The following is a 104088-nucleotide window of genomic DNA, read 5'->3' as shown; positions in this document are numbered from 1 at the left end:
GAGATAGACGCTCTGTACACATCGGTACAGGAACCCTTAGAAAAAATGGGCTTTATTCTAAACCTCCCTCTTCTCATTCGAAATGCCCCTGTAACCTGTGAGCACAATGCAGCTAAAGTAATCAAATACCCGAAGTAGTTTTCGGAAAGGCCACCTAGTTTCCTCCTTTGTAAAAGAGGCAGGGATCCGGGTGAGGAAACAAAATGGCGTCGGGCGGTTGGCTAAGGCCACACCACCTCTTAGAGGTAAGTACATAGCCCCTGTCTCCTAAGCCAGGGCCCTTCTGCTACCATCACACCATATGGGAAACCCTTCCTGGCTGTTAGTCGTTTCAATGTTTTTTGTCAGCAAAAGAAAAGGAACTAAAGAATCTTATCTTTGTAGTTAGGGTAGTGACGCCAGTAAGGAGACAGCCAGTAAGGAGACAAACGTGGGAGAGAACGAGGAGCCTGCATGATACACGGTCGGGAGGAACCTGGGACTGACCCAGGACACTGCAGGCTTGGTCCCTCCCACAGGCCCTCCTCCCCACGTAGCATGTCTCTCCTGTCAAGTCTCCTGGGGAGAGGTGCAGCAGGCCACAGAAGCTGAAAAGGCAACAGGGAGGAAAGAAAAGAAATGCAGATGACACACAGTGGATGTTTCATTTCTAAAAAAGCACGTCTGAAAAAGTTGTATCTTCATAACGTTTTGGGAAGATCAGTGCCTTTATTCTCAATCTACCAAAATCTTCAAGCAGGCAGCAGTGAACAGCAGTCATGATGTTGCCTCTGGTGGACAGTTTTACTTAAATTTCTCTTTCTCTTCTAATTAATATGAATGCTTTGTGGTGCATTTTGCTTTCTAGTTCCTAAATACATTCCCAACAGGAAAATCTTGTGAAGCACGTACTTCTACGTTCTGAAATGACACTGCTGTGACAAGGCGAGTAACTAAAGCCTCCTCCTCTTTCTCAGTCAGCCCACCAAAGTTTGTGTGTGAGTTTGGGGTTTTTTTTAGATTTTTCAAAAATTTATTTGACAGAGACAAGAGCACAGAGGGAGCAGCAGGCAGAGAGAGAGAGAGGGAGAAGCAGACTCCCCACCGAGCAGGGAGCCCAATGCAGGGCTCAATCCCAGGACCTTGAGATCATGACCTGAGCGGAAGGCAGATGCTTAAACCACTGAGCCACCCAGACACCACTGTCTGTGAATTTTAAGACATGTTGCAAGGTTATTTACCCCCTCTGGGTCTCCCAGGAAATACAACAGAGGAGCCATTGCCATCTCGTTGTTCTCAATTCTTTTGAGACCCACAGGTCCAGCTGTTGATCCTGCATTTGCCCTTGGATAGCTCATGGGCCTCTCTAATTGAACATTTCCCACACTAGTTATTATCTCCTGGCCCCACCCATATCAGGGCTTGGCTCCTTATGAAGGCTGGTAACCCAGAAACTTCCTTCTTCACCCCACATAGGTCCCATGACAGATAATGATGTGCCATGCCCTGTTGATTCTACCCTCCTAAATCTCTTTGATCTCAAGCATGGCTTGCAAGCCAAATGGCCACTTTAATGTCAGCCAGTATCAACTCTTGCCTCAATTATTATACTCACGTTTGCTAGTCCTCCTCCCAATCTCCAGTCTTTAATTCTCTGGGAGCTGGAAGCAATTCTCCAGATGCATTTCATTTTTTTGAAGATTTATCTGAGAGCGAGTGGGGGAGGGAGGAGCAGAGGGAGAGGGAAAAACAGACGCCCCCCTGAGCAGGGAGCCTGAGGTAGGGTGGGGCTCCATCCCAGGACCTCGAGATCATAGCCTGAGTCAAAGGCAGCTTAACTGACTGAGCCACCCAGGCGCCCTTGAGATGCATGACATTTTAGGTAGAAACTCTTAAGAAGGGCTGTCCCGGGCCTTGCGGGATGACAAGCCTCCAGAGCTCCAACACATTAAATTCCAGTAACACCGTTATCACTGAAACCAAAAACGCTACAAGGGAATAGAGTAGAACAGCACTGTAACACCTCCTTGGGAATCTCTAACCTGTGAGGATCATTTCACTTCCCGAAGTTATTTTAATGATTTATAATAAATCTCACTCTCTAAAATGGCCCACTGGCCGACTCTGCAATATTTGTTAAGTCTTTCAAAGGAGCACAAATTCTGTTCAGGTTTCAAGTTCTAGAAGAAACCCTACCTGCTTTTTCCAGACATGAGGTGAGCTCCTGAAGCTAACAGGAATGAGGAGAATCAAGCACAATGTGGTTTTTAAATTAACCTAATTTATAGTATTGCCTCTGTGCTAGTTAATTATACCAAGTTACTAGGAATTAGAATAAAAGGTAGAGCACAGGGTTGAGTTAGAGGTGGGCTTTAGCACTCAATAGACTGTCGTAGGAAAACAGCATGTTCAGTCCTGTTTTTTTCATTAAGGAAATGCTATTCTACCTCTGGTCTCCAAACATGAATGTTATGGTGACGTTCTCTTTTTTAAGATTTTGTTTATTCATTTGAGAGCGAGTGAGCACCAGCAAGGGGGTGGGGAGGGTCAGGGGGAGAGGGGGAAGCAGACTCCCCTCTGAGCAGGGAGCCCAAGGTGGGGCTCAATCTCAGGACCCTGGGATCATGTCCTGAGTCCAAGTGAGACGCGTGACTGACTGAGCCACCCAGGCGCCCCTGCAGCTCCTCTTCAGAGGTTAATGTCACACTTCTTGTGTTAAAATTTGCAATGTCAACAAGCAGTGGAAGAATATGTGAAGTTCTGAGATCACGTCACTCGAAACTGGAGGTGCGGCACCGTAACAATGTCTTTTATAGAGAGATCTAAAACGCAGGGTTGATTTTTAAGCTGTGACGGCATTAAAAAAGTCATGACCATCTTCACCACCATGCCACTGCCAAGTCCTGGTCACCTTAGCCAAAACCTTAAAAGTTAAAAACAAAACAAAAATGCTTAAGTGACTTAAAAGCTGGTGTTGTGTGTGTGTGTGTGTTTAAGATTTTATTTATTTGACAGTGGGGGAGAGAGAGAGCACAAGCAGGCAGAGTGGCAGGCAGAGGGAGGGAGAAGCAAGCTCCCCGCTGAGCTGACATGGGGCTCCATCCCAGGACCCCGGAACCACCTGAGCCAAAGGCAGACACCAAACCGAGCCACCCAGGCACCCCATGAAAAGCTGGTGGCTTAAATCTCCGCTTTCTCATACGTAAAATTAGGACCCAGATCCCCTGATCATTTCCAGTGACACAGGTGGTGATGGTAAGGAATTCGGTGGGGAGAAGAAATCTGCATTTGCACAAGAATTGTGCCTGGATGTCCTGCATCCATTTCCCAAATCACACATTAGGAGAGACAGTGACATAGACCTGAAGTTCCAGGACGCTGGCTGTGTGCTCATTCTCCATCCTTGCACCATTGGGATCCTGGGGGCTCCATCCATTTCTTTCCTTGTAGAGCTGGGGGAGGGGTTTCTAAGTCTGCTTCTAGTTACTGGTCAGGATTGCAGAGGAGGTCTGTGTGACTATCCAAAAACCGTGTTTTGGGGAGTTCGAGGTCAGCCAGAGGCTTAGAGATTCTAATTAAAGGGCCCTTGGCCCCCAAAAGGTTCAGAATCACTGATGGGACTAGTCCCAGGTACATTCCAAACTCCGACGCTCCGTGGAAAATGTTGCAAAGGATGGGTAAGTAATTAAAAGAAGTTAAATGTGTGATGATTATCACAACAGTAGGGAAAAGCAATCAAAACTGAATTAAGGTGAAATTACGGAAAGAAAATCCATGGCATTTAAAGGTCGCATTTTATTTAGATAAATGAAAAATTGCCCCCAAACAGAACTAGTCATCAAATATTGTCTCAGGTTAAAAGGAAACTGCTATGCTTGAAGCTTACACTGAAAGCTAAAATTTCCAGCCCTTGACTATTTGTAGCTCCAAACAGCAAAGGAAAATACTGGAACACAGTATTTGTAACAGAGAGAGGCAACTCATGTGTACCATTAGCAAAATCACCTGAGGGGGAACATTTTATATTCCTCAATTACAAGAAGTGGGGAGAGTTTACAAGTCTTGCATTGCGTTCTACTGTACATGGCTCCACATTTGCCAAAAATAGCAAAATATAGGCACTTGCTGCAACTTCTGCAGTTTACATTTGGTTATTATGTACTTCATAAATTAACAGCAGCTTTAGAATTATAATACAGAATTATATTTCATGCTACTGTTAATAGCATTCCTCTGGTTAATGAAAGTGTTGCTTAACAGACATAGGTATAGAGCTCGCACAGAAGTAATCCGGGGCACATCCAGAGAGGAGTATGAAAAGCATAGTCATGAAGCAAACACTGCTGGAAAACCACCTGCCAAGGCCAGAATGACGTGGCCACAGGTGGTCTGAGACAAACACAAACAGAACAGAGTGGGCGGATAGTGTTTTAAACAAAAACAACAACAAAAAATCATTTACCACGCGACTACACGAATCTTTAATCGGTTCAAAGCGAAGCATCCTCATGTCATAGAGACAAAGTCAGTGTTTGGACCTATCAGGACCCCCTTACAAATTGCTCTCATCTCCAGTACCTCTTGGTTGATCTTCAAAAATTGACACCAGCACTTGGATTTTTTTTAAGTCTCAAGTTGGCAAAAGATATTTAGATCAAAGGGTTTGTTTTTAATTTGGGGATTTTAAAGTTTAATAATGAGCCTCAGATGACTATTATGAGAATAATTCCTAAAAGGAGAGTAAACATTTCCCAACTACGAGGCCATACACTGTTATCATAAGGTGTCTCTCTAATATGGCCCCTTTCTTGGTCATCAGGTTTGTTGATCCAGGATCAACTACTTTCTGCTTTTAACAGCCTATTTTCCTTCTGCTAAACTAGTCTTTCTCGAACATCTAGAATGCTTTAAAATCATTACCTAGCAGTCGTAATTTAAGTTTGCAAACTGGAGTTCTGCGTTTGAATGCAATTTAAGAAGCATACGTGCCCAGGCCATTTTGACGTGTGAAAAAGTGGAACACTACGCAGGTACTGTGGCCATTGTCTGACCAAGTCTTTTACATACTGGCATAAAACAGAAATCATTCTGACACCTTAAAAAAAAAAATTCCAAAATCATCTGTTGGGCCAGGTATTTTTACTATTAAGCCGCCTCAAAAATTTCTTTCTAGCCATTTCTCATTGTTTAAAACCAAAAATAATAAAAGAAAATTGACCTTTTCAGGTAGACACCACCAGATGGTAGCACTGACTCTGTTCTGTCCCTCTGAGAAGCTCCTGGGTGATCTCAGCTGATGCCTCTCTGTGGGGAGTTCCTCTGACCATTACCTCAAACCAGTACCCAGTGGAGCCATCACGTAGTGACCACACTGGAAACTTCTACCTTATCTGCTTTTAGAACTCAGCTCACATGCCCCAGAGGCTTCCTAGTATCTAATAAAACCAGCAAATCTAAGTGAAGCAAATATTTTATTTAAATCAGTTGTCAAATCACAGTTTATCCAAATGAACATAATGCAATATTGTCCTTAAAAGAGTGGGCACAAATATGGCACAGACACAATCCAGGACCTACCAAAATACCGTTTGTCAAGAACCTGACTTTACTCCATGCTGTGGGAATGTTGTCCAGCACAGAAGAGTAGAACCAAAACCTTAAGCAGTTAATTGTTTTCTTGATAAGATGAAAAACATTTCCCACTACTTTGCCTCAGGATTTAAACACACTCATCTGTCCAAACAGCCATAATTCAGAAAAAGGGCTTAAAGTTAATCTGCTACTGAAAAAAACTCCCTTCCAACCCCCACTGGGCTAGAAAGAAAAATTTCACAGTAACAATGGAACATTCTGTATGTTTCTCCCCCAACCCCCCAAAAAAGCTTTTTATTTTCAGCACATTGTGCATGATAGGGAAATGACCAATTTTAGAGCGATATGAAACACAGACGACCCTATTCCTTAGTGGATTTTAAAGTACAAACTCTAGCTTCTGATCAGGAATGTTGTCTCTAGGACACTTGTTTTCAAGGTTACAGCTGAGGCTTAGAGCTTCCCAAGGCTTGACTACGGCTGCATGCCCCGCCATGTCCTGCGCGATACAAAAGGAATGTACCATACTGCACATTTCCTTAATCGTTAAGAAAAAAATATACAATAGATACAGAAGGAGGGTTACTTAAAACATACATATAAATACATAGAGGAGGATACTCCAGTTTGAGAAGCTGAACTAGGTTTGGCCAACTCCAGTTCTGGGTGAAGAATTTAGGACCTTAAATCAGAAACATTACAATACGGCATCAAGGGAAAGCAAAGGGGTAGCCCTGTGAAGAGGAGTGTGAGACAGTCTAGCTCCCGATGCAGCCTCAGGGTTGTCAGGGTGCTCCAGAAAGGAGGTCAGTTGAGGGGCCTGTTCTTCCGTTCTGTGTCTGAAACACTGGTCTTGACTCTCGTCAGCAGCGTCCGTCTTCCTCCTACTGCTCGTCTTCACATTCTGGTCTTGCAAACACGTGGGCTGGACCTGTAGGAGGAAGGAAGAATCAAGAAGTCAACCACAAGTCTTCTCCTCCCTCCTTTGTTCCAGGAGCAGAGAAAGCGCTCAGAGCAGAGTGCCGCCCCCGGGGAAGCAAGAGCGTCAGGACTCCCGGCAGGTCAGGCTGGGCCACCCCAAAACGTGGCACCTGTGGCTCCCCAGCACCGGCATTCAGGTATGTCACATGCACTGGGCAATTTTTAAGTGCCTGTTACTACTGATGGGGAGCAATTTTTTTTTTCTAGAAAGTTATCAACTAAAATTTCAAGCTGTAGGATATCAACTTACTATGGACTTCTGGTTATAAAGAAAAATTCAATAAACTGGCTAGTATGGTGCTGGGAGCACAACATGTTTCTTATGCCTTCGAGCCAAACACACACGTGCACGCTTGTGCACACACACACATGCCCCTTCATTTTCTCTGAAAGCAGGCACCTACGGGTAAAATGAGCTCATTCTTTTCACGACACCAGTAAGACTGATGGCAGGTCAGTGAGGGGAAAAAGGAAGGGAACCTAGATCTCCTTGACTGCTCTTTCCAACTAAAGGTTCTGCATAAGTCAATGATTCAAACTCCTGCTTTCCTTGTAACAAATTTGCTGTCACATGGCAAGAAAGAGGGAAGGATTGCTTTAGGAGAAAAGGAAGCTGGCTTACATGATGTTTTAGGATCCTGTGGGTTCTGATTTTGCTGGTTCTCCCTCCTGTTTCTGAGTGTCATCCTGTGTTTGGGGTTTGATTTCTTCTGACTCGCTGTGGACTTTTCCTTGCTGAAATTCTGCTTCCTGGCCACCCTCCTTCTCTTTCACTGTTGGTCCATCTGCGTCCGCGGACTCTTTGCTTAAGCTTCCTGGGGCCTCGGCATCTTCCCGGGCTGAGCGCTGGTTCTCAGGGTCATCAATAGCACCACCTTTTTTATCTTCTCGGGATTCAGACAGGGACTCCTCTAGCCTTTCTTCTAACCCAGCATGGTCACCATCTTCTGGAATCGACTCGGTTCCGGTTGTTTCTTTCTTCTCAGACGATAGAACTGCCTCTTCAAGCTGCTGGTCACTTACACTGGAACTTTCTACCTCAACACTTGTGATCTTTGCTGACGCTTCACTCACGGCTTCGGAAATGTCAGAGAGTGTCTGTTCCACGGTGGTGAGCGTGGATTCTTCTTTGGCTGCCTCCGCTTGAGCTCCATCCTGTGATGAGGCCTGGAGGTCCCCTTCTTCGGTCTCAGTGTGTGGTCCTGCCTCTGGGGTGTCCACGATCATCAGCTGAGCCTGTGTCTGCAAACCCGCAGCTGTTTCTTCCGTGCTCACTAACTGGTCAACAACGGTCTGGATGACATTTTGTACGAGTTTACTGCTCTCAGTCTCAAGTTCCAAAATCTCGTTTTCTGCCTTTACATCTTCCTTTCTTGCTTCACACACCGGGACTTCCTGACAAGCCGCCGGCGTGTCCTCTTCATCTGTGGACGGTCTCCGTGGTGTGGTTTCATCTCCTTCTAGGTCGGCACAGATGCCTGGTTCAGGCACCGCCGCGCCGGGTACCGGTACCGACTCTGGCTGAGCCGCGGTCTCCGTGGGCACCTCGACCTCCCCTGGCTGGGCAGTCAGGTCTTCGGCTTTCTCGGAGGGTTCTTCTTCTGGTACTAACTGTGCATCTGCAGATTCCAGAGTTTCCGTGGTTTCTAAAATCTTGACCGATTCTCCTAAGACCTTCTCCTCCAGCGCCGCAGCCGCTGGCGTCAATGACGCCTCTGAGCCCTGGCTGTGAACTTCTGTGCATACTGCCTCCTCCTGCACGAGCCGCGTGGAACGTTCTTCGGAAGCAGTAACCTCGTCTTCCCCGTCGATGATGGCCACGCTCTCCGTCTGCTCCTCAGATCCGCTCACAGCTGGTATCCGCTCAAGTTCCTGCTCGGTGGCTTGAGGTGGCCTTGCTTCCGTTTCCTCCCTTTCTCCTTGAACAGCCATCTCCCTCTCCGCGGGGGTGGGAGACGGTGCAGGGCTCTGGACTTGAGCACCGCCCTCCTTCTGAAATTCGGGTTCTTCAGGAGCCTCATCTTGAAGGGCGACCTCACTTGTCATGTCCTGACGGATGGCGGTTTCGGGGTCTGCAGGCATGTCGGGGCCTTCGACGGGCCGTTTCTCTTGACTTTCCCTGTCGGGAAACTGACCTTCCTCTTGAAGCGCGTCTGTCTTCAAAAGAATGGGTACGGTTTCCACTGGTATCTCTTCGTCCGTATGTTCTAGAACCTCTTCCGTTTCTGACTGTCCTTCATTTTCTTCCTGGGAGGGACAACTAGCAGGTGCTGGAGGAAGTGCCTCCGCCTCGGTGACCTGGGACGGTGCACCCGGCGCGAGCTCAGCATCTCCGTGCGGCTCCAGGATCTGCTCTCGCTGTGCTACGTGGAGCGCGTCAAGATCCGCTACAGGGGTGCTTCCGTTCGTCTCGCTGTCTGTAAGGGTTTCAGCTGAGTCAGGAGCGACAGCCGGCTCCAGAATCAGTTCTGATTTTACCCCAGCCAAGGTTTCCGCCTGACAGGTGGTTCTCAGCTCACTGGACTCTACGCTGTCTGTGCCCGGAGGAACTTTCTCGAAGCTTTCTGGGGCAGCCTGTCCGACGACTTGCCCTTGTGTCAAAGTCTCAGCTTTCGCTTCCTGGGCACATACTTCCGGCCCTCCATCCACTTCTTTCTTCAGGTCCAGCCCTTCAGACTCCTCTACCGCTTCCTCCACCTTGGCTAGTATTTTGGCTCCTACTTCCCGCATCGTCTGCGTCATGTCTTCTGGCGCTCTGGTGTCAGGCGGCGGTGATTCTTCTCGAACTTTTTCCGCAACTGCCTGCAGGACCTCTTGAGTCCGCCTCTCTTGGTCCCCCAGGTCTGGCACACCGCCTTCCACCTCCTGAACGGGTGTTGCTTCCTCTGTGGTGCCTGGGGAGTCGGTGAGCTGAGAAACGGCGGAGACCATGTCGGCGGTCTCTTCGGCACCAGACGCTTCTGCTGCTTCTTCAGCACGAAGTGCCTCTGCGGCCTCTGCAGCGGTCACGGCTTCTGAGGTTAACTCCGCTTCACTCACGACTGTGTCATCTGTGGCATCTTGACCCTCCGGCAGAGTTTTGGTAACAGCGGAGGTTTCCTCTGCAAGGACTTCTCCTTCGAATACCTCCCCAGTTAGGGGTTTGGCTTCATCTTCTGTTTCTTCAAGCGGTTCTGTCACCGAAGTGGATATCCAAGATGGCGACCTCTCTTCGACATTGCTAACAGCCCTTGCCACGTCAAGGACAGTCACCGTCACCCCATGAACCACACTCGTACTGATCTCCTCTGACACAGACACGGCTACCTGCTGCTCCGGCTTCTCCTCACTTTTCTGGGCTTGCTGTGCTTCGATTTTCTCCCTTTCCACCGCATCATACTCAGACAGAGGTACCACGGCCGGGACATCAGAATCATCTTCGTTGACCTCTGCTGGCCCTACATCTTCCACAGCGGCTTGTTCTGCCTTCCCATCGGACCTTTTCTTCCTTCGTCCGGGAATAAATTTCTTAATGGAAACCCAAGACTCTTCCTTTCCAGGTTCAACATCTGAAGCTGAATGTTCTATACCAGACCCAGGTCCAGAGTCTTCGCTCTTCTCCTCCAGTTTTGACTTCGATTTTTTTCTTGGAGTGACTAATCTTTTGAAGGACTCCCAGGTGGAAACTCCCTCCCCCTCGGTGGGGCTTCCAGCCTGCTCAGGTGAGGAGCTTCCTGGCCCCTGATCATGTTCTTGGGAACTGGCAAGGGCAGCGTCTGGTCCTGTTTCTTTGTCTTTTCCAGCATCATCTGGTTTCTGGCTGTCTCCTCCCATTGCTCTCGGTTCCCCTTCATCATCAGAAGATGACGCTTTTCTTGCTCTTTTCTTGGATGATCCCACACAAATCAAAGCTTCCCAAGATACTGAAGTATCCACTTTGCGCTTCGGCTCTTCTGGCTTCTGCTCTTCCCCATTTCCTTTGGCTTCCTCCTGCAACTCAGACGCCGCGCTCTCCGTGGAAGACAAGGTGGCACTCTTGACTTTATCTACTTCATCTTCTTTATCACTTTCAGAAAGCCTTCTGACACGTTTCTTGGGCGTCACCATCTTTTTGAAAGATGCCCAGGGAGTAACACCTTCTCTCTTCTTCTCGCCGTCAGAAATAGTTCCTTCCTCAGCTTCCCCATCCTGGTGTGCGTCGGCGATGCCCTTCTCTAGACACGTGATCTCCTCCGGTTCCTCAGGGGATGAAGCAGAGCTCTCGCCCTTCTGTTCATCTGTACTATCTGGAGACTCTGCAGCAACGTGCTGCTGCTCCCCCGACTCTTCATCCCCTCCTCCTCTTTTCCCTTTCTGTTTCTTTCCGGACAGCTTTTTTAGGCCAGTGCTAGTGAAAAGTTTCTTTAAAGGGCTTCCTTGCACTTTCGTTCTCTCTTGTGAGGACAGCATGTCCACCTCACTCACGACGCCCTCGGGCTGTGCAGAGGGCGCCTTCTCCTCGGGGCTCAGGTGGGTCGGCTGGGCGTGTTGGTCCCCTCCGGGGGCGCACACTTCTCTCGTCTTGACCAGCTCCTCAGCAGGTTCGGCCTTCTCCAGCTCGGCCTGTGTCTCCTCCCCTTTCTCAGATGGCAAAGGCTCTACTTCTTCCCCTACCTCAGCCTTCTCCTCTTCTGTCGTCTTCTCCGGCATGCTAACGTGGACTTCGGCAACAATCTCTACTTTATCATCAAACACTTCGCTTGCTAAAGGGGCGGCTTTCTCTTCAGGGGCTCCCGGGGCTTCATCTTCGGAGGGCAGCTCCACCTTCTCGTATTCCGCCGACAGTCTGGCAGCGCTAACACTCTCAGTGACCTCCCGTGGCTGTGGCTGCTCCCGTGGCTGCTCCGGGGCAGCCAGTTTCTCAGCAGGATCTTCCACCTTTTCCTGTTCTTCCGTGTCTCCTTTCTCTGGCTCTTGGTCCTTTTTCTTCTCGGAAGCTTCCAGCTCCTCCTCCTTAGGCTTCCTGAAACTGGTCTTTTTTCTCCAGCCAGCCCAACCTTGAGTGAAGAATTTTTTGAAGGGAGATGCTGTTTCACTAGCCACAGGACTAGCTGGAGAGTCTGGAGATTTGGTTGGTTCTTTTTGTTTTCCTTCTCCTTCCTCTTTGCCTTCTTCTGCTGCTTGACCAGACTCAGCCTGAAGAGAAGTTTCTGTGCTGCTTTGCTCAGGTTTAAGGGTTTCTTCGGGTTTCTCTGTGGATTGTTTTAGTTCCCTCTCTTTGGCTGTTGCTTCTCCGGGCTCCTGGCTGGGCTCCTGGCTGGGCTCCTGGCTGGGCTCCTGGTGGTCACCAGCCCCGTCTGCCACTCCCACTTCTTCACCGTCATCTTTTTTGACAGTGAGCAGCTGCACGGTGTCAGACTTCTCGGTCTTATCCTTTTTTACCGTGAATTTAAAGCCAACAAACTTAAACACCTTCTTAAAGCCAACATCATTAGCCTGGGACTCAGCGGGTTGTATGAGCTCTTCTAAATTGCTTTCCGAAGAAGGAATCTGGTCGATGATTTCAGGCATTTCCTCCTGCCCGTCCTTTGCCATGTCTTGAACAACCACGGAGCCAGCAGCCATCGCTTTATCTGAGGCTCTTTCACTCACATCTTCAGACTCTCTCTGCCCAACTGTTAAACAGAAAAAGGAGGGTGGTGGAGAAGAATAAAATTATTACAGTTCAGAAAAATTCCATATTTAAAAAACATAACAAGTAATACTTTCTTTAATGTCAGACAATTTCATGATAGGCTAACAGTCTTCTCAGGATTTGTAAATCTCAGTCCATGAGGCAGCAGCTACTTCTTTCAAATGACCTTTAAAAATTCAGGTTTAAAGATACTACTCTGCTCCTTCTGTTCCCTGTGAAGGGAAAGTTAACACACTCGCGTACCAGAATACTAGTTAAATGTAAGTAGCTACAACATCACTAAAGTGGGGCAAGCAGATGGTGTAGGTTCTGTTGCAATAGGAAATGGAATCAATCATCACACCCCGTGACCTAGAATCCATCCTGTTTTAGAAAAATAAGCTAACTAACAACAAAAGAATCTAGACAAATCTAAAGGAGGGGCATTCTATGTGACAACTAGCTGGTGGTCTCTTTGACGAGTCCCAAACAATGGACGAGAGCTGCATGGGGAAATTCTGGACTGGGGTTGGGAAAGTGCAAGGAACAATTTATCATGACAGACAGGAGGTGCTCAATAGTGTAATGCAGAAACTTGAATCGTTATGCCATACACCTGCAACTAATGTAATGCTGTAGGTCAATTAGACTCAAACAGAAATTTTTTTTTTTAAAAAAAGGTGGTGCTCAAAAGCTGAGAGAGGCTTATCAGACGGACACAGGAGTCAACTTGAAGGGGCCTCCTGCTGGACCAACACTGAAGTATAAGAAAGAATAATGACAAGGATGGGGTTACAAAACACTGAACAAAAGAAGAATCCATGAATCAACAGTGATACTAAAAAAGTAAATAGGGGGAACAGGGAATACTTCTTCATGACAAGTGCCAATCAATAAATTTAGATATAATTTCCACAGTGATCTGTAGTCACTCATTAGAATTTCAAAATTGTACTGCATCAAGATTCACATCATTAAGGACAAGAGTTAACAAAAATGCTTCTTTTACAGCCGATTACGTAGGCTCCTCCTAGGGGATGGTAAACAGCTGTTCAGCCATGAAAAGGTGGAGCATTACGGTCTTTGAAGATGTATTTGTGTCATTCATCAGGTACGATCCACTTACATGAAATAACATTAAGTGGATTTTCTTTTATAGGTATTTGGGGAAGAGAAAGCCATGTGTTAGTTCAGTTCATCACTAGGGTCAACTGACCTAGACTTTTTCAGTTGCTTAGAAAAATAAAAAATCATTTCTCATTATGTTAAATATAAAAAATATGCAACACTGTTTCTTGGCAAGTGTGGTTACAGTAAGTTTTACTCTTTTGAATGTGGGTGTGACTAAATAAATTTGGAACTAGTCATATCACCATTAAAATCAGCCATTCAGAAACAAACAAAAAAGACAGGAGTCAGGGGAGAAAGGACTTGAACGCAGAGCAAGGAAAACTGTCTGATCTGCGATTGCTTAACTGGTCATCTCACTTGAAAAAGTCTAGCTGGCTGTTTGTCATCACATTAAGAAAACTGCTCTTTACCAATGCCTTTGTAGTAACTTATTCAGTCAAAAATCCAGAAATGCTAAGACCATTGGGTGAAAGGTTGTTAAGAAACCTATAGTTTTAGAGTATCGACACACAGATCAAAGGCAAAACTTCCTTTACAGTGGAAAAACCTGGCAAGCACTGCCTTAAACTTAACATCCCCAGTAATGGAACAAAACTATCATTGCACTTTCTGACGTGAGGCCCTGGAAGGCCAGTAAATCACTCACAGTACTCCTGCCACATATGCTTAATGGAATCTAACTGTGAGGAAACAATCAGATCAATCAATGAAGGATATTCTGTACAACAACTAGCTTGGCTGGATACGTCGATGTCACAGTGGACAAAAATCAAACAAAAACCCAAGCAGACTGTCTGCAAGTAACTTTCAAATAGTTTAAGGAGAGAGACTGCGGGTGGGGGTGTGCAGGACAGAGAATGTGCTAGAATCTCAGTAACTTAGATCAAGCATATATGGTTGTGTATTATATTTGTCTATAGTTTTGAAATTTTTAAAAAGATTTTTCTTATGTATTTATTTAAAAGAGAGAGGAAAGCACCAGCAGGGGGAGGGGCAGCGGGAGAGGGAGAAGCAAACTCCCCGCTGAGCAGGGAGCCCGATGCAGGTTTCGATCCTGAGAGTCCGGGATAATGACCTGCGCAGAAGGCAGCCGCTTAACCGACTGAGCCACCCAGGCGCCCTCTATAGTTTTGAAATTTAAAAGAAAAAAAAAAAAATCACTGAGGTTTTAAAAAAGGAAATCAATGTGATTCAATAAAGGGAGGGAGATACTGTGCTAAACTAATAAATTTAAGAAGCATAACAATAAGACATACTACGCATGGCCCTAGACTGGTTATCAGTTAGGGCAAACTACCCAAAAGACATTTTTGGCTTTTCTTGGGAAAATGTGATTATGACTTAGGATGAGATGAGATGAACTTTTACTGAAAGGAAATAGTTGAAATTTAACTTAAAAAAAAAACAAACCAGGTTATCAAACAGTATATACAATATGATTCCATTTTGGTTTAACCCACCCTCTACCACCCCCTACCCTGCCCCTGGCACACACATACCCCTCACATGATCTCTGGGGGATAGAAATGTGATTTTTTTTTAATTAGTATTTTTTAAAGATTTGTTTATTTATTTGAAAGAGAGAGAGAGAGTGAGCACAGAGTGGGGGGAAGGGCAGAGGGAAAGGGAAAGATCTCAAGCCAACTCCCCACAGAACACGGAGCCCAACTCGAGGCTAAATCCCACTACCCTGAGATCATAACCTGAGGTGAAATCAAGAGTCGGGAGTCGGATGCCCAACCAATTGAGCCACCCAGTTGCCCCTATGTTTTAGTTTTGCTTCTATGAATTTTATTTTCTCTAAGTCAATTAAAATGGACACAGAAAAGGTCTTAATAAAATTATAGCAATATACTTGCTATATGCCCACAGCATAAAATGAAGTTTAATACTATATACAGTATCCATACCAATACTTAGAATATATCCATAAATATATGAAATACAGATATATTTGCAAATACATATAAAACATGGTCCTCATAGGCTCACAGAGTCCACTTGAGATTCTCACTGCCTCTCCCCTTACCCCTCCCCTGGCTCTCTCGCTCACTCTACAATAAATAATTTTAAAAATTTGTTAATTTCCCTAATTACAAAACTACATTCATGAAGAAAACTTTACCCAAACCTTTTTCATGTAACGCAAGAGATGTGACTTTTTCTTTTTTTTTAAGATTTTTATTTATTTATTTGACAGAGAGAGGGGGGAAAGAGCACAAGTAGGGGGAATGGCAGGCAGAGGGAGAAACAGACTACCCGCTGGGAAGAGAGCCCAACTTGGGGCTCGGTCCCAGGACCCTGGGATCATGATCCCAGCTGAAGGCAGACGCTTAACCAACTGAGCCACCCAGACACCCTGAGATGTGACTTTTTTAAAAAGGTGTACAATAGCATTGAAAATACACTAGAGAAAAAAGTCAAACCCCAATAATAAACTCCATTCTAGTACAATTTTACTAAAAATGTATGTAAATATAAATTTCCTTCATGTATGTAAATATAAATTTCCTTCCAGCAAGCATGAGAGAAAAACACTCATTAAGTAACCTTTCTAAAATTCACTGGAAAATGCAGAGACATTTTGCTTACATAGTGGGAGAAAACAGGTGTTACACACACCATTTTCCTCCCTCTTTTTCCTCCACGCTCCGAAATCTGTTTCATTTTGAAACACTTTTTCTTAAATTCTGGGATGACTGGAATGTTTGCAGTCACAACTAGAGAGACAAAAATGAACAGCTGCCAACTGGCGGAACAAAACAGCTACCGACAGCTCCAGCGGACCTACCAATACTGAGATCGTCTCTATACAGAGCAGTTTATGGGCTGAACCCATTTCTTTAAAGAGGGATATAGGATCACAAGAAAATTTTAAATCCTAACTGGTCAACCAACGGGTCTGCAGTCTCTAGTGACCTAAAAAATCCTAGGAGCTAGTATCGTCAGAACCATCTTCTGGGTGCTAGGGTGGCTCTCAAAGCCGAACCGCCCGCCGTATCCCCAGGCGAACCTCCGCTGCCACTGGGGGACGCGCTACTCACAGCAAAGGTTACTCCACCAGGGCATCGCGCGCCGCCAGCCGGCAGAGAAGCGCTACAGGGGCCGGGGAGGCCCAAGCTGCTTCTCCCAGCTGCCCCATGGCAGAATGGACACTGAGGCCGCTGGCGAGGGCGCCCCCTGGAGGCCACCGCGTGCGTCACAGAGGGCATAGCCTCCTCGTGGCCCAGGGGCCAGGTGCTCTGGCCTCACAAGCCTGCAAGGAAAGCGCCCTGGAGGGTCCTGCGCATCACCCCAATGGGTCTCTTCAAACACAAGCACACTCAAAGTCTGAAAATCATCATGGCTAAATGACTGGCAAACGGCTAGACCTCAATACTGTTGGATTCCTGAGCTGCCTCTCTGATCTGAGCTATTAGGTGGTAGACTCCGAAGTCGCAATGCACAGCGATCGCGGAAGGGATAGCAGGATGCGCACATGGTATGGGTTGGTTTGGTTTTAAGAACTGTTAACTTCCTGAGTTTAAAAACAAGAACTGGTGGGGGCGCCTGGGTGGCACAGCGGTTAAAGCGTCTGCCTTCAGCTCAGGGCGTGATCCCGGCGTTATGGGATCGAGCCCCACATCAGGCTCCTCTGCTGTGAGCCTGCTTCTTCCTCTCCCACTCCCCCTGCTTGTGTTCCCTCTCTCGCTGGCTGTCTCTATCTCTGTCAAATAAATAAATAAAATCATCTTTAAAAAAAAAAAAATAAAAAAAAAAATAAAAACAAGAACTGTGGACCTCGTGCATGTTCCCATTACAAAGCTATCCTTTAGGGTCACAACGCCTTTGGGCTTGAAGGAAGAATTCACCTTGTCCTTCCAACTGGTGAAGAAGCGGACTTCAAAAAAGGTTATGTGGTTATTGCAAAATGGTACAACCACTTTCAAAGACAGTTTGACAGTTTTCCGTAAAACTAAACATTTTCTTACCATGATATAGCAACCCTGCTCCTTGGTACTTAACCCAAATGAGTTGAAAACATGTCTACACAAAAATCGACATATGGATGTTTATAACTTTTTTCATAATTGCACACACTTGGAAGCAACCAAGATGTTCATTATATGAACGGATGAATAAACTATGGTACACCCAGAAAATATAACATTATTCGGTGCTAAAAAGAAATGAGCTAACAAAGACATGAAAAGATACAGAAGAACCTGAAATGCATTATCACTGAGTGGAAGACGCCATTCTGAAAAGGTTACAGACTGTATGATTCCAATCATATGGCATTCTGGAAAAGGCAAAACTACAGGGACAATTAAAAAAAAAAAAAATCAGTACTGCCCAGGGTTGGGGGAGGGAAGGATGAAGAGGCAGAGCACATAAGATTTCGTGGCAACAAAACTATAGTTATCCCTTGAACAGCATGGGTTTGAACTACGCAGGGCCCCTTATACATGGATTTTTTCAATAAACACAGCACAATACTGTAAATGTATTTTCTCTTATGATTTCCTTAATAGCATTTTCTTTTTCTAGCTTACTTTTATTGTAAGAATAGAGTGGATCATATATATATAGCATGCAAAATATGTTAGTCAACTACTTATATTATCCGTAACCCTTCTAGTCCACAGCTGGCTAATAGTATGGTAAGTTTTGCAGGGGTCAAACCCTATATTTGGATTTTCGGCTCTTAGGCCCCTAACCCCATGATGTTCAAGGTCAACTATACACTATGATACTCTAAGGGTAGATACATGTGACTATTGTATCATTTGTTCAAAGCCCACAGAATGTACAACACCAAGAGCAAACCCTAACATAAACTATGGACTTTAGGTGATAACGATGTGTCAATGTAGCTTCATCGACTCTAACAAATGTACCACTCTGGTGTGAGATTCGATTGTGGGAGACGCTATGCCTGTGCGGGGGGGGGGGGGGNGGGGGGGGGGGGGGCGCCAGGGAGCATACAGGAACTCTCCGTACTTTCCACTCATTTTTTCTATGAACCTAACACTGCTCTAAAAAATACAGTCTATTTTTTAAAATGGTCACATGACTTGGCCAAGTGTCATATGGTAGGGGTGTGGCATCTCTGCTGGACCAAAGCTGGAGGGGGAACATTAAATACGAACAAAACAGTTTGTCTTTTTAAAAGAAATATTAATTCCATATACTTTCAAAGTGTTAAAATGCCTATTTTCCATAAATTACAACATTTTTATAATCTTAAAAAATATCTTATGTATATATTTGATAGACAGCACAAGCAGGGGGAGCAGCAGGCAGAGGGAGAAGCTGGCTCCTCACTGAGCAGGGAGCCTGATATGGGACTCAATCCCAGGACCCTGGGATCATGACCTGAGCTGAAGGCAGACACTTAACCAACTGAGCCACCCAGGCGCCCCAACATTTTATAATTTGTAACAGCCACTTATGACAAGAGAAAGTATTCAGACATGTCAACTCCCATTCTTAGATGGAAAAACTGCTATTACGTCTGATGTAAACAGCACTTCTATTTCAGGATTAAAAAGCAATTATTGATGGTTATAGTCATGCTATTTAAAAAAAAGAAAGAACATGTATATCCTACCCACGTACTCACAGAGTCAAAAGATCACTCGACCACCATTTTGCAACCATTATGGTAAAAACTGAATAAGGCAAGATCTATGGGTGCTAAGTGGGGGATGGGAGGGAGTGGGCAGGATATTTACATGCTTACTAGCTGTAAGGGTGGCGAAACCAGCAAAAACTTATCAACCTCTGTTAGGGCCAGTTGCACACTGTGTGTAAAATCTTGACAATGACACAGCAGCATCTGTAGCTAAGAAAGCATAACCTAAAGTGAAAAAGGAGAAAATAAACACAAAGGAATGCAGTGGAAATGGGGAGAGGAGAGCTAAATGCTTCAAACATGTCAATGTCTTCTTAAAAGACAAAGACTACAGAAATGTTCCAGATTAACAATGAAGCCAAAGAATGTAACACATAACACTGGACCCACAGATGGATCTCACAATGCAAGGTAAGAAATGCTAAAATGGACATCGTTAAATTAGCTACAAAATTGGAATAAGGATGACAGATTACATACAACTGCTGTAATGATGTAAATATAGGACACATACTGTATTTCGGTTATAAAAGAGATTATCTCTCTTCTTAGGAGATACACTTATGTATTCAGGAATAAATGATGTGGATAACTTATCCTCAAAAGCTTCAGATGAATTTCTATCTCCTGCCTATACAGGAGATAACAGGAACCCGTATGCTGGTTTTTGGTTTTGTTTTGTTTTCCAACATAGAGAAAAAGTAAATAATGAAGCAATCAAAGTACAATGTAACAGTACATGGATCTAGATCAATAGTATATAGATGCTTCCTGTATTGTTTTTTTATTTTTGCAACTTTCTGTAAGTTTGAAGTGATCATTTTAAAAGAAGTACCTAGGGATGTTGTGAAATAGCTATAAAGGTGATTAAAGAGGTGTAAAATTCCAGTTATTAAACAATCATGAAGATTAAATGTACATCACAGGACATCTATGGTGGTAGATGGTGACCACACCGTCGTGGTGAGCATTAAGTAATGTACAGAGTTGTTAATCACTATGTTGTACACCTGAAACTAATAAAAACTAATATAACATTGTAGTTACACTTCGATTAAAAAACACTCGGAAGAATAAACAGGTGCAGACAACTAATAAAAATACAGAAAACAAAAGTGGAGAGGGTGATGGTTCTAAAAGACAGTGGATCTTAACCTCACATCACAGGCCATAATATGTTTTATCAATGTATTAATAGAAAAACTACTGTCTCCCAAATTTGGGAATGGGGGAAATTAAAAGAGCGGAAGTTCTGGAGACAGATTTTGTTTTAAATTTCAGCTGCACCACATCTAGCACTGAGCTCTTGGGCCAATTTCCTGAAGTTTCTGTTCTTAGTGTCTTTGCCTAAAACATAGGTCACCTTTAGTACTTCCTGCTAGGGCTTGTTAGGAAGTATCCGTTGGTTGTCTGTAAGATAAAACAAAAACTCTATTATAATTTTTTTTTCTTCACTGTCTTCTTCAGAATGGAACGACTTAATTTTAATCATTTTTTTTTACCAATTAGAAAATAATCTATATAAAGTGCAGGAGATTTTCAAATTCGCAAAACTGGAAACGACATGCCTATAGGCAATGTCCAGAGATGATCACTATTAATAACTCAGAATGTTTTCTCTTGGCTAACTAAGTTATTCAAGGGTTTTCAAAATTATGATATAATGGCCGAAAAATTTATTTTTACGCCCTCCTTATTGGTAAATAATTTATTGGTCCAATTTTTCACCACCATGCTGTGCAGTACGTATTCAGGTGTAGAATCACTGCCCAAACCCCTGAGCAAGTGTCTGAACAGAAGAGGGCAGTATTGAACAGTTTTCAACTCCGCCAAGCTGGAAGCCTTGCAATTTCCTAGACCAGGACCAGAAAGCCATTCAAAAACCTACCAATCCATACAGCTTCGGTGCCTTCTCAAATTCTCTATAGGTGAATGCCATATTGTACCTATGCGTACCTCTGATTCCCAACATCGATACTAAGGGAAAAAACAGGGCACAGACATCCTGAGTTGGCTCCCCCCCTCTCCTGTTCATTATTTGCACCACATTAAGGATCTAGACCCTTTTACCCCATTGTGGACCAAGTGTGGGTCCAACAGGGCCGCAGCCCTTCTTTTTGGGTTGAACTCCGTCCACTGCTTTTCCAGGCCAGCGGTACAGAGTACGTTTCCCAGGTGGTGCCAGAAGGGGGAGGACTCCAGAAAGACCATCCTCATTCCCTTCCCTGTTCTAGCTTGTGGTTAACAGAAACCTTTTTTCCGGACATTTTTATGTGCTGTCAGCATGCTGGTTCTGAAGGAGTTAAAGATCAGAGCCTGGTAAGCAAAACGGCTGGGCTGGCCGGGTTTGGGAGGGCTGCTGCTGGAAGCCAAGGCAGCAGGGGAGAGACAGAAGGCCGGTGATAATAGTATCTTCCAGGAAAGACAGGCCGGTGTTCACCTACCCAGATTCGCTCAGTAGAATCCATTCACAACCACACTCAGAAATGCTTCATTAGTAAATTTACCTCGTCTGCTATAGTTTTCAACACATCAGCTCCATCTAGTATTATCTGCCTTAGATGTGTCGGATTGCATAGGAAGAGGACAATCAAAAGGCTTGATCATTTAAGCATCACTGATTCTGGGATGCACTTTCTTGGTACCCCAAAAGGTCCTTCCCCAGAAACAAGTGATTCTAGAGTAGGCCTTTCTGACACACAGTACCACTCATGGGGGATTTAGAATGATCCAAATTATCGACTTTGGAAGAACACTGCTATTAATTCAGCAAGATTGCCAAAAGCCCATAAAGTCCAAACACAGTGCTCATTTGCCCACTGCTGTGGTGACTGGGCTAGAAACTCCACATTCTCACCTGGCATCAAAGACAGCAAGAAGGCCTGGAGAGGGAGCCGGTCTGCTTATCAACAGGAAAAGCCTCCAGGAGGTAAGAGCTGGCAGACGCTGGTCCCCTCCACACCCCAAAACCACTTAAAAGAGCGGGAAAAGACTACAGTCCTTACCTTGGTCCACACACTCATGGGACATGGTTTCTGCTGACATATTTTCCCACATCATCATCAGTGGAAACAACATCATAGAAGTCTTGCTTCTCAAATAAACATTATTACAGAAACCACGCATTTCTGTTCTGTTTTTCTGGGAGAAGACTCTAGTCACATGCCTGTGTGAGAATGTCCACATGTTGAAAACATTACTTGGAAACACAAAGGGATGATGCTATTGTTTCGAAAGTTTGGTACAAAGTAGTCATCTCTACACCCAATGTGGGACTCAAACATACGAACCTGAGATCAAGAGTCACATGGTTCTCTGACAGAGCCAGCCAGGCGCCCCGAAAAAGATCGTTTTTAAAATGATGTACAAGGAGCTTTCGTGCACTTAATTTTCTGAATATGCCCCAGAAGGAAAATCCTTAGGGTGGACCTAAGGTATTGAGAACACAGTACATAATGGCTGGACACAAACGAAGCTACCAGCTTCCTGAAGTAGTCCGACCACCATTTGGGTAAACTTTTTGTCTGTCTTATGTTTTTCTAAGACAAATGAAAACATTCCCTAAAAAGCATAGAAAGTATAAGAGAGAAGAACAATGACATCCAGTAGTACCTATTTTCTGGAGTGAACACCTATATTTTCATTTTTTTTAAGCATAAGCCACTCCCTTTATTACACTATAGATAAACTTTTAACAACTTTAATAGTAATCTATGTATTTCTTAGTATTAAGAACAACTTTGGCATCACAAGCCAAAAATCAAGAACAAAAACGTATGGACTGTGGAATATTAATGAAGTCAAGTAAATGTGAGAATACATGAAAAGTATTTTTAATGTCTCAAAGACCGAACTTGAAATCATTTATGGCATAGAAATCCTACTTTGGTAGAGCACCACGAAAGCTTTTAGGTGTTACTTTCCAGCAACTCTGTTTAATCTCCAGATAAATGTCCTGTCAGTCCATCTCAATTTACAAAATCAATCACAAGAGATCTCTAAGGTGCATAGGCAAATTTCCATTTTCCTTATGAAACTGTCATCATCCCCCTACTTCCCAAGTAACAAAAGACACATGATCCCCCCCCCAAAAAAAGTCAGAGGACTCTCACGGAAGCTGTGTTCCACACAAGCCACCCCCACCACGCTCCACATATGTGATAAACAGTTGCAGATCCAAACCCTACAGGGTCTGTTCTCTTCCAAATACTCAAGACATAAAAAGTATAACTTATTTCTTCTACTTCAGATGTTTAAAAGAAAAAAAAAAGACAAGAGATAGGTCATATTATATATTGCAAAATTGTAATGCTTTTATCCAAACGTAGCTCTCAAATTCCCGTGGCACAGCAACAGTCATTTTTGTCAAAGAAAAAGTGCAATATTGCAAAAGCTACAACATTAATTTCTTAAGTTTAGAGCAACCAGTGCGCCCTGTTCTGCAGGCACATTAGGCCTGCTTGCTGCTGACATCTGGATCTGGTTAACGTTCTCCTACGATCTGCAGCATTGGCCTGGATTTTTTCCAGAAATTCTCTACATTCTAAATCCATCCCTTATATCCTACACACCCAATTCCCCATGTTGTAATGCTCATTAACCACAAAACCTCAAAGGGGAGACATTTAACTGGGATGAAAACTCAAGAGAAGCAGGACCCCATGTAGGAGCGGTACAGGTGACGCTCCCCGCTTGTCCCAGCCTCAAGAGTGATGCTGAGTGGCCCCTTGTACATCTGGGCAGGCATACAAAACAGGGACACCGTTAGAGCAATATTAATATCCTTTACACAGTACTCTACAGCTGTGCTTCTTAGTAGCTGTGGAACACCAACGGAGTTGTCATCTTTAAAAATCCACTTTCTGCAGGATTGTTGTACGGAAGAGTGAGAATGGTGGTAGTTATTACTCTCGCAGGTGTGAGGGTACTCATTTCGATGTCTCACAACTAACTAACCTGCCTCCTTGGCAGACAGCAGCAGCCATGCAGAAGATTTTTTTTTTAATCTTGTAAAAAGATTTGCACAGAGAAAGGCATTATAAATCATCTGGAACTTGCGTGAACATTGGGGGACTCTTCCTTCCCCAGTTTATTTTAGAGACCAAGCGTAACACTCCCCTAATTCCCCATGATACTCCACGGTTAAGTCTCAAAAAAGTATGTGAGTTAGAAAAAATAGGGTAGATATTTTCAAAGAATCTTTCAAACTTCAATAAGCATTTTTTTCCCTGCCATACCATTAACAGGTTGGTGGGGAAGATAACACTTCCATCATCATATCTGATCACTTATTTTCTAGTTTTTTTTTTTTTTTAATTATTTACGGGGGTGCCTGGGTGGCTCAGTTGTTAAGCACCTGCCTTCAGCTCAGGGCGTGATCCCAGGGTCCTGGGATCGAGCCCCACATCAGGCTCCTCTGCTGGGAGCCTGCTTCTTCCTCTCCCACTTCCCCTGCTTGTGTTCCCAGATAAAAAATAAAATCTTTAAAAAAAAAAAAAATTATTTACGTAAGCTCCACACCCAGCATGGGGCTCAAACTCAGGGCCTGGAGATCAAGAGTTCCATGCTATTCTGACCAAGCCAGCCAGGTGCTCATGCTTTGTTTTGTTTGTTTGTCTGTTTTTTTAAGATTTATTTATTTGTCAGAGAGACAGAGAGAGCAAGCGCACAAGCAGGCAGTGCAACAGAGGGAGAGGAAGAAGCGGGCTCCCTGTTTGGCCCTGGGGATCCTGGCCCTGGGGATCCAGGACCCTGGGATCATGACCTGAGCAAGGCAGATGCTTAACCCACTGCGCCACCCACGCACCTCCTACTTTCCAGGTGTAAGCTAAGTATTGCTCATGAGATGTGAAGTTAGATGTCAAGAAGGACCAAGCGCGTATGAGAATACGCCATCTTAATTCAAGTTCTGCTGCCTTCATTTCACTGGTCTGGAGCAAGGGGGTGGTGAGGAGTAACAGTGACAGCTTTTCCCTTTCAGAAAAGGAAATTCATTCCTAAGTACAAAAATATTATCAGTCTGATCCCTTCCTGTTCACTGTGAAATTTAAATGCTCCACGCATTAACGTTAACATTTGAAGAGGACTAGAGTAACCCTCTTTCACATTTTTTAGGTGAGTAATCTGATATTTAATTAATACTTAATGCCATTTTCAAAAGCCTTTGTTGCTTTTCAAGGTTCTGACCAATTAAAGACTAGTCAGTATAAATCTTCCTTATCAGCATAACTTGCAGAAGGGGAAAGAAATGACAGTTCAAGCTCCCTTGGTTCACTACAAAAAAATCTGGAGGTAAGAATTTCTGTGCACTTTCTTATTACTAGGAAAAAGTACCAAATTTTACCCGTCCTCCATACCAGCATCATAATAGAAGAGAAACTCAGAAAGCAACAGATCTAGTTACTTGAAGATGCCTTAGTGAGACCATCCTTCCAACTGTTTCCATTCATTCGTCAGTCCACTGGGATGATCTGACCAATTTTTGAAAGCCCCGCAAGTATCCCAACTTTGTTACGTCTTAATTACATCGAAAAAGAAACGCCTTCCTTCCCCATAAGAAACTCAGCATGTGATAAGCCAATCAGGGAGTGAATATAATAAAGATCATGCTATATGCAAAAAGCACCAAGAAGAAAGTTATAATCATAGAAGCCCCCCCCCCCAGCCATGACACCCCACAAACCACACTCTCAGGCAGCCTCTCTCAGGGTTTGGCACGGCTATGTTTCACTCAGAGAAAAAGTAATGATCTAGAAAAAATGAAACATTTTGGTTTTAATTTATTTTGTGCAGTCTATTTAATAATAGACTCTAGGTATCTCGTAAACATTTGTGCTATACAAATGGTAGAAAGGCTTATGGCATTAACGGGAGGAAGGAATTCTAAGGAAATCTCAAAGTAAACAAGCTAATCTATAGGAAGTGAGAGATATTTTTAGTTTTGCTAAACTTTCACATTCATTTAAAATTCCACAGAAGAACCAGGCTTTGCAGAAGCCATTATACCGAGAAAAATGTGAAATCTAGAAATTCTATACAGCATTTTTAAGAAAAGATGTAGATTTGATGAGCAGGGATCTCAAACAAATAGAAAAGAGCAGGTCTTAGAAATATAAATTAGCCAATGGGCGTTTATGCTTCAGTGGCAAAGAGAGGAGAAAACAGGCAGGCAGGTTGCTAAGGCGTCAGGCTACAGCACAATTGCATAAAAGACCAAATATCAAGTTAGAAAAGCTGTCAGCGCTTTCTACAAGTCTGATATATGTAAGTCATTTGCTAGACATATGAATTAAATATTCATACTTACAGCCAGATTTCTAGAAAGCATGCTTTAAAAACATACATTTTTATTTTAAGTACCTAAATGCTGTTACCTTCTAGCCATCAACTTTATACTATGTGTTCATTAAAACTGCCATTTAAACCAGAGCTAATACTGTAGTCCCCTAAATCACCAAGTGCACCTTCACTGAAAGTTTCCAATAAGCAGGTCAAAATGCCTTTACAAAAGTAAACAGGAATTTACTTTTTTAGGACTACAACCAGTGATTAGGCTTTCACGACCTATTTTCAAATTCATCCTAATCTAACCGATATCTCTTCAATTGGTGCTGTTCTCCCCCCCACCCCGAAGCGCCCCAAATACACTCAAGGTCTCCCCTAAGTACAGGAAGGAAGATTCCTGCGTAGCCAGAAAGAAAACGCTGGATGTGTTGGGATCTTACTGAGCCAAAGAGAAAACGCTCTTGTGACTGGAAAGTCAGCAAATACAGAAATGAATGCCCATCGGTGTGTTCAGCCACGGACCTCGAAGCTCTCCAACCCCAGTGCAGGTTGAGGGAAGAAACCATTTACTCCACGTGCCACGAAGGCGGAACACAGCAGCTCGGCACCTGCCTTACCTGTGATTGTGAGGATCCCCAGCATAGTGACTAGCACACCTCCAGATGACAACAACAGCTGGCCCTCGCCCTCCTTCGGCGGCTGCCTGAAGCGGCACGGGGTCCTGCCAACCCCGCGCAGTCTGGCTGCGATCAGAAACAAGTACGCGCCAAGCCACCCCCGGAGGATTAGGGAGAATTAAACGTGCCTTCGGAGCCGCAGCAAAAAGGGACCGAGGCTGCATTTCCTCGGCTAATTATAGGCGGGCCCACCCCCCGGCCGCCCACCCAGCGGCGGGCCCGGCCCCGCCCCCTGCGCGCCGGGACTTGGCACCGCGCGAGTCATGTGTTTCATTTTAAAGAAGAGGAGCCCTCCCCGGAGCTGGTCTCCGTTCATGGTCACTGAGGCTCTGCAGAGAGACCCGGGGAGGGTTTCAAAGTTGCTGGGATGAATAACCCAGAGTCAGCAACATGTTATCTGAACCGTTACTTCATTCCTGGCGCGGATTTACTGGTGTCTCAACTTTTAGCATTACCGAAAGCAAATAACAGACATTACATTCTGCGACCAAACTTTTTTTATACCACGTTCTGTATACCTTGTTTGTGTGAAGGCCGATGAGGTGCAAAGCACCGTTCTCTTTTTAGCACCTACAGTATTTTACATTTTCACCACCTGTTGGACACACACGGGCTGCACTGGGCTGACGGATGGCCCATTTCTTCAAGTCCTTGAGAACGTGTTACAAGGCAAACTTTGTGTCTCCAACGCTGAATCAAGGAGACTTGTAAAAAGCCCCAAAACTGGTGCAATAAGTTTGTTTGCTGTTGCTTATTTTATGGTACAAGTTAACTAACATTTTAGATCAAACTATGCCATATTCCAAAATACAGACACTATCAAATCTCTAATATTCAAGCACACAACATGGAAATCAGTCAGAACCTACAATAAACACGAATAAAATTTCAGGCAGCCTCGAATTCTCGAATTCTTTCTTCCTGAAACTTTAGAACATTCCCTATAAAGACACAAGATAGGTGATAAACAAGTCTTACAAGTTTGACATGGTTTTGTATGTCAATGTTCTGTGAGGGTAAGTCCACTTAGGCGCCCTGACTTCCTCTCCTTTTCACCTTTGTTCTATTTATCACTTCATGCCTCGCCTGCCTTGCCTGCCTCACCTCATTACCACAGGCTCTTCCCCTAAACCAACAAAAGAAAGGTTTTACCACTGCTCTTCTCTTCAAACGGAGAAGCTCAGATCTTATTTATTACTGCTAAGGGGGGCAGAGAGCCCTGGGGTGGACCAGATGGGCGCAGTCAAGAGAAGGGTGAGGAAGAGGTTATCAAGAAAAAGCTGAGCACGGGGATGCTGGCTGGCACCTAGTTGCGCCTCCTGGCCACCAGGGGGCGCAGCGCACCACGGTCAGGCCAAAACCGAGCAAAGTTAAGGAGGCAACGTTGCCAGTAATCAGACAGCGTTACAAAAATCAGCTTCAGCCTCTCTGTTGACCCGGCTTCCCTCTTATATTCCAGCGAACACCCAGGCAGGCCATTAAGTGCCCCCAGGGAACGGGGTGGTGAGCTCCCTGTCCTGACGCCTGTGATCTGATTCCCAGAGCAAGCCACATCCTAACCTTTCATCTTCCCTGGAGGACTCTTAACTGGGGTTCACAAATTGCCTCAATTATACTGAGAGTCTGGTGTGTGAAATACTGCTGGTGGAACAGTCCCCCGGTAGTCCACACACTAAGAAGGGGACAGGGCAGCTCTGCATTTCTCCCCTTCCCCCACTTGCCACCCCCAGCCCAGCCCTGGGGAGTTCTGGCTGTACAGATTATAGATAAGAGACTCTGGAGGCTGCACTGGTGGCCTTCATTAAATGACTGGTCTGGGGATGCCTGGGTAGCATAATGTCAGTTAAGCATCTGCCTTCAGCTCAGGTCATGATCCCAGCATCCTGGGATCAAGCCCCGCAGCAGGCTCCTTTCTCAGCGGGGAGGCTCTTCCTCTCCTGCTCCCCCTGCTTGTGCTCTCTCTCTTGCTCTCTCTCACTCTGTCAAATAAATAAATGACTGGTATACAGCCTTCCCAAGCATGTGTATCAGCCCAAATAGCGTGTCCCCAGGTGCAGCCCACACCCCTTCCCTGAACTCTCTCCCAGGAGCCCTTGGCTACCTCAGGGATCTGGGGTCTCAGTTATGCCTCATTTCTCGGCACCAGCTGTTGGGGACAGCACATGGCCATCATCTGGTGCCACCCCTGAAATATACCTGTTCCACTTACAGGCACGTCTGTTGATTCTAACCTTACTTAACTGTGTTACCAGGTCCTTTCCTTCCTATAAGCCTAAGATCGAACAAAACCACAAGCGACATCTGCTCCACTGAGCTGGACTGGAAGAAATGTCACTAGCTACCAATTTCAGGCCCCAAATAACATTTACAAAGATAAACGTATGGCTGTGTAATGCTGTTAAAACTTGTTTCTTCTTAGGACATTGGTAGAGACGCTGGTACATCTCATCTAGCATTCCTAAAGGAGGAGTTAAAACCACAAGGCAGAGTAAGAGATCATCGGGTGGCCAAGTTGACGACTCTCTTGGCAGACAGTTCTCCTTTGATGTCCACTTCTAAGAGCAAGCAAGGACGGGGCGTGTGACACAGAGCCGCCTCTATCCGTCTGCATTTACAAAGAAAGTCATCCATCAGTATGAAAGCGGGGCTAAAGCTCAGACCTAAGGTCAATATACAGTGCAGGAAACTTTCTTCTGTTACTACTTCCATTCCCTGTTCTTGTTAAATCAAGATTTTAGAGGAAGAGATCATCACCCAAAGCAAAACTTATGGGAAAATGTTTACCATATTGCAAACAGGCAGAGGACAGCAAAGGTGTTTTTCCCTAATCTTCATGGTTCATTCAACAAATATTTGCCAGGTTCTTGATCTGTGTTAATTACGCTGTGCACCCAGGGATACACTTAGCTATTATTCTTTGGCCTTGGGGGCTCATCCAGTGGTAGACACATCTGGAGGCAGACACGGGCACACTCCATCCAGTACAGCTCACTGCTAACAGGTTTGGGGGTTCTTTAGGAGAGAACCAAGATGTTCTAAAAATTCACTGGGGTGGTGGTACAATTCTGTGAATATACTGCAAACCACTGCAATCTATACTTTCAATGAGGCAATTGAAATATATGAATTGTATCTCATTAAAGCTTTTTTTTTTTTTTTAAGGAATTTTGCACTAATTCTAAAGGCTCCAAGGGCCCATGGGAGGCTTTGGAGCAGAGCTGACACATAATTTGAACTGTGGTATTAAAAAGGTACAGGGCAGTAATGGCAAGGAGGAGGACACATGACAAGGTAGGAACGGGCAAGCCGTCAAAGGTCATGTGCTAACGGAAAGATGCCCATGAGGCCAGGGGAAGGCAGCTGAAGTTGTGCAAATCTATGAGATCATCTGAATGTAATGATGTAAGTAAGAAAGGTCTGGAACCCCGAGGAAGAGGAATTTGAAAAAGGATGGAATACGGACAGAGATTAGAGGCCATCAAGGAGGAAGTGGCATCAGAAGCCAAGGGTGGAGTGGATTAAAGGTGGAAAAGGTGGTCAGCAGTCTGGTGTGTCACACAAAGCCGGCGAACAGGTCAGGAACTCAAGAGGCCTCTGTCTGGAGGGTGGGAGGTCCAGGGGACGAATAACCACCATAAAGATGAGTGCTTTACTCTCTTTCCTGAGGAGGAGGAGACACGGGCCCATAAACCAGAACAAGCACTGATACTAAGTTCCCTAACTGCCTGCCTCCAAGGGGGCTTGAATATTAAACCCAAGTATGAGAACTGGGGAAATGGGAAGATGCAGACACAATTTACCCAGGCCTCCACACTCCCTTTCACTGCCTTTCCAAGGTGACATTATCATAGAAGAAAAGCAACCAAAAACCTGTGAGGTCTCTTTCTCAGGTGAAAAGACCGGAGGTGAAATCTAAGGGAGCGCCTTCACCACTGTGACTCCTTTAAAAGGACACCAGGGGCACCTGGGTGGCTCAGTCCGTTCAGTGTCTGCCTAGGGCCAGGGCCTGATCCCAGGACCCTGGGATCAAGATCAGAGAGACCCACATTGTCGTGCTGTCTCTCTGCCCCTCTGCCCACCCCCATGCTCTCTCTCAAGTAAGAACATCTTTAAAAAAATTTTTTAAAAAAGCTTCAAGATAATCTAAGGGTGAGCTGAACGCTGCCAAGAGATGGACACCAACACTGTCTCGATGACACGGTCAAGTCACGGGCAGGTTGGGTAGGTTCTCCCGGGCTCTGCCCCCAGGCTATAAAACTGGACAAATACCAGATAATTGAATTTTATGGTCCAGCTGAATTGGACATGTTTATATAGACATGGTTACTCTGACTCAAAATCTTCAAGACAAATAATGTGAATAGTTCCTCAAAGGGACTGTCGTAATACAACAGAAAAGCTAAAATGGTATTTAAAAATCACTTCACAGTACAGTTTAAAACAAAGCAAGGGGAAAATATTTAAAAACTCAATACAAATAATAAACGTGATATAATTCAAGTATTATTTCTCCCCTTATTGAGTCCATATTGTTACATCCTTTGATTTAACCATTTTGTTTCTGCGAAACAGACCAAATTAGATTTACATATGAGAATATTTACTGCTTGGGGTGTATAATATTTGAAGAGCCTCAGTGTCCCACTAGTAGGAAAATGGTGTCTCTAACCCCTTTGGAGGAAATTTTGGCAAAAAGAATATCTTTGAAGCAGTTAATGACAAGGAAAATGGCTATATTGATATAGAAGTCCATACCTTTGTTCAGGGTGAAAAGCATCATATACACTATATATTGAATATAATCCCAATTCTGCTTTTTATTTTTTCATTTTTTTTAAATTTTTTTAAAGATTTTATTTATTTATTTAACAGAGAGAGAGCAGCCAGCGAGAGAGGGAACACAAGCAGGGGGAGTGGGAGAGAAAGAAGCAGGCTCCCAGCGGAGGAGCCCGATGTGGGGCTCGATCCCAGAACTCCGGGATCACGCCCTGAGCCTAAGGCAGACGCTTAATGACTGAGCCACTCAGGTGCCCCAATTTTTTCATTTTTTAAAAAACTTTATTTGACAGAGACAGAGCACAAGCAGGGGGAGCAGCAGAGAGAGAAGCAGACTCCCCACTGAGCAGGGAGCCCAATGCAGGACTCGATCTCAGGGTCCTGGGATCACGACCTGAGCTGATGGCAGATGCTTAACCAACTGAGCCACCCAGGAGCCTCCAATTCTGCTTAAGATGCATATATGTACATTAGGCTGAGGAGGAAGGCCCAGAATGAAAAATAACAAAAGCAAAACATAGTGGAATTACGGGCAATCTCTCATTATTTTCCTTGAAAACAGGCTTCATCTGGGGCTTGAAACTCACAACCCTGAAGCCAAGACCTGAGCTGATATCAAGAGTCAGACGCTTTACCAACTGAGCCACACAGGCACCCCAACAGTTTCCTACATTTTACAAATCTTCCACAATTGTTACTTTTATGGTTAGAATGCAAGCTCATTTGACCCCTGGCTTTGGGGTGGACAGGGTGGGGTCCAGCAGTACCAGACCTTGAACCCCTGAGCAATGCCTCTGATATTCTACAAAACTGCACTGTGGTCCAAAATATCATGATCTTCAACTCTCCAATCACTGGAACACAGAAATTAGCCAGCTGAAAGGAGACTGAAGTTTAAGTGTAATCTTTTAAATATTATGAAATAGAAACTTCCAGATCTGGTCACGTACATGAATAGGAATCAATTCTTTCCTGAATGCCTCGCGTTCAAACCCTCCATTCATCTTAAGTCTGAACACCCCTGTCTTTGGCGTTGTCAAAAGAGGATTCCACAGTCTGAAAAGCTGGCTTCTAGTTCTGACTCTGCTGGTTCTATGGCTAGGGGCAAAGTATTGAAGTCTCTGGGCTTCAACTGATGGGAGAATAAATATACCACCCATGGTAATGTTATTCTGAGGTGCAAATGAAGGTTAACACTAGCACTACTGAGAATATTCTAGAAGCAGAATAAATGTTAGCTGTTAGCTCACTTTAAACCACACACTTCAAAACAACAACAACAAAACAAAAACAAGAAAAAACCATGCACTTCAACATGGGTGATAACTGCTTCCGATGGGAAGAAAACTGGTTCATGATGGGGAGGCTATGTGTGTATGAAGCACAGATAGTAGATAGACAGATACACAGTACCCAAACTGATACACAGTACATCTGTGCTATCCAAACACTATGGGGGGAGACTAGGAAAATAGCTGAAAAGATTCCTTACTGGAGCGATAATGAAAAAAAGGCTGAAAAATACTGTTTTCAATATAGATAAGCCTCATTTTGAAGAACCTTTGAAAAATATTTCCGGAAAGGCAAGAATGCCCCTTTATCATCAATATTTCAGAAATGCATCCCAAGGGGTGCCTGGGTGGCTCAGTCGTTAAGTTAAGTATCTGCCTTAGGCTCAGGTCATGATCCCAGGGTCCTGGGATGGAGTCCCATGGCCAGCTCTTTGCTCAGTGGGGAGCCGGCTTCGGCTTCTCCCCCTCCCCCTCCCCCTGCTCATGCTCTCTCTAGCTCTCTCTCTCAAATAAATAAATAAAATCTTTACCAAAAGAAAAGAAATAGAAAAAAAGAAAAAAAAAGAAAAGAAATGCACCCTAAGAAGAGAAGCATCATCTTGTGTTAGAAGTAATCACTCTGAGCATTTTTTCCTCTTGCTTTTCCAGAAGTGAAAGAGAGGATCTTAATTTGCCTGAATTCTTAACAGAAAGCAGTCAGGGAGTCGGGGTGGGGGAACCAGCTGCAGGTAGCCTCGGAGCAATGGGAGTGATCTGCCCAGCACCCCTGGCATTCCCCATCTGTCCTCCTGAACCAGGGTGTGAACCTCCAAGAAAGCCACATACACAACTTAAAATTTTAGAGTAGCCCCATCAAAATGAGTAAAAACAAAAATTGAGGTTAATTTTATTATGCTTTTTTTAACCCAATATTAACGTAATGTTACAGCAACACGTACTCACTATAAAAAAGGACTCATGAGCTATTCACAATCTTTTTGTTGTACTAGGTCTTTGACACCCAGGATGTATTTTATTCACAGAGCACATGGCAAACAGTATTCGCAGAATTTCAAGTGCTAAATAGTGACATGTGGCCAGAGAACAGCTCTGAAACTTCAAACCTAACTGAACGTTCCCTCTCTTTTTTTCTTTTTCTCTCTTTTTTTTTAAAGTAGAACTTATGACCCTGAGATCAAGACTCACAAGCTCTACCTCGGGGACCCAGCCAGGGGCCCAGAACGTTCCATTCTTTCTGCCACCTTCCCAGTAACAGTCCTATCCCTGCTTTAATTTCCTCGCCTTTGAGACAGAAATTACCAAGATACCCCATCACAGAAGCGCCCTCACTTCCTCAGTGCCCAGTTTAGAGCTGGCCCTTCCACTCTCCTAGAATTCTCCAGCCTAAGCCCAGATCCAAGACACAGATGAATGGGTGAAGGAAATGTGATCCCTGCACACAGTGGAATGTTACTCGGCCTTAAAACGGACAGAGATCCTGTCACGTTATGACAACTTAGCCAAACCCTGAACACATGATGCTAACGGTGAAATAAGCCATTCGCCCAAGGGCAGATCCCTCCTCTATGAGGTACCTGGAGTACTTCAATTCAGAGACAACCATGGGGACTGCCAGGAACGGGCGCAGGGAACGAGATCTTGTTTTTAATGTACAGACTTCCAGTTTCACAAGATCAAAAGGGATCTGGAGACGGATGGTGGCGATGGTTATACACAGAAATGTGCTGAATGCCACTAATCTGGGTGCTTAAAAGTGGTTAGGGTGGCAAATTTTGTTACAGGTGTTTCACCACAATTTTAAAAATTTTATTTAAGAAAAAAAAAAGACCCTAGGTCCCCCCACAGTCTGTATGGCCAGACACTCTTCACTCACCTTTCCCGGAGATGACAGGAGTGAAATGTGGTCTCCAGGCCAAGAAGGTGGGAGGTAAGGGGAGCAGAGACTCAAAGGGACACCAGAGCACGCCATCATGAAAAGCAAGAGGAATTTACGCACCCCACTCCCAGACTCTCTCCCTCATGAGGCTCCAGAAATGAGCCTGAATTCTCCAGGAAACAAGAGTCTTCTTGGGGGAATTTCACCAGGCCAAGAATAGACATGTTAACATCAATCAGACCACCATCCAGGGATGCCACCTTGCCTCAGTAACACAGACCCCAACCAGTTCTTATTTTTTATTCTTATTTATTTGTTTATTCATATGGAGTGAGAGAGGAGAGAGAGAGCATACAGGAGCAGGGGGGTGAGGCAGAGGGAGAATCTTAAGCAGCCTGTATACCCAGCATGCAGTCTGATACGGGGCTTGATCTCATGACCCTGAGATCATGACCTGAGCCAAAATCTAGAGTCAGACACTTCACTGACTGAACCACCCAGGCGCCCCCCCCAACCAATTTTTACATATGACAAACCAGCCCCCAAATCAGGTACATAACGAAAACACCTATTATGAAAGACAAAAAAGCAATTGGGAAGAGACAGGCAATGCAGAGAATAAACCTTCAAAGCAATCCTCAGAAAGATAATGCAGCCAAGAAAAAACAGGATACTTCAACAACGAATGCTTAGGAAGAAAACTTGGTTCTTAGAAATTAAGAACAAAATAACGAGGGGCGCCTGGGTGGCACAGCGGTTAAGCGTCTGCCTTCGGCTCAGGGCGTGATCCCGGCGTTCTGGGATCGAGCCCCACATCAGGCTCCTCCGCTATGAGCCTGCTTCTTCCTCTCCCACTCCCCCTACTTGTGTTCCTTCTCTTGCTGGCTGTCTCTATCTCTGTCAAATAACTAAATCAAATCTTTAAAAAAAAAAAATAACGAAATGAAATCTAGTCTTTAGGACATTTTCCCAGATAATAGAGCCAAATACAAAGAAATAAATAATAGAGAAAAAAAAAGTTTTAATGAGGGCCATTCCAGAAGGTCTAAAATCTGAATGATAGTAATTCCAAAAAGAGAACAAAGAAAAAGAGGGGAATGGATGAAATAATTTCCCGGAAGTGAAGGGCATGGGTTTCTTGACTGAAAGAACTCCTAAGAACCCAGCGTGTGATAAATGGCTTCACAAGGAGATCTATCAACTGTAAGATTTTCAGAAGATTTTTAGGACAGAAAGGACACTATAAACCACCCGAGGGATTAAGAAGCTGGTCAGCATCAGATTCCCACAGCGATCCACGTATCAAGACGACACTTCGAGAATCCTAATGCATTTGAGTAATGAATGGAAAAATGAACACAACTGGTGTGTGTTTAAGGCCAAAAATTTGACACACCATGAGGAAAATGTTGCTCTTTTGTAAAAAGTTCATTCACCGAGCTCAGACAATGAGGCCACCGAGCCGGGCTTGGAGGGAAGCTACTAATGTGGAAAGGAAAGCATCTTCCATTTCTTTGTGACAGGCAATTATTTGCAAAGTGGAGATGATCTCACTCTGGTCTTTAGCTGCTGGACCCCATCGTGCAGGCTGTGTGCTGAGGATCTGGTGAGTCGACACCAAAAGAGTGACTGTAATTCCAACACTGGAAATATGTACCAAAGTATATTGACATTTTCTTCACCCTACTTGGCTTTGGCTCATTTAGCAACACCCCCGATACGGAGCCTCCTTTATATGCTTCTCCATCAACGTACTTATCTCCTCTCGAACCCATTCTTTTTTGGTACGTAATCCTTGATGGAAAGCCAACTAGGTTCTCACACTCGAAAGAGCTGGAGAAATTTAACGATTCTTAAAAGGCGGGAATATTGACATTGAAACCCAGTTATACTTGGCAAGCTTCCATCAAGCACATTCATACTCAAAATATATAATAAGCCCCTGGCATTTCTCTTTAAATGGGAGACAGCTTATTTTCTCTGGCAATGTTTTGCCTAGAGAAGAAAAGATTAAAGGAAAAGACAGGATAAATGTTTTCAAATACTTAGAGGGCCACCCTGTGGAAAAGGGAGGTGAGTTTGTTCTATACAGTTCCAGAAGGCAGCACAGCTGGGGGGGAGGTATGTTTTCCCTAAGGTGGAGTAACTGACTTCCTGTTATGGAGAAACTCCCCTAAATCTGTGTTTAGGCAGAAGAGCTTCCCGCATGGGGGGCAGGAGCCTGGTCTAGACCACCTCTAAGTTCCGTCCACTAAGGCCACTGAACCCCGACTTTGCTGTTCTGCCAATCGTGCAGACAGGTGTCCTGGGCTGAACTGTGCCCTCTCCAAATTCAGACGTTGAAGGCCCTACCCCCCAGCACATCACAATGTGCTTGTATTCAGAGAGGGGATCAAGTTAAAGAGACCGTTATGGCGGGTCAAATCCAACCTGACAGGTATCCTTTTTTTTCTTTCTCTTTTTTTAAGATTTTATTTGTTTATTTAACGCAGAGAGGGGGAGAGAGGGCACAAGCAGGGGGAGCAGCAGAGGGAGAGGGAGAAGCAGGCTTCCTACTGAGCAGGGAGCCTGATTTCGGGCTCGATCCCAGGATCCCTGGGATCATGACCTGAGCCGAAGGCAGATGCCTAACCATCTGAGCCACCCAGGCACCAGCGCCACTTTTTTCTTTTTTTTAATGACAGGTATCCTTATAAAAGGAGACTGAAACACACAGAGGCCAGTGATACACACATGTAGGGGAATGACGGGACACAGCCAGCAGGTGGCCATCCACAAGCTAAGGAGAGGCCTCAGAGAAAGTACACCTGCTGACACCTTGAATTTGGACTTTGCAGCCTCCAAAACTGGGAGAAAATAAATTTCTGTTGTATAAGCCACCTGTTCTGTGATATTTTATTGTGGCAGCTCTAGCAAACGAATATAGCAGGATAACTGCCCTGTGCTTGCTTGTGTGTCTGAACACTGCACGTTCAGACATGTGAAAAGTAACCAGTCCACCCCATTAATTACATTTTGCCTATAACTAGTCACGCTGCACTGACATGTTAACTACAAAAGCAGTCTGTAAAAATGCAAAGTGTGGAAAAGCTACATCCAAAAAAAAAAAATTAAAAAAAAAAACAGTAATCAGCTGAGATACTCTGAAGCTAATGATTTCGGGGGAAAGATACCTTTTATGAAGACTTCATACTACTCTCAATAAATGATGAATGAGGAAAAAAAAGAAAACTCAGAAGTGTGGTACTCAAGAATATCAGACTCAACTGATAGCCTAAAAATACGCAGAATTTAAACCCAGAGACTACATCTTCCATAAGTTACCTAAGCATCATTATTTATATAACACACGGGCATTATGCTCTAGAAGGTACCATTGCTGGAACCACTGGGGGGTCACTACGTTAGGTGAAACTAGATTTTTTTTTTAATTTTTTTTAAAGTTTATTTATAATCTCACCAACCTGGGGCTCCAACTGACGACCCTGAAATCAAGAGTCACATGCTCCTCCGACTGAGCAGCCAGGTGAACCTAAACTGGAACTGTTTTAAGGATGAGTCAGTCTGAGAAAAGACCTGTCAAGTAAATGCAATAGCTAAAAAAATTTACTGTTTCCATTATGGCTTAGTCACAAAGAACCAGTAGCCTTAGACCACTTCAGTCCCTCCAAGGGAAAGGGTCTGAAGCTTGCTACGTAACACAGACCAACCAGCCAGTAGACCACCTCAACTACGGGCATCGTCACAGGGGCCGGAACACTCACCCTGCTCAGTGGACTGGAGTAGCCTCAAAACTATAGCTGTTTATAGGTGAGTTTTCGAAGTAGCTTAAGGTTGAATGACAGTCTTCAGGGCAAATAGAGATGGCATTTATCGGTATCTATCACTGAATGGGACCCATAACCAATCCTATTACATGATTTAAATCTCCCATACAGGGAGAGAGGTATGTTACCTTGTAGCCACATTTATGAAGCTATTTAGCTTTCTTTCTTACCTAAACGATTATCTTATATTATACCTGAGACATTCTTGAATACATTTGCCCCTCTTGAACTTGTCATTGAGTTAAAACTTCAAATCTAGAAGACAACTTTTTAAATTTTTTTTTTTAATTTTTAAGTAATCTCTACATCCAACATGGGACTCAAACTTACAACCCCGAGATCAAGAGTTGCATGCTCTGCCCACTGAGGCAGCCAGGTGCCCCAAATCTAGAAGATGACTTTTGAGATCAGACTAAAAAGAAGTATTTTTACAAACTTCCAGTGGAAAAAAGACAGTCTCTTCAATAAATGGTGCTGGGAAAACTGGACAGCTACATGCAAAAGAATGAAACTTGATCACTCTCTCACACCATACACAAAAATAAACTCCAAATGGATGAAAGACCTCAATGTGAGACAGGAACCCATCAAAATTCTAGAGGAGAACATAGGCAACAACTTCTATGACATCGGCCAGAGCAACCTTTTTCACGACACATCGCCAAAGGCAAGAGAAATAAAAGATAAAATGAACTTATGGGACTTTATCAGGATAAAGAGCTTCTGCACAGCCAAGGAAACAGTCAAAAAAACTAAGAGACAGCCCACAGAATGGGAGAATATATTTGCAAAGGACACCACAGATAAAGGACTGGTATCCAAGATCTACAAAGAACTTCTCAAACTCAATACACGAGAAACAAATAAACAAATCATAAAATGGGCAGAAGATATGAACAGACACTTTTCCAATGAAGACATACAAATGGCTAACAGACACATGAAAAAATGTTCAAAATCATTAGCCATCAGGGAAATTCAAATCAAAACCACACTGAGATACCACCTTACGCCAGTTAGAATGGCAAAGATAGACAAGGCAAGAAACAACAATTGTTGGAGAGGATGTGGAGAAAGGGGATCCCTCCTACATTGTTGGTGGGAATGCAAGTTGGTACAGCCACTCTGGAAAACAGTGTGGAGGTCCCTTAAAAAGTTAAAAATTGAACTACCCTATGACCCAGCCATTGCACTACTGGGTGTTTACCCCAAAGATACAGACGTAGTAAAGAGAAGGGCCATATGCNGGGGGTGGGGGAATGGGATAGACTGGTGATGGGTAGTAAGGAGGGCACGTATTGCATGGTGCACTGGGTGTTATACGCAACTAATGAAGCATCAAACTTTACATCGGAATCTGGGGATGTACTGTATGGTGATTAACATAATAAAATTTTAAAAAAAAGTGTTTTTACAAAAAGGCATAATGAAATGACCAGGCAGATTCCCACCTGCCCAAGGTCACTGGGGTGTCTTCAATGGCTACCCCATCATTTGGTTTTCATGTTACTAGCAATACTGATGTTCTTCAGTCCTAGAATTTCAGAGATGAGTAAGGATGCTCATTTTACAAATGAAAACTGATGGTCAGCAAGATAAAGGGATAGATTCAATTCAAGGGCACACAAAGAAAGTGACTACAGCAGCCTTACCTGTGGTTTTGTCCCCTAGAATGAACTGAGCATAAAAGGGATGGAGGACCAGGAGTCCGTCTTCTTTCCTCATAACCCCAACATTTCTCAAGTTAGAAGGAAAAATAAAGGTTCACTGGACTGCCAGACTTGAATATAGTTCGAGGGAGAAATTCTTCTCTGTATAGGTTAGCTGTTAATTACTAAAAAAATAAATCTGTTTCTCTAAAGATGAAAGCAATAGTTATTTGTTACCAGAAATTTGTCAATGACATAAGTAATATCAGAAGGAACGCTACAAACATTCCTGCAGAGCGGAGGAATGAATAAAAACCGGTTCCCAGAAACTGCACAGTCCAGTACTCCTGCCGATGTTCAAGGGTTATTTTATGAGTGTTCTCCCTAGTTTTCAAAACATTACAAAACAGGATACAGCTTGGGAAAACGTCGTGCAATAATATTGTATTCGAAATACCACAGCAGGGGTGGGGGGCTCTCTTTTGTCAACTGAGCGCTCACACTGGGTAGCATTCCTGAGCAGGTCAGGGTCTGACTTCACCTTTCCAGGCAACACCTGGATAACCTATAGCAAGCACCTGTGAGAGCACAGCAGGGTGTGTGGCGAAGGACCCAGCTTGGCCAGTGCTGAGGCACCTAACGAAAGGGGGCCGGGGGTAAATCTATAAAGCTGTGGTATTTAACCACGCGGAAATGATACAAACGTGAAAAGCTAACAGACGCTCCTCTCGCATGAGCAAAAAAGGCCATATTGTTAACTCTTAATTCTTCATTTATTCAAGCATTTGTTAAGCACTTGCTACGTGCCAGACACGGTTTAGACGTGGGGGATTCAGTACAGAACCACCTTACAGACCTCCCGAGTCAGCCCAAGAGATCTTTGCCCTTGTAGTTCCTATATTTTAGCAGAGCTGGAGGTAAGAGACAGACGTGAGCCACGCCGCGTGTTGACGAATGACGTGGGGGAAAAAATACAGGAGGAATGGAGGGCAGTCATCGGGGCAACAGGCATGTATGTTTTCATGAGAACACTAACAAGGTACCAATTATGTCACCAATTAAAACAGAAAAGTGACTGAATCGTGTGTTTCTTCACAGTTGAGAGAGCAGCCTCTCACAGAAGAACATGTATGGGGGGTGGGGGGGCCCATCTTCTAACAGAGACCTGGAAAGGATCTTAGGTACTCACTGTCCAGATAAAGGTATTAGATGATCAAAAAGCAATGAACTACTAGTAACTCCAGAACGGCTTTTCTGGAAGGTAACAAGGTCCACAGGGAGGGTTTGATCATTTGGCAGTAAATAACCTTTTGGCCTCTCCATATCCCAAAGGCACCAAACACCAGAATCTGGTAGGTTTCAAACAGCAAATTTAATAAAAGCTAAGGCAGTGACACTAAGCACCATGAGGAAAATGAAATTCTCCCTGATGTTGCAAATTAAGCTTCTAGATAGCTGAGCAAGGCATACTCTCCATTTTTGTTACCGTATCTGGGGGACAGGATCCAGATGTAGGAAAAGTGGAATCCTGCAGAATGTAAGAAACGCGTTCCCTAAAAGACTTCTGTTTTAGGTGACAACATCTGGGAGTTTTCCTGTTTTTAAAATTTTTCTTGGGACTTGAGAGGGTTTTCCCCAGGACTGCCTCCTGTTTGTAGTAGTGAACCTCCTCACCATATTTTTAAAAGATTTATTTATTTATTTTAAGAGAGAAAGAGAGAGTGGGGGGTGGGGCAAAGAGAGAGGGAGAGAGAGAATCTCAAGCAGACTTCCTGCTGAGCAGGGGAATCCCAGGTAAGGCTCAATCTCAGGACCCTGAGAACATGACCTGAGCCAAAATCCAAAGTCGGATACTTAAGTGACTGAGCCACCCCGGTGCCCTCCTCCTCACCATGCCCATCAGCGTAGCAAACCTGTCCGTCTGGTTTGCTGGCTGCTACTTTTAATGCAGTTGGCCCCAGGGTGGCAAATGCGGAGGGGTCAATGTCCTCACTCTGGGTATGCAAATAGTACAAAGCATATGTAAACAAAAATGTATTATTATTTTGTGTGCGGGTGTGAACAAAAATTTAAAAACCAAGGAAATGACTATTTATGTTCCACAAACAAACGTGACCTATGCAGATGGAGGAATCGTGGCATTCACCTGCTTTGTCATGTTGCTGTGTCTACTTTGCAGGGAGGCAAATCTCAAAAAGGAAACAAATAACTGCCTTGTAAATGATAAATTCAAATTATGAAGATCGGACAATCACTTGTGTTTTTGCACATGCCTAGGAGTTGAGTAGTTACTTTAATAAAAACACATATATATATTATCCAGGGGCGCCTGGGTGGCTCAGTCAGTTAAGTGTGTCTGCTTTTGGCTCAGGTCATCATCTCAGGGCCTGGGATCGAGCCCCACATCCAGCTCTCTGCTCCTCCTTTTCTTCCTTTTTTTTTTTTTTTTAAAAGATTTTATTTATTTATTTGACAGAGAGAGAGAGACAGCCAGCGAGAAAGGGAACACAAGCAGGGGGAGTGGGAGAGGAAGAAGCAGGCTTCCAGTGGAGCAGGGAGCCCAACGCATGGCTCAATCCCAGGACCCTGGGATCACACCCTGAGCTTAAGGACTGAGCCACCCAGGCACCCCAGGGGGAGGAGCCTGCTTCTCCCTCTCCCACCGCCCCCCCCAAAATCTTTAAAATTATATAGTATCCAAATACAGACGGTCTTATAATTTTTTGATTTTGTAATATTGAATTTTCCCATCTGTTAGGGAAAAAAATGTGTGCAACAGATACTAAAGTTAAATTTTTTTTATCAATCTGAAAATTTTAATTTGCAGAAGTTCTAAATATGAAATTGGACCTGGACCAACATGTAATATTTTAAAATCATTCGTGTTGAGGCACTTAACTCATAGAACACCCACAGGCCACAGACCATAGAGGGCTTTTTAAAAATCTTTCAACAAAAGCAGATTTTCCACAAAACTAATGGCACTTGCACGACCCCTGTGAATGCTGGAAATAGCACGACATGAAAGAATGAAAAGGCTGCTGTTCTACAGAAGTAGTTTTAACAAAGGGTAAACTACCTTAAAAAATTCAGAAAGTCAAAATCTCCAACGCTTAAGTAATTTATTATGATTTTATTTATTTTTTATTTTTTTAAAGATTTTATTTGTCAGAGACAGAGAACAAGCAGGGGGACTGGCAGGCAGGCAGGAGAAGCAAGCTCCCCACTGAGCAAGGAGCCCAATGCGGGGCTCAATCCCAGGACCCTGGGATCATGACCTGAGCGAAAGGCAGACGCTTAACCGACTGAGCCACTCAGGCACCCCATTTTTTTTCTCATTTTAATAATTATTTGTTCTCAACCCTGCAACTTTCTAAAATGTGGAATTACACAATCTTCAAGTCCTCTCCGAAATCCTTGTATACGCATCTAACCCTGATGCACAGATTATTTTTTTATAAAGATTTTACTTATTCATTAGACAGCAAGAGACACAGGGAGGGCACCCGCAGGGGGAGGGGCAGAGGGAGAAGGAGAAGCAGACTCTCCCACTGAGCTGGGAGCCCGATGTGGGGCTCGATCCCACGACCTGGAGATCATGACCTGAGCCGAAGGCAGACGCTGAACCCCATGAGCCACCCAGGAGCCCCCCGCCGATGCACAGATTAGAAGATATTTACTTAGGAGGCTGCTCCTTTCCTCTGACACTTGAGGAAAGTTTACAAGGAAACAGGAATCCATTTTCATTATAGGAAGAGGATTGGTTCTGAATTACCAGTATGTCTGGCTTCAGAAAGAAAGCAAACAAGTCAAAGTCGGACAATATTTTCATGTCTGGCTTTGTGTAAATAGAGCCAGACACTTTAAATTAAAAACTCTCTAGCAGGAATTTCATAGTTTTCTCCCATGAACTGACCCACCTAGGGCAGGACCGAATCCCGCCATTGGTCAATCGTCCCAGGGAGAAGATGGGTCAGATCTACTCTTACTGATGTGGACAACAGTAGAACCCAAGGTCCCCACAACCCTACGATTAAGTGTTACATACCAAATTGTGCCTTCGTTTACATCCTAGGAAGCTTCTGTGAAGAAGGGATTTCTGGAAACAACCATAAAATCTAACCCCACAGGCCATCACTGTAGTCAAAAGAAGAGCATGAAAAGGGGCACCTGGGTGGCTCAGTCAGTTGAACATCCGACTCTTGGTTTCAAGTCGTGATCTCCGGGTCATGGGTTCGAGCCTCTGCGTCGGGCTCCACACTCAGCTGGAGTCAGCTTGGATATTCTCTCCCTCTGCCCCTTCCTCTGCTCTCTCTAATAAATAAATAAATTTTTAGAAAAAAAAAAGCTTGAAAAAGTATGTGTGTTTACAGTGCCAGGCAGGCAAAAGGGAGAAGAAAGAAGTGTACCAAGCTTATTACAGATGCTAATAAACCAATGGATTAATAGTTCTGCCTAAAACATTAAAAGCTCATCCTAAAGGCAGGGCCTGGGGTGGTGACCTCTGCAGCCCTAGGACACCCACCAGTCTTTTCCAAGGTGACAAGGCCTTTTCAGGATCTTTTGAAGGATGAGGTATATTAATTACCATTCTTCTTGCAAGAGGTCTTTGCTATCTGCTCAAAGCCCCAAGGCCACAATCAGAAGTCTGGGTCAGCTCAGGGAGACCATGGAATAATCCTCTGCTAAGGCCTGTCCTTGCTCCTTCTCTACCTTCTACCTTCTCTTTTTTTTTTTTTTTAAGATTTTATTTATTTATTTAACAGAGATAGAGATAGAGACAGCCAGCGAGAGAGGGAACACAAGCAGGGGGAGTGGGAGAGGAAGAAGCAGGCTCATAGCTGAAGAGCCTGATGTGGGGCTCGCCCATAACGCCGGGATCACGCCCTGAGCCGAAGGCAGACGCTTAACCGCTGTGCCACCCAGGCACCCCATCTACCTTCTCTTATCGATCACATACATCAGCGTCACAGAGGAAGCCTGCCTGACCCAGGGGCTCCCTTGGTGGCCTAGGCCAATGATCCCACATTGCTACCAAATACTTGCTTCCACCGCCCTGTTACCTAGCCCGCTTGCCTTTCTGGGTTTTCATTCTACTCTTCGCTCAGCTGACATTGTGCCAGTAGACAAGCCTGTGGACATGCCCAGCACAGTGAAGGCTCAGTGGTTAAGAACTCGTGCTTGGTAATTTGCTGATCTGGGTTTGAATCTTGACACCCCTATCACCTACCTCATTAAAGACCATAATGCCCAAAAGGCACAGTTCCAGGACCCATAGTAAAAACTTGCAACGTGTTGGCTGTTATTACTCTCCTCACTGTGGCCCGCAACCCTTATCAACAAATCTAACCCCCATCTCCCCTCAGTCCCCAGATCTTACCCACCCTCTCACCTCAAATGACTGCACCACCAGAACTCAGAGCAGCTCTCACTTCTTGCAAATTCATCTGATACCCACCATGTTGCCCTGTCTTAACCTTATTCCCTTTATCTTGCATATCCTTCTATAGACCCGCTTCCTCTCCCCTGCAATGGGTAAGCGGTGGGCTGTTCGTCGGTCTGTTCATCTTCCCTGCAGCACTGAGCACAGTGGCTTGGCCAGAGAAGGCTCCAGACCTACTGTGGCTTGACTGGTCTTGACTGGATTCAAAAGTTGCCACGGGAAGGAGAAAGCACAGGACTTTGGAATTTGAGTTGGGGCCATTCCAATTTTTTTGGTGGAGATGATTTGAAACTTTCACACTAGGTCATGCAAATCCTCCCTTCTGTGGGACTGTACATATTTCTAACTTTATATTGTGCCTGTGGTGTGACATAAAGATCAGTCTTCCCACCAACTTCAAAAGCAGCTCGCGGCTTGAAGCAGCTCCACGGGGCATTGAACAAGAAGAGAACAGGTTCCACATGTTAGGAGGGTCTCGTTTAACCAAGGCAATGGCCAGTCTCCTCTCCTGGGACTTTCCCCTTCATTTGTCTTATTCACATTGCATAGAAAACTCACTTTACTCCACGCCAAATATCATTTTATGCATCTTCAATAGTGGCTGTCGAATTACTCTTTTGTTTATGAATGGAATGAAGGGACAAGAACTCAAGAACAGAGGACGTTTCTTCTTCAACCTAGGGTGCCTCTACAGAGGTCTACCGGTCAAGGTGCTTGCTTCTGACCCTAATGTGTGGTCTCTGCAACCTCACGTGGGCTGACCTGAACTAGTGACAGTGTGGTGATTCACTTTCCAGTAAGTACCCCCACAGGGCCTCTAGGCTCATGAGCTAGAAAACATGCAGCAAATCAGAGTTTGGGCAAAGAGCGGCATGCACCTGGAAATATACACTTCTAGAAAAATCCGTGGAAGAGGAGCAGGCTACTCCAGAGTGAGAGATACTGACTCTTAAAGCAACCATGACTCTGGGGTTTCCTACAAGAAATCACATCAACATCCGACAAGTAGTTGCCACCTGGCAACAATTAAAACAAAACAAAACACCACCAACCTAAGTTCCAGATGAAAATGTCTAAGAAAGAAGAAACGTGACTTCACTTCCTATACCCAAATATTGGCAGAATTTCCTACACCTGAGTGTAGAGGCCACCCAAAAGGTCTGATAAATACTTCCTTTTGTAACCAGTGGACTGCTTTTGTTGTCAATATCATCCACCCCCAGGTAGGACACTGTCTGGTCCAACCAGCCTGGTTGTTACTGTTCCAGAGCATTCACAGCAGGTGTTGTCAGCCCTAGAGTCCCTACTTCTTCTGCCCAGAGACTGAAAAGGTGCTTACCATCTGTGACAATGGCTTCTTCCTCCTGGCCATTCAGGGCTCCCTCCTGGGGGCTGAACTCTTCTTCCTCAGCTAAGCCACTGGCACTAGACAGCTGACCATTCTTCTGGAGGAGCTATGGGGGAAAACAAAACCATGTAAACTTACTTTCAACGATGATCAAGATTTAAGTCATTAGTCTGAATGATCCAAGCTACCTCAGAGAAGGTAGCCCAGGAGCTCTTATCAAGCAGAAAGGGCTTTGTATCTGGGTAAAAGAGCACACCATTCCTTCATCCACTCACTCATCCAAACACCGGCATGATCTCCACACCCACCATTCCAGGCCTATTCCAGATACAATCTGAGTTAAGTCAGGCATGGCCCCAGCCCCCTTGAGCTTGCAGACTACTATGAAAAGCAGACTTCTAAAATTGTTGGTTTTTTGTTTTTTGTTTTTTTTTTTTTCAGGACATCTAGGTGACTCAATAGGTTAAGCAACTGACTTGCTGATTTCAGCTCAGGTCCTGATCTCAGAGTCGTGAGTTTAAGCCCAGGGATGGGCTCCACGTTGGGTGTGGAGCCTACTTTAAAAAAAAAAAGGAGATTTTTATTCTTTAAAAAATGTTTCCTTATGATTAGATGCAGGGTATGCATATCTGACCAAAGAATACCTAAGTGACAATACGTCCTTCTCAGGAAAAAGGACAGACATGTAAATAAGGGAAACAGTCATGACAGAGGAATACACAGAAGCCAGTCACAAACAGAGAAGTACAGATAAAGCTAGATCTCAGTTCCCACAGTACGGGCGTGTGAGAAAGGGTACAGGGGAGGCAGAGAAGCGAGGTGAACTAGGAACCCCATGGTTCAAAGATCCATGGGACAAGACAACAAAGAAGAGATGGGTCCCTCATGCTTTTGTGAGTCATTGTTTTTTCCTAAAAATATTATTTAAATGGTCAGTTGTCCTCTGCCCCAGAGGATAACCTCTGCAATTCATGTTTTCAGTTACAAAAACAGTAGACATATAAATACACCCTTCTGTCATTTTGTAAATCCTGAGAATATAGGTAAAAAGTTTTGAGGCTATGGCAGAAATAGTATAATGACCGTTAGGAACCTAAGGATTTCAACAAAGCTTTACAGTTCACATACATTTCTCGTTTTATCAGAACCAACGTGGGCAGGTGGTAGCATTTCCGTTGTATAGAGCAGGACACTGCAACTCAACTCAGCGTGATCACAGAGACTGGAGTTGGCTGACCACAGGTCCCACAGCCCAGAAGGGAGGCACCCCAGCCCAAAGGCCAGCAGTCACCATCAACGACTTCCAGGGTGTTCCCACGGCCTTACAGATTGCTGAAGAATCTGTTGCTATGCATAATGACAAAATGCCAATGCCATTAAGAGTATTCCATAATACCCGGACCTGCTTACTCCAAAGAAATCTCAAAGCCACGGCATTCCACTTGGCACGATTCGATGCTGCTTCCAGGCTAACGGAGCAGCCTGGCCAAGCCACCGACTTTGATCGGAGCCTTGAAGGGACAGCAGGTTCAAGACAGTCAATCCAGAAGACTTGAACCGAAACTAAATTGATTTCACCTGGCTGTTCCCGGCTCCCAGCAAAGTTGCCCTTCAACGGCACAAGCTGCTTCCTGAAATAAGACCTCTGTACTTTAATACTTACTCCACAGATGGAATAGTTGGCTTCAAAATGCCCAAGCTGAGTCTCTTTATTAGACAGCATACTCAGATTACATTTCCACTTTAAGTCTTCTCTTACCAAAATATGAAAGATAGAGTCTTTAAATGAAACCTAAAGACAAAAGCAGGGGATGGGGAGGTCTCCACAATGCCCATTAGCAAAAATGTCAGTGTTTAAGAGTATTTGGACTAAAAATCACTAGTTATGTGAATGTGTTCAGGCTCAGATTTGATTAATAACGTGAGGAAGAGCTAGAGGAGGAAAGCAGGGAACACATAGTACTGTGGGATCCATGGAAAGCCAATGAATCTAACCTTAAAAACGCTTACGTACACCACCATGATACCGCAAACTAAATGGGGATGGTGAGAAAGAGGGTTAAATGCCTCAATTTTTCAATGGAATAAACTATGCCCCTCGTTTAGTAACCAGAAGTCTTAAGTTTTACAGAGTTTAGAGTCCTAGAAAATTTCTGTAATTCCTAAAAAAGGTCTCATAATTCTTTATGAATTGTCAAACTCAAGATACCTTTATCAGAAGCCAAACTGTCTTTAAACATGAAAAATCTATAAACTTTCCTCTACCCTTAAATGTTACACACATATAACGAAGCACATTAAATGACATTAGATGAGTCTTAAAAACGGAGATCACCTGCAAGCCCTCCTTATACACCAAGTGTGCTAGTTATGGATTACTTATCCCCAGTGACCACAGGAAGACTGTCTCTACTTCCACAAGGCAGTTGATGAATTAACTTTGGTAGCAGACAATTAATGACAGGGACCATTATTAAAACTGAGTTTTGAGCCAATATTATTATATTCATAGCTTGGGTCTCAATGTAAGGGGACCACCCAAGCTTAAACCCCCACAGGTGATATCTCCAGTGAGCATTCAAAGCCCATGACACACCAACCCTCCACAACAAACATGGGGCTTCATCCCTAACCATATTCAGATTATTCCCACCATTCTGTGTTTCATTTAGAGACGCTATTTACTAAATTTCATGTGTCCTTGTAAATGGATAATTCAGGTTTTTTGTGACAAAAAGAGTGGTTTTTTTCCCCCATCCCCAACCATTTATATAATTTGTATAATTGTTAAAAATTCAGGTACTTCTGAGAGTTACCAGTAAGTTAAAGTCACCTCAAATTGTAAGAAACCAAACCCACTGTATTTAACATTAAAATCCTTCCTGTCATTTTGTGTATATATATTCATAAGCATTTGTAAAAAAGGAGAACACATGCTTTGAAGCTTAGTTATTTGAGGGGGGAGGGGCAGAGGCAGAGAATATCCAAACAGACTCCCCGCTGAGCACTCACTCTCATAACCCTGATATCATGACCCGAGTGGAAAACCAAGAGTCAGGCGCTTAACCAACTGAGCCACAGTGCCCTGTGAAATACCTGCTTTTTAATACGTATCTGGCTTGGTCCTCAGTCATTCTCTCTTTTGTCTGTAATTCAAATGCCCACAAAAGACAAGGATTTATTTATTAGTTATGCCCAGGTAAACAGAGAGAGGCAAGGACACAACTTAGTGACAGGGAATGAGAATGTTGGGGCCAGATGAGGTCTGAGGGCCATCTAACTCAGGGGAGAAAGCAGTATCAGGATTCAAGTTTCCAAACGAGAAAGAAAGAGGAAATGTCTACTCCATTCTTTCACACAGCTTTTCCCATCCCTTTTAAACTTACTTTTACACTTGTACAAATACAGTTATAGAACCTTGACTTTTGAGACAGACATTAGACTTGAAAGACATGCTCCCTGCACTTAAATACAGTGAGCACCAGAAAACCTCGATTCCCACTGGATTTGTGCTTCAAAAAGCCTAAACGCCTCTTCTGAGCAAATCAAAACCCTTAATGTTTTCAAGCTTTATCCTTTGAGTGGGTCAGCCAGAGTTTATTCCCGTAAAGTATTACCACATTACAACTCAACAAGCTTTAAAAGAAATCTCAATGCTTCCAGCATCAATCAGTGCTTTCCTCTCATTAGAACAACAGAGAATATCCAAAATGGCAGCCAAAGCATTGCCGAAAAACTACCAGACTTCTCGTTTCCTCTTCATTCTCCGCAGGACTGCCCACAATTTGCTCTGAGCCCCTTTGCAGAGTAAGCCGTAGAAGCATCAAGCTTTTTGTTGCTGTTGTTTTTCAAGGGAGGCTCCATCCCAGCGCGGGGCCCAACATGGGGCTTGAACTCACAAACCTGAGATCTAGACCTGAGCAGAGATCAAAGAGTCAGACGTCTGGGGCACCTGGGTGGCACAGCGGTTAAGCATCTGCCTTCGGCTCAGGGCGTGATCCCGGCGTTANCAGCGCGGGGCCCAACATGGGGCTTGAACTCACAAACCTGAGATCTAGACCTGAGCAGAGATCAAGAGTCAGGCGTCTGGGGCACCTGGGTGGCACAGCGGTTAAGCGTCTGCCTTCGGCTCAGGGCGTGATCCCGGCGTTNGGGATCGAGCCCCACATCAGGCTCCTCCGCTATGAGCCTGCTTCTTCCTCTCCCACTCCCCCTGCTTGTGTTCCCTCTCTCGGGGGCTGTCTCTATCTCTGTTGAATAAATAAATAAAATCTTTAAAAAAAAAAAAAAAGTCAGACGTTTCACCAACTGAGCCACTCAGGCACCCTTCTTTTTTAAGGATTTTATCTTTAAGTCATCTCTTCACCCAACAGAGGGCTCACATTCACAACCCCGAGAATAAGCAGTCTTACTCTACAGGTTGAACTAGCAGGGCGCCCCAGGATTATCCAGATCTTTACTCAATGAGTTAATGAATAAAACAGAGGAACCCTGGACGCTCTCAGGATGCTGGGAGTCGAGGAGATGAGCCTGCTGAAGTAACGTCCGTCACCACCGAAGTGACGCTGTCTACATCCTCACTGCATGACCAGCACAGGTGCGACTGGCCCCACAGTCCTGTCGCGAAGGCAGTAAATGAGGCTTTGACCAGCGCAATTCTGGCAAAACCCAGCAAGCAGAAATGGTTAAGCAGATATAAGCGGGAACAACCAGAAGTCAATGACAAAGACACACACACAAATGATCAAAATAAAAAAGATTATCCAGGGGGAATTTTATTCAGTTTTTTAAAATTATGTAAGTTATAAATACACCCAACGTGGGACTCAAACTCATGACCCCCAATATCAAGAGTGGCATGCCATTGTGACTCGGCCAGCCAGGCGCCCCCATCTGGGGGGTATTTTAAATCTCTGACAAAAGTTCTAAAAAAACACTTTGATGTCTTTTTCTTCATTCTAATAGGGAGCATTCTGAAGGTAAGCCTTTAAAAATGTAGGCCTTTAAAAATGTCAAACAGAAGAAAATAGAAATCGGAGTATAAATCAGTAAACAATGTCTTTGGAGAGCAATTTGGAAACAGCTATAAACAATTTAAATGTGCATACCCACTCCAACACACTCCTTTTTTTTTTTTAAGAGGGAGAGAGAGAGTGCACACGTGGGAGCAATGGAGAAGGGGAGGCGGCCAGAGAGGTGGAGGGAGATAATTCTCAAGGAGGCTCCCCGCTGAGCACAGAGCCAAGGCCAGGCTCAATCCTATGACCTTGAGATCATGACCTGAGCCGAAACCAAGAGTCAGATGCTTAGCTGTCGGAGCCGCCCAGGCGCCCCATCACCAAGCTATTTTATTAGATACGGCTTTACATACTTAAGCAGGTATAGGTACAATGATGTACAAAACACAATCCATAAACAGCATCACAGGGAATGCAGTAAATCCAGAGACACCGATGTGGGTAGAGGTCTCCAGTTTAAGTGGGAAAACCAAGTTACAGAGAAATGTTTAATTCCTTTATGTGTTTAGAATAAGACAAAAACAACCCACTAACAAGGAGGGAGGAAGGGAGGAAGGGAAGGAGAGAGCTCTCTCCGAGGTCTATGTAAGCATTTTAAAAAAGAACAAAGCTCTGTAATAACACCACACAAAGTCTTTAACAAATGCTGCCTTTGTAGACTCATTCTGCCCTTTGCCCTTCGTTGGGGAAGAGACAGTTTTCTTTTTTATGGAGAGGTATAAGTGACATTTTCAAATGAAGGCATGGTTTCCCTTTTACTCTTTTTATCATTGCAAAGGCTAAAATACTTTGAACCCTAAAATCCATAGATTGTTGGGCTATAAAGCTTGCTAATAACCTGGCTTTCCAGGATTCACAAATCTTTTCACATCATCTGAGCAAGGCACCAAACTGCTCTCATGGAGTTTTCACCTCTGTTCCTATGATCTCCAAGTGTGATTACCATATTAATAATGTCCTCAGCTACACCTTAATCAAAAATATTGACCAAGACTTGGGGCTCCTGAGTGGCTCAGTTGGTTAAGTGAACAAACCCTTGATTTCAGCTCAGATCCTGATCTGAGGGTTGGTAGACTGAGCCCCAGGTCAGGCTCCAAGCTCAGCTCGGAGTCAACTTGAGGATTTGCTCTCTCCCTCTCCTTCTGCCCCTCCCCCGCTCACTCGCTCGCTTGCTCACTCTTTCTCTCTCTGAAATAAATCTTTAAAAAATAGATATTGACCAAGACCAAGCCAGGAATATCACAGCTCTACAGCAGGTGACCAAAGGCTCCTGTTACATTGCTCTGTGTATTATGGACCCATTTTACAAATGTGACTTACATACATTTGCTAATTTATCCTTCTGCCTTAAGGCAACTACTATCATCACCCCACTTTACAGAGAGCTGAGGAAGGTTAGGAAGCCAAAGCTGAGAGATACTGTAACCAAAGGGACTGAGCCAAGATGCAGGGAAGCTGGGACTCGACCCAGGTGACCTGAGCTGCACAAAAGGCCTCAATGCGAGAGCATTCTGCCCCAGTACAGAGTGTTTCTTTCTTTCTTTAAGGTTTTTAAAATTAATTTATTTTAGAGAAAGAGCGAGAAAGAGAGAGAGAGGAGAGCACCGGCAGGGGGAGGAACAGAGGGGGAGAGAGAAGCAGACTTCCTGCTGAGCAGGGAGCCCATCATGGGGCTCAATCCCAACACCCCAGGACCATGACCTGAGCCGAAGGCAGACACTTAACCGACTGAGCCACCCAGGCACCCCCCGGTACAGAGTTTCTTAAGCGCAGAATTCCTAACTTAGGAAACTTGTCTCACAAAAACGGCACAGGCTATAAGAACACAAGTCATCGTGACAGTACCAACCAGCCTGGGTTATGTCTAAGCAAAAGGTTTTCCCTCTAATTTAGAGGTCATTTACGGAAAACCAACAGAACTATGGGTTTCAAAAGGGTTGCTCTTTTATAAAGTAACCATTTTTATTTCAAACTAATCTAAGCAGAAAGCTTTGTAGAATCCAGGTCTAAACATGATATAAACCTTTAGGACACAGACTGAGGAACAGAAGAGGGGATGTTTTACTTAATGAAATGGATTTAATTACTATAGTTAAGGTCACTGCAAAAAAAGAGTTAAGAGCTAGGAAACCAAAAGATTTTTTAAAAATTTAACTTAAACAATTCTAAATATCCAAAGTTTGAGGGATAATTTCAACATATCTTGTTGGCATTCAAAATAGTACATACAATAGTACATACATATAGTAGTATGGAGATGTATTTTATGTTGTAATCGTCAATTTAAAATGCAAACTAGGGGGCGCCTGGGTGGCACAGCGGTTAAGCGTCTGCCTTCGGCTCAGGGCGTGATCCCGGCCTTATGGGATCGAGCCCCCACATCAGGCTCCTCCGCTATGAGCCTGCTTCTTCCTCTCCCACTCCCCCTGCTTGTGTTCCCTTTCTCGCTGGCTGTCTCTATCTCTGTCGAATAAATAAATAAAATCTTTAAAAAAAATAAAAATAAAATAAAATAAAATAATAATAAAATGCAAACTAGGGACGCCTGGGTGGCTCAGTCGGTTAAGCATGTGCCTTTGGCTCAGGTCATGATCCCAGNTTGGCTCAGGTCGGTCCTGGGATCGAGTTTCACACTGGGCTCCTTGCTCAGCGGGGAGCCTGCTTCTCCCTCTGCCTGCCTCTCCCGCTGCTTGTGCTCACGCTCTCTTTCAAATAAATAAATATTTTAAAAAATAAAGTAAAATAAAATAAAATAAAAAGGAAACTGATTACAAAAATGATTACAAATACACACCAGAACATACCATAAAATAGCAACATTACCAAACTGTTAATATTGCAATGTATCAAAATATTGCTGGGGAAGGAACTATGAATATTTGATATCCTGTATTTTTCTACTTTTTTTGTGTTCTGTTCTGTACCTACATAACACAATTCTTTTTACAACTGGGTGGTGGGAGAGCTTTTCCTTTGCAAGTTATTTTGTTACAGCTTAATTTTAGTATGGGCGAAAGGCAGCTAAGAAAATTTTGCTTTACAGTGAAGCACTGTAATTCTAATTTCTACCAGTCACATGAATTTTCATGGGAAAACAGAATTGCTTTAAGAAAGAAACTCAGCAGTGAAATCATATTCTAGGAATTTGTTCATGCAAACTAATCCATATTCCTTCCTCAAGGGTAATGACACAGTGGGCTCAGAAGCAGGCAGAGAAGCATAGTGGAGGGCTGGGTACTCTGGGGCAAGATTAAGTACTTCGATTCAGCATTTTATGATGGTCAAGTCATTGTCTTAGCCTGAAACATGGTGGCTCCAGGCCAGCAAAGGGGAGGTGGCCAGGAAAACGGAGTCTGATCTGAGACCTTGGGTGCATTATTCAGACTCTCCGACCTCCCTTGCTTTGTAAAATGATTAAGAATTCATTTTATCTACCTCACAGAACATTTGGAACATCCCCCGACACATGTTAAGTTTGTAATAAGTCAAATGTTAACCTAAGTTATACTTGTTTTGATTATACCACCTGCTGTCAACTATGATCTAAAGGGAACTACTTGTCCCAGGCCCGTTTCCCCTTCTAAAGTGAAAGCTGAAAGAATTCTTGCCTGACTGGCCCACTCTCTGCACTCAACAGATCTAGTAAGAAGACTTCTAACCCTCTAATTTTCTCATAGTCTGGGTAGGAGAGGGGCAAGGCCGTTTACATAAAGGTCTAAATGGAGGAGACACACCCGAGTTGGTTTTTTGCTGTTTTGTTTTGCTTTGTTTTTGTTTTTTGTTTTGTTTTGTTTTTTTTAACCACAGAAAGTATGGGGGAAACAGAGACCATAGGATGGTTCCATTCCCATTAGCCTTCACTCTGAGCTCAATCTCCCAATTATAAATGGGGACTAAGACCATCTCAGTTTTTTTTGTTGTTGTTGNGAGACCACAGGATGGTTCCATTCCCATTAGCCTTCACTCTGAGCTCAATCTCCCAATTATAAATGGGGACTAAGACCATCTCGGTTTTTTTTGTTGTTGTTGTTTTTTAAGATTTTATTTATTTATTTGACAGAGATAGACAGCCAGCGAGACAGGGAACACAAGCAGGGGGAGTGGGAGAGGAAGAAGCAGGCTCATAGCGGAGGAGCCTGATGTGGGGCTCGATCCCACAACGCCGGGATCACGCCCTGAGCCGAAGGCAGACGCTTAACCGCTGTGCCACCCAGGCGCCCCGAGACCATCTCAGTTTTTAGACCGCTTGAGATTCAAATGGAATGNCGATCCCACAACGCCGGGATCACGCCCTGAGCCGAAGGCAGACGCTTAACCGCTGTGCCACCCAGGCGCCCCAAGACCATCTCAGTTTTTAGACCGCTTGAGATTCAAATGGAATGTTTGGGCAAGTTCTCATTCTCAATTGAAAAGCTCTCAGAAGCCACTTTTACTTCAGTATTTTTATATCATACTAAGGCCACCTTTTAAAACTTTTCCTCATGTTTGCAGTGAGGAGGGAGGGTGTCGAAGGAGGCTTTCAATTTGAAATGACAAGGGGATCCAACAATATTAGACACAGCTGCGTACAGAGAATGCACCTTGCTAAACCCGATACCGCACACGAATGGGGTTGCAAGCTCAAGCCACCAGGGCACCACTACAGTAAGATGGCCAGAGCCTGGGAACAGACTTGGCCACAAGGGAACAATGACTCAGGAGATGCAGGCCCTCCTGCCTGGCGTTCCTGGTTGGTCTGACCCTCAGGCAGCAAAGGCCAGGTATCCTGCTGCAACAAAGAGACAGACGGAGAAGCCCGCCAGGACACGGACGCAGAGCTGCATTGATATTAAGGAGCCCATCTATCAACACCGCTTCAAAAGTTGACCATCTGGGGGCACCTGGCTGGCTCAGCTGGTAGGGCATGCAACTCTTGATCTGAGGGTTGTGAGTTCAAGCCTCATTTTGGGTGGAGATCTAACATAAAAGTAAAAAAAAAAAAAAAAAGTTAACCATTCTTATGACTGAAGAGTTATTTTACATAAGCCAACAGCCATAGCTCCAAACAGTATATTCAACCTAGAACCACACTGTCCGAACAGTGCACAACTGAATATGGTGAAACTATTTCAGCCCTCCCTTTTATTTAAACACAAGCACAAAGAGAATTTCCCAAACTATTTTTAAAATTTCTAGAAATAAGCAAAAGGCTAAATGTAGAAATGGATGACTCCATCGCTAACGCATATTTATATAAATTTTAGATGAGCCACAGCCCTAATTTTTGTGAGCTAATTGGACTGAATTCTTTAATCCCTCTACGCCTTTCCCTACACAGCCGTGCTTTCTAACAAGTTACCCTTAAGATATTCCGTCTGGGTATGAAACCACCGAGGTGGCCCAAGGACAGTCCACCTCTGAGATGCAGAAATAAAACTTACACAAAGAAGAATGATAAAATAACTTATAAAGGTTTTCTTAAGATTCCAAAAAAGTTGGGGATGTACTGTAAGGTGACTAACATAATAAAAAATCATTTAAAAAAAAAAAAGATTCCAAAAAAGTTGTCGACTTCTGTAATGTCTGACAATAATAACATGGTCGTATTCTTTTAGAGAGTCTTCAACTATTAGGTGTATAATGACCGATGTGCAGACAACATATCTTGTATTTGTTTTAAGATAAGCAAATAAAACGTAAAAATTAAAATTTGACAAAATAAGATTGGGGTGCCTGGGTGGCTCAGTCGGTTAAGCATCTGCCTTCGACTCAGGTCATGATCCCAGCTTCCTGGGATCAAGCCCAGCAGCGGGCTCCCTGCTCAGTGGGGAGTCTGCTTCTCCCTCTCCCTCTGCCCCCCCCATGCGCTCTCACTCTCTCAAATAAATAAAATCTTTTTAAAAATATATAAATAAATGTATATTTGACAAAGTAAGATTAGTAAAATGTTGATCATAGCTGCAACTGGGTGATAGCTACGTGGGTGTTATATTATTCCATATTCCATGAATTTAGAAAGGATGCAAGGTAATCCACAAAACAAAAAACCGAAGGAGACCTTTAAACTTGCAAGGCATTTTAAAGAGAGAAAATTACCTGCTTCTCAAGTTTCAGAGGTACTGTCAAAACGTTGCACCAAAAGCTCTTCAAACCACATGAAACTGAGAAGACTGCATACCCTGGGTCAGGAGTGATTTTAGTGACCTCTAAAAATAAGATGTTTTTGGGGTGTCTGGGTGACTCAGTCGGTTAAGTGCTGACTTTTGATTTCAGCTCGGGTCGTAATCTCAGGGCTGTGAGATCAGGGCTCCCCCCTCAGCGCAGGGCCTGCTTGGGAATCTCTCTTGCCCTCTCCCTCTGCTCCTCACCCCTCCCATCCCACTTGCGAGCAAGCTCTTTCTCTCTTTAGATGTCCTGATCTCTGAGAAATGACGTTTGGGGAGCTTTCTGATCCCAATTTTCCTCCTCGAAGAGGCTCTCCTATAAAGCAGCAATTCCATCTCTTAAAATCCTGATGCCCCGAAGCATCTGATCTTTAAATAAAACCTCTGCTTGCTTTAAATTTCATGCTATTTCTTCCCACTCATATATTGAGCAAAACAAAACCAACAAACAAAAACATCTCCTTACTGGTTATTGACATTAAACATGAGTTCACCTGAAGTACCCAGAAAAGGGGGTGGGCGTCTCATCACCAACATCTAGAATCAATGTGGTTCCCATCCCTGCAGCCTCATGTAAAGAAAACACACGATCTGACTAACCACGCTTCTGAAATTTCAATGCTCACTATCTAAGTAACGTTTCTGGAATATTACCTGCACAGCACATGAGCTTGTGGGTCCTTAAATGCCGCTTAGTGAAGGGTATTTAATACCAGATACACAGTCTCTGGCCACTGTCTGCAACTCTCTGATTTCTCTATTTCTTTCTTTTTTTTTTTTTTTTAAGCTGTATCTACTTATGATTTCCCTACTTTTTTTTTTAAAGCAGTATCTACTTATGATTTCCCTACTTCTTATAATTTTCAGCAAAACTCATTCAAATCCTTAATGTAGTTTCAGGAGGTATATAGCCAGCCCAGAGTCATTCCTAGACATGAGAAAGAATGAGAGTGAAGAGAGATCCGTTAATTCACTAGTTAATGCTTCTAGCACGCCAAATTAATTTAATTCAACTGAATGCTACTATTCAAATAATCAAGTAGTTAAAAATAGAAAATAATGTATCTCGGGGCGCCTGGGTGGCTCAGACGGTTAAGCGTCTGCCTTCAGCTCAGGTCATGATCCCAGAGTCCTGGGATCCAGTCCCACATCAGGCTCCCTGCTCAGTGAGGAGTCTGCTTCTCCCGCTCCCCCTGCTTGTGCTCTCTGTCAAATAAATGGATAAAATCTTAAAAAAAAAAAAAAAAAAGAAAGAAAGAAAGAAAGAAAAGAAAAGAATGTATCTCTTTTTATTTGTTTGTTTGTTTTTAAGATTTTTATTTATTTATTTGACAAAGAGAGACAGCCAGCAAGACAGGGAACACAAGCAGGGGGAGTGGGAGAGGAAGAAGCAGGCTCATAGCGGAGAAGCCTGATGTGGGGCTCGATCCCATGCCCTGAGCTGAAGGCAGACGCTTAATGACTGAGCCACCGAGGTGCCCCTCTTTTTGTTTATGTAAATCCCAAGGCCTTGGCCACTACAGGTGAACTCTATTCCGAATGTTAAGTACAAACTAGGCCTCTAAATCTCGATGATCAGCATCTTTCAAACTGGTATCCAAGAATATCAATACACTAGGTCTATCAATAGCAGTATGCCAGGCATTACCTCAGTAGTACTCTGGGCTCAAATCATCTTGGAAAACTCTGATCTAGTGCAGTCTTTGTACTCTGAATCTCTAAGGAGGGAATCATTTTAACATTTTTTTAAGATTTTATTATTTTTTTTAAAGATTTTATTTATTTATTCGACAGAGATAGAGACAGCCAGCGAGAGAGGGAACACAAGCAGGGGGAGTGGGAGAGGAAGAAGCAGGCTCATAGCGGACGAGCCTGATGTGGGGCTCGATCCCATAACGCCGGGATCACGCCCTGAGCCAAAGGCAGACGCTTAACCGCTGTGCCACCCCGGCGCCCCAAGATTTTATTTTTAAGTAATCTCTACGCCCAGTGCGGAGGCTCAAACTCACAACCCTGAGATCAAGAGTCACACGCTCTACTGACTAAGCCAGCCAGGCGCCCCATTGTAACATTTTCTAAAACGACTTACCCAAAGAACCCTTGAGCCACATCTATTAACAGCCCCTGTAACTAAAGACACCAGGGTAAATGCAATATGTTTTTTCAGTCAGATATTCCCGTACTTTAAAAAGTTATAGTTGTTTTAAAAAATATTAAAGATCTTCAGTTCTCTGGGAAAGTATGTGAAAGAAAACAGAGCTCTCAATCTGGTGAGGTGGGAGATCCACCATGCTGATTTTAGACAAAGGGAATTTATAAGATCTCTGCTTGAGACAAGGGAAATAAAAAGTACCACCTACCCACTACAGCTCTTCACGGTGCGAAGCGGGTCTACCATAATTCCAGTACATGAAAGGCCTACCTGGCAATGTTTGGAGCTCCTGCAACGTTTAGGTCTGTATCGCGCTTGGGACAGAGAGATGCACCATAAAACAACAAAAGGAAACACGTGAATCCTAGACGCCACCAGCATCCTCCTGTGTGGAAACCAGGTGCTGGAATTTGCAGGACATGAGGCTTTCCTGGCGTTCTCCACCCCAACATGTGCCTCATCTAGGTGGTGGTCCTAACACTCCTCTCAGAACCACCACTCAGACTCGTAGAATCAGAAAGAACTCTAAGGGTTGGACTCTATTCTTCCCCCCCGCCCCAACTTCCCTTAAACCAAGAAAATATGATCGTACTTATGTTGGATATAGCCTTCCTAATACAGATATTCAAGTGAACCATGGTTGAACCAGCATGTCCACTTGGGGAAACAGACGAAGCAACCCAACAAGTCAAAGTTTTGAATTAACCACTTTCAGGTTAATTACTTTCTTGTAAGCTTCCAAGCAATGTGGAACTTGCATGTTTAACCACAGTAAACACCTAACATCTGTTGGTTAGTTATTTGACTGTGGACTCTCCAGATCTGGCCAAGTTAGACACCTTAGGATACCGTTCCCTAAAGCATTATTTTCTAGTGTAATGACATTTATTATGAATTTCTAAGACAGGTTATTTCCCCCATCTGAGTTATTAAACCTGCAAGATACACAAGGTAAACCACTTGCCATATCGACTTCACAGGCTCCTGCAGATCCCAAATGCAAAATAATCAAAATATTACTGTGAAGAGAACAATGGAAATGAGTAGCTTAAAAGCACTCTGACTATTCTGAGACATTTCTGACTGTTCTCATGCCATGTTCCTTTTGAGTCCCTGTACCATGGAGCTCATACTCGTTTGGCTCATGGTACATGCAGAAGTCAAGATCCCAATTCCCACTTCATCCTACACACATCACATTCAAATCATTATACTCATTAAGATCCTCTCAAAGGGATCTGGTATTAGGTAGCAAAATACTATATCATATCCTTGCTTACGAATTCAATAATACAAAAAAAGTTCTGAAATCCACTGCATGCCTTAGAAAGGCTAACTAGTTTCTTAGCCTGACAGATGAACAGTTTTGACAAAGAAGAAAGCCAGCATCATCTCCAGTAACATGTAGATTTTAAGCTTCAGACACCTTCCGGGGCTATTATGACTTCTTCTAATCAAAGATGTGTCCCTATGACATCAGCATCAGAAACTTCAGAGAGGGAGTAAGTTATGAAAAATCTGCAACACCGAACTTTGCACAGTAAACTCCAATATCCAAAATAAAATACACATCTGGGATGGAGTGAGTGTCCAGTGGCAGCAGCCCATCACCTATATGCAGGAGGGAAGACACAGACAAGTGGGAAGCACACGAGGGTGTCTTATAAGCAGCTCTTCTCCCATCCTGTTCAAGCAGCCCAAGGCAGCACAAATTACCACCTCTTGTGGGTTCTACCCCATTGCATAGAAATGAGACTAAGTTTACTGCAAGCTTTGCCCAACCTAAGCAATATTTAATTAGGAGCATAATTGAGGTCAAAGGTAAACAACATATATGATCAGTATGCAAATTTAGTGGCTGTACTGCCTTTGAACTATACTGTTTAAAATAACTGATTGGGGCACCTGGGTGGCACAGCGGCTAAGCGTCTGCCTTCGGCTCAGGGCGTGATCCCGGTGTTACGGGATCGAGCCCCACATCAGGCTTCTCCGCTATGAGCCTGCTTCTTCCTCTCCCACTCCCCCTACTTGTGTTCCCTCTCTCACTGGCTGTCTCTATCTCTGTCGAATAAATAAATTTTAAAAATCTAAAAAAAAATAAAAAATAAAAAAAATAATAAAATAACTGCTGATCAAAATCCAGGTAGAGCAAATTTATTGATCACCCTTTTGCTACTTCAGTTCTAAGTCTGTGCTCCCTTTGATTGAAAAAGAAAATCAACAGGCAAAATTGCCTTATTTTCAGTAGAACCAACTTAATTTTTAAAGATGGCCCATCTAAGATAATGTCATTTAACAAAGAATCAACAACTGCTATCCTCCAATGTTTGACTGCAAGTATTTCTAGCACAATCACCGAAAAAAAATCCTGATACAGACTAGAAAAGCCACACATTGCTAAGCCACAGAGTGCCGAGCTGTGTTTGCTACAGAGCGTAACTAGAGCTTCCCAGACTGAATTCTCAACTGCTTTTCAATTGATTAAATGTCTGCCTCACATCTGCTTCTTGCTGAAGCCTGCCAAGCAGGGAGTCCCCCTGCCAGAGCCTCTCCCGCCTGGAGCTTTTAGGATGGAAGGCACTCAGCGAGGAAGGATGAAAGGGGGCCAGCGAGAGCTACGCTAAGCCATCCCACGGGCTCCCACAGTGTCTCCTTCGATGCAAAAAAAATAAATAAATAAATAAAGCAAAAACAAAAACAAAGCAAAAAAAACTAAAGAAAGTTTCCTCTACAGCACGGCATGGATTACTTAATAAAGTTATTACACGTTTAGCTCTGATAATGGGCTTGAAGGCGCCATTGTGGGGAATCCATTTAGGGCTGGCGGACGGTTAACAGCAGAATTAAAATGATAAATTGAAATGGGTTTCTCTGACGTGTGTGCTTCGCCCTGCGCTCCCCGGAATGCAGCCGGCCTGCTGCAAACCAAACTACAAGTGACGTGAATGCAGTACTGCCGGTCCCTGAGCACAGCCAGTGTTTATCAGGAAAGGTCTGGTCGCAGTCAAACAAAGACGGCCTCAGCCCACGGATTCAAGAAAGGCAGGTGATGGCAGGCCCATTCCCTTAACGGGTAAAAGCGCTACCCGGTTTCTCTAGACGCAGCAGGCCGACGTAGTGCAGTGAATGGACGGGCGTGGGCAACCCAGCTGGCCTCCTTAGGAGCCGGGAGCCAGGTGAGCGCATTTCTCTTCCTGAGCCTATAAAGCCGGGATGACGCTTCTGCACCCTGGCTGTGGCCACGCCCGCCCCCATGATATCAGCATGGGGGGAATGGTACCCAGGTATCTGTAGTTTCCAACGCTGCTCAGGTGATTCCCAAGGGCAGCCACTGTCCCAGAGACATGATACTGACCAGAGGGGACGGGCAGTGGGTGGAAGGGGACGCTGGCTTTGGTCATTTGCCGCAAGTGGCAAACAGCCCTCAAAGCGAAGACAAATCAGAAAGCAGGTGAGATTGTGGGAGATAAGTTTACACGCTCAGGGATGCAGTTTCCCTGCAGGTAAGTTTACAGGAGGAGGGGGAGAGGTGAATACAAGAAACTGATGAAGGCTGGGAGTCCCCACCGAGGGAAGCAGAAAGGGAAGTGGCATTTCATAAAAAAGACAGCAAGGCAGCCTCACTGCAGGTTGAGACCTTAGCGCCAGGGATCAATCGGCTTGGCTTGACGTTTTCCCCTGGTATGGACTTAAGAGTGGAGGCGGGGTAGAGGTGAGGTTGGGGGGGGGCGGGGTGCAAGGGAAGAGATGGCAGCAGGCACCACTGCTCATGTCCAGCCGGCCAGCCTGAAACTTGTCTCATCTCGGTGTCCGGCTGGTGCAGCAGTGCTATGCTGGAAGGATCTGTTACCCAGCCCCCTTACAGGGCGCTCAGCAAAGACGGCAACTTGGCTTCCCGGACACTGCCCGGTGTTCTGTCACCCAAATGGCCCTGATCAAGCTACCCAGACTCACAGAGAAGGAACGCCATGATACTAGGTCCCATAAACATGAAGAGACACTAAAACGTTTTTTTCCATAAAGAAATAGTGACTATTCTAAGAACAGGTTTATATTGGTCAATGTGTTTCTTCTGTCAACAGTAAGCATCCGAGTAATCTCGTTCAGATGCCTCTTCCCAAGCCCTGCCTTCTGGACGAAGGGAAAGATACTAAAACAAAACTGACACAAACCCTAAACCTACTAATCAGCACGTTACCCAAGGAGCAGAGTCACAATCCAGGTGACACAACATGTCCAGGCAAGTTCAGCATCTCTCGCTCTTTGTCTGAATGAGCCAGGACAAGCCTATTAACAAAACCTGGGGAAGGAAGCGGAGCCTGCGATGCCCCTCTGCCCTCCCCCTATGAAATCCAGCCCCCACAGCATCTATACTCAAGGGCTGTCATGCTGCTTTTCTCAGGTAAATCTCCACTGGTTCAGACTGCATTAATCAAGATACTCTAGGAAAGACAACACCTAGACAGAAATATGGCAGCTCTGGAATCTTTTCTTTCCTTTTTTTTTTTTTTGAAGATTTATATTCTAGAAAGTGTGTGTAAGTGGGGGGAGGAGCAGAGTGAGAAAAGAGAGAGAGAGAGAGAATCTCATGCAGACTCCCTGCTGAGCACAGAGCCCCATGCAGCGCTCGATCTCACGACCCTGAGATCATGAACCACCCGGGCGCTGCTCCTGCCTATTTTCCTGGTGTTTAAAAATGTCTCAAAGTTCCAAATAAGTTACACTGCACATACACCAACCTTCTTCTGAGATCTACCTCACTTCGCTGGAAGGAGAAAAGTAGACGTCGCGAAAAGCTTAATCATTGGCAAAGCCCTAGGAAAAGCACACCAACTACAAGGCTTTTTTCTGTTTGCTTGGTTTTGCTACCAAATTTTTCCCTCGTACTTCTGCCTTCGGATACATACAGAGGGGTCAGAATATTTACTAATATATAAGCAAGCACTCTAAAAATCCTGACCCAGCTAAAAGCACACTCAGTCTGGCGAAGCGATGAATTTGCAGAGAAACAAAGCTGTATCACCATCTCCTCAGCGTGGGGTGGGGAGTATTAGCTTCAATCTCTTCATCTGCACTTGTCGCTGGTAGTTAATTATTGCTTGAATATAAGTGATCATACACAAGTGCATTTTCCAGTAAAAAAGGAATCCATTAACCTAATTTATAAATCATAAGCTAAACCTGTCAAAATAGCTTTTAGCGCTGCCAGCTATCATAGAGAACATCTAGTAATGCTATTAATACTGTGATTTTTAGCTTTATCAGCAATAAAGGGGAACATAGAGTAGACCTCATTCCCCACATAAACACACGCAAGGAGTCTTGTCCTGATCGAGGAGGCCGAAGCATTAATTTGGGAGGAACTCCCTCTGTCCAATGCAGAAGTTGTTCCTTCCCGACGGGGGTGGTTAGGGTGGGGTCAGTGAGACACAAGACTGATGCATCCCGAATCCCCAAACCCAACAAAGATATGAATTAAGTATTTCAGGAGACCTCTGCAATCCTGAGTTCTAACTACCAACTTTACAATAGCACTTAATTAACTTTAGCACCTACTGTTTGAAAAGTCACTTTAAACCGTGTGCTCTTGGCTCTTTAATAAATGTGCAGCCGTCCCAGCCAGCTCCACCAGGCCAACACTCGGGGATCTTGCTCAGGTCCACACTGGCAGCTCTGGCTCTTGTCTGTTTTACTCTCTAAAGTAAAAACCCAGAACTCTGAGCTCAAACCTTCTAAAACAGGTCACATTCAGGAATCTCAGTCAGAACAAGCAAATGATCTGCTTTGACACCTGGATAGACAGAGTAGACTAGCTTTTTTGTTTTGTCCACAAATGCTTCGATAAATAACCAGTATCTAAACAAGAGATGGCCGGGACACCTGGGTGGCTCAGTTAAGTGTCTGCTTTCTGCTCAGGTCATGATCTCAGGGCCCTGGGACCGATACATGTGTTGGGCTCTCTGCTTCTCCCTCTCCTTCTGCGGCTCCCCCTGCTTCTGGTCACGCCCTCTCTCTGTCAAGTAAATAAATAAAATCTTTTTTAAAATGTACTTATTGGGGGCGCCTGGGTGGCACAGCGGTTAAGCGTCTGCCTTAGGCTCAGGGCATGATCCCGGTGTTATGGGATCGAGCCCCACATCAGGCTCCTCCGCTATGAGCCTGCTTCTTCCTCTCCCACTCCCCCTGCTTGTGTTCCCTCTCTCGCTGGCTGTCTCTATCTCTGTCAAATAAATAAATAAAATCTTTAAAAAAATAAAATAAAATAAAATAAAACGTACTTATTTATTTGTCAGAGAGAAAGAGCACAAGCAGGAGCAGCAGGCATGTGGAGAGGGAGAAAACAGGCTCCCCGACAAGCAAAGAGCCCGACGTGGGGCTCGATCCCAGGACCCCGAGATCATATGACCCAAGTCAAAGGCAGATGCTTAACGCAGTGAGCCACCCACGGGCCTCTAAAATCTTTAAAAAAAAAAAAAAATAGATGGCCAATTCCTTACCCACATGGCAAAAACCTCATAAGCAAAGTAAATGATTTCCTGAAGAAAAGATTTTTTAAAGATAATAAAATAATTTTATTTTGTGATACAGAATATGTAACTACCTATTACACCACAGTGAAAGAACTGTATTATTTTTTAAAAGATTTTATTTATTTGAGAGAGAGAGGGCACACACGAGCAGGGGGAGGGGCAGATGAAGATGGTGAGGCAGAGAGTCTCAGACTCATGCTGAACACGGAGCCCAAAGCAGCGCTCGAACTCGGGACCCTGAGATCATGACCTGAGCCAAAACCAAGAGTCAGACACTTAACCAAGTGAGCCACCCAGGTGCCCTAGAAGAACTATATTAAAATGACATCATTCCTAATGTATCACAACACTGAACAGTATTATGAGGATGAAAGGTAGATTTCAAACTTCATTTTCTCCAAAGTAACACAGGCATCTTACGCAAGATAGCACATAGGTTTATCATAAATGCCTTCTTTCCATCATTACACACATTCTCTAGTTCAAATGTCTTATCTAAGCACACAGAATGGTGTTTGAATGGTGTTATTTGAATGGTGTTATTTTCCAATTTTATCTGACTTTAATCTAACCCCCCATTTTGGTAAAAACAAATTTTTCTAAATAAGAGTAGATTACCAGACAAGTTACTACAAAACAAAACTTCAGTTGTTTTAATATTCGCCTCAAGTTATGTGTTTTATTCTTCTAAAAAGCATCCTTTTCCTCTTTTCCATAAATTCCCCATTGAGGATTAGAAGCTCTCTGATAATCAGTAGTTTGAAAAAGACAGAGAGAAAATGAAATGCAGTTCTAATGTGTACGATCACCTCTGGCAAGGAAAAAATAGTTCAATGACAAACTCAATGAAGTGAATTACTGCCGAGACAGAAAAATATTACTTGGCATCCAACCACATAATAATGGCTGAAAAACAAATTAACAAATGTCTCCAGTGACTGCCTATGGGAGAAGGGGACAACATGCTGCTTTAATAGTTAAGTTTGTATGACAGAATTAGAATCAGTCTTACTTGACCCCAATACACTCCCCACTCTGTTGCTTCATAAATGACACTCTTCACACTACTTTTTTAAAGACTCTTTAAAAAAAGTATTTGAGAAAGAGAGAGAGCACGTGGGGGAACTGGGGCAGAGGGAAGGGCAGAGAATCTTAAGCAGGCTCCATGACGAGGCATGGGGCTCAATCCCACGACCCCGAGACCACGGCCTGAGCCCAAATCAAGAGTTGAACACTTACCTGACTGAGCCACCCAGGCTCCCATTCTTCCCACTATTCTTGAAATAAGTTCATGGAATCTGGAAACCTAGACCACTGCATACTCATACAGCTTTCTTGCATTCTGTTCTCCTCACTGACCTTCTAAGTTCAGTTTCCAAAGTCTCTGTATCAGTCAGCCTGAGCTGCTCTAACAAAATACCACAGCCTGGGTGCTTTAAGCAGCAGAAATTTCTCACAGGTCTGGAGGCTGGGAAGTCCAACATCAAGGTGCGAGCCAATTCGATTTCTGGTGAGGGCCTGCTTCTTAGCTCATAGATGGCCGCCTTCTCACTGTGCATTCAAATGCCAAAGGAAGAAGGGGACACACACACACAAACACACAATATGGAAGAACACTCTGGTGTCTCCTCTCTTATAAGGATACAAACCTTCTCAATCAGGTCCCACTCTATGACTACAGTTGACCTTGATTACCTCCTCATCGGGCCCATCTTCAAATACAGTCACAGTGGGGGTTAGGGCTTCAACATACGAGTTTTGAGGGGGACAGGATTCTTCTAGAGCAAAGAGTCATCATTGGAAGAGGCCATGAGGGAGGCTTCTGGGGCGCTGGGAATGTTCTACAAACTGACCTGGGAGCTTCTTTACACATACGTTCATTTTGTAAGAATCCATTAAAGCTACACACTTGAGATCTGTCTGCTTTACCAGATGTCAGTTGACATAAGCCGACTTAAAAACCGCCCCAACCATCAGTCTGGCTGCAAAGTGGACAATGAAATGAAAGAAACCAAGAATGGAGGCAGGGAGATTGGAATCAGGGAGGAGACCCTGGGGACAGCAATACCCAATCTGTCATATATTTTGGAGTGAAGCCCACAGGACCTGACACTGGAAATTGGACTCCCAGATTGGAGGCTTGGTTGTAAGTACCAGTTTGAGTTCAGAAAAAACTCATCCTGTTCATGGTTTCTAACCCTGGGCTTTGTCTTTATTCTCATTCTCTCATTCCCTCCCACCTCCCCAGTTGTGTGGAGTTCCTTAATCTCTCAATGCCTGTTTGGGCCATTGGTAGAAAGAGGATTCCAAGTTTGTGTATGTTAAATGCTTAAGAAAGCACCTGACACATAGTAAGAATCCAATTAATTTCAGTTATTAGCAAAGAACAAATCACTGCTTTTCTTGCCCTTTCCTTCCATTTGGCCCCAACAACTGGGCCATCTTTTCTCGATACTACTCCCTCCCAGGAAAGGAAGAACATCCTACGTGCAAGAACCTAGACACCTGGGGATCATCTTGGGCTTTTCTGCTCCTTGCTCATCCCCACGCTGATGCACCATCAAGTCCCACCATTTTTCATGTTTTCAGTGCAGTGTGCATCCACCCGGATTTCTGCTCTAGCCAGGTGTCAACACTGCACATCCAATTTACTGCAGCCTGCAGTGAGAGCTGACCCCTGTTACCTTCTCTAGTTTTCCATCTGATGTGAGTCTCCCTTACTTCCCAAACCCTAACTCCTCACCATCTGTAGCAGGAGACAAACCCTCCTTTTGAAGAGCCTTGACTTTCCATTTGCTCTCATCACCTCCTTCCTAAAGCCTCAGTCTTAGGTTAATCAGGAAGAAATCCTCAACGTTCTTTGCCAGTCTCCTCTGCACTTTTATGCAACATGAATGCGGGCTATGCCGTGGCTAAGCCGATAAAAACAACTCTATATAAACTCATGAGGGTGGGGACAGCACCTCTTACATACCCAACACCTTAAGCATAATACTAAGTAAATTACTGAACTCACGTTTGACTAGCCTGAACCTCGAAAGTAGTAACATAAAGTAGAGGAAGAGAGCACAGATTGGATCAAGTCTACACACAAGAGGCATCAGGGGAAAGGCAACTGCTTCAAAGAATCCCTATGACCGATAACACCATTAGACGTAGGCCAAAGAACCCCTCACTTCTGGGAGTCCCATTCTGGCCCTCCTCAGGCCTTCTCCTCCCTACAGGACCAAGAGTAGAAACGTACCTGAAATCAATGTCTCCCCTGCCCCGGGATCCAAGCTCAAGGCCTAGAAGCAAGCCAACGGGCACTTGTTACGATGAAGGCTGGGGGGCAGGGACAGAGCTGGACAATCCCATGCATGTACTGGAGGCCCCTCAAGGTGGAGGGTCAGCCAGGAGTGAGAAGACGACAGGCTGGAAGCGGGTGCTCCCTGCATCACCACCTTCTGGCCTGGAACGTCTAAGGTTTAAAAATCCTAAGCTCAGGGGCGCCTGGGTGGCTCAGTCGTTAAGCGTCTGCCTTCGGCTCAGGGCGTGATCCCGGCGTTACGGGATCGAGCCCCACATCAGGCTCTTCCGCTATGAGCCTGCTTCTTCCTCTCCGACTCCCCCTGCTTGTGTTCCCTCTCTCGCTGGCTGTCTCTCTCTGTCAAATAAATGAATAAAAAATCTTTAAAAAAAAAAAAAAAAAAAGAATCCTAAGCTCAGATTTGGCCTTCGTGGTCATGATGGTTTAATTGTCAGGAAAGGGGATATAGCATTTCATCAAACAGCTTATTAGCTTAATAGATTTAAAATATTTTGACATGTGGTATGTGGATCCTCATTTATATTCTTGCCCTGGGCCCTGCAAATGATAGGGGTGAGCTTACAGGAGAGCCAAATCCAGGTTATGACCAGTCCACATCCTACAGGGAAAAACGTAGCCTGCTCCGTCACAGTAACCCCAGGGAGGTAAAGCCCATCATCTCTGAAGCCTGATCTACAAGATTTCAACCCTGGCCCCGCTTACCGAAGCTGTGTGACCTGAGCCAAGCTGCTCCCCTGTTTGGAGTGTGCCTCAGTTTCCTACCTCATAAGGCTGTTGAGAGGATTACACAAGCTGATATTTGTGAAGTGTCTGAAACAATCCCTGGAACAGACTAAGCCCTACATGTTTGTTAAATAATCAGCGTGTGTGGACAAAAGAAAGCAGCCACAAGAAACTGGGTCCCAACCTCAGGCAGAATGCTTTACCCACCAAAACCCAAGATTCTGTGTTATCATCAGGGCATGTGAGGTTAAGTCGGGACTGGGACCTCTGCCTGGAACCCCAAAAGAGGACACTATTAGCAAGAAAAAAAATTGGAAAAATTAGATAGCTAAGGGACTGCTGGAAATGTAAAAATATAAACCATGAGTTTTAAAGCAGTAAGACCCCAACAGATAAAGTGGGCAATAAATACCATTCATGAAACATGAGAGACTATGGACTATGAGAAACAAGCTGGGGGCCTCAGAGGGGAGGGGGGTGGGGAAATGGGATAGACCAGTGATGGGTAGTAAGGAGGGCACGTATTCCATGGTGCACTGGGTGTTACACGCAACTAATGAATCATCGAGCTTTACATCGGAAGCCGGGGATGTACTCTATGGTGACTAACATAATATAATAAAAAAATCATTAAAAAAAAATAAAATAATGGTTGAATCTAGAATAAATAAATAAATAAATACTATTCATAACGTGAAATTAAACCAATACATCAACAAATGGAAATATATTATCTCCTTTAATAAACTAAAGGAATGTAAAGAGCAAACTTAAGATACCACCCTTCGCCTGTCCAAGTAAACTCTACAATCGCAGTGACATGGCAGTTCCGTCTGAACACTTACTTGTTCCCAGTGGCATCAAAATTAGCACGACTTATAAAAGCATGCCCTTAACAGCCTTCTAGACAATTTGTAGAGGAAGGCTTACAAGTTAAGCCATTTATCTTATGTAAGTGGCAGACTGGGGATTCAAATTCCTGTCTTGACTACAAAACCCAAGCCCTTCCTATTCGTCAGGAACCTCGAAGCTCACCTTATAGAAATAAGAGGAGGAGGGCCTAGAAACAAAGCCACTCCCTACAGAATGGAAAGAGGCTGTCAGTGTGTTCACTGGCAAATAAAAAGAATGGTTTAGTCGACTGTCATATAAGGAATTCTATAAATGAAAGCAAAATAGGAGTTAGTTAAGCTAACTGCAACCCAATAAAAATTCATGCTTATGAATTCAATAAATTATAAATAATATATATTGACATAAATTATAAATTTAAAATTCATATGGCAAAATTGGGAGGGGGATGTTCTGAGTATTTTATAAAGTATCTAATATAATATTTTTTAAAAAGGAGACAAATTATGAGACATTAGAGCATGAAGGGTTCCCCTTCAAGATCTAGAAAAGTTCCTCCACTACACTGCTGAGAACCAAGATCTGAAAAAATGTTAACTTGTCTAAGGTCACAGACCTTGTTCAGAATAGAAACCACCCTTAAAAGAAAAAAAAAAAAAATCACAGCTTCCAGGCCACTCTTCCTGTCTCCTTCTCTACCTCTATTTTTTTTAAAAAAGAAAGAAATATGTTAGTAAGATAATACTAGGGAATAAAATCTTTTTTTTTTTAAGGTTTATTTTATTCCCTTCAGAGAGTGGGGGGGAGGGAGGGCAGAGGGAGAGAGTCTTCAAACAAACTCCCTGCCCCGTGCTGAGCCCCACGTGGGGCTCGATCCCATGATCTATGAGATCAGGACCTGAGCCGACACCAAGTCAGATGCTTAACTGAGCCACCTAGGCGCCCCAGGGAATACAATCTTTTAAGACACTAGAAAAAGAGGAATCTTCGCAAGAGTTGGAACAAGGTTCTGGGTGTGGGCAGGCTAGACCACTAAAGTAGCATAGATTGTAACCACACTCAAGGTCTGCTGTTCTCAATTTCAAATCCACTCTATTTAAAAACTTACTGAAGGATTTTAGAAAAGAAGCATGAGGTTTTAATAGGAGAACACTTCTAAACTCATTGTCCTAAGCAACGTCATGAATTAGACATTATCCTTTCATGACTCCAGCACCAATACTATCATTACAGAGAGAAAGAGATCTCTGGCCCATCTGTGTTCAAAGAATGGACCCTTCTGAAAGCAAATTCCAACCGATTGACGGTGCATCTTTAATAAAGATAAACAGCACTTGGATTCTCCTTCATTGTGAGTCTATCCACATTCTACATTATAGACCCGATGATTATCTTCAACACAGATATTAATATGAAGTTAATTTGTGAAATTTTCAATTATTGGACATGATACACTTTCATTATTGTAGATTTTAAATAAAATTTAAATGAGAAGATGAACTTCTATTATCCCCCTTCCACAGTAGTCAAGAAATGTTTTTTCCCTACTAAACGTACGGGGGCATGCGCGCGCGCGCGCACACACACACACACACACACACACATGCACGCACCTATTAACTATTCCCTAAAGATCTGAAAAGAAAAGGCTTACCATGTCTCATGTATCTCAGTGATGAACGCTTTTTTTAATATTAGAAGACGCACCACTATCTGGCAAACCAATACAGCTGGAGAATAAATTCTTACAAAATCCACGCATTACTCCTAAAATCTGTTTCTATGTATATTCTTATTAGCATTTAAAATGGATTTTATATTTGCTCAAAAAGAACAGAAGGGAAAAGCTAAAAAAGAAGTAGGATTTATAGCCCTGTTAAAATATAGTATACCAAAGAAAACGGTTCAATAGGAGGCAAAAGTCTATTTGCAGTTTTAAGCCTTCTCATTTTAAGAAGTGTGAAGTTCATTCAATAAATATCTATTGAGCGACTATTATTTAAGTATCAAATTTTGAGTTAAAGGAATTAAACAGGTATTGCTTCACACTATTTCAGTTCTATAAAGTTCTCCCTTCGTAACACATAGACCTTTAGAAACAATATGCTGGGAGACCCTGATCCATCCAATCTGCATTTTAAAAACTCTTTTTAAAGAGAAGATCCAGGGGCGCCTGGGTGGCATAGCGGTTAAGCGTCTGCCTTCAGCTCAGGGCGTGATCCCGGCGTTATGGGATCCGAGCCCCACATCAGGCTCCTCTGCTATGAGCCTGCTTCTTCCTCTCCCACTCACCCTGTTTGTGTTCCTTCTCTCGCTGGCTGTCTCTATCTCTGTCAAATAAATAAATAAAATCTTTAAAAAAAAAAAAATAAAAAAAAAAATAAAGAGAAGATCCAGGAAATGAGTTTTATCTCTATGGGCGTGGTTACCATAGGAATATTCCACCCCAAAAAGATAAAATCCAAGCTTTTTTTAAAATTAAGAGCATACATACTGCTTACTAAAGCATCCCAGTCTACATAACATTTATAACGGTCCAACATTCATTGCAGCCCCAGCGGTTAATAACGACACTCAGACCTTTGTTCAATATCTCCATCTGCTCTGATGGAGATCTGGATCCCCCAGAGCACAGCACCCACCTTTAAACAGCTGCAGAAGTAATTACCCCTAGGAAAGAACGGATTCATTTTCTTCTGTTATCTTCAAGATTTTATAAGTTGTTGTACTTGTTTTTAGGTTTTCTTGTTAACTAAATGACCGTGAACAAGACTGTTTCAAATTGCTTAACTGAGTATTTGCCTGTGGACGTGCACACAGGAAGAATTTCACCTCAAAAGTACCAAGAAAAAGTCAATCCTTCCACATCAATCCCTAAAGGATAGTCTTTTAAAGGATAGATCCCCCCCCCCGTATTCTTCTTTTAAATAGATACATCAATAAAAAGGGACAGCAAAATCAATAGGCTAGCTAACTCTTTCATAGCGGCAGGAGACTGTGATAAAACAGTCTGACTTCCTAGGCAGGCAGAAAAAGGTAAAAATAAATGATAAATAAATAATAAGTTCCTCCAAATCTTGGCTCTTCAGGTGTATTGTGCTCCTGCAGCCACTCCCAGTCCTGCGGGCTTCCCTTTGTGTGAGGCTCGGGGAGGCTCTGTCCACAGGGAGAAGCGCCGCAGTGACTGCAGAGCTGGGTGTGAACCGTATCTCTCCAAGCGCCCGGACTGCTGACAAAGCTAACTCGGTTTCTTTCGACATCCTTTCTCGCTTGCACTAAAGCCCTGAGCAACAACAGAAACATGCAATCGAATGCATTGGCACCTATAAAAAAGTCTTAATCACTTGCAAACATGAAGCAAACCCTTGCAGGAAGAAATGTACATTCTCATCACTTTCCTGGCTCTCCTACGGAGCCTTTGCAACCACGGAACACCATGCCATGAAAATCAGCTTTTACAGTTTCAGCTTTGCTACATTTAAATTTGGTTCAAGATTCAAAAGGTCTGGGGGAACAGGGAAAGGAATGAAATACAAAATGTATTGTCTTAACTCTGCAAATTGTATTTCATGGTCTGCTTAGGCTCAACATTACCATAATTTTGTTTATACCCAAAATTTCATCTGAACAATTTGTTAATGGTCAGTGGTATCATCTATTAATAATTATGTTCAATCTAATTTTTATTGTTTACTAGCTATTTTCTTCCTGCAAAGATGAATGCTAACCCATTAAACAAAACCAGTCTAGATGTCTAGATAATTAAAAGTTTTCCAAGTCAGTGACATATCCTAATGGTTTAATCTGCATAAAGTCATTCAACTAAAATAATAAAAACAGCCTTTCCGCAATCCCACACTAGAGTAGAAAATATAAATGCACAACTTGGTGGGTAAAAAATTATACGTAGGTGGTCCTACTGAGACAGATGGCAGGAAAATAATTCTATAAAATCTTATTTCTTGCAGTGATAGTATAAAAAATATTTTAACATTCAAATTATTAAATCAATATAAAATGTATGAAGTATTCTGATTTAAAAAAACCTGTTAATGTTTCATTCAAAGGCCTTCTATAGTGAAATGTGAACTTCAGCAATGTGATGTCTCCTATGATGGAATTTCTAAGGAAAGATCCCAGTCAAGCTGTTTTTTAATATCACCTTCTTGGAGAGTAGGTTCCTTTTTCAAAAATCTATTCAACAGTTTTGTTCCCTTTTCTTGGTGTAAAAGGGACATGTATTCTTCTTTGTTTTTTTAAGATTTTATTTATTTATTTGAGAGAGAGAGAGAGCACAAGCCAGGGGGAGGAGCAGAGGGAAAGAGAGAAGCAGACTTCCTACTGAGCAGGGAGCCTGACATGGGGCTTGATCTCAGGACCCTGATCATGACCTGAGCCCCTGATCATGACCCGAGCGGAAGGCAGACGCTTAACTGACTGAGCCATCCAGGCGCCCCTGGACATGCATTCTTAAAGGAGGACTGAGGACCCAAGCACTGGGAACCTCAAACATGAGGGGGCACTGTCCAGCTCTGGATTCTCTCATTTGCAAATCCTCTGGCCTTCCAACGTCCTCCAGATGCAGCAGGTGAAGAGCCAGCAAAAAGACAGCTGTATCATTGTTGCAAAAACAATATGGCGGTTGGGGTAACAATAGCATATGGGTTGAATAGGTCTGTGAGAAGAGGCTTAGAAATATTACCTCCATTTTCATACCATTGTTGCTATGAACTGGAGCTTGTTTTTTAATGTGTTTTAAGTTAAACATTATAAAACTGTGTAATGATTTTTCTTTCTCTAAGTACATACAAAAGAGATAATGGCTGTGTTAAGTCTGAACCTCTACTTTTTTTTTCCTGCTACTTTTTAATCTCGCTACGATTTCTAGTTTCCGTATTTATAATGCTTAAAGACCCTTACGTGGTCAGGTACAGAACTTCTTTGTTTTGTCTTATCATATAACTCACAACTTCCTTCAGGAAAAAAACGAACATTTCTGACAAAAAAAATTCGGGCATCTGGGTGGCTCTGTCGGTTAAGCGTCTGCTTTCGTCTCAGGTCATGATCGCAGGGTCCTGGGATCGAGTCCTGCACTGGGCTCCTTGCTCAGCAGGGAGCCTGCTTCTCCCTCTGCCTGCCAGCACCCCTGCTTGCGCTCGCTCGCTTTCTCTGACAAATAAATAAAAACCCTTAAATAATATCTTAAAAAATTTTTTCCAACATATTTCAATAAAACTCAGATCTGGGGGCGCCTGGGTGGCACAGCGGTTAGGCGTCTGCCATCAGCTCAGGGCGTGATCCCGGCGTTGTGGGATCGAGCCCCACATCAGGCTCCTCTGCTATGACCCTGCTTCTTCCTCTCCCACTCCCCCTGCTTGTGTTCCCTCTCTCGCTGGCTGTCTCTGTCTCTGTCAAATAAATAAATAAAATCTTTAAAAAAAAAAAAAAAACTCAGATCTGCTACTCTAGTGAATGCCCTACCCCTCCCTCCTCCTCCCTCAAAATTCACAGCCAGGTGATCCTTAAGAACTAAGGGTCATCCCTTCGGTCCCATTTTTTTAAGCAATCTAATGATTATCTAACCATTCTCTTTGCTCTATTTCATGTCCCTATTGAAAGGAGTCTTTGAATTGACCTGCTGGAGATTTCTTTTCTTGAGTGAAGTTTGAAATAAAAATTGGAAATATGCTCATAACTTGCTGAAGAAGTATTTTTAACTTTAAGGGGAAAATAAAGGGACAGAAGAGGGTAAAAGTGAAAAACTCTTCTATACTAAGAATGCCAGGTAGAGAAATGTACAAAAAAGGGTGGAAATGGGATTCAGGCAAGGATCATCAGTGGATGCTAAAACACTGTTCGGCAACAGAACAGTCCACACCAACCTGTCACATTACCTCACGGGAAAAGCATCTTTCTAATGAGGAGATCTGGTAGGGGCCCTTAATCAAATCATCAAACTTAGGGCACAATCCAACGTTCTAGGACCCCGATGTGATGTAATAGTACTCAATATCAGGGAGGTATATTCTGGCAAGAATATCCACCTGAAACCAACTGTAGAAAAAGAAATTGGACAGGGGCGCCTGGGTGGCACAGCGGTTAAGCGTCTGCCTTAGGCTCAGGGCGTGATCCCGGTGTTATGGGATCGAGCCCCACATCAGGCTCCTCCGCTATGAGCCTGCTTCTTCCTCTCCCACTCCCCCTGCTTGTGTTCCCTCTCTCGCTGGCTGTCTCTATCTCTGTCAAATAAATAAATAAAATCTTTAAAAAAAAAAAAAAAGAAAGAAAAAGAAATTGGACAAACCCACTATGCATGAAACTGGCCTGGGCTCTCCATAAAAATAAATCCCATGAAAAACAAGATGGCGGGAGATGTATTCTAGTTTAAGCATCTAAAAGAAACATAACCGAATGAGGGACGCCTGGGTGACTCAGTGGGTTAAGCCTTTGCCTTCAGCTCAGATCATGATCCAAGGGTCCTGAGATCGAGTCCCACATCGGACTCCCTGCTCTGTGGGGAGCCTGCTTCTCCCTCTCCCCCTGACAACCAATAAAATCTTTAAAAAACAAACAAACAAACAAACATAACAATGAAATCTGACAACCTTGAGGAGAGCCTGGATTCAGTTTTTCAAATGCAAGTATAAAACCCATTCAAGGAATTAACAGGAAAATCTGAATATTGACTCTATTTTAGATGGTATCATTACATTCGTGTTAAATATCTCAGGTGTGACAACGGTACTGTGGTTAAGAAGAACGAGGAATTTATTCTTACAAGTCAGTGCTAACTTCTTTCAAAGTGAAGCATTCTGATGTCTAAGAGTTCAACAACAAAAGGATACCAGTAAGAGAAGGAAGACAAATCTGGCAAAATGTTCATGACTGGTCAATCTTACACTGCTTCTGTATATTTTGTGAGAAACACATTTAACCACCAGAAATTCTCACCATTACTCCCCTTCCCACCAAGGAAATACTTAATTATTTGAGCAACTCCTCCATCTAGAAAGAGAACTTCTTAATGGATAAGAGCTTAACAGTCGGGGCTGTAAGGACCGTTTTCCAGAAGCCAGTAAAAGCGTTGCTTTCATTGTCAGGGGTGCACAGAGCACATGGTTCACGTGGACTCATCATGGTGTCTGCCGTACACACATGCATTCAGAAGGCATCTTCAGTTTTTAGCTTTGCATGAGTGAGTAAGAAGATTGGAAATTTAGTTCTCTAAAAACAAAAGGGAACCCTCTTTTTTTTTTTCTTTAAGATTTTATTTATTTATTCGACAGAGATAGAGACAGACAGCCAGCGAGAGAGGGAACACAAGCAGGGGGAGTGGGAGAGGAAGAAGCAGGCTCATAGCAGAGGAGCCTGATGTGGGGCTCGATCCCAGAACGCCGGGATCACGCCCTGAGCCGAAGGCAGATGCTTAACCGCTGTGCCACCCAGGTGCCCCCCAAAAGGGAACCCTCTTACACAGCCGGTGGGAAAGTAAAATGGTGCAGGAGCTTTGCAAAAAGAGTGTGTTAGTTCCTCAGAAAGTTAAACATAGACTTAACATAGAACCCTGAAATTCTACTCCCAGAGGAAAGACATATCCACACAAACACTTGGACACTCAAGCTCATACCAGGATTATTCACTACAGCCAACAAGTATAAACAACCCAAATGTCCATCAACTGATGTACGGATAATACAATGTGAGGTATATATCCATACAATACCTTATTATTCCTCAAGAAGAAACAAAGTACCGTCGTGTGCTGTAACATAGATGAACCCTGCAAATATCACACTAAGTGAAAAAAAACCAGACATTTCTCTTTAGAGATAGATAGAAAGTAAATTCGTGGTTACAAGGGACCAAGGGGAGAGGAAGATGGGGAGTGATTATAGGGTTGCTTATTGGGGGTCAAAATGTTCTACAGTTGATTGTCACGATGGTTACACAACTCTTTAAATTAAACACCACTGAACTGCACACTTTAAATGGTGAACTGTACGGTATGTAAATTATATCTTAATAAAGCTGCTATTTAAAAACCCGGAACAACAGGTACCTGGGTGGCTCAGTCGGTTAAGCGTCTGACTCTTGGTCTCCGTGCAAGGTCATGTTCTCAGGGTCCTGAGATCAAACAACACATCAGGCTCTGTGCTCAGCAGGGTGTCTGCTTGTCTGCCTGTCCCTCTCTCTCTGCTCCTCCCCCTGTGCTCTTGCTCCCTCTCTCTCTCAATCTCTCTAGAATAAAAAAATAAAATCTTAATAAAAAGAATCCCAGGGACAATTAATACTCTTTCAGCAACTGAGAGCAGTAAATACCTCTACGTAAAGTTACCCACAGATATTTTCTGGGATAAATTTATCTGCTCCAGGGTGTTCGTTTAGGATTAATCACAAACGAGATCTACAATGCTTCCTGAGCAAGAGTAAAATGTCATGACAATCAGATCTCAGCGGTGTTGATTCCTGAAGGAAAGCAAATACATTCTTGAATTATGAAAGCCTCCTCCAGATGTCTTGGCAAGTTCTGATGAGCGTCTTTTCCACTAAATTTGGAGGGGAAGAGAGAAGATAAAAAGTCAAAAGTGCTACTGAAAGAAATTCTGCACTAAATAAAAATTTAGGAAGGAGATACAAAAAAACAAACAAAAAAATCAAGACTCAGGAGACATCTGGGGATTACCATTCACCCTACCGATAGGCTCCAGCCATCTCCAAGACAGCAAATCCTAGAAAAGCCATTGTGGTGTCTACATTCAAACACCGGCAGAAATCTCCTACATCAAAGATTTCACCTCAGACTGATCATCTTTCATCTTGACCATGAAATTCAGTCATCTGACATTAAATGTTTCCCACATCCGGTAATGGGAACAACTTCCTTCCAACATTCGTAACATGCTATTCATACTCTACTCAACCTTGATATGACCCAAGTTTTAATTTTCTTACTGGAATATCAGAACAGGGGTTTGAAAGTTGATCAAATAGCTTGTAAAAGCAAGTCTATTTCCAAAACTAAAACACTGCACAGAACTGCAAGTTTCCATATAATAGAGGTAATTTTTGGTTAGATATCAGGCATTCCCTTGTAAGCAAAAGGATCACTGTTAACGGATTCACACTAAACTTAGTTTGATATGCACAGCTACCAAAGTTTTACTTTTGTTTTAAATACACATATTTAAGAACATGTATCATTGTTTTAATAATGACGACTTGCTCAGTCCCATGAGGGTCTGAGTCCGTGAATTCAGCTTAGTAGGTCCCTGAATTTAGCTTAGTAGGTCCGTGAATTTAGCTTAGTAGGAACTGAAAAGATAAAATGGGGTTTTGGGGAAATAGCATCTGTCAGGCAAGAAAGTAACACCCAACGAAGTGTGTGCAGAACTCAGAGCTAGAGAGGGCTTAAGGATAATTTTTCAATTAAGATTTTTTTTAATTACTGAAAACCATCGAACTGCAGACTTTAAATGGGAGAACTGCATATTGTGTGAATTTTTCTCAATTAAAGATTTGCAAGAAGAATGCTTTAATTTACATCTGTAAATTTCGTCCCTAAAGCCTAAGTTTTAGACAAATTCTATTTCCCAGGTTTAAGCTTCGGTATGTCATTTTCTGCAAATGAGATTTTTTTAAGCTAAATTCATTATTTTGAAAGATGTATCTGAGAGAGAGAAAGAGAGAAAATATGCGTTTGGTAGGGGGGCGGGGACAGAGGAAAAGGGAGACAGAGAATCCCAAGCGGACTCCCCGCTGAGCAAGGAGCCTGATCTAATGACCCCCAGATCATGATCAGAGTCGAAATCAAGAGATGGCTGCTTGCATTGTCCACAATAGCTAAATCATGGAAGGAGCCGAGATGCCCTTCAACAGATGACTGGATTAAGAAGCTGTGGTCCATATATACAATGGAATATTACTCAGCTATCAGAAAGAACGAATTCTCAACATTTGCTGCAACATGGACGGCACTGGAGGAGATAATGCTAAGTGAAATAAGTCAAGCAGAGAAAGACAATTATCATATGATTTCTCTCATCTATGGAACATAAGAACTAGGATGATCGGTAGGGGAAGAAAGGGATAAAGAAAGGGGGGGGTAATCAGAAGGGGGAATGAAACATGAGAGACTATGGACTATGAGAAACAAACTGAGGGCCTCGGGCGGGGGGGGAATGGGGTAGACTGGTGATGGGTAGTAAGAAGGGCACGTATTGCATGGTGCACTGGGTGTTATACTCAACTAATGAAGCATCGAACTTTACATCGGAATCCGGGGATGTACTGTATGGTGACTAACATAATATAATAAAAAAATCATTAAAAAAAAAAAAGAGAGAGAGATGGCTGCTTAACCGATTAAGCCATCCAGGCGCCCCGCTAAATTCATTTTTTAACCAGAAATATTACATACACATTTATAGTATCTAAAAATATATCTTTAACATGCACTTGTGTATACTATCTTGATATAAAATTTACTGACAAAATTGGGGCGCCTGGGTGGCACAGCAGTTAAGCGTCTGCCTTCGGCTCAGGGCGTGATCCCGGCGTTCCGGAATCGAGTCCCACATCGGGCTCCTCTGCTGGGAGCCTGCTTCTTCCTCTCCCACTCCCCCTGCTTATGCTCCCTCTCTCGCTGGCTGTCTCTGTCTCTTTCGAATAAATAAATAAAATCTTAAAAAAAAAAAAAGAATTTAGTGACAAATGAACAGCCATCTATGATTTTGCATTAAATACAGACCTTAGTCTCTTAAAATATTAGCAAGCAAAGCTAATAAAATGCTTGAAACATACAACATTTCTGAGCTAACAGGCTTTGCCTCTGGTCCTCAAGGCCTGTCAGCAGGTGATTCAAAACTCCTTTCAGGACCACGCCCTGCTCCTGCTTTCTGTCTTGGTGTAAGTATGTTCTCCCTCCCTTTCCTCTCTTTCATTCCATCCCTTCTACATCCCACTAGCTCTCTTCACAGAGGTCTTCTCTCCGCCTACCCAACCTGGAAACTGCCATCAACATGGAAGAGAACAGTAGGTAGATTTGAGGTGGGTGGGCTCAGACTGAAGAGACAAAAAAACAACGGATAGAGGTGTCCCAGGTGGAGATGGATAGTTTCAGAATTCAACAGCACACAGATGTCATGGAAGCCAAGCCAGTGAACACCAGATCTCAGGAGAGCCTGGGGACTAGCAATGACTGAAAAAACACCAACAGAAGTAATTTAGTACGTTTTGAATGGATGCCACAAAGACCAGTTGGCAAGGCTCTATCTACACAAGTTCTGAGTTAGAAAAAGTCCAAAGCTACTAGTTCAAGAAGTGGTACTTCGGCCTTTAGATTACCACACTCTCAAAGAAGCAGCATTTGAGTCAGAGAAAATTTAAGTTTAAGAGAAGAAAAGACTCTGGAAGTCAAAGCTACACTTTTTTATACATATAAGAAATAAATCTAAAGGCTGGGAACTTTGGGTAGTAAACTGTTTTTGGTTTGCAGGCAAAGATGGTCTTGAACTCTGAAGTATAAGGAAGCTGAGACCCAGAAAACTTGTCCAAACCTTAGACATGACAGGCATTCATTGTGGAATGGCTCTTCAGCTTTAGAAAGAGGGAGGGAGGGACTGGGCATGCCCTTTGAGGCAATATTCACCTGTGCAACAGTCCTGATACACAACGGCTTCACTAAGATCCCTCCCATACTAAGCCTACTGTTTGTAATAAAAATCATAGAGGCTTTAGGTATTTTCTTATTGGAGATGGGGAAAAGGGAAACAAAGACTTTCTAAATTCATACCAGACTCTATTTGTTGAAAATTAAAATACCAATAAATCAAATGTTTGAACCTTTATGTCAAATGGCCGTATTTCTGCTTCAAACAGAATTCCCAAAATAAACGCTGACCCAATAATGAAATAAATTTATAGCCCAAACTACAATTATGTTTCCATACAAATGTGATATAGATTCCAAAGTCTACATTTAGGTTGCCCAAGGTGGTAGGAAATTAACTTCAGTCGTGTAGACATTTCTGAGGCATGCTACTGTACTACATGGAAAAGCACTTAAAATTAAACATGCAGTGAAGAGAACGCCCCCTTTTTACCACACTCATGGACGGAAAGAAGAAAAACATATAAAAGATAAAAAGAAAACATTTAATAAACCACTGGTTTTTGTCTTCTCTCAATGCTCAAGACGCAACTCAGAAATGAAGAATAAGGGAATCCCAGGTGCGTGACTGGAAGCAAAGAAAAATCTGGAGAGTTCTATACACCTGCAAGCAGAGGGCCTCTCCCAACACAGGGGTCTACGGTACGTCCACTTTATAACTGCCACCATCTAAAAAGCAATTGTATATAGAGAAAAATGGCTAGGAGCAGGAAGACTAGTGGGTCTTTTTCAACTTTTACAAACTATTTTCCCACAACCTTATTTCCACCTTGTTTGCCTTTGCAGAACACAGTGGTTGTTCCTACTCACTCAGTGACCTGCACAGACCAGTACGAAGACATAGTCTGGATGAATGTTGCATAGATTGCATAGGATAATTAAAATTGGGGAATAAAGAAATGATCCAAGGAAGCAGAAATAGAACCAACAGAATTCATGGCAGCCCAGGCATCGATAAATGACAGGAAGAGCAAGAGTAAGACAGGGATATCATTCTCCAAGATGGTGAAGATACCAAGAGAGTTTCCCTTTATGGGATGGAAGGCGGGCAAAAGGGACAGAGGAATGCTACTCTTGAGGTTGACTTGTCTAATACACAGATGTGTATGTGAGACAAATCTGGTGGACATAATTCAGTGTTAAAACCCTGGGAGAAAACAAAATCTCATAAGGATAATGCTCTGATCAAAGAGGGCAAATCAGCTGGGGGATGGTCCTAAGGGAGGAAATGTGCTTAACATGGAATGGAGTTTGACAGGGTACAGTAGGACAGATGATGAACTGGGATGTCAGGAGGGCAGAGCAAAACAGGAAGGGGAAAGAGGGTGATTACATGGGCCTGGCATTCAGGTACAACTAATTAAAAAGAAAAATAAGTGGTCTCGATTCTTATTTAGGCTGTATATGACCTGCCTCCAAAACCCAGTGGCTCGTGCAGCCCGGCACCAGCTAATGCAGGCCATGATGGCGTAGGAGACTGGTGAGGTCACCGGAAATGAGGCCGGCTAATAAAAACGAATTGTTTGCCATTTACAAATATAGGAATATATTCTAAAACACCTACAGAAACAGAGGGCATTGGTATCGTAGGAGCTGTCTGGTATCCCAGAAGTTAGTAATAAGAGGTATCACAAAATAAGAAGAGACATCTTTCTGGCATCATAGCCAAGACCCACTTCACGCTGCCGTGGTCCCGTGCCCACCCGCCCCACGACTGGGGGCTGAGCACACCACAGGAGACCTCTAGTGCTGGACCCAAGACCTACTGAACCAAAAGCTCCACTTCCTACTGCAATTCTCTCTTTGCTGGCTCAGTTTCAAAATGGGGAGGACACCATTTACCACACAGAAGCTACAAGCTCTTGGTAAAATAAGAAAAGTATGTAGAAGTGCCCCCCAAAACTGCCTGGTACATAATGGGTACTCAAACCAGCCAGCACTGGTGAGAGGACAGTCACTGAGAGGAGGAGTTTTCCTATTTCTGTATGTACTTGACCCTTACGGTTTATGCATATCATTACTTCATTCTCTATACAGGTTTCAACCGTGAAGTCAACACAAACCCACCGCGCAACGGAGTCAGCAGACCTCAGACGTGAGCAGAGCGCACTAAACGGTCCCGGGCAGTCCCACTTCTTCCACTGACATCGTTAAGTCTTTTGTGATTAAGCACAAAGGTTACGCTGAGGAAAAGGGTCAGGATGTGGGCATGTTCAATCAATACACTATGTATACACTACCTCAGACACAGTCGGGGGCACCTGGGTGGCTCAGTCCCTTAAGCTCCCACTCTTGACTTCGGCTCAGGTCATGATCTCAGGGTCACGAGATCAAGCCCCACATCTGGCTCCACGCTGGGTGTGGAGCCTGCTTGGGATCCTCTTTCACTCTCCATCTGCCCCACCCGCTCATGCACTATCTCACTCTAAATAAATAAATAAAAATAAAAATAAACACAGTAATATCAAATGCTTACTAAGAAGAGGGATCAGTACCTTATGCCCCGGTTGAATTCCTCCTGCTTATTATGGCCTAAAACAATCTTACAAGAACAGCCCTACGTTGACTTTTAGGTTTTAAAAGAAGCAACTTATTTAAAATTTAGCTTTGTTACAATCCCAAATACAGTTATTTGCTTTGATTTGCTTTGATCAGACTCAAGAAAAAAATAAATCAGTGTCCTTCTCAACTTCTTATCCAAAGCCCAAAGAAGCCAGCTGATCAGCTCATAGCAAAGGAATCATAAGCTTTGAGGATTTTTCCTCCTCATGACCATAAAAAGCAACAAACGGGTGACATTTCTCTTTACTCTTACTTGCCAGAGGAAGAATTTGCAATTCCATTCAAGAAGGCTCTATTTTGACCTTCCCCTGATCTTCGTTCAAGTTCACATACAGTTACAATACCTCCAGTATTCACTGCAGGAGCTGGAAAGGGTTTGAGGAACACAATAATTGACAGCATTTAACTCCACAGTAGACCAACTGTCTTTGGCTCCAGAAAATATGGTTAAAGGAAAGTATGAAGGCATAACGTGGCTTGTGCAAGGATGTTTAGCTCTACGTGCAATTAAGTGCTATAAATATTGAGTCTATAAACAGTTATTAGACTCACTAGAGCCTGAATAAAAACCTCAATCTGATGAGATTATCTAACAATGGAATTAATCCAAACTGTCCTCAACCCCCCAAATTTTAATGATCCTTATTGTTGCACCAACTTTCTACTTCTCTGCCCTCCCCCACCAAAATATACTTACAAATCTAGACGTCATTTAGTAAGGATATGAAAACATGCAATAGTTCATCTCAGGATAATCTGAGGCATTTCCCAAATAAAGTACATTTACAAGCTGGGACACATTCCCTAGTTTTCCATTTTAACCACAGAGGAGGCATCTCTCTACATGCAGTTAATTTAAAAATTATATATAAAAAATACAATCATTTTTATATGAATGAAATGAAAACCCAACCTTCCCATGCCCCCACCAAAAAGTACAAATTTTAGTATTTTAGAATTATTCTCTCCGTCTTGGATTAGAAACAAAGTTATTTTCAGTCCCCGCCTACATGCCAACAGATGTAGATTTGGATCCCAATTAATTATGGCTTCATCTTGCCAATCACAATAAATGCAGAAGTCACCCCTAGAATTCAATGTTCTCCACAGCAGAGCCACACGCTACCTCTCCAGAGCCCTCAATCATGCTTCCAGCTATGCTCTATTCTCTAACCCAGCATTCTTCAATTGCATTTGGCTAAAGATGCCACATAGTAAAGATTCTTCGAAGTCCTGTAGTTAAGAAGGAATCAGTCACCCAAGTTTTCCTAGGCCGTTTTTCTCTCTGTATTTCTCGCAATATGACAAGGTTCCCTCTTGCCTTGTTTTATCACTTTTCTATTTTTATTATTTTACTATTTTTCAATTTTCTTGCCTCCTCTCAAGCATCTCCATTTTTCCAACGGCTCACCAAAAATTCCATTTCCTCTACCTGAGTCCGGGCTGCTATGACAGATTACTGTAGCTTAGACACCACACAGGTATTCCTCACAGTTCTAGGGGTGGGGAGTCCACTATGAACGTGTGGGCTGATCGGGTCCTGGTGAGGGCTCTCTTCCACGTTTGCAGAAGGCTGTCTTCTCACTGTATCCTCACATGGCAGGGAGAAGGCAAGCTGTCTGCTGTCTCTTCCTGTTAGATAACTAATCCTATGATGAGGGCTCTGATTTCATGACCTATCACCTCCCAAAGGCCCCATCCTCTAACACCGTCACATTTGGTGTTAAGAGTGTGGAGATCTCGGGCGCCCAGATGGCTAGTCGTTAAGCGTCTGCTTTCAGCTCAGGTCATGATCCCAGCGTTCTGGGATCGAGCCCCGCATCGGTCTCCCTGCTTAGCAGGAAGCCTGCTTCTTCCTCTCTCACTCCCCCTGCTTGTGTTCCCTCTCTTGCTGCCTCTCTGTCAAATAAATAAATAAAATCTTAAAAAAAAAAAAAAAAAGACTGTGAGGATCTGAATTTTTGGGAGATATTCTCCATAGCAAACTCTATGTCACCTTCTGTGATACCTAAGTACACACACTCTCCTGCCTTTAGGACCTGTCATGTTCATGACTCTTGCCCAATACTCAAATACAATTCAGGGCAAAATACGGCTTTTATGAGGTGAAGTCCATAGCAAACTGTGGGCACTGTGGTCACATGTAGTTATGGGAAACTCAGCTGGTCCCCTGCAGTGCTTAATACTGGGAACCAAGAGAGACCCCCAGTTTGGGAGGCCTGGCTGGCTCATTCGGTTAATCGGCTCAGGTCATGATCCCAGGATCTTGGGATTGAGTCCCGCATCGGGGTCCCTGCTCAGCAAGGAGCCTGCTTCAACCTCTACCTGCCTCTCTCCCTCTCTTACTCTCGCCCTAACAAATAAAATCTGAAAGAAAGAAAGAAAGAAAGAAAGAAAGAAAGAAAGAAAGAAAGAAAGACCCCCAGTTCACTTAAAAGGAATGCTCAGATTTTCCTCTTCTTCCTAAATACACTTACAGTCCATTATCACTTGCCTACATACTCTTTTAATAATCTTTAGTCTGAGATCATGCAATTAAGGGGGGGGGAATCAAACCACTTATCACATCTCATTTTTCTCATCACTAAACCAGAGCCTTAACGCCGTCTTTCTGGTGCAGGGGAGTGTGGGGGATCTGCTACTCCGAGCTCAGCCCTTCTAGAGGCTGAGAAGTAAATTCAGCCACCTAATTTGCCTAAGACTAAAGCACCCCGGGTAAGGGATAAGCAGGGATCCAAGGATCGTAGGAACTGCTTGAGAAACTTTCTCTGACAAATGTAATACTTTCAACCATGACCTAGTTCCCTGAATACTTAAGCATTCTTTGCATTCTTCCCTGTCCTGGAGGACTGTTTATCAGGCACAGTTCCAGAAGTGACTTGAAATCTTTCTTTCTAGATAACATTGTAGGTCCTCTTTGGTCACCACAGACTCCGCATAGAGGACAAAAACCTTTTGAGCATTCAAAAGACCTTAGTATGTCTTTAATTAGTATCAAAAGAATAACCAACCTTCGTTTTAATCAAAGCAAAAACAACTTTCTATATTGTAAACAGGAGCCAGCTCTAAAACTACCATCAAACTGAGTTTAAAGTTAACTGAAACTCTTGAAGGTTTCACAAAGAAAAACATCAGATAAAAAAACAAACCAACTGGGGTTTTGCCCCCATGACTGTCAACTACTTTTTGTTTAAGTTTTATACACTAACTTTTGTCAGGATTGGAAAAAAGATGGTAATAATCAAGACTGATTTAGTAAACATTAGTGGTGACATTTTCCACCACTTTTCAATAACTTTCTTCATATAAAGCAGAGCCAAAGAACAAAAATTTCCATTTAAATATTTAGATTAACACTGCAGGAGTGAGAAACTCATGTCTAAGTGTTGAATCACTAGACTGTACACCTGAAACTAATATTACACTGTATTTTCACTTGACTGGAATTTAAATAAAAACTAAAAAGAAAAAAAAACAAAAAAAACCTTATATCTAAATACTGGTTAAATGTGTCATTTCTCAAATAAGAAAAATTCGGAGAGAGGCTGGCTAACTCTTAGCAATGGCCTACAGATAACAAGCCTATCTCTACCCCTCCTCCCTTGTATTGCATTGTGTATCCACTTTAAATTTAAAGTGGACAGACCACATCTAAGGTTGAACTTTGCACAGACTGTGATTTGTTATGGGTATGGAGTAAGACTGTTTTACATAAATACCCAAATGAAGGATAACTTCAAACCCAAGTTTCTTAAGAGGCATTCTACAGTTTGCTAACTTAGTGAAAAATTATCACCCAGCACTGAAAATGTAAACAAAGACTAGAAACCATAACATACATCCACAATCTTGTTCTACACTCTACAACAGTTATGTATTGTATAGAGTAAGGAAAACTATCAAGGGTGCAACAGAATGGGTCTTAAAAAAAAAAAAAAGTCTTAAATAAAAATGGTCAATATGAGGAAGTGACGACAGAAAATTGATCCTTGCAGCAGACAGGCCCAGAGCCTGTAATGGCTCAATTTACTAAGAAATCATATGCTCTGACGTGAAGAATAGCAAACCATAACTCGTCCTCTGAACAACAAACCAGAGGGCAGGCAGTGGAGATGGGAAAACATGACAGAGAAATGTCTTCTTTGAAAGGAAAGGTAAACATTCCCCAAGTTACCTAGATTCCTTGCCTACAAATGGAAGGAATCGGAGTCAACCATCAGGCACTGTCATTTTAGAAGGACCTGTCATGCTGGGGTGAAAGAGACTGCTGTATGATGACACAGTGGGTCCAACGGCCAGTTCAGTCCATTGGAATCTGTTCTACCTAGTTTTCTATGAATAATCACTTTCGTTTTCACCTTCTCCATGGCCAAGTTCCTTTCACGGTATCACCTCTTACCTATCCTGTGATATGTGACCGGTCCCTATGCCTCCCACACCCTTGATCCTGGGCTGCAGTCCATGCTGGTGGTCTCTACTCAGACAGGAACCCCTGTTAGAGAAACTGTATGGCTCTCACAGGAGCCCTCTGTCATTACCTGTCAAGTCGGCTGCAAACTCCTTTCTCGAAAGTCCCAAGTTGTTACTCCAAGAGTCATGTTCTCCCTTCCCAAGATACTCTCTGCAGCACAGATCATTGTTCAGCATGGTTCAGTGACATAGCAATTCACAATTAATTGCAACGTACGCCATAAGGGGAATGTTCTTGCCTGTCAGAGGTACTCTGTAGTTTATTTTAAGCCTTCACATCCCAGAAATCAGGCTCCTTGCTCAATGGGCAGCCTGCTTCTCCCTCCCGCTTGTGCACTCTTGCGTATTCTCCACCCTCTCAAATAATTAAAATCTTTAGATTTTATTTAAGAGAGAGAGCACGAGCCGGAGGTAGGGGCAGAGGCAGAGGGAGAAGTAGACTCCTTGCTGAGCAGGGAGCCTGACATGGGACTCGATCTAAGACCCCAGGGATCATGACCTGAGCCAATGGCAGACACTTAACCAAATGAGCCACCCAGGCACCCCAGAACACTTGACCAATTTTAATGCATGTTATTACATACCAAGAAAAATTAAGTTTAGAAGATAACATCTGCTTCCCACTTACTTTTTTATATTTACGGATGTATAAACTTACCATAGCCATGGCAGACCAGGGTAATGCGGCGTCTTCTGGTGTCTCGATTGGATGGGGGCCCCCAAATGCGGGGCAACGATCAGGTGGAAGCCAGTGGATCGGGCTTCACCCAAGGCAGAACAAAAGAGATCGACGTTTATTGATTATGCAGCAAGGGCGCGGTGGGCAGGAGAGTACAGGAGGGGCTGTCTGCTAGGAGGCAGTGGGTGGGGGCCGTATTTAAAGCGGGGAGGTGAGACGGTATGGGGACGTATGGAATTTTCCCTTTTATGGTAACTTTGCCTACGTGTAAGTAGCCCACTGGTCAGTGAGGGCCTCTGACTACTTTGAGGTGGGTCGCCTAATGGGCCCATCTGTATTCAGCCAGGTGGTGGCCCTGGGCCCTTGGCCTTGATCAAGTTTCCACCCCTCAAGCCTGTTGCCCTAAAGAAGCTTCTATAGGTTAACACCTGAGGTGCAGAACAGAAAAGTATTTTAAGCCACAGGCTTGCTGTTATAACTGATGACATTTTCGCCACTCCCTTAACGCTTTTAATTTACTATACAAATAAACACAGCAGGGAATTTTTTTAAAGTAAAGAGAAAAACCAAACAGATTTATGCATATGGGCGAAAACGAGTTTTAAACAGGAGGGACTTACTGAATCAATACTACTGGAAACAGTAGGTAACCAGTATGGAAATGCATTTGGATCTCTCCCTCCAGACACAAAACAATTTATTTCTCACAGATTCAGGAGCTAACTACGTGGAAAGGAAGGCTTGTGACTTTCTTAGTCCTGAACTCTTGGGGTTCACTCTCTGTAGCCCCAGTTCCTGGCACAGTGCCTACAGTAGAGCAGCTAATAAAGAAATGTCAGGGCAGGTGGGTGGCTCAGTCTGTTAAGCGTCTGCCTTCAGCTCAGGTCATGATTCCAGAGTCTCGGGATGGAGCCTGGCTATGGCTTCCTGCTGAGCAGCCCTCTGCTCCTTACCCTGCTTGTGCTCTCTCAAAGAAAATCTTTAAAAGAAAAGAAATCCTTATGCAATCAAGACTGAGTAGTAAATACATGATGGACAAAGCCAGAACCCTATTCTGATCTTCGACGACTTGGTTAGGTTTTAACATTTCTTCAAGGATTTTTGGACCAGCCCAATAACCATGAACTGAGGCCTCAGCTCCTCACTACTTAGCCAGCACTGGGGAAGCTGTAAACTGATAAATGAGGGAAGAGGTTTAAGAGGCATCAGGTGGAAATGAAAATGAACATTGACAAGTAGCTCCCTCTCGCTCAGAAAGGATAATCGCATTGAATTCAACATCTATTTATCCTGAATAGCACATTCCATTTAGAAAAGCCTCTACTGGTGGCAGACTTGTTTTCAATGCAGTAGAATAAAAGGATGAAATTATGTAGGAGAAATATTTCCCTTGATTTTTTCCAGAAAATGTGGTGGTGAGTCCCTACCCTTCCAACATCATCCAAAACTCTCCCTCCCACGCACACAGGCTCCACCTGCAGTCAATCTACACTGTCATCGCGGCCTGGAACCCCTCTCCCTGGCCCTCCATCGCCTCCTATATCCTGTACCCCTTCCTTAGGGCAATGGTAGCCATGCCAGGCATACCCGATGAGCACTAAGGCTACAGAGCATCTGACCCTTCCATCGCCTGGGATTCTGATTCGCTGCATCTGGGACGGCGTCTCTGACAAGCTCCCAGGTGATTCAACAGGACTACCAGGTTTGCAGTTTGCAGTTTGCAATGTGTGCACGTAACACACAGAATATCCGCCAGTGAGTGGCAGTCATCTTTCCTTCCAAGTTTCAGCTTATTTCATTTACAAATCACACATAAAATTGACATTTTACTAAAACTGGGATTAAGGTCAGGCAGAATGAAACCACAGGGTTCTCCGCACCCCCACCCCACTTTTCTTGAACATCACAGACAAACTGCATGGAAGACAGAAATCTTTGAACTTGCATGAATACTTGTATTAAGAGAAGCCTGGGTGCCTGGGTGGCTCAGTCGGTTAAGTCTGCCTTCAGCTCAGGTCATGATCCCGAGGTCCTGGCATCGAGTCCCACTGGGCTCCCTGCTCAGCGGGGAGTTTGCTTCTCTCTCTGCCCCTCACCCGCCCCCACTCGTGCCTGCTTGCTCGCACGCGCGCTCTCTCTCTCCCTCAAAAAAATAAATAAAAAATCTTAAAAAAGAGAGAGAGATGGGAGCCTGGGTGGCGCAGCGGTTAAGTGTCTGCCTTCGGCTCAGGGCGTGACCCCGGCGTTTCGGGATCGAGTCCCACATCAGGCTCCTCTGCTATGAGCCTGCTTCTTCCTCTCCCACTCCCCCTGCTGTGTTCCCTCTCTGGCTGGCTGTCTCTCTGTCACATAAATAAATAAAATCTTTAAAAAAAAAAAAAGAGAGAGAGAGAGAGAGAAGCCTAACATGGTCTGGGAAAGATCTTGTCTCTGTGCTTTGAGCACCTACTTTTTTCACGAAAGCACATTTATTCCAGCTAACAGAGCCAGGCTGTGGTTTGTCAAGAGAATGAGAACAGAACCCAGGGGAGGGCCTTCAGCCTATTGTTTTCCCAAGAGTGGAATTCCGCTGCCCCCAGTCCCAGTCCCCGTCCCAGGTTCCAACATTTCATGGATCAGAAGTATGAAGAAATTTCTGGCAACTGCAAGATTTTAGATTGTTCCCAGAGGAGAAACTTTAGAATTGATTGCTAAAGGAAGTAGGTCATTGTCCAAGCAAATAAAATTAAGACTGTTTATGAATTTGGAAAGGAACAAGTAAATGCAAGCATTACCTGAGCCACCTTTTATTCTTAAACCTGCGTTTAAAATGAATAACTTGGGCGGGGGGGGGGTCTTTAAAAATTAACAGTAAAATAAGCCATAGCCTTTAATGTTCTTGAAGCCAGTCCAGTTCATGATCGGGTGGTACACGGAAGCAGAGCATATGGCCAATATACATAATTAAAAATGCACTGAGGAAACGGAAGTGCCAACTTGGGTGCAGAACAGCAAATATTAGAAAATCTGCTCTGCACTGAGGCAAACCATCCAAAAACTAGTGATCTCTGAGTGGGGACCTGAATTGACACAGAATCTCTCTGGAAAGTAAATTTATCAAGGGCTATCAAAATTTTAAATGCAAGGGCACCTGGGTGGCTCTGATGGTTATGCATCTGCCTTCGGCTCAGGTTGTGGTCTCGGAGTCGTGGGATCCAGCCCCCCCCCAACCCCAGTCATGCTCTCTAAAATGAATAAAATCTTTTTTAAATTTAAAAATTTTTAAATGCATATAAATGCTTTGAGCAAGCAATTCCACTTACAGAACTCTATCCCGGAGATACATCTGCACACATACAAAGACATCTGAGCTCGAATATTCCCAGTGTTAATTCAGCACAAGACCAGGAAAATGTCAATGTAAACACAGGGGATTGGTTAAACTTTTATTGCACTTCAACCCATAAAGGGAAAATGTATGTAGCCATTAATAAGAATGGGGGTAAGCATTTACGTCCTTATATGAAAAGATATTCCAAACCTAAAGTAGCGGAACATATGTGATATGATTTTATTTGTGAAAAGTAAAATACGGGGCGTGGCACCTGGCTGGCTGTGTAGAGCGCACCACTCTTAATCTAGAGGCCTTGAGTTCGGGCCCCACATTGTGTAGATTACTTTAAAAAAAAATTAGCACAGTTATTTATATACTTGTATATGCATCGGGTTTTGAAAGAACATGCAAGAAACCACCAACACTGGCTTCAAGCTGTCCACAGTGAATGCTTGGGGGAAGAAGAGATAATAGAAGATTTACTTTTCACCATACTCTACAAATCAAAGTTCTCAACCATCAACATTTTTAGAAAAATAAAATATTAAGGGCACCCAGATGACTCAGTCCAGAGAGCATGTGACTCTCTTGATCTTAGTTAGACTTGTGAATTTGAGCCCCGTGTTGGGTATAGACATTACTTAAAAAATAAATAAATAAAATAAAATAAAAAATTTTAAAAAAAACCTTAAAAAAATAAAAATAAACATTAAATAAATCCTGGTATGCAATGCTTTTAAACAAAAATTTCAACACTAAACAAGGACTTTTGATCTTATTAAGACTTTAAGGTTCAAGAAACTCTAATTATAGTCAGTTCTAAGTAACTTAATTATTCAAGATAAGAAATACGAAGGTATGTATCATTGAAATTACAGATTATTAACCTCTTCCCCTAAATCCTTTTATTAGATGTACTAATGAGTAGGAAACAAGAGGACGCTCATACAAAACCCGACCCGTAGAATGTCTAATAAGGTGCTAATTTGCAAGAAAATCATCCAAAATCTAAATAGACAAGTCAATTATAATTGTAGATTTTGAAAATTTATTTTTTAATGATTTTATTTATTTATTTGAGAGAGTGAGAGAGCACAAGCTGGCAGGGAGGCAGAGGGAGAGGGAGAAGCAGACTCCCCACTTAGCAGGGTGCCCAGACCCTGGGATCATGACCTAAGCCGAAGGCAGATGCTTAACCAACTGAGGCACCCAGGTGCCCCTTGAAAATGTAAAGAAGTTCACATTTATAATATACGGTGCTTCTCTCTTCCAAACACAGCTTTTTTCATATTTTTCCATTATTTTAAAATGAAACATTCTAAGTTATAATTTTTTCAGGTTATAAGAGAATAAAGAATTGGGTTCAAGGATATTTAGTATGGCTTTTTTTTTTCATGTGATGAAAGTACTGATATCTTTTTCTCAGTGCTATAAATTCTAACCTCTCACTTCATGAACAGACTATAGTGTATAGAAGTACAGAGGCCAAGGATGAGAGCACCATTTAGCTTGATTTTCCTTTCAGAGGTATTCAGTAACACTGAAAGTGTTAAGGCTGATAGAGAAAAAGAAATAATCTCATAATGCCTTTTTTTTTATTATTTGTTAAAGATTTTATTTATTTATTTATTTGACAGAGAGTGACAGCCAGCGAGAGAGGGAACACAAGCAGGGGGAGTGGGAGAGGAAGAAACAGGCTACCAGCGAGCAGGGAGCCCGATGTGGGGCTCGATCCAGGGACCCTGGGATCACGCCCTGAGCCGAAGGCAGACGGTTAACAACTGAGCCACCCAGGCGCCCCTCGTAATGCCTTTTTATTTTTTTTATTTTTTTTTAAAGATTTTATTTATTTATTTGACAGAGAGAGAGAAGCCAGCGAGACAGGGAACACAAACAGGGGGAGTGGGAGAGGAAGAAGCAGGCTCATAGCGGAGGAGCCTGATGTGGGGCTCGATCCCGTAATGCCGGGATCACGCCCTGAGCCAAAGGCAGACGCTTAACCACTGTGCCACCCAGGCGCCCCCATAACGCCTTTTTAAAGCCAAACCTGTTATTTCTGTTTTATTAATTATCCTATAAAATACCAAACTGGAAAGATCCTTATTCTAATTGCTCTCAAGTGTTCAAGGCAGAGATTAGCCAACCTAAAGTATATTCAAAAGGATCCCCGTTTGAGGCCTGTTCCTCACAGAAGTATTTCAAGGGGAAATCTCCACTGATCTCACACATCTGCTAACCTGCACGGATAACCTGCAACAGATTAAAGGGACAGCAATGCAATCCCCACAGGCTATCTATCCTAAACGCTCATCTTCACACCACATCTCCAATGTTTGGGCTGTGTTCTACTCAGAAAGTAGCACCTCTTGTAATCTGGGGGGAATCCACAGGAATACAGGTAGCCACACGCACACACCCCCGCTCTGCTAACAAACATAATTCTCTCCTAATAAACACTTTCATCATAAAACTGGTGACATAATCACAGTGAGGTCATCTTCGTCCTCCATTCCCGTTTTGTAAACCGAAGGCAAGTGGGAGAAAGCCTGAGGTAGGCCTCAGGCTGGGAAGAATTATGAAATGAACCTGGCCAACTTCATTGTTTTAGTGCACAAAGGGCAACGACACCCTTACATCCACCAATCAGAAGACAGATTCTTCTATTTGAGTACATCCTTATGTTTTGGTGATTCACAGCTCTTGGAACCAAGCGCTCTTGGAACCATAACCAGAAGGACAGAAAAAAAAAAAAAAAAAGACTCCCCATCTTCCCACCTGCCAGGGACACTGGCCTCACGGTTACAACAGACCGCTGCTCCATTTTCAGCTCTGAACCCATTGACTGAGCAGAAAATACAAAAAAGAGTAATTCAGAGAATTATGATTGTCCAGACTTAACTTGGAACTTGGCTCAAGAAATCAAGATTTACCAGACTCTAAGTAAATCTGTCATTGGTCATTCCACCTGAGTGAAAATACTCTTCAAAGACAAACTTTTAAAAACAGATGATTGGGGAATAGGAGGCTTTATTTACTACTTGCATTTGTGTAGTCTAATATTCCTGCCCCTGCAGTGGCCAAAATGGCCAAGTCTCAAAATTAAACCTAGCAGGGGCGCCTGGGTGGGTCAGTCATTGAGCATCTGCCTTCAGCTCAGGTCATGATCCCAGCGTTCTGGGATCAGGATCAAGCCCCGCATAGGGCTCCCTGCTAGGCAGGAAGCCTGCTTCTCCTCCTCCCACTCCCCCTGTTCCTGCTCTCGCTGCCTCTTTCTCTGTCAGATAAATAAATAACAACTTTAAGAAAAAAAAAAGTAAACCTAGCAAATAATTGATACCATTGTCCCCCAGAATTGGCATATAAAAAATTATAAAAGATAGACTGGAAGATGAGATGCCTTCCATTTTATTGAAATACACCAGATAAACCCAGGACTTGTGCCTCAGTGCACCTAAACGTTAGGCTTCAGTAATCAAGTTTTTTTTACACTTCATTTGATCGATAGAAGTGATATTCAATTAGCATAATGTCTTCTGAGGGCTAAGTACTTACTCAGTAAATGACTGGTAATGAAAATTAGCAAAAAAAAAAAAAAGAGAGAGAGTAAACTGGATTACTAAACAGGCAGCAGGCATCTGATATAAACATCATTTAGATGGAAATATGTTAATAGCCTTTAATTAATTAGTGATAGCATTCTACCAGGGAAGGGGGGACTGTATTAGTATAACCCCCAAATGTCCACACACCCAGTCAAGAAAGTTCAAGATGCAATCCATAACTAATTTAACCTATGAAGTGATCTCATTTGAGTCACCAGCATTTATACTATTTTGTCATTGAGATTAAAGACAATTTGAAATTGCAATGTGAACAAGCCACTTTATTTCTGGAGAGCCCCTAAATCAAAGACTTTTTTGCCAAAATATTCACTTGTCTATTAATAACCAGACCTATTTGGTTTAGTCCCTATTTGATACACGAGGCAGAGCATAATGACGTGAGCAAAGGTTAAACTGTAGAAAAAGTAGATGGACCAAGGTAGTCCCCAACTTGACGGCGTCCAGTGAAAACCAGGGAGCATGCCACACGTGAGGGAACACCTGAGCAAACACAGAAATGGTCCCTGCCGTCGCAGAGCATCCAGAACCAGGATAACACTTAGTCGAGTCACTAACCTCACAATGTGCAGCGAACTGCTGGGAAGGGTCTGTGGTGCTACAGGAAAGGCAGATGGGATTACTCAGAGGTCAGCCACCGGAGTTTCACAGGGCAAAGAGGGGAGGCAAGAGCTATGTGCTGAGTCATTCTTAATTAGGGAGTTCTTTTCAAAAGGACTTTTGAAAACCTGTGTAATAAATTTTGCTAGTTGAAATGAAAAACGACACCATTTTCCAAGGATACATGTAAGTGTATTGATTTGTATCCAAATTGATAACTGGGCAGTATGCCAAAAAGCTCAATGATATTCTAGATGTTATTTAAGTCTTTTGTTTTTTTAAAGGAGGTTGCTTGGCTGTTTCAAGATGGTGGCGACTAGGAAAGAGGGAGGATAAGGTTATGGAAGAAGGGCAAAAAGAGAATGGAAGAGGTATTTTTAAATGAACAAATTCAAGTTTACCAAGAAGGGATTAAGTATCCTATTTCAGCATGAACGGTTAAAATCATAAGTTACAAAAACCAAGAAAAAATGTCCCCAACTGCAAGCTTTTAGCTTTTACACCTTAAACCTACTTTCACTACTGGATTCTAAATACTGGTTATGTGGCCATTTTGGCAGAGTGATGCACAGTAAGCGTTAAAATGTGACTTAGACCTCAGCGGGATTGCACCTTACGCCCAACATTCAGGCACTGTCTTAGAAAATTAGATATTCTAGCAGTTTGTACTTGGTAGTATACACAGCTCTAGGGACCATGGGTTTTACAAGTAGTTATAAGTTAAAGACTAGAAGTAATCTAATTAAGAGCAGTCTCTCAGCCCAAACTAGACTAGGACAGCTAAAGAGGTCATGGCAATGAGGTCACAGTTCTGTGAAATTTACCCAGATTTGGGGGGGAGGGGTGTTTTTCACACTGTAAACATCTAAAGGTCCTTACATTTTGTATCCTCAGATACAACACGGGGTTGTAAACCCATGTAAAATATGGGGCTTTTAAAAAAAAAACATGAAGTAGGATAAATTATTCACCATCTTCCCTACCCATGTAAAACATGGAGTTTTTAAAAAACATATTAAGTATGATAAGTCATCCACCATCTTCCTATAAGGAAATCGCAGAACAGATTAGGTGACGCCTTGCGAATGAACACACGTGCTGGAAAAATAGATCTAAAATACAATGATCCCAACAAGTCAGTCTTGGCGGCTATAGTAGCCAAGAGTAAATATTTCAGCCCTGAAGACTCAAGACTATAAAATACGAAATTTCTAGGTGGTTCAGCACTGTCTCCATAGACATGAGTGCAAGAAATCCTTGCTTACGCCTCTGACCGCATCCTTTGAGAACTTCTAACTACTCCCCCCAGTATGTTTATCTCTTGAGTCCACAGGCAGTGAACTGAGCGAAAAGGAGGACGCTGCCTTGTTTACGAAACCTGTCATTGCTTTTGGAAGTGCAGCGTCTACCCAGGTTTTCTTTGGCTCAGAGCGAGCTACACCCCAGGCTTTCTCTGCATCAGGAAGGCGGTGTCGGCTCGAGCCACTGCCGCAGCAGGACTGGGTACCAAACCCGGGTCTCTCCAGGCACAGCCGGTGCCAAAGACCATACGCGGAGGAGAACCCACGGGTAGCTGCTTCGCCACGCTGCGACACGGGTCCTGGCCCAATAGCTGACTTTCCGAATCTGGGAGAAAGAGGGGCCGGGGTGGGGCGCAGGACCCTCTGCGGATGGGTCACTTCCCACCCCACCCCCGAACTCCCCCAGGCAGCTCCGGCGTCTCGGGCTGGGTCGCTCTCACCGGAAGAGTGCGGGGGGCGGGGGGCGGATTTTATTACTGCGGATGGCGCAGTCGCCTCCCCCGGAGACCCGCGACAAAGATGCAAGCCCGCCGCGCTTGCTGCTGCTCTGGTCCCGCCCCGGCGCATGAGACCCTGGAAAGCTAGGAAGAGGGGTGCGTGCTCCCGAGTTTGCAGATGGGCTGGACGGGCCGGGAAGTTCTCGCAGGCGGAAATCAGAGGGACCACCCCCCACCCCCGTCCCCGGGGCAGGTGGCCCGGCGCGCCCTTACCTTGGTGGCGGGGTCCGCGGCAGCGATGGCCGGGTCACCCGGCGCGCTGGGCGCCGCCTCCGCCGCAAGGCCGCCGCCGCTGGGCTCGGGCTCGGCCGGCGTCGCGCTCCCCGCCTCCGGCTGCTCCGGGCTCCGCTGCTCCGTGGAGCTCCCGGCACCCATGGCTCTTGTGCGGTTCTCCCGCGCCCCGTCGCCCGGTTACAGCTCCCCTTAAATCGCAGGAACGTGGAGAAGAGCGAGAAGCCGTGCGCCCGCGAGGTCCCAAGAACGCCTTCCTCTCCCGCCGTCCTCCTCCGAACGCGCCCAGCCGGCGAATGAACGAGACGCGCTCGCGGCAAACTCCTTAAAAGAAAAAAAAAAAAAAAAAAAAANAAAAAAAAAAAAAAAAAAGCCACCTCTTTGCCTCCTCCTCCTCCTCCCCCTTGTTTTTCCCTCGCTTCATCACATGAGCACAGCCCCAGACACGCCTTGCAGCAGCATCTCCCCCCAGGCTGTAGGACCAGAGGCGTGGCCCCAGCCTCCAGCCAGGGTCCAAGCGCGCAGCCCGCCCCGACCCCCGGACGCTTCCCATTCTTGCAGGGGGACACGAGCTGGGGGACGACCCGGGGTTGCGGGAGGGGAGGGGAGGGCAGAAGGCCCCTCGGGGAGACTGGATTTGCTGAGGATTATTAAATGACTGATAACCCGAGGCGGAGCGGCAAGCGCGGCGCACTTCGCATTCGCCCAGCAAGCGAACCCAAAGCCCCCGTTGCTCTCCTTCGGACTGTGTTATCCTCTCGGCGTTGGCTCCTGCCTCCTCCTCAGGAGAAAGGCCCGCGCTCCTTGGCTTCTTCGGAGTCTGACCATATTAGGACACCTCACGTGGCAGGCGCTGGGAACCGAGAGGTTAATACAGTCAGGCCACGGATGAGGTGGGCCAGGCGGCCCCACGCTCGCCTATCATCCGGAACTAGTGATGTCAGGCGATGCCATCAGCAACACCGGCTGCCCTCCTTCCCTGGGGAATTCGGGGAAGTGAGGCTGTGACTGGAAATGTGCCTGTCCTTCTTGGAGGGCGTGATGCTGGAGGTCCAGGCCACTTCTCCCTCGCGCCATGCTGAGACAGGACCACAGAGATGTGTTCATCTGCCATCAGGAGTTCTCCATAGAGAAAGGCTTTACATAATTCCGGCCTAAGTGGCTTGCACGCCTATCCTTCACACTCTTGAATCCTTGTTACATGAATATAGGAGGCAGCCAACACATATTAGAACGAAATCAAATTTTTAGCTGGATTATTTGGCGCATAAGCATAAAGGTGGTGGGGCTGCAAGAAAAATTAGCCCCGGTTTTAAGTGGCAACGAAGTGCCTTAGTTTTTGCAAACAGTTGGAAGAATGAAGAAACTCGGAATATCGACACGAGATACCAGATAAAGAGCCCAAACGCAGATTTTGTACAAGTTAGTGGAGGACTGATGTAAACGGTTCGTTCAGTAGTAGAATATTTTGTGCCCAATTAATTGCGGGTGTAATATAATGGCATATGGTTATCCAGCATAAAATTTTTCTACATTTATCATTTTTATTTGAAGAAGTACAGAAAGGCCACTTTCTCTGGAATATATTGCTTCTTAAGCAATATTAAGCAAAATAGTTGGTTTTCATAATATTTAAGCATTTCATACATCTCAACTTAAATTTTTTACTACTTATGAAACATGTCAGTACTTACTATGTGCCAGGCACTGTTCAAAACACTTTGCATATCTAATCATATGTAATCCTGACAACAACTCTATGGTAGATCCTTTTATTCTCATTTTACCAGGGGAGTGGAGGAAAGTAGGCCCAGAGAAATTAATTAAATCAGGTGCTCAAGATTTCACAGCTGGTAGGCAAAAAAGAGCAAGGCTTCTTCCCACACTGAGCCTCTGTACAACACCTCACTCCCCTTCTGTCGGAAGCTTCCAGTGTGTTCTCTGTTCTCAGGGGTATCTGTGAAAAGTGGCATTTAGGCCTCACCTAAGATGTTAAGGGCTAACAATGCTATTAAAGCCTATCTGAGAATGATTAACGTCAGCACATACGACAATGTATCAGTAAGTAGTACAAACACTATCAAAATGTCCCATTCTGTGAGATTATACTTACTCAGTTCTTGGGAAATTCTTAACAAAGCTTTTCACATCTAGCTTTCAAATTTTCAGAGAAATATTACAAGGTCAAGGATTTCAAGCCAACAGTATACAACCCACATACTGAGGAAGACATCACCAGTGTCTGCCTAGATTAGCAATTGCTTGCTTTGTGTTTATTTTTCAGGCCATGTAAATGCTCATATTCTGATTTTTTTTGAAGCAAATCTTTTTTAAAAAAGATTTTAAATAATCTCCACACCCAATGTGGGGCTCGAACTCACAACCCTGACATCAAAGTCACATGCTCCAGCAACTGAGCCAGCCAGGCGCCCCAGCAAAATCTTATTTTAAGAAACATGCACATTCTAGTACTCCCTAATCTGCCCGAAACAGCTCCCTGATAAGGAGATATGAAGAATAACAGGATCTAAAAAAAAAAAAGAATAAAAGGCTCTTCTGTAGATTCACAAGCACCCTTGGTTTCTGGACTACCCACAGAATCCTTTTCCATTTTACTTGTAAACTGGGGAGTTACTCTCTGTTATTTTTGTTAAGAAGAGAAGTTATGCTTTTTATTATCCCTAGCAATGACACGTTCCAACCTTTTGGATATACTATTCAGCACATTCAATGTAATAGAGCATATGCTGTTCAGAACACGACGTTCATTTCTTTCATTCATCCATCTTTTCTCTCTCTCTCTCTTTTTTTTTTTAAGATTTTATGTTTTAGGGGCGCCTGGGTGGCACAGCGGTTAAGCGTCTGCCTTCTGCCTTCGGCTCAGGGCGTGATCCCGGCGTTATGGGATCGAGCCCCACATCAGGCTCCTCTGATATGAGCCTGCTTCTTCCTCTCCCACTCCCCCTGCTTGTGTTCCCTCTCTCGCTGGCTGTCTCTATCTCTGTCAAATAAATAAATAAAATCTTTAAAAAAAAAAATTTTATGTTTTAAGTAATCTCTACACCTAACATGGGACTCAAACACAACCCCGAGATCAAGAGTCACATGCTCTACCCACTAAGCCAGCCAGGTGCCTCATTCTTTTATTTTTCAACAAATATTTATCGAGTGCCTATTGGTGCCAAGCACAGGGTTACTGTGCTTCCCACTCAAGGCTCTAAATCAAGCCACCAAGGTTTTCTTTTCTAGGGTTTTGGAGATACCTTCAGAATTGCTTGGATTATTGTTAGCTATAGGAAGGCAGCTGTTCTCGAT

General features: G+C 43.7%; 1 protein-coding gene across 2 annotated transcripts; it reads right to left on the bottom strand.

Annotated features, from left to right (window-relative positions):
- Nucleotides 1-3754: 3754 nt before the first annotated feature.
- AKAP12 (A-kinase anchoring protein 12) lies at nucleotides 3755-101088 on the bottom strand. Of its 2 annotated transcripts, XM_034669298.1 has the most exons (4): nucleotides 100756-101088; nucleotides 47096-47210; nucleotides 7175-12185; nucleotides 3755-6502 (listed from the first exon to the last, which is right to left on the bottom strand). In XM_034669298.1, exons 1-3 carry the CDS (start codon nucleotides 100915-100917, stop codon nucleotides 7183-7185), a joined length of 5280 nt encoding a protein of 1759 aa, XP_034525189.1. In that variant the 5' UTR covers nucleotides 100918-101088; the 3' UTR covers nucleotides 3755-6502; nucleotides 7175-7182. The 2 variants fall into 2 exon arrangements, with proteins under 2 accessions (XP_034525189.1, XP_019656328.2); XM_019800769.2 differs by lacking the exons at nucleotides 47096-47210; nucleotides 100756-101088 and adding an exon at nucleotides 26834-27052.
- Nucleotides 101089-104088: the final 3000 nt, after the last annotated feature.

The sequence above is a fragment of the Ailuropoda melanoleuca genome, chromosome 10, assembly GCF_002007445.2.
Source record: "Ailuropoda melanoleuca isolate Jingjing chromosome 10, ASM200744v2, whole genome shotgun sequence".
Lineage (NCBI taxonomy): Eukaryota > Metazoa > Chordata > Mammalia > Carnivora > Ursidae > Ailuropoda > Ailuropoda melanoleuca.
The sequence above is the reverse complement of the archived record's forward strand: the minus strand, read 5'-3'. Positions and strand labels throughout refer to the sequence as shown.

Excerpts from the sequence above, each read along its gene's own strand:
- AKAP12 (XM_034669298.1), bottom strand. The coding sequence starts at position 100,917 with ATGGGTGCCGGGAGCTCCACGGAGCAGCGGAGCCCGGAGCAGCCGGAG. Across the intron at positions 47,211-100,755 it reads CCGCGGACCCCGCCACCAAG|CTCCTCCAGAAGAATGGTCA; the intron begins GTAAGGGCGCGC and ends TTTCCCCCATAG. Across the intron at positions 12,186-47,095 it reads AGAAGCCATTGTCACAGATG|TTGGGCAGAGAGAGTCTGAA; the intron begins GTAAGCACCTTT and ends TCTGTTTAACAG.